The 144179-nt window shown below is 40.0% G+C and overlaps 1 protein-coding gene across 3 annotated transcripts; it reads left to right on the forward strand.

The window, feature by feature from the left end:
• Positions 1 to 12322: 12322 nt before the first annotated feature.
• On the forward strand, positions 12323 to 107005 carry LOC105032982 (putative MO25-like protein At5g47540). Of its 3 annotated transcripts, none has more exons than XM_010907589.3 (11): positions 12325 to 12690; positions 58132 to 58293; positions 58544 to 58662; positions 59535 to 59609; positions 63802 to 63895; positions 77152 to 77211; positions 93742 to 93810; positions 94167 to 94265; positions 106213 to 106257; positions 106365 to 106467; positions 106742 to 107005. In XM_010907589.3, exons 1-11 carry the CDS (start codon positions 12571 to 12573, stop codon positions 106798 to 106800), a joined length of 1005 nt encoding a protein of 334 aa, XP_010905891.1. In that variant the 5' UTR covers positions 12325 to 12570; the 3' UTR covers positions 106801 to 107005. The 3 variants fall into 3 exon arrangements, with proteins under 3 accessions (XP_029117012.1, XP_010905891.1, XP_073105268.1); XM_073249167.1 differs by lacking the exon at positions 12325 to 12690 and adding an exon at positions 36947 to 37463; XM_029261179.2 differs by lacking the exon at positions 94167 to 94265 and having other exon boundaries at positions 12323 to 12690.
• The last annotated feature ends 37174 nt before the right edge of the window (positions 107006 to 144179 follow it).

The raw sequence follows: 144179 nt of genomic DNA on the forward strand, positions 1-144179 counted from the left end.
TCCTCCCATCCGGTCTTTAGGAAATCGAGCCTTCGACTTTGCTCGTGTTAGGATGAGGTTCTCCTTCTGTTCCTAACAAGGCTGTGGGGGCACATAAGGACCATTGTAAGGGCCTCTCCCCCCATCCGATCTTTAGAAAATCGGGCCTTCGACTTTGCTCGTGTTAAGACGAGGTTCTCCTCCTGTTCCTAACAAGGCTGTGGGGGCACATAAGGATCGTTGTAAGGACCTCTCCCCCCATCCGATCTTTAGAAAATCGAGCCTTCGGCTTTGCTCATGTTAGGATGAGATTCTCCTCTTGTTCCTAACATGCTTAATTTCAATTGTGTGAGAGAGTTATTTCCTGTCGTTATAAACTTATGCTAAAAGAAAAATATGCAAGTATGAAACTTTTATTTAAGGCGTAGCTATTCGTAATACATCCGTAGATTTTTCGAGTTCCATGGTCGTGGAAGCTCTGCTCTTCCGAGCTCTTTTAAATAGTATATTTTGGGCCGGACTACCTCCTTGACTTCATACGGGCCTTCCTAGTTTGGGGCAAGTTTCTCTTGATTCTGAGGTTGTGAGGCAGCGACTCGCTGTAGCACCAGGTCCCCCACCCGGAAGACCTTGCTTTTGACTTGGGAGTTGTAGTAGCGGGCTACTTTCTGTTTGTAAGCCGCCATCCGAACTTAAGCCGCCTCCCGCTTTTCTTCTAACAAGTCGAGGTTGGCCTTGAGATCCTGTGGGTTGCGCTGTTCATCGAACGCCACGACTCGTGCTGACGGAAGCTTGAGTTCTATTGGGATCACGACTTCTGTCCCGAAAGTTAAGGCAAAGGGGGTCTCTCCCGTGGGCAATCTCTGAGTAGTACGGTATGCCCATAACACATGATAGAGCTCGTCAGCCCAAGTTCCTTTTGTCTTTTCAAGTCTCGCTTTGATGCCTTGCAACAGAGTCCGGTTAGTCACCTCGGCCTCACCATTTGCTTGAGGATGGGCCACCGAAGTGAAGTTGTGAGAAATGTTTAGGTCCTCACAAAATTCGGCAAACTTTGCTCCAGTAAATTGTCGCCCATTATCAGTAATGAGGGTTCTAGGTAAGCCAAACCTACAGACAATCAACTTCCAGACGAAGTCCTGTACTTTAGCTTCCGTGATTTTTGCCAAAGATTCAGCTTCGACCCACTTGGTAAAATAGTCTATTGCCACCAGGAGGAACTTCCGCTGCCTCAATTCCATGAGAAAAGGTCCGAGGATATCCATCCCCCATTGTGTGAACGGCCATGGGGCACTCAATGGTGTAAGTTCGGAGGCAGGTTGCCTTTGTACATGGGTATATCTCTGACACCAGTCACATCTTCAGACATATTCGATGGAGTCATGGTACATGGTAGGCCAGTAATAACCTTGCCGGAGCAGCTTATGGGATAAAGACCTGGCCCTCAGGTGATTTTCACAGACTCCCTCATGTACCTCCCTCAAGGTGAAGTCGGCTTTGAAAGGTCGGAGACATTTCAAGAGGGGCAAGAAGTACGACCTCTTGTATAGCTTGCCTTCGTAGAGGATATATCGAGAGGCCTGGTTCTTAAGCTTCCGAGCCTCTTTTGCATCAGGAGGAAGAACCCTGTCCTTGAGGTACGCAACTAGTGGGTCGATCCAACTGGGTTCATAGCTGATCTCCATCATAGACCGCGATTCTTCTGTGCTTGGGTGCTTCAGAACCTCGAAGAAGACTTCCTTAGGCAGTTCGGCCGGAGCCAGCATAGCCAACTTGGAGAGAAGGTCAGCCCTGGCATTTTTCGATCTCGGGATCTGCCTGATGTCGAAGCTACCGAAGGTAGGGATGATCTCTCTTACCCTCTCGAGATATCTAGCCATACTGTCCTCTCGAGCCTCATAATTTTCACGGACCTGTCCTACAACTAATTGAGAATCACTGTAGGCTTGAAGCCGATCTACTTCTAATTCTTTGGCGACCTTTAGTCCTGCAATCAGAGCTTCATATTCTGCTCCGTTATTTATTGCGGGAAACTCGAAGCGCAGTGCATACTCCACGATAATTTCATCTGGATTGACCAAGATCAGGTCCGCGCCTGACATGTTAGAGGAACCATCCATGTAGAGGGCCCAAAAACCATCAGGGAGATCAGCTCTTTCTTCGAGGGAGTTCGGCCAGAGCCCTGGTTTATCAGCATCATCTTGTCCAAGTTCGGCCTCCTCTGGGATAGTGCATTCCACCATGAAATCCGCTAATATCTGGGCTTTGATCGCTGGCCGAGGTCGATAGTTGATGTCGAACTCCGTGAGCTCGACTGCCCATTTCGCGATTCTTCCAGAGACATCCGTTCGATGCAGAACCGTCTTGATCGGCTGGTCGGTGAGCAGCATTATGGTGTGTCCTTGAAAGTAAGGTCAGAGCCTTCGAGCTGCAATCAACAAGGCGTAAGTTAGTTTTTCTAACTTAGTATACTTGGTTTCGGCGTCTCTCAATACTCGGCTTATGTAGTAGATCGGCCGTTGAATTTTTGCTTCTTCCTTAATCAGAACTGCAGCGAGGGCCACAGGGGAAACCGCCAGGTATAGGAACAATTCCTCTCCAGGCTCAGGCTTTGCCAATAATGGTGATGAGCCGAGGTAGTTCTTCAGCTCTTCGAATGCCTGCTGACATCCAACGGTCCAACAGAAGTTCTTAGGTTGCTTGAGGGTCTGAAAGAAAGGTAAGCATCGCTCGGCCGATCTCGAGATGAAGCGATTTAGAGCCATTACTTTCCCGGTGAGGTGCTGAACCTCCTTTATCGACCTCGGAGCGGTCATCTCCTGGATGGCACGAATCTTTTTCGGATTTACCTCGATCTCGCACCCCGATACCATGAAGCTCAGGAATTTTTCTGAGGTTACTCCAAAAGCGCATTTGGTAGGGTTCAGCTTCATCTTGTATTTTCGAAGGGTGCTAAAGGTCTCCTCAAGGTCGGCGATGTGGTTCACCGAGGATCTGCTCTTTACGAGCATGTCATCCACGTAGACCTCCATGTTGCGGCCGATCTGCTCTTTGAAGATCTTATTCACTAACCGCTGATATGTTGCCCCTGCATTTTTTAGGCCAAAAGGCATGATCCTGTAACTGTTGGGAATAGTATCCCAAAGCCAATCGTCAACCTGTTGACGATTGTGCTCCTTTTATATTAGTACATGAATTATAAATAAATAAAAGTTATTTTGATATTTTTTCATCATAAATGTTTCATCTTCTAATGAACTCCTGTGTTGTGGTGAAGTCCTTAGGACTATTTAGACTCGACAAAGGAGGATTTGTCGCTTAGTCCTTAAACCTGTTCGCGATCAAATGATATGTTGTTACCAAGGACGACAACGTTTATCGAGCATAGGTCGTTGTGTGCCATATGGGTTGGTTGTCCTCATAACCAAGGAGTGTGGAGACACTGGTATGGCATACAGGTGAGATGTAATGGTACATCTGCACTGAACGTGACCGACTCCGGAGCTATTTCTGCTGTCAAGATTTGCTCCGATGGGATATGGGTATAAATGTCCCTCCGATCTGAGACCGCCATGGTGACTTGCAAGCAACTCACTGCACTTAGGCACTGGACTACCTGAATTTCTAATTCAATGACGGAAGGCTGCAGGGTGTAGTCAAGTACTTGACTTATCGGTGCGTGTGTCAAGATGGGATTGACCACTCCAGTTTAGGAGCTACGTACAGTCGTGTTTCAATTTAGCAAAACCTTGGCCAGGATAGTCCTAGTGAGGAGTCACAGGATTAATTGAGTTGAGCACGATTCGGATGATCTCATCAGGGTTGATAGTTTAACCCTGAGTCGTCCTAAACACAGGGGTCAAAAGGGATGAATTATACGGTAACCATATTCACATAGGTTCTGAATGTTGCGATTGCAACTATTCGACCTATCCGGACGTCGGGTACCATTACTAGATGGTCACTTCGATTAGTATAGGAATTGGTTCCTGTGCTACCGGCTTATGTTCGAACCTGCGGGGTCACACACATTAGAGGTTCCTTTCTGATCTGATGGCTGATTACGAGTCTTATGTGTTTGAAACTCTATGATTGAGAATTAGGATTCTCTGATCATGAGTTCCACACATTTTGGGTATCGGGGTCAAAATTTTGAATTTCAAATTTTGAATTTGAAATTTGAACTCTTCGATCAAGGTTTCATATTGATGGACTTTGATACCCAATTGCCCATCGGATTTGGACTCAATAATTATGAGAGATTTTATTAATGATTTGATCACTAATTAACTCAATTCGATTGAGTAATTATTTTTAGATCAAGTTCAATTGAATTAGATTCAGTTGGGTTTGACCCGATTAGGTTAAGAGTTGACCTAATCGTCGAGATGGTTTGGTCCCTGATTTGATCAGGGGTTGGACTTAGTCAATTTCTGATTTGATTAAAATTTTATTGAGCCTAATTAAGCCTAATTAAGTTGGGTTGAATTTAGTCTAATTGTGCTTAACCTATTTTGATTAGGTTGGTTCAATTAAGATCAAACCACCATTTGAATTTGAATCCCTACACCACCTTAAATATCTACGCCCATTTGAATTCACGAGAAGAAACTTCTCGTGAATTTTCTTCCACGCAAAGCTCTCTCACGCCCACTTTTGTGCACCATATGGATGGATAAAGCTGATTAGTTAACCATTCAAATTCAAAGCGTGTTTGAATTTGAATGGATAACTTATCTTTTTTGCCTTCAAGCTTATCCATCTTGTGCGCCACATAATTCACACGAGAAAGAGTTTCTCGTGAAACCTTTCCACGCACAAAGAGTCCACACCCTTCTCTTCTCACACCATAAGTGGATAGGGATGAGTTGGTTTTAGTTTGAATTCAAATTTGATTTGAATTCAAATGTGTAACCACTTGTCTTTATCCTCTCACGCGGATAAGACACATTTTGAACTGTTTTAAAAGAGATAGGGAGCTGGGGCGTGTGTAGAGAAAAATTCTGAGAAAGAAAGTGGGGCGTGAGGAAGCCTTGTGCATGAGGTGAAGGTCCAAAACCTTCCGAGAGAAAAAGAAAGAAAAGAAAGAAAATTGGGTGCAGGGTTTTTGGTGTGTACCCTAGGGTTTCTACCTAGGGTTCGGGAAGTGAGATTGGTGTGCCACGAGTGTCGTGAGTCCACCAAATTTTAGGAAGAGATCCATCAGCCTCTCAACCAATCATGCAGATGATTTGGAGCATCTGAAGAGTCGGCACATATCGATCGAAGGAGTTCGATCAACATCAGCCATCAAAAGGATGAAATCACGAACTAGCATTCGTGAGGAGCCGATCAGACGGGAGCTTCGTGTGGACGATCCGTAGAGGTCAGACACTAGTGTGGCTACGACGTGATGATCAAAGCCCTCCGACGATGATCAGATTGAGGTGATCGACTACCCACAAAAGGTGATGTGTTCTGAACACAGTACAGTAAAAAGTTACTATTTTAAATTTGAATTTCAAATTTAAATATATGCTGTTGTATCATATTTAGATCCTAGTGTAGGGTTAATTAATATTAATTAATGAGATTAATTAATAATTTCGCTGTAAAATAGTAATTTTGAAAAAATTTTAAAATTACCATTTTACCCCTGCACTGAATTTTCGCTTCAAATGGTATCAGAGCATGGTTCTAGAATATGATATACATATGCATGCGTAGATTAAGGTGTAATCTATAAGTTTAAATTTGAAATTCAAAATTTGAAATTTGAAATTTGAAATTTGAAATTTGTTAGAAGTTTTAAATTTGAAATTCAAAATTTGAAATTTGAAATTTGAAATTTGAAATTTGAAATTTATTTAAAATTTTAAATTTAAAATTTAAAATTCAAAATTTAAAATTTAAAATTCAAAATTCAAAATTCAAAGATTGGAAATTCAAAATTTAAAATTTGGTTGAAATCTTAAATTTGAAATTTGAAATTTGAAATTTGAAATTTGAAATTTGAAATTCAAAATTTAAAATTTAAAATTCAAAGATTGAAAATTCAAAATTTGAAATTTGGTTGAAATCTCAAATTTGAAATTTAAAATTTAAAATTTGAAATTTGAAATTCAAAATTTAAATTTTAAAATTGATATATTTAGATATACTTGATCCAAGTAGCAAGTAATTTAATTGGGTTGGTTGCCATGGTCGTCCGGTCATAGGAGAAAAGTAAGATTTAAAGGCCCTCTCTTCCTATTCGATGGGGTCTCCTATGGCGGTAGGGGTGCCGATGCAATTATATCCCATACTGATGAAGCAGCGAAAAGATTTAATTATAAGATTTATCATGAATGTGTTAGATTAGATCTAAAAAAAATTCATGATTTATTTTGAGTTATTTTCTGTTATGAAATGAGTAATAGGATTGCTGTTTATGAATTGTGCTGACCCGTTTGTGAAATGAGTCAACACATTTGATGAACAAAAAATAAAATCTTTCAAAATTTGAAAATTATTTTCGAAATACCAAACCCTGACCCATCAGCCCAAGTACTTAATTAAAAGAATTAAGTGTTGTCTAGTAGGTCTAGAATTGTGAATTAAGATCTAAGACAATTGCATAAACTTGTGGGTCAATGGGTTAGATGAATTAGGTCCATAATTGGATTAGACCTAAGGTTAGCTTAAAAAATGGACTAAATGGAGTAATTGGTCAAATCTAATCAAAAGTTGAATTAGATTAGGTCAAAGATACTTTAGACTCAACTTCAATAGTTGTAGTTGAATGGATCCATGTCTTTAACTAGACCAAGATAGACTTAATTCATGGCTACGCGGTGGAGCCCTATTTACTAAGTTGATCAAAATTAAAACTAATGAACCAGTTGGTGTCTAAGGTAAGTTTGGCAGTTTTGACCAGTGGTTCTTAAGCGGGAGCTACTCACATTGATTCGATCATTGACGAGTTAATGGCAAATCCCCACCACTGATCTCACTTACCTGGCCAATCTGGTAAGTTAGATTTTGATTAGATCACTTGGTGATTAAGCTCACCCATGTCATTAGGTAAATCAGTGTGACTGATTTAGGTGCTCCTAATGCCAGCTTTAATTAAATCCTTTTTTAATCTGACTTGGTGAAGTCAGTAGGAGGATTGAAATTGGCTGGATGATTTCTTCTCTACTATCCTTTAATAAAATCCTCAAAAATTATTAGGTCCCTAAAATGATTAAGTTATAATGATAACTAAGTCAATGCCTCCCATTAAGTGAGTGATAATGAGTCCACTAGTTCAATGATCATTGGAGGCCCAAAGGCCTGGTGCTCATTGGCTAATGGATTTATCATTCATAATATGATAATTTGGTTGAGTCTTTCTGATGGTGGTTAGGTTGGCCGGCCAAAGTCGGGCCTGATCATTTATTAGTCTGATTCACCAAATTAAGTCATGTTAATGGTTGGACCTAACCAGATCTTTTCAGTGGAGGCCAAAGCCTACTGATTAGGTTCTGGGGCAAAATCAATTACTAGAAGTTGTTTAAAGAAACAACTGGTTAAGAACTCACCCATAGATGCACATGGGTTGACCAACCAAAGTTGGGCTCGTGTGTAGTCTGTGTGGATTCTAGTACCAATTAAGGAATTAAAGTAATTTTTCGAATTGGAGGTTGAGGCTACCAGTTCGTAAAAATATTGAAAAAAATTTTAGACTAAAGTCCAAGTCTTTAGTATTAATTTATGTAATAATAGAGGTCTGATTTTTCTTTATACAGCTATGGCCACTACCCTGTCACTCCGATCATTATTAGATAATAACAAGCTCATGGGACCTAATTTCGATAGCTGGTATCGAAAATTGAAAATCATCCTTGAGCATGAGCAGATCCTTTATGTAGTAACGGATCCAGTACTTGAGGAGCCAGCTCCGAACGCTAGTAAGGCGATCCGAGATACTTACCAGAAGTGGCATAATGACCGCACTACCATCCGATGTATTATGCTGGCAGCAATGAATGACAAGTTCAGCCGCAGGTTTGAGAACGTCCAGCCACAAGAGATGCTTCAAATATTGAACGACTCCTTTGGCACGCCTGACGACGTTGAAAGGCACAAAACTAGTTGTGCCATTTTCAATGCTCGGATGAGGGATGGAGCCTCAGTCACTGATCATGTACTGTACATGATCGAGATGATTGAGTGCCTGAGCAAATTGGGTTTTCTTCTGCACGAGCAGCTCGATAAGGATGCGATCCTTAATTCCTTGTCCAAGTCCTTCCTCCCATTCCTTACTCATTTTCGAATGACAAAGCCTGCAGTAAACTACCACGGGTTGTTGGGGTTGCTGCAGAACTTTGAGAAGGATCACCAGCTCCATAAGGAGTCGGTGAATGTAGTGGGAGGGTCTTCTTCTCGTCGTCGACCCTTTGGGAAGGGGAAGAAGAACAAGAAGAAGAAGAACAAGAAAGTGCAGCCTCATGCTGGGACGGATGCACAGGGTCAGACCAAGAAGCGTAAGCCCGACCAGAGCCAGGCGGAGTGCTTCTTTTGCAAGAAGCAGGGGCATTGGAAGAGGAACTGTCCTCAATACATTGCCTCCCTGGATCCGAACAGGCCGAAGAAGAAGCAAGATAATTATATGATAACTCCTTGCAACTTTTTCATTTGTGATACTACTACCTGGGTATTGGATACCGGAAGCCCTTATCATATTTGTAATTCGATGTAGGGTATGCAGTTCAGTAAGAGATTTGATGAAGGCGAGAGGTTCCTAACGTTGGAGATGGAAGCAAAGTTCCAGTTCTAGCTTTAGGAATCATGAGTCTTGTAATCAATTCTCGTAATGTAATTCTGAGTGAATGTCACTATTGTCCAAGCTTTTTATTAAATATTATTTCTGTAGGCCTTTTGGCCATGTACGTTTATGATTTTTTAATAAAAAAAATATTTACAATATCATTTTGAATGGTGTTACAATGTTTGTTGGACAATTAAATAATAGAATTTACTTACTATCACAGGCTGTTAATGTGGTTCAAAACTTCGGTAAACGCCCTATAATAGATAATGTGTCAGAAGTCTACCTTTGGCACTGTAGGCTAGGTCATATCAATAAGAACAGGATAAACAGGTTGGCTCAAGAAGGAATTTTTGAACTTGGTGATTGTGAATCACTTCCAATCTGTGAGTCTTGTCTTCTTGGAAAGATGACCAAGTCACCTTTTACTGAAAAAGGTGAGCGAACTAGTGAACTCTTGAGTCTGGTACATTCTGATGTATGTGGACCTATGAGCTCAAGTACAAGAGGTGGATATTTCTACTTCATAACCTTCACAGACGACCTATCGAGGTATGGGTATGTCTACTTAATGAAGCATAAGTCAGAGTCATTTGAAATGTTCAAACTATTCCGAAATGAGGTAGAAAAATAAACTAGGAAGTGTATTAAAATTTTTTGATCTGATCGAGGAGGTGAATACCTTTCCAATGAGTTTCTGACATATCTAGGGGAGAATGGGATTCTCTCTCAGTGGACTCCTCCTGGAACACTACAGCATAATGGTGTGTCTGAAAGGAGGAATCGGACCTTATTGGACATGGTTCGATCCATGATGGGGTTTGCTGGTCTGCCGATCTCTCTCTGGGGATATGCGCTCGAATCGGCTTGTTACCTTCTAAATAGAGTTTCGAGTAAGTCTGTAGCCAAAACGCCATATGAGATATGGATAGGACGTAAACCAGTACTCTCGCACCTTAGGGTTTGGGGGTGTCCGGCTTATGTTAAATGTTTAATTACAGACAAGCTTGGACTTAGGTCTGACAAGTATAATTTTATAGGGTACCCAAAAGAGATCAAAGGGTATTATTTCTACCTTGCTGATGAGCAAAAGGTATTTGTCAGCCTTAAGGCAATCTTTTTAGAAAAGGAGTTCCTTAGTGAAGGAACTGTTGCCTCTAAGGTCGAACTTAACGAAGTTCGACAGGTGGAAAAACCGACACATGTTATTGAACCAGAACCGGATTTGATTAGATCAGATCTGGAGCCCATTGATTATGCACCCTTAAGGCGGTCTGGTAGAGTACCACATCAACCGGACAGATACTATGGTTTCTTGGTCCGGGATGGCGATCCTGTCGAACTTGATGAAAACGATAAGGATCCGATCACCTACATGGATGCAATACAGAGATCTGACTCTGAGAAATGGCTAGAGGCCATGAAATCCGAAATGGAGTCCATGAAGGTCAACGATGTGTGGACATTGATTGATTCACCTGAAGGAGTGAAACCCATAGGGTGTAAGTGGATCTTCAAGAGGAAGAGGGGCGCAGACGGAAAGGTGGAGACCTATAAAGCCCATCTGGTTGCCAAGGGATATCATCAACGTTATGGTATAGACTATGACGAGACGTTTTCTCCTGTGGCAATGCTCAAATCCATTCGGATTATGCTTGCGATAGCTGCCCATCTAGACTATGAAATCTGGTGGATGCCTTGCGGGGAGGCATCGGGTGAAGATCTAGTAGAGAGAGGAGAAGAGGATGTCGGAAAAGATGATCGGAATCAGTCTCGTTGAGCACTCCTTTAAGAACAAGGGTACCGTGAAGACACAGCGCCCCTTCCTCTAGCGCCAATTCTGTTGGTGCAAAATCCCGTCGAAGTCGGAGAAGCTGGAGTTGGGATGACCGCGGCCGCCACCGGGACCTGCAAAGAAAGTCTAAACCGGAGTTGGGGGTGTTCCGGTAAGACCCTCTGATGCTCAAGTCAGTACTCTGCTTCAACAAAAATGGAGTGCTCGAGCAAAAAATTTGACAGAGTTTCGAGATAGAGTTTAGAGCTTAGAAAAGAACGTATCTGGGGGTCCTTATTTATAGACGGAGAACGTAACTGACTGACAGCGATGTCTGTAACCGTCTAGAAGTGGGCCATTCAGAGACATGCGGAGTTTGTTACGGAGAGTAGTGGCGTCAGAGGTCGCCTAGGCCCACGTGGAGCTTGCTGCGGAAAGTAGAGTGGTGTCCATTGTCGTGACTTGCCAGAGAGTGGTGGAGTTGCATGGAATCCATTGCAGAGAGTGGAGTAGGGTGACGGCTCTTGTCGTGGCTTGTCAGAGAGTGGTGGAGCTGCGTGGAATCCGTTGCAGAGAGTGGAGCAGGGTGATGGCTCTTATCATGGCTTGTCAGAGAGTTTGGATCCGTCGGTTGAAGCTCGACTGGGACACCTGATGGAGCAGAATGGCTCTTCACATCGTCGTTCTCGGAGAGGCTCGGATGTTTCGAGGTCGCTGACGTTTCAGGCGGGAGTCACCTGCCGCAGGAGCTCGGATGGAGATTTTCTGTTGGCGGAGTCCGGGGAAGTCCGATCGCTAGAGAAGTCCGTCTGGGATTTATTTGATGTGGAGGCTCATCCGAAGATCGTCCGCTGGAGAAGCTCGATTTTATGGAGAGCTTGGTAGGAGGTCGGTCGGCGATGGACTTCGGATAGCGCTGGGGAGGCTCGGCAGACATCGGGGGCGATCGGCCATCGCAGGGACCCAGCTACTGGAGCTCATCCGTCATAGAAGCTCGTTCGGAATCCATCCGCTGGAGAAGTTCGGACGGGATCCGGTTCTCGCGAGAGGTCGAAAGGGGGCCGTTTGTTGTAGGAGCTCGGGCGAGGACCAATTGTCGTGGAAAATCGGAGTAGTGTCCCGTTGTAGAAGTTCATCCGGAATCCCCTCGCTACGGAGTAGCTCGGCTGAGGTCTACCTGTAATAGAAGTTCGGAAAAATTTTGTTCATAGTAGAGGCTCGAATGGAATTTGCTTACAGTAAATGTTTGGGGTAGACAGCCCGCTGTAGGTGTTCGGAGTAGACCGTTCGTAGTAGAAGTTCGGCTCTCGCGGGAGCCCGATTAGGATCCGAGAGATGGTCGACCGCCGTAGAAACTCGGATGGAGTCTGGTTACCGTAGAACTCTGTTGTCGGGGAAGCTCGGATGCTGACGAAGTCCGAAAGAAGTTCGGGAGGTAGTTGGTTGCCGTAGAAGGTCGGCTGACAGTGAGCCCCAGAGGGCCTTCGGGGTGGTTCGATGGACGGATATAGAAGTTCATTGTCGGAGAAGTTCGGACGATCGAGGAGGTTCGGAGAGGCACCACGTACAAGGTCGGGAGTCGGAAGAGCGCAGGAAGGATCGGTCTTTTACAAGCTTCGATCGGGAGATATTTTATACCCAACAATCTTCATGTTAATTTATAATCGATTATGTTTTCTCGTAATTAACTTGATTATAAACCTTATTGTTATCGGGTAAATAAATCCCCTGTTTTAAATTCCATCATCATCCATTGCGGTCTTAAAATCTCGGCCGCTCAACTGAAAGCAGAAAAGGAAAAAAAAGGGGAAAGGGGACGAAACGCGAAGAAATAGACGTACGTTTTGGATGGACATTTCTCCCCGTGGCTTCATCAACGAGAAAGAACCGCCGGTCGAACCCGGCAGCGCTTCTCTTTCTCTCTCTGGCTTCAGGCGAATCCCGCCACAGTGGGAACCGTAACCTCGTCATAGCGTCAGCGGGTTGCCTCGCGATCTGCGGGCCCGGCTCTTCTTCCCGAAGCCTCTCGCCGGCGGGGGAGTGGAAGATGAAGGGGCTGTTCAAGTCGAAGCCGCGGACGCCGGCCGATGTCGTGCGGCAGATGCGGGACCTTCTCATCTACGTCGACCTCAATTGGAACTCCCAGGAGGCCAAGCGGGAGGAGAAGGTGTGCCGATCTCCGATCCCCTCTGTCCTCTCATCCCATCTGGGTTCCATGGATTTTGGATTTTTGTTTTTTCGTCTGATTTCCGGGTTTTAATTGTTTTTATAGAAATTTGTGGCTTTTCTGCTGATACTGGGTTTGTTTTGTCCCTTTGCGCTGGAAATTTGAAACTTGGCTGTTCTGCTGTGGAATTTTATTTTCCTTATAATTTTAGTTCATTCCTTTGGTAAAATGGATAATTTTATGGAGTTGGAATCGCTAAGTTTTAATCTGTGATGAGGATCTCTATATCATAATGTGCCTGAATGAGGGGACTGTTGATAATAATTTTGCTATTTTCTTATAGTAAAGCTGCTTACTTCCACATGCACCCTTTTATTGTTTGTATGAAATAACTAATTCTTTGTTTTTATGAATAAAAGTGAATGATTCTAAGCAAGAGCTCACTAACTGGTGGTTGGTTCTGTTCATAAAATGGCGGAATTTGGGGATGATGGAGAGTAGGGTTAACGAATTTATGAGAATTTCCACTGCTATTCCTCTTGTCAACTTGTTTAGTTTTTATATTACTTTCAATAAGATCAGATTGTAGTATTTTGTACTTGCAGAGTGTGGAGTCTGGTATTAAAGCAGTTTTTTCCGTTGTGGGGGTTGTTGCACGTCGAAGCAATGGGGCCTGTCTTGCAGTGCATCCGTAGAGTTGATGAACCACTAAACCAAATAAAGTTTTGTTAGTTTTTTTTTAGAAGTAGCTCAATATGCTCATTTTCTTTCTTTCTTTCTTTCCTTTTTATCTCCTTTTTTCTTGAGAAAAGATAAGAAATAGTACTAGGATTTTATTGATTACTAAACTTGGTGTAGGAGAAGGTTGTAAAAGTAGAACATGTTCCCCCTCTACCCCTAAATGGTCCCCAATCGCTTCTATGGCCCCTACGAACACTAATCCTAGCTCTACCTCTAACACTAATGCTGTGGTGTGGAGGTGCTTCACAATGTGGAGGCCTGGCCCCTCCTGAAGCCTCCTACCAGTAAGGAAGAGCAAGATGAAGGGGCTCTTTAAGTCAAAGCCATGGATGGCCGGCATGGTGCAGCAGACATAGGAATTCCTTATTTTCATCAACCTTGCTGGAACTCTCGGGAGTGTAAGAGAGAGGAGAAGGTGCCCATCCCTGATCCTCTTTCTTGCTCTTCTATCCTTTGATACCTTATTGCTATGCATATTTTCTTTCATTTTTCTTTCTATTTTCTGGGTTGGGTTGCTTTTGTAAGCATAAATTTGATGGATTTTTGATCTGAAATTTAACTTTTCTTGCTTACATTGGGTTCAGTTTGTCCTTTTCTCATGCAAAATTTAAACTTTGGCTGGGATTTTTTTTTTTAAAATTTTGTTTTGTTATAATTTACTTTGATTCCTTTGGTAAATGAGAGACATTTATGGAGCTAGGATCGTTAGTTGTACTCTATGATCAGGATTTTTATTTTCTTTTAAGTAAGTGAAGTTTCTTATTTCCATTTTGGTCCCTCTCTTGATATGCATTACTAATTCTTTGCTTCTAATGAACAAGAATGAATAATTGTAAGCAATTTCACTCTAATTGGTCATCAGTCTCGCATATAATATGGAGAAACTTATTGTATGTAAAATGGATAAAGTCAACGGTGATTGAGATTAGTTTTTGAAACTATATAACAAATTATATATCTTTGTTATTTTCACAGTGCATTCCTGTTTTGTGTTTGTGGAGAGTGGAGGTTGATATTGGAGTTTTTCACTCATGGGTAATGGTGCCTTTGTCTTGTAATAAATCAATAGTAGGTGTTACGGTGGTACCATAAATACCTCGGATCTGTTGTGCTACCATTGGTGCCTCCGATCACTGAGCTATCGTCGTTGTTGCCGACCTTACCGATCCAAACACCGAGCTGAGGTATATGGAGCAGACCCATTTGTATCCAGTCAGTTGTGCGGCCCATCTAGCACGTGAGTTTCCTCCATTGCCTCGGTCAGTCAGTTCTTTGACACGTGCAGTAGCTGTCCATCCCGAGTGGATAAGTTCGATCACAACCAACTCTCCATATCTCGCGGGAGCAGATAAGGGTTAGAATATCTCGTCCACTAACAGCACGTCCAACAATCCGACAACCTCAGAACTGCACGTCTCCATAGTTACTCAACTATATTCTCTACAAATAGCTAAAGCTCCGAGGACCCATGTAAGTAATCCCTTTCAGAGAATCAGTTGCTGCTTCCATCGTTCTCTGATTCCTGACTTGAGCGTCGGAGGGTCCTCATCGAAGCAAAAATCTCCGATCCAGATTTGTTTTGTAGGTCACTCCAGCACCACTGTGTGAGGTTCAGTTGCTCGTCTTCTGACCTCAGTCGAAACAAGCAGCAACAGATAGAGGAAGGGCGTAATCTTTATATTATGCCATCAAAGCAAGTCTCATCTCGTCTCTCTAACGCCGCCGTCTCCTATCAGGCAGGGAGCCAGGCTGACAGCCAGGTGTGGCCACTGAAGATGGAGACTCTTCCGTCGACCCAGCCAGTGCTGATTACAATGGATCAGTTCAACTTGCTCTTCCAACAAGTCTAGACTCTGACAGTCGCCGTTTAGGCTGTCTAAACTGTTCTTGCACCTCCACCAATGGTGCTGTAGCCTGATTAGGCTGCTCTTGCATCCCCTCCAATGGTGCAATCAGTATTCTTGATAGCACCACCTGCAATTTCTGCGATGGCGCCCCTACCAAATCCGGCTTTCCAGCTACCACCACAATCAGAACAATCGTGGGTGCTTTCTCAAAGTCTAAAAAGGAGGCAAACCCACCAAAGCCGCCTTAGGATCTGAGAACCAGCAAGGCGGCGATCTTTCAGTCCGCGATCGGGGCATGATTCAATCCTTAGTCGTCGTTCTCCTTAACACTCAGAGGCCTGCACCGTCCGAGATCTGGCCATAGAGAGGCGGTTCTAGGTGCTTGACAAAAAGATCGATAATACTCTCAATAATAGTTCCTCAGTGCAGTCTTACGAAGGGTTCAATAATGAGCTGCCCTTTGCATCGAGGATAATGCAGGAGCCACTCCTTCGGCACTTCAAGATGCCCCAATTTGAGACCTATGTCGGGATTGCCGGCCCCATCGATCATTTAGAGACCTTCAAGGCGGTGATGCTTCTTCAAGAAGTGACAAATGTCATTCTCTGTCGAGCCTTTCCCACTACTCTCAAGGGGGTCGCTCGATAGTGGTTTTGAGCTTGAAGCTAGCCTCCATTCACTCTCTCGAAGAGCTGTGGGTTCTTCGTCGATCATTTTGTCAGTAGCCGACAACAGCAGAAGCAGTCTGACTACTTCCATACCATCAAGCATAAGGAGGGTGAGTCGATCCGCACCTTCGTTAATCATTTTAATGCGGCGACCTTGGAAGTCCACGATCTGAATCAGTCAACCGTGATGGTCGTAATGATGGGCGGCCTACTAAAGAATGACTTTAAAAAGTCGTTAATAAAGACTTATCTCTGGGACTTCTCAGATATGCTTGTCCGTGCAGAGAAGTACGTCTGCATAGAGGAGGTTTTTACAGAAGACATCCTTGTCGATTCTGTTGTGGCAGGTCAGAATAAGGAGCACTCTTCAGGACGGGAGGAGAGAATCCGCTAGTGCTCTCAGTCCCCATTCCAGAGGCAGAAAAATAGAGGTTGGAATTATCGATCTCGAAGTTTTCAGAGAAGGGATGGACAATCCTCACCTTCAAGGTGTTATACTAACTATATGCCTTTAAATATTTTCAGAAGGGAGGTACTGATGGAGGTTCGAGTCGAGTTGCCTCAGCCTCTGAGGATCCGGACGAAGTCAGAGTATTGCTGTAATCCGAATAAATACTGCTTCTACCATCGTGACCACGGTCACACACTGAAGATTGTATCCAGCTTCGAGACGAGATTGAGAGGCTCATCAGGCAGGAAAGATTGAATCACTTTATCTGGAGGGGAGCATCTCAACGTCGACCTCCGAGAGCTTAGCGGCCACCTCCTTTGCCTTAACAACCATTCTCCTTGCCTCTGCCGTAACCAGCACCGGTGCAGCATGAGAGACAAGAAGCACGGGGCAGGCATCAGTAGAAGACCGATCCATATATGGAGAAATCCACGTGATAACTGGGGGGTCGTCTGAATCGATAGAGCTTCTGGAGGTGAAGAGGTCGAGGCTCGAGGATAGGCTCGAAGATGCTATTGTCTTCACCGAGTAGGATGTAGAGGGTGTTCTAGCCCCATACAATGATGCGGTGGCTGTAACGATGAATATCATTGATTTCAATGTACATTGTGTATTTATTGATAATGGAAGCTCTATTGACATTTTGTATTACTCTATCTTCTCCCAAATGAAATTTATCCTAGATAAGCTAAGTAGATTTGATACCCCAATTCAAGATTTCTCTGAAGGCTCGGTGATTTCAGAGGGAGTGATTAGGTTGCCCGTCACAGTGGGTACTCTACAACAACGAACGTCAATCCAAGTCGATTTTCTGGTAATTAAACTTTCTTCAGCCTATAATGCAACCTTGGTCGTCCGAACATGTAGACTTTGAAGGCTGTAGTGTCGAGCTACCATTTGATGGTGAAGTTTCCAACCAAGAAGGGAGTGGGGCAAATTAGAGGCAATTAGGCCATGGCTCGATAGTATTTTGCTGCTAAGCTCAAAGCAGAAGGCCAGCCATCCCAAGCAGAGGCCCAACTCGTACTTCCAATAGGGTTGGATACTAGAGATGACCTGGCCGAAGAGCGCACCCAGCCATCTGAAGACCTCCTAAAGATCCTATTGAGGAAAGAAAATCCCAAGCAGACAGTAAAGATCGGCTTACACCTAGATGAGGTAACAAAAGGTCGACTAACTGCTCTTTTGTAGGACAATGCGGATCTTTTTGCCTGATCGACTGCGACATGCCTGGCATAGACCCAGAGGTGGTATTCCATCACTTGAAGGTGGATCCAACTTGCCGTCTAGTGAAGCAAAAGAAGCAAAGCTTTGCCCTGGACCGTCAGAAGGCTATAGCTGAGGAGGTGGACAAGCTGATCAAGGCTTGTTTCATCAGAGAAGTAATGTATCCAGATTGATTGGCGAGTATTGTCCTAGTTAAGAAGGCAAACGAAAAGTGGCGCATGTGCATCGACTTCATCGATCTAAATAAAATTTATCCCAAAGACAGCTATCCGTTGCCTTGGATCGACCAACTGGTAGATGCAACTTTTGGGCACGAGCTCCTCAGCTTCATGGATGCCTTCTCCGATTATAATTAGATCCGAATGACGCCTGAAGACGAGGAGAAAACAGTCTTTATAACTGACCATGGGCTTTTTTGTTACATGGTGATGTCCTTTAGCTTGAACAATGTAGGGGCTATCTATCAGCGATTGGTGGACAAGATCTTTAAAGATCAACTTGGCCGCAATATGGAGGCATATGTAGATGACATGTTGGTCAAGAGCCAAGCTGTTCTAGACCACATTGCTGACCTCCAGAAGACTTTCAACACCCTCCGTCGATTTCAGATGAGGTTGAATCCAGCGAAGTGTGCCTTTGGAGTTATCGTCGGTAAATTCTTCAGATTCATGATTTTGCGAAGAGACATTGAGGCAAATCCCGAGAAGATCATAGCAATCCTTGAGATGATTTCATTAAGAACTGTAGAAGAGGTGTAGCATCTCACCGACAGGATCGTTTCGTTCAACCATTTCGTCTTCAGATCAGTCGAGAGGTGTCTCCCATTTTTTTAGATCTTCAAGTAGCCAAAAGACTTCCAATAGACTGTTGAATGCCAAAAGACGTCTGAGGAGTTGAAGCAATATCTCAGCTCTCCATCATTGCTCACGAAGCCTCAATCTGGTGAGGAGCTACTACTGTATCTCGTCGTTTCTCCAATGGCGATTAGCTCAGTCCTTGTTCGTGAATGATAGGTTCAATAGTCCATATACTACAACAAAGTCCTTCATGATGCCGAGATTAGATATTCAAAGCTGAAAAAACTGATTTTCGCACTGATCGTCATGGTGAGAAAACTTAGGCCCTATTTTCAAGCTCACATCATAGTACTGCTAACTGATTAGCCGATTAAGGCCGTTCTCTACCGTCCGGATACCTCAGGATGGATTGCAAAGTGGGCTCTTGAACTTGCTGAGTTGAATGTGCAGTACCGTCCGAGGCCTTCCATCAAAGCCCAAGTATTGGTGGACTTCATACTGGAATGCACCATTCCGAATGGACAGAGCTCATAGAATGGAGAAGGCTTAAAAGCTGGCAAGAGCTCAAAAGCTAAGGAAAGCTTGAGAAGTGAGGAGGCAGATGCAAGATCTGACCTTGAGGAGCTATGGACACTGCATGTCGATGGCTCATTAAATGCACCAGGAGCAGAGGCCGGGCTCATCTTAACTTGTCCCGAAGGAGATGTGGCAGGATATGCTCTGTGCTTCAAGTTCTCGGCTATTAACAATGAGGCAGAATATGAAGCTCTAATTGTTGGTCTTAGGGTTGTGAGAGGTAGGAGCTTAACACCTGGAGGTCTTTAGTGACTCCCAATTAGTTGTTGGACAGATCAAGGGAGGATACGAGGTCCGAGAGGAAAATATGAAGAGATATCTTTAAAAGGTAAAGGATTTAACCTTAATCTTTTTGAGTTTTGACATTCAACAGATCTCTAGAGTGGAAAACGTCAGGACAGATGCATTATCAAAGTTAGAAGCCTTGTTGCCTGCCAACTTGAAAAAAGGGACCTACTTCGATGTATTAAAGACCTCGAGCCTCGAAGAGCTTCTCGCTGTCCAACAGGTTGATGAAGAACCCTGTTGGATTGATCCCCTACTGAAGTAGTTAGGGTCAGGTGAGTTGCCACCTGATCGTAAAGAACTTGGAAGCTAAGGAAGCAGGCCGTTCGCTATGTTCTATATGACGACAAACTGTATAAACAGTCATTCTTTCTGCCTCTATTGAAGTGCTTATGCCCATCTGAGGTTGATTATACGCTGTGGGAGGTCCATGAAGGAATCTGTGGAAGCCACTTGGGGGGACAAATCCCTCTCCTATAAGATCCTTCGGCAAGGCTATTATTGGCCTATTGTGCAATAAGATGCAGATAACTTCGTCAGGGAGTGCGATCGGTGCCAGAGAAATTTTCACGTTCAGCATTAGTCGGCGGCACTTTTGATTTCCATCAACGTCCCATGGCCATTTGCTCAGTGGAGAATGGATATTCTTGATCCTTTTCCTTACGTGACAGGTCAGTGCAAGTTTTTCCTAATGGCCATCGATTATTTTATAAAATGAGTCGAAGTTGAGCCTTTTGCCCGCATAACCGTTTGGAAATCCATCATCTGCCGCTATGGTCTTCTCAAAGTGCTGATTGCAGACAACGACAGATAATTCAATGATGCTTGACTTCGCGAATTCTGTAAAGAATATGGAATAGAGCATCGTTTCACCTCGGTGGGCCACTCGCAGGCAAATAGAGAGGTGGAGGTGACCAACAAGACTCTCCTACAGGGTTTAAAGGCCAGGTTAGATCAGATAGGGGGATTTTGGGTAGACGAGCTTCATCATGTACTGTGGACTTACTAAACCACTCAGAGGATCCCAACTGGCGAGACTCCTTTTAATCTTGCATTTGGGATTGAAGCAGTCATTCTTATGGAGTTTGGACTCCCTTCCCTCAGAGTCGAGGAGTACAATGAAGACTCCAATCTGGTGTGGCTCTGAGCCAACCTTGACTTGATCGAAAAAAGCAGGGAGGGTGCCGTTGTGAGAATGGCTGCTTATCGCCAGAGGGTGGCTAGATACTACAACGCTTGGGTCAAAATCAAGGAGTTTCGGGCTGGCGACTTGGTATTGCAACAAGTTGAAGTTTCACAGCCCATTAAATAGGAAAAACCATCACCTAATTGGGAAGGCCCTTATCAAGTGGACAAGGTGGTGCGCCCTGGGACCTATTGGCTAAAGCAACTTGATGGGACTCCACTCTCTGGATCATGAAATTCGGCCAACCTATATATGTATTATCAGTGATGTTGTAACATCACATTGTGATATATATATAGATTTTTATATTTATCAACTCTTGCTTGCACATAAAAGTGATGTGAAAAGCTAAAACTTCTGCCTGACAAGCTTTACAAGAGTTACTCTGGTCGGAATCAACTTTTTAAGGGTTTATTCGGTTGGAATCGTACTTAACAAATGAGGGCTAACCAAAAGGACCCTTAGCCTACAATAACCGGCTTTTGACCGGCCTAGAGGAAGCCTTTGATCGGCTTTGATGTAATCGGTCTTTGACTGGCCTATAACTGAAAACAAGTGGAACAGAGATGCTGCTTGCATAACGGACAGAGCAAAGATGCCGCTCGTATGATGAGCCAAGCAAAGATGCTGCTCACATAACGAGCAGAGCAAAGATGTCGCTCGTATGAAGAGTAGAGCAAAGATGTCGCTCATCATCATCCTTGGATAATAGCCTACGATCGATCCTGGCTCAACGGCTTTTGATCGGCCTAATTATCGTTGAGGTTCTCTTGTTCGGGATCCAAGTTTCTTTGATCGAAACTGTATTAGTCGAGGTTCCTTTGGTCGGAACCAGCCTTATTGTGGCTCGTTTGCTCAGAACTAAATTTCTTTCGATTGGAACTATTTTTATTGAAATTCCTTTGTTCGGAACAGTTCTACTTCTTACGTTTGGAACTAAATCCCTAGCGAAACTTCACTCCCTCAAGCCGTAACGGATTCATCTAAATTTTTAAGATCAGAATTGGATTAGATATCCTACTGGTTGGGACAATGCTCAGTTCCTTAGATCGGAGCTTGTCCCTGAATGCTGAATCAAAATATGCAAAGCATAAATGAAAATGCAGAAAACATGAAGTGGTGCAAACTTCATTCATTCATTTTCTTCAAAGGTTTTTTTACAATGGCTTTGAAAAAGAAAAGAAGGAAAACAGAAAGAAAGATGAGCGGGCTCAATCCTCATTTGATGAGGAGGTCCCCACCTCCTCATCGCTGTTTCCTGGCTGGAGGCCATGGAGGTTTAGGTATGGCATTATTTGCAATAGGCGGGCCTTACAATCCTCAAAATTGAGGATAAAGGCGGCAGTAGCGATGTCAATAGCCTCCCTCTCGAACTCCGTGGAGTCTTGAAACTCCTAAATACAGTGTGCTCGGACATCGGGAGGAATCTACTCAAACTGAAGGGTACGTTCACCCCCAGAAGATGGTGGGGATCGAGAGGTGGAGGGCGTCCTGCGAGGGGACGGACCAGTATGCTTAGCTCTTTTTCGGGCCGCTCTTGCGAAGGCCCTCCGCTCCTTCACTTTGACCTTGATCGCTGGCAAAGCTGGCAAAGTTGGTACCATGGCGATAAAGGAGAGAAGAAATTTTTGGAAAGAAGAGAAAGATAAAAGGTGGGGTTCAACTGGCCTTTGGCCCCTATTTAAAGGTGCTAGTGCCCACATCAACCACCAATCGACAGCTTGAAAGAATACAGCTGTCCATTGGGCAATAAATGGCATGTCTTTCCACTATCAGAAATAAATCCAAGTGATGCTTCGTGAATCAGGGCGTGATTACGTGGCATACTCTTACCAGCCCTGCATTCTTTCTCCAGCGTTATTTCATCGGAAGAGTCAGCAGCCATCGTTCCCCATGATCGCTCGCATTAAAAAGAACAGAGCGAGGATGCCACTCAAATAATTGCCTCAGATCGGCATGCGTGAATAATTTCCTCAAATCGGCATGCGAATAAAAATACGCAATCATAAATAAAAAAAGATAGAAGGTATGAAGCAAAATAAATTTCATTCATCCTTTAAAATTCTTTACAATGACTTCGAAAGGTCCAAGCACAGAAGAAAAGAAAACCAAAGCCTATGGGGCAATATCTGGCGCTGAGATACCTGTCGCCGGTGCATCAGCTGCAATGGGATCCCAAACTTTATCCAAAAAATCTAGATTTAATTCTGGATACTTGACAGTGACCTTATCCCGGACCTATTGCTTCCCAGCGTCATAAGCATTAGTGGAAAATTCGACTTTCTTGTCCTGGTACTCCGCTGACGTCCGAAAGTTTGTAACAGCCTTTGAAGCGGCCTTTGCTGCCTTTGAAGCGGCCTGTGCTTTCTGGACGTCTAGCAGCCAAGAGTTTTCTTCTATAGCTCTTCTCAGGGCTGCTTCGGCATCTTCAGCCCCCTCATGGCAGCGTCGACTCTCATGGAGGCCTCTCCAACCTCCCTTTAGCCTTGTCCTTCGTGATTTTGAGTGTTTCGGCATCGGCCTTGTGCTTCCTTACCTCAACTGAAAGCTCGTGGGAGCTCTTCATATACCCATTCAGATAATGGGCGATCTAATAAGAAATACCTCTTATTAGCGAACATGATATGTGTATGTTTAAAATAAACAAAACTGCAGAAGCTTCAGCTTATTCGGATGTAGGACTCCACAGCTGCTTTCTTCACCTCCCTGTGCGGCTCGGCAGCGGCTTATTTGCATCGGTCGGAAGGAGTATTCCAGTGAACAGTTCATGCGCCAACTTATAATCTTCCAAGGCTGAAGCCTCGAGCTTCAGACCGGTTGGTGCGGTCCCAGAAACCCCCGCTTCCTCAGTAGACACTTTTTCTGGGGGAAGTCAACCATTTGAGGAGCTGGCAGGCTCAGAATTACCTCTTCAGGGTCTTCAGGGACTCAATCTGTCTAGCTTCCTTGATCTCTATCAGAAGCCGAAGTAGAGGTTGAGCCAGGTTGAACCTTTATAATTCTGAAATCCTCGGTGCGGAGAGATTCGGGTTCCTACCCAGAAGCCGTTAGCGCAGGGGGACTCCTGATCCTAATGCGGGTGCTCCGACTGTCCACAGGCTCAACTGCCCTCTTTCGATGGATCTTCTTTTCCAACTTCGGCGGGCTCGACTCCATCTGTGCAGCCAAGGTAATCAGGTTAATATAAAGCACGAATTGTGGAACATAAGGCTCTGGAGTTGAAGATCCATATGCATCTTGAGGATCGGCTTGACTGATGCCAATGTTGAATAAGGTCAGTTTTGATAAAAGCTCCTTCAGCTCTGGGACCTTAAAGTTGCGCAAGGTCTCTAGCTCCAGCCTTAGGTGTTGATCTAACGTAGGCTTCTTCAGCATAGCTTTTTGGGGTTCGTCCTAGGCGACGAATCCCCAATCTTCGTCGGACGTCTTGAAGACGAACATGAAGCGCTCCTTCCAGCCATGGACAGTGGAAGGAGCATCCCGAATCAACGGGTGAATGTCTTTCCTTTTTCGAGGTGACACATTCCACCACCCTCGTGCTCCAGGATGCCTCTTGAGGTTGAAGAAGGAATGAAAAAGTGCGATGCTGGGATAAATCCCAGACAGTACGCACACTGCGGTAAAACCGTAGATGTGTCGCCATCAATTTGAAACTACCGAGCATGAGGACATCTCAAGATATTGAAAAAGAGCAACAAAAAAAGGATGGAGAGGAAGTCTCAGCCCAACCCGGAAGCACTCCTCAGAGAGGCTCATCCGGCTTAGGGGAGGTTAGCAAACCCGATCATTCGGCCCCAGAATCTTCAGTTGAAATACTGGAGGGATCTGAAACTGCTCATGAAGTAGTACCACATCTCTCTCCATCAGCTTAAATTGGAACTCTAGCGGGGCGAAATCGGAGTCTCTAGAAGCCATTCCTCTATGAAGAAAAGAGAAATTCTGAAGTGAAAGATGGAGGAAAACTCACAGTGAAAGGAAAAAGGACAATCGAAAACCCTAAAAGTCTGTCTTGTCTGGGGTTTAAATAGATCTAGAGTTCAAACAATCTCCAAATAATATCTCTTTTCAAAGCATTAATTACTGGAGGCGTGAATCGATGGGGCGTGAACGGATGCTTGACGCGTGGCTATCACTAATGGGACATGGCTCCTGCCGTCGATAAGGTACTTAATGATAGCGATAGGCAAATCATTCCTTGCACCGCTTTCGAAGGGACATGTAGGGATGTGTGACAGTATTTGCCATGCGGTTGCGATTCGAATTTCAGTCTTTTCAAAATCTGCACGACGGATGATGAATGCTTCCAATATATTATATAGCTCCGATTATAGCTTAAATTATAGCTCAGATTATGGCTCAGGTCATGTTTTGCTTAAGTTATAGCTCGGATCATGCTTTATAATTTCAATTACAGCAAGTTCTTAGCTAATATAGATTGAAGATCAGTCGATATGGCTCAAAATGTGACTTGCATTCATCCATCCAGACACAATCAGCATTAATGACAAAAACAAATTTTATTCATTTACATGAAAATTGATTATAACTAATATAGATTGAAGATCAGTCGATATGGCTCAGAATGTGACTCACATTCATCCATCCAGACACAGTCAGCATTAATGACAAAAACAAATTTTATTTATTTACATGAAAATTGATTACATTATTTGGGTCACAAAAAGAAAATAAAATACATCATTGCCTCGAAGCACTATTAGGGTGGTTTGCCTCGGAGCAACCTTCCTCAACGTCAACAGCCTTTTCCATCCAGGTGGCCGCATCATTTTTGCTCGCCTTAGCAAGACTAAGATACTGAGATGTTTTTGCAAATCTCCCGGTGCTATCTTCTGTCATGGCCTTCAAACTCTTGTTTGAGAAGTTTCTTTGCTTAAGCTCGGTGTTGTCAGCAGGAAGATGCATCTGAGCCAACACCTTGCACCTCTCGAAGTTCGTGGAGAATGTTGTCTTACAGGCCTGATTTATAATCTCGATGCATCTTTTCGCCAGCCGATCTATTCTTCTAAGAGCACTTGTAATCAGAAGCTCCTGATCTATAGTCGGCGATGGAGGAAAGTCTGGCCTTCTCTTTCTTCCTTCAGTCTCTCCTTCAGGAACTCCATTTTTGACAAAGCCTCCTGAAGTTTGGATTGAGGTGCTGACGGTTTTTGGGTCATCTGAACCCTCCTAGAAGAAGAGCCTTCACCCCTTGGGGGTGTCCTCTCCCTGTGACTTGATCTGTTCGAGGTTCTAGCCCTCTTAGCTGAGCTTCTGCTGGGGCTTATTTAGAGTGAACCTTGGAGGGGGTAGAATCTCGATTTCTCTTTCCTTCAAGCGTCATCCTTAGATGCTCAATATCGTCGTGGGCTCGATGACAGTCTCTTTCAGCCTCGGATTTCCGTCTCTCGAGGTCTTTGATCTTCTTCTCAGTCCTCTTTAACTCATCATCTCGACGGTCAGTCATCTCTCGAGCTTCTTGGAGGGCCTCTTCAGAGGAGCTAACTTCTTTGATCAACTTGGCGTTAGCTGATTTTTTCTGCTCCAATTGATACTTCAGCCAGTCTATTTCTTCTTTCGCTGTCGTAAGCTTTAATGTTGAAGCTTCAGAAGTGGAACCAACAAAGCTGGCCAGATAATGCCCAACCTGCACAAAATTCACACAACTATTAAATGTTGCAAGTTGCAATAGATAAAAGAAAGATCCAAAGACTAAGACTCTTCATTTGAGCAAGAGATCTAAAGGCACCCATCATCTGTTGTTGAGCACTTTGCTCGTCCAAAAACTGCTTCTCGGCAGGAGAGGAAGTTTCTCGAAAACTCTGTAGTTTCAAGATTCTCCGCCACGGATGGAGCGGAAGCCGCCGGTCATGAAGGACCTGCTTGGAAAACGACTAGGGGAAGACACGGGATAAGCATTACCTGCTCCAAAGGATCCCCAGCTTTTGTCGCCATCGTCGAAACTTTTTTTGGACGATCGACCGTCTCCATCGGCTGTATGCCCTCCAACGGAGTCTCCTTCGTCAAGACCTCTGTCGGAGCTCCCATCGCGGCCTTCGATGGTGGAGCTATGGATTCGACAATTAAAGGAGGATTTTCATCTCTCACGGCCGCGGTAGTCGATTTAGTGATCGGAGCGTTGACATCGCCACTCATTGGAGCTAGAGGACCAGCAGACAGAACTTTGGCTTGCTTCTTCCAGGCCAACACCAGTTCTAGTTTCTTCATGAGCTCTGGATTCATCTTGTCTCTAAGAGTCGTAGCGAAAGTCTGGAGTGGAAAGATTTTGCGATCGTCTTCTCCGTGCTCCCGAAAATCAAATTTAAAAGAGGATAAGGTGAAGACAAAAAGCCGTTGCTGGAGAAGTTAAATCTTTGAGAAAACTGTCAGCTGTGTGGTCCCATCAATCATGATCATTCATGACAATCGTACCAAGCTGACGTCATCAACCTTAAATGCTGGGACACATGTGAAGGCATGAGAGCGCGCATCCCCAGATTCGAGGTACGACTTTCAGAGTACTCCTTTCGTCTGATTCTCAGACTCAGGAGTAGGAGGGTAGTGTTACGGTGGTACCATGAATATCTCGGATCTGTTGTGCTACTATTGGTGCCTCTGATCACTGAGCTATCACCGTTGTTGCCGACCTTGCCGACCCAAACATCGAGCTGAGGTATGTGGAGTAGACTCATTTGTACCCAGTCAGTTGTGCGGCCCATCTGGCATGTGAGTTCCCTCCGTTGCCTCGGTCAGTCGGTTCTTTGACACGTGTAGCAGCTGTCCACGTCGAGTAGATAAGTTCTATCACAACCAACTCTCCATATCTCGCGGGAGCAGATAAGGGCTAGAATATCTCGCCTACTAACAGCACGTCCAACAATCCGACAATCTCGAAATTGCACGTCCTCATGGTTACTCAAACATATTTTCTACAAATAGCTAAAGTTCCAAGGATCCAGGTAAGTAATTCCTCTCAGAGGATCAGTTGCTGCTTCCATCGTTCTCTGATTCCTGACTTGAGCATCAGAGGGTTCTCATTGGAGCGAAAACTTCTGGTCTGGACTTGTTTTGTAGGTCACTCCGACACTACTACGCAAGATCCAGTTGCTCATCTTCCGACCTTAGCCGAAATAAGCAGCAACAGTAGGGTTTGTCAAACCGTCCTGAACTAGATGGTTCCAGGCATGCAAAACCATATTAGTGGCCTATTGGTACAACTCCTACATGAAATTCGGCATACCGATAGGAGGGAGAATGAAAGAGAGGAAAAGAGAGGGGGAGGAAGGAGTGAGAGAGGGAGGGAGACCCCCTGGAGGCCACCAGAGGCCGGTCGAGGCTGTCGGAGGGCCATTGTGCTTGCAAGAGCGTGAGTGAGGAGGGGCGAGGAAGAAGAGAAGAGAAGAGAGAGAGACGGGGGAAGGAGAGGGGGAGGAAGGATAGGGAGATCCTCTGGAGGCCAGCCAAGGTTGTCAGAGGGTCGTTGCACCCTTTGGAGGGCCAATGGGGAGGGAGGGAGAAGGAAGAGAAAGGAGAGAGAGAGAGATAGGGAAAGAGATGGGGGAGGGAGATAGAGCCTCCAAAATTCTGCTGAGGGCTCGGAGGCCAGAGTCAGCCGATCGAAATAGGGTGGGAAGCCCTTGTCTCATATTCTTTTTGGGTGTCGTGTGAAATTGGCAATAGTGTTGCGACTTCAGTCAACTTTTTTTTTATTGTCATTGTGAGTCAGCAAAAAAACTTAAAATCATGATCGAAACAGGGGCGGTCACCTAGCGGAAGACAGGGAGGAGGATTCGGGCCTTTGTGCTTCTTCAATGGCCATTGCTGGCTCTCGGCCCTCTCCTTCTCCTTCCGTCCCTCTCCCTCTCTTCCCTGCTCTCTCTATCTCTCTTTCTGTTGCTCTCTTCTTCCTTTCCCCTCTTAGTTTGGAGTATCCTGCTCCTTTGGTTATGTGAGGGTCTTCGTGGTCCTTCGGAAGTCACCATCGGCCTCCCCGCTCTTTCCTTCTCCTTCTCTTTCCTTCCTCTCCCTCCCTTCTCCTCTCTCTCTATCCCCTTTCCTTGGTTCGGAGTTCCCTGCTCCTTTAGTCATCTGAGGGCCTTGGCGGCCCTTTGACGGCCACCACCAGTGTCTCCACTGTCTCCCTTTCCCTACCTCCCTCTTTTCTCTCTCTCTCTCTCTTCTTCTCTGATTCTCCTCTCCTTTACATTTTTTGCTATGTTGGTTCAAGCCTGGGGAACAATACAAGGGCATATCGAATTGTATGCTAGTCGACCGACATGGGATCCGGTTCTAGCATGGCGAACCTTGATTAGTCGAGTTGATGATCCAATAAGCTAAATGTAGTGATGCAGGACAGTCCAAAGTCCTATATGATATGCACTAATGCAGTACACAAGATGTCAAACCTATCCTACAGGTTGCTATCCCTTAGATGTGGCATACAAAATCGATTGCAAAATAAGATTAAACAAGCATTTTTTTTTTGAAATTAATTTTAATAAAGGAAGAATGTTCGGCTAAAGAAAATAATAAAGTAAAGAGTTTAAATCGGATAAGAAATTATACTATATGATGTCCAATAAGCGTGCAATTAAGCTATTACGATTAATTCAGATCAATTCACAGTCTGTCCACAACGGTCTCCTAGCTAAGCTTGTAGATGTTCACGTAGTCAATTCCAATAGATGATACGTGTAGATCTGGATCTGGGCAGAAAAATTAGCACTATAATCTTTTTTTTTTTTTTGAAGCAAAGAGATGCTAATAGTTGACTTTGGGCTGAAGTTGGCCCAAATTGCTGGTATGGATGGCTGGTCGGATGTCTCGGGTAGCACGCGCAAGGAGAAGGGAAAGGAGATCTTCGTCTTCTACCTCCGCTTTCTTCTTACTTTGTAAAATCTTGAAACTTTCTCAAATCTCAATCAAATCTCGCTAGTAGGTAATCATAACTTACAGAAAATAGAGGAGAACACAGATCTAAAGAAGAACTAAACTCTGGACCTCATCAGAATCGGTAACACCCTAAGAAAGAAATAAAACTTTCACTATAACTCTTTAACAAAACTCGAATTTTATTCAATAATCAGTCCGGCTTCCATAGCCAAAGCCTTGTGGGCTATTTATAGACCCACACCTCAGAGAATAAAAAGAAAATATTCCCAACTTAGAGACTTATTTAAAAAAAAGGAAGATGATCAAACAAGATTCTCCTAAACAGAAAAAAAATTTTTGACCAAATCTTCCCAAGCAAGAAAAGAAAGATGACAGAATAAAATTTTTTTCTAAAAGGAAGATGATAGAATAAAATCTTCCTAAACAGAAAAAGAAATTTTAACCAAATCTCTCAAGCAAGAAGAAAGATGACAGAATAAATTTTTTTTCTAAAAGGAAGATGATAGAATAAAATCTTCCTAAATAGAAAATTCAGAATAAATCTGAAAAAATCTTCAGATCCAGATAGTGGATTCAGGTGCCGACTTGTGCTGCCTTCGTTGATAGACCCGGAATCCTGATGTGGACATAGGTTGGGCTCGGTCTGCATCATGTAGTTTTCTAAGTTTCTTGTTTGGAAGAGGCTCAATGTGCTCATTTTCCTTTCTCTTCTGAGGAAAGGTAGGCAGTTGTTCTTTGGATTCCACTAATTTTCATAATTGGTTTAAAGAGATGGATGTAGTAGTAGAAAATTCCAGTACTAGGACTGCATAGGAAAACCAAGGAATGCCCTTCCAAAAATATAGGAAACTATAGAGTACCCATTATAAGAGTGTTTTGAGGTGTACTGAAACTTCTAGGCAGAAAGCTTTGGGGTAATATACCTTTTGCTTGAATTCCTCAAATTAATTTGGGATACAATGTTCTTTGGGTCTCCTTGTTGTTACGCTAAAGAAATATCTTTTTCTTTTTCCTTTGTTCCATTGGTCCAAGAGAAATGCATGAGCTTTGGTTCCAGCGTTTTCATTTACTTGTTCATGGTTATGGTCTAGAATCATATGCATAACTTTTCTATTAGAGCCAGCATTGGCATATAATTTGCCATTATATGATTGTGATAACCTAATGTCCCAGCTACGGTATTTGGCGCATTGGTGGATAGAAAGAATACATAGCATTATGTTGTTTGATGTGATGTCTTGCTTACCTAGGAAGATAAACTTCTGGTGTACTCCAATATGTTGCGCCATTTGTGAGGGGTATAGTCTCTTGCTCAAGGTGTGCATGCATAAGTTGGGATTGAGGTTGCTGATTCATTTTCTGCAGATGGAGTGTGATTTATGCTTTCCAATAAGCAAAAGTTATGCCATTACCCTGGGCTAGCAGAAAGTCCAATAATAAATATTTCGTTGAAAAGCAAAGAAAATGAATGATATTTGGGAGGTAAAGTAAATAAGTCGTAATTTTATATCAAATGCATGCGCATGGGCAGACACAAGGTTGCCAGCAGGGCCCATGGCCCCTTCAAGTTTTAAGAATTTCCCACTACAGATTGTATAGTCTTGCTCCACAATATCAACACACGTAACTGACAGCCAGCTAATCTAGTCTCTAATAAAGGAAAATAACATACAATAGGCCCCCAATATCCTCTCAATGAGATGTTAACTTGGGCATCCAGTAAGGTGATTGTCTCCATTAATATATGGGGTTTAGTTGAATGCTGAGTTGCCATGCCATCTTGATGGGCCTAGAGAACTTTTCATGTGCACATAACAGGCACCCCAAAGTATTAGTCAATCACTACTGATGTTCGTTATTCTTGTTGGTTGTCTAACTACAGTTAAACTTACTACTTTAGTCATCAATTATCTTTCTAAATTTTTTCACTATAATTTTCTAAAATCTCTCCATCTCAATTGCCAACCTCCCCCGGTATTGCACTTGTTCCATTTTTTATTACAACATTAGTCATCAAGAGCTTATTTAGTGAAGCTAAATAAGATTATTACAAAATAAGATTATTACAATTCATATTAGGAAATATTAGTGGTTCTCGACCACTTAAATGTACAATTCCTTACAACAGGTTGACCTCCAATCAGTTTTTCATGTCATTTAAGATAATGAGGGCATTCTTTTTATCAAATGCCCCATGGGCACTTACTGATGGGGGCCCCCTTTAATGGCTTCTAAATCCAAGTCATCATCTAAATTAGAGGAAATGATAGACATGGAAATGCAAAAACATTCTCTCTAATTGCTAGTGAGAGCTATCTAATTGTGTACAACTACATACCAAAAAGAAAGAAATATATAAATGATTGAATGGATTCATGAATGACTTAGAGAGATAGAGAGTTGATGCCTCGATAGGGATTTCTGGCACTTTCCAAATTTTTAAATCATGCTTGTACAATCACTTGTATGAAATAATTCTCTTTGATGGTCCCTTTGTTTATAAGATAGTTTATACAATTAGGTTTTATTATCTAAGTTATTTTATATTCTTTATCATCATTCCTTCAAGCAAAATTTTTGAACTATTAAAAGGGCTTTTGAAAATTAAATTCAGTTGCAGTCATTAATGAATTTAACAAAAAACAATGTAGAATCTTAGAATTGTTTTTAAACTTATGTTAAAATACAACTATATTGTATCCTTTGCCTTTTCTTTTCTTGAGGTATGGTATAGATTTCTTGGATGAAAAATTATTCAGAGCTACAATTTTTTTACACTTCAAAATAATTACTCTTTATTTTTATCTAACTGAATAAATGAATTGATAAGCATTAATAAGTGCTTTATTGTTATTTTTCTAAGGATACCATTTTATTTATGGCTTTTAGTTACATAATGTTTTTATACTTCCTAAAAAACAATAATCATCAAAATGTTTATAATGTTATGCTGGCTGATATTAAATCAATAAAAAATATATGAAGGTAAATAATTTTGTGAAAAATACAATGGGAAAATATAAATGCATTATCAAGTATACAAAATCTTTTAAGGGCTTTCCTTCAGGGGCAGATAAGCTTATGTTTGGTCAATTTCCTTTCCTCATCTTGTACATTTGGCATTTAACTAGGTCACATACTGTATTACGTGTATTTTGGTTTACTTGTAGATTTATGAGATAAAAAGGCTAGTCATATTCTTTATTTTTTTATTGCAATAGTGGTTTCTTCGTATATATGAAATTTGAAACTCTCGTTGGTTTTTTTACAGATGGTGATGTTGCAGTAAGTTTGTATTACTTATATTGCTCATTTGGGGTGAATGTAGATTACTTCTTTCTGGCTGAGAAAGCTAATTAGCTTAATGAAGCAGGGTGGTTTAAACCTGGAAGTTTCTAGGCCTCTCCATACAAAAAAAGGAGCCTAAAGGAATGGAAGCATCATCTCTACTCCTTAGGAGGCAGAGTCTCTTTTCTTATGTGATACCCTCAGCAGAGGCTTTCAGAAAGAATGCACTGGCTGTGGGCTTTAGTTGGGAAGTCCCATTAGCTCTTAGGAAATAGCTGTTCACTGCCTTGTATTGAACAAAAAAAAAAAAAAAATTATAGGCTCAGATTGTGGGACAGATTTTTATATTAAAAAGATAAAGAATTTGAAAGCAATTTTGGAGTTCAAGTTTCTTAGTTTCTAGTTAGGAGAATGGTTTAATGGAATTAGTAGTGTAAAAAAGCAGATTTTGCTGCACTTATAGGGTTGGACTCCTGGTGTCTTCTCAAAAATTCCGAGACTAAAATGAAGACAGGGAAATGATTAATATCAGCATAGGGACTTAAGATGAAGTTTATTTTTGTTAGAGTTTATAGTGAACTTAAATGTGAAGGATGAATTTTTGGATTCTTTGAGTTTGTTCACTGAGATAACTAGGACTATTTACGTCCATGTCATATCAGATCTGTGGTAAGAGAAGGCATAAAATTGGTTTATTTTAATGCCTATAAGAGGATGAATGTGAATTATCTTTCTGATATTTTTAGATTTAGATTGCATACTGTATTTGTCTGGTTTTTGCAGGTATGCCAGCATTCTTGATCTGATCAAATCCGTTCTGTTGTTGTTACTGGTTAGAAGAGGAGGACAGAAGTAAAAATGTGATGGAAGAATCTGACTATGTTTTCAAATTAAAATCTAGATAGACCAACTTTATATAATGGAACGGGTTTGCTGTGTGTAGAACAAGTAATTCGTCCTAGTTAGACTCTTGCAACTAGGGTTAAGTTGGTTGCATGTAGGTATAAGAAGTACTAGAAGTGAGCCCCATAAAGTTTAGTTCTGGTTATGATTATTTGGACTTACAAAAGTGGGTTATTAAATGTTAGTAAAATGCCAGTTGAGTATGGCCAAGCTTATCTACTTAATGGTGAGCCATGTCAAATATAATCATAGATCTTTGGTTATGTTGATCTTTTCGAGATATTTTATTTAAATAATTTATTTTCAAAATAAATAATCAATCTTTGATTTATATGTGATTTATAAAACTGTATTTGAATGGAGAGCAATTTGCAAATTTGAGATATTTGGAAAACTATGGTTTATCTATTTATTATGGAATATGCATATGTTGATTGGAATTATGGTATTTATTATCTTGCAAAAGTGTTTTGGTATGCATCAGATTTGAGCTTTTAGCCAATTATGTTTTGGACCCTACCAATGGGGGTCGTGCATTGGTTCTTTGATTATTATTGAGCTCATTGTTTATGCTTTGGCCCTACTACAGGATATAAGTGTGGTCATAATTAAAGGTTGTTGAGTTATATGTGATTCATTTCCTATCGAATTTATGATTATATATGTATATAAATATTTGAAAGTATTTGATTTATATAAATTAGCATGAAATATATTCCTATATTTATTTGTCATTTATTTTTGGATATTATATCTAAGAAAAATATCTGAAATGTCTAGTTGAGATATTCATTACTTATTAGGCTATCGAGTTCATTATCTCTCCTTTATTTTCAAATTTAGATACTTAATTACGGATGTGGATATTGCTTAGAAGTGAGATTAGAAGCGAGATTTGGCAGTATCAGCATCGTTCGGCTTAGATCTATTATTATTATTTTTAAATTTTTAATGGAGATTCATTTGATGTAAGACTTCTAAATTTGGTTATACGTTAGATTGGTTAATTTAATTTCAATTTTTAGTTATTTAAATTAATTCTGCTGTGGTGCATTGATATCTTGTTTGGAATGCCTTGCATTCTTCTGGAGAGAGTTTTCCATAAGTATATGGTGGTTGCTGTGGGTAGACATTAGGGACATTGGGATATAGATCTATGATAATTGCAGTATAAGTTATCATTATGATTTTTGGTTAGTACTTGTGATTATGTATGAAGAAATCAATATGAAATTATGATTCAGAGGGTTTGATATATGATGGATAATCTATGATTAGATGAATTTTGACCTAAAGTAATTGCAAGAGTATTGATTATGAAATGTTATTGTGCATCGTGATTATTAATTTGTTCATTAGTTGTTTAAATGAATTGCAAGCTCAAATTTGATGTGGGAGTAATACTGTGATACTGCTCCTAGTTTGAAGTTAATTATTTATTGACAAGATAAGATTCATTCGTAAAAAGTTATTTAAGTTTTGGACTAAAAAAAATCCTTTTACCCCCTCGGATTAGAATATGTTTCAAAGTTGAATCCAGTATGTGGATCATGTATAAAACTAACATGAATGAGGTAAAAATAAAAAAGTTGGGGACATTACAAATATGTCTATTTCTTATTAAAGAAGTTGATTTTGAGATTGTTGAATATTCATTTTGGTGGAATTTGATTGCTATTTTTGGATCAAGATAAAATATTCTATTTATATCTATCAAAGATTATGGGATGTATGAATTCCAAGTTTTGGGTCTATAAATTGATCTAGAATTCTTTTGCCATTGTTATTAAGGTCCCTAGTGAAATCTAGAATTAAATGGAGAATTTGATTTGAAGTTGCATGATTATTATGGAAGGTTTTCGATAGATGTTAAAGATCTCAATAAAAGAAACTTTTTAAAATAGATAATTGAGTCAGTTTTACTCATGTGTGATGATTTAAGTGTTGGATGTATACCCTAGAAGCCAATCTTGGCTGACACATTTCATATCTCTAGGACATGATTTTATACTTATTTGAGCAGTTATATTACCATTCATGTCTATGTGTTCATGAATCATCTAACGGATTAACAAGATGATGACACATATTCTCAAAGAGTTGAGAATTTGAGGCATATGTCATTGATAGTTGATTCCTAAATTGCTCCTGATCATAGGATCATCATGGGGATGGTGATTGATCCGAATAGATCAGTGTACAGATCGCTTTCTTCAGACAGATGGGTCTCGAATCTGCAGTGTAGAGATACTGGAGCGAGAGTACAGGTGGTTGTTAGAGAACAACTAGCACTGAGCGTGGCCAACACGAGAAGTCACATGGATGTCTGCTCACTCGTTAGTGACTTTTTCGATGCTGCAGTTGTATGACTGATCCTTTGACCTGAGATGATACTACTGCTCGCAGTGAGACTGCTGGAGTTTGACTGACACATCAATATGGATCTCAAGGAGCCCTTATAGTGGATGTTGGCGACAATTGGTCACTGTACTAGTGGGGTGTGCATCAAGATGGGATTTATCGATCCTAGCAGAAGGAAGTAGTCTTATGGGATTTAAGAGGTTGAATTCTTAAGTCTATGGCCATAGCAGTGTTATTGATGGAAAAGAATTTTCATAGAATCACATATGGACTTAAGCTGATTGAATCTATCATATGATCGATATTGAGGTTTGATGATTTATCCATGATCTGCCATCTAGTCAGAACTCACGATAGAGGGACTGAATCACACGTTAACTATACCTAGAGGTTCATTTCAGTTCTACTGGGTTGTCACTACATACTGCTAGATATCACTAGTGGATTGTGAGAGCTCATTAGGGTTGTTCTGGATCGACAATCCTTGTTGAGTTAGAGTGAAATTTTTTTGATCCATTGAAAAGAGTTTCAATGATACGATGATAGAGATCATTGTATGTCTCACTACCAGATAGAATTGAACCTATGAGGTTACACAACAAAGGGATTAGGTTTGGAATAAGTAATTGAGCTTATAAAATGTCAATTGGGTTTAGAGAAATCCATTGGGTTCATGGTAATCTTGCTAGCACATAGTTGGACCCAATTCCTCTTTTCGTTGGAATTACTTATTTGATAAGTTAATTCTAACTTAATTACCTACTAATAATCTATATGAATAAGATTCATGAGACTTCAATTATTGGGTGTCTAAGGTTATGGATCACATAAATTATGGGTGTAAGTCCTTTATTAATCTCCTTGATAGTTATTATGGACGCCACCTTGATTTGATCAATTTGGGCATATCCATTGATTAGAGGGCCTTTTGTTTTCATATAAGGCATCTCTTGGGTGTGTTTTGGGGTGTCTAATTATGGGTGCAAAAGCTCCAATTGTTGGCACCTAATGGGCTTTCTAATGTAAGTTGGATAACTTAATAGGAATCTTAATGCAAGTAGGACTTGTATTATGAGATTGAATAGGATTCAATCTTTATGCCTATTTAAAGGGACTTCCCCTAAAGTCCCTAGAGCATCAAAACCAGTAGCTCCTCACACCCAAAGGCTCTCCCCACGCCCTCTCTTCCTCCCCTTTTCTCTTCTCTTGGGCATTTTACACGCCTTTCCCTTGGGACGCGCATCCCAAGGTGTTCCATATCCAAAGGAGTTTGGGTGCCTCTTCCTTGCTGGTTTCTAACATCTGGTAGCAGCACATAGTAAGAAAAAACTCTAGAGAAGAGGAGAAGAAGATCAAGGAGAAAGATCAAGTGTTGATCGCGATCCAGGCTTCGTTCAGATTCAGCAGGCTAAATTTTGGAGAACCAAAATTTAGATTAAAGAGGACTGTTCTAAGCTGATCCCGAGTGGATACTCGTAGAGGCCGAACACTTGTGCAACTAAGAGAGCCTCTTCTCTTTCAGATCCAGTTTTGAAGAAAGGGATTGTGAAACAGGTATGTGATTTGATCACAATCTGAATTTCAGCATATATCAATTTCAGCATATGAAATAGATCATGTGGTTTTATGTTTTTATGCATGCAAAATTAAGATTAAAATTATTTTAATTTTATTCTCCGCTGTAGTATTTAGAAAATAAAGTTTTTGAAACACATATACATACATCAAACCCCAAAATCCAACAATGGTATCAGAGCCACGGATTTTTATATGCTGAATTTTAGTATACATATTTTTGAAAAGATTTCAAAATCAATTTTTTCTTGATACATGAGATGTATGGATGGATCTTCAAATCTGAAATTTGATTTTAGATTTAATTCTAGAATATATAGTTGATATGTTGATACATGCATAGATCTGAAAATTGATCTAGAAAGAGTTCTAGTTCATGTGAAATAGCTACATGCATGAAACCTAAATTTTTTTGTGATCTGAATTTTGATTTATATGTATGATATATGATTGCATATTTAGATCATAAATTTGGCTTTAATCTGATCTATGATTAGTGTATGAGATATATGATATCATGTTTAGATTTGAAATTTTGTTTAAGATCTGATTTTATATGCATATATGTGATATATGTTTGTATGTTAGAACTTGAAAATTATTTTTATGTTTTAATACTTACTTTCATGCAAAGTATTTAGATCTGAAATATGATTTTAGAATCTGAAATATATATGTGTATGAGGGTTTTGGTCATGAAAAAATCAAAAAATAAGTCATATAATAGGATTACATCTAAGGTTTTTGATTTGAGACATATGGGTCTAATTCGATTAAGTAATTGGTTAAATTGAGTCAATTGTTGAATTGAGTTAGATCAATTAAGTTAATGATCATACAATTGTTGTTGATCAAATCGATTGAGTCCCATATGTAGAATCGATTAACCTAAGAATCTAATTTGGCTTATTGATTTGAGTCCGATCCACTTGAGCTAACCAATTCTGATCAATTGTCCAATTGGTATCTAAGGCAAGTAATTGAAAGGTGTTATTTAATTGATTTCGTTCGCTTACCTGGCCAATTTATTAGTATCTAAAGAAAGCAACGGGGTGACCCCACTAATCTTCACTTATCTAGTCAATTTGAAAGGTTGAGTCACAAATATGGTTGCTTGGTGGTTTGATTTAGCCCATGCCAATTACATCAGTCATGTGATGACTGATTAGATGAGATCTAAACTCAAATCTCTCCATAAAATATTAAGTCCAAGGTCTTCTACCGTTGTAGATGTGCAGGCGTGCTACCGGTGTTGATTATTCTCGACTGGTCATAGTGGTTCAGTTGCATCGGGAACACAACTACTCTATTAGCAAATAGTTGCTGCGGGGTAAAGATGGGGTTGGGCCCAATAACTGTTAGGTGAGGGACCCAATGATGGCTTTGCACCTGCTTGTGAACGGTGGGTCTGGCTTAACTAAAAAGTGCGGGCAATAACTTTTAGATGAGTCCACATGACTTAGAGATCAAGTGGCTGCAACATGCTTAGAGAAGCATCTGGGCAAAGCATTATTCGCGCATCGGTGTTCATTCGTGTTACCAATAACTGTTAGATGAGGTGCACGGCATTGGTGGGACTGTAGCACCCACTAGAAATCCAATTGTCACAGTTTTCATTTCTCCATCCGGAGAGCGTGGGAGTTCTGATAAAATAGTGAAAGTCTCTTTTTGCATCTAAAAATTCCTAGAGCAAAATTATAAAATAAATACAAACATCCAATTAGAATCTTTGCTCTCTGCTGTTCATTGTCTCAGCTTCCAACTCTCTAGTTTGAATCCTAGATATCAATCGATTAACCAAAATCGAGTACATAGACTGGTTTACAAACTTAAGAATTGTTCTTAATTTTAGAAAATTAAGCAATGTTCTCTACTAGATTATTCTAATGTTAACAATCTGTCCCATCCATAGTCAACGAGTTATACTTGACGAGTTGATGGACAATGACAATAAAGATAGGTGCTATGCATGAGTATATGTACACTGCCAATGACATGTTGATTCATCCACAAGTGTTGTGAGATGATCAGAGTCGCACAGCGCATGTGATGTATGATGGGCAGTCAGTCTATGATCGTTATTTGATAATGATCGAGGACATTAAAGAGCTTAAAAGGCTCGACATGACCATGCATAAGGAATTGCTTATGGATTTGATCCTGCCATCTCTGATTAGTTTATATGGATAGTTTATGGTAAACTACCATACGAAAGATCATGGCACTTTATCTGAATTGGTCAAAGTATTGATAACAAAGAAGTCTTGAAAGAGTTCAGAGGTAAATATCTGGAGAGCCTAAAGAAACAAAGATACACCTAGAGTAGGTATGTCGAAATTGCTCAATATTGTCCTTATGATTTTCTTTTCTCCTAGTTGAGCTACAGATTCTAGTGTAGAGTCGATGGAAAGATAGAGGGCTGAGGAAGTAATCCTTGAATTGGCTATAGGACAACGTTGCTGCTGCGGCCATGGGTATCTGTTCTTTGCGATCATCATTTGGATTTAGTTCTTAGAGATAGTCTCTATCATTTACATGTTGATGCATATGTGAACTCAATTGAGCAATCAGTGAATGCTATTGGATTTGAGAGATCCAAAATTGAGATAAAATTTAAAGTATATATGGAACCTATAGCTAAGTTATATTGGAGAAGAAATGATTAATAAACTGAAAAAATATGGGCTTGGGCTCATTGACTGTTGAGTCAAATCTAGTTTGTGTATCATCTCTTTGAGAAAATATGATCTACTCTTGTGGGATAAGAGAAAAAAGATCACTGAGATATTTATCTTTGTACACATTTGATGTGTGTAGCCCACGTGATGTGCTAACCAAGGAGTTGTCTCTACTTTGTATATGAGATACAAATCTGAAATTTTTGAAAGGTTCAAAGAATTCAGATGTAAGTAGAGAAATAAATCGAAAAATTTCTGAAGATACTGATTGGATCGAGGATGCAATACCATTGAAAGAAATTTCTCAATTATCTTGTAAAATTGACATTGTTTCATATTAGACCCTTCTTAGTAAATCTCAGCTCAATGAGATAAGAAGAGTCATAGGACTATATGAGATATGATCTGATCCATAATGAAATTCACTGATTTATTTATATTTCTTTAGGGACATGCTTTATTTCTATGAAATTGGGTTCTCTCTAAATCTGTTTCTACCACACCATATAAGATATGACATGGTGAGAACTGAATCTTGATTATTTTGAGATTCAAAGATGTCCAGCCTGTGTCTAGGACAGCAGGTGGATATGTTAGAGGATAGGTTTATAAAGCTCTTCCTAAAAGAGTTTGGGATATTACTTTTCGATGGGATTACAATGTGATTATGACTCAATGCTCTCTTCTTGAAAAACTGTTTAACCAAGATGAAGCAGTGGGAAGAAAGTTAAGCTCTAAGAGAGTGTCTTTGAAGAGCAGAGAGCCTTGGGACCTTAAGAACATATTAATTATGAGCCTATAGACGTGTATTCCTCCACCTCGTACACATACTAGGATCTCCAATCCTCTCGAAAGGTATTTGAGTATGCTTCACAGAGGATGTAGAGAAAATCGTTTCTCATGGGAGATAGGAAACATAGAAATGATCCCAGAACTTACAACGAGGCGATGTGAGACATCGACTCCAAGAAAGGATGTGAAATAGCTTTCCTGAGTAGAGATTTTTTGAAGATTTCTATATGGAATAGCCTATGAATTTTACTTCTTGTGATAGGTGATCACAAAGGCCACAATACTTGTGGAGTTGGAACATTCATTTCAATGAGATGATCAAATTGTTTGATCAAATATGAAGAATTATGGGTTTCAAAAGGGTCAGTGGGAGTATCCAATACTGATATCGGTTAAAATATGGTTGAATATAGATTTCTTCATGAAAGACATAAAGTGAGCATCCTAAAGATCTATAGAGATAGATGCAATTGGATGTTTGTGTTTTCACAGATAAAGTACAGAGATCGGATGCTGAAAGCGTTCAGCATAGAAATCTCGGAGAGGGGTCTGCTACCCTCTCGGGCATAGTCGTATGCCATAAAGTACTTGAATTGATTATACCGTAATTGTCACAAGTAGATATCAGTTGTATCCAGATTGTGAGCGCTGGATTGCTGTGAAAACATCCTTAAGCTCTTAAGAAGAACTGAGGACATGTTTGGAGAAGGATCAAAGTTAGGAGTGGGAGGATACACCAATTCAGACTTTATGTCTGATGTTGATGGTAGAATGTCTACATTATGAATGTGTTCTCATGTCGATATTTTGGAAGAATTTCAAATAATCGATCAATGAAAGCTGAGTACACTGTAGATGTGTAGGATGCATTCTGGTTGTAATGTTAGTTGCTGAATTAGTTGTCATACTATCAGATGCCGTGACACTATACTGCAAAGATAATGGCACCATAGTCCTTGCTAAGGAGTTTAGGTCTCACCAGATATCCAAGCATATTAAACAGCAGAACACGAGACTATCTTGAGTAAAAATATATAGAGGTGTAGAGAGCAAACTCCACATGTGATGTGGATGATCCACTGGTAAGTCATTTGACTAGCCTAAGACTATAGCCTGTCTTGTGAAGATAGGGTTTGGTACATAGTAGATTGGTTTTAGTGCAAGTGGAAGATTGTTGGATGTATGTTCTAGAAGTCAATCTTGGCTGATATATTTCATATCTCTAAGAGATGATTTTGTACTTATTGGGCAGTTATATTACCATTCATGTCTGTGTCTATGAATCATCCAAGGGATTAACAAGATGATGACAGATATTCTCAAAGAGTTGAGAATTTGAGGCATATGTTATTGATGGTTGATTCCTAAATTGCTCCTGATCATAGGATCATCATGAGGATGGTGATTGATCCGGATAGACCAGTGCACAGATCGCTTTCTTTGGACAGATGGGTCTTGAGTCTGCAGTGTAGAGACACTGGAGCGAGAGTGCAGGTGGTTGTTAGAGAACAACTAGCACTGAGCGTGGCCAACACGAGAAGTCACATGGATGTCTGCTCATTCGTTAGTGACTTTCTCGATGCTGTAGTTGTATGACTGATCTTTTGACCTGAGATGACACTACTACTCGCAGTGAGACTGCTGGAGTTTGACTGACACATCAACATGAGTCTTAAGGAGCCCTTATAGTAGATGTTGGCGACAGTTGGTCCACTGTAGGAGTGAGGTGTGCATCAAGATAGGATCTATCGACTCTAACAGAAGGAAGTAATCTTATGGGATTTAAGAGGCTGAGTTCTTAAGTCTATGACCATAGCAGTGTCATTGATGGAAACGAGTTTTCATAGAATCACATATGGACTTAAGCTGATTGAATTTATCATATGACCGATGTTGAGATTTGATGATTTATCTATGACCTGCCATCTAGTCGGGATTCACGATAGAGGGATTGAATCACACGTTAACTATATCTAGAGGTTCATTTCAGTTCTACTGGATTGCCACTACATACTGCTAGGTGTCACTAGTGGATTGTAAGAGCTCACTAGGGTTATTCTGGATCGACAATTTTTGTTGAGTTAGAGTGGAATTATTCTGATCCATTGATAAGAGTTTCAACGATACGATGATAGAGATTATTGTATGTCTCACTATCAAATAAAATTGAACCTATGAGGTCACACAATAAAGGAATTAGGCCTGGAATAAGTAATTGAGCTTATGAAGTGTCAATTGGGTTTAGAGAAATCCATTGGGTTCATGGTAACCTTGCTAGTACATGGTTGGACCCAATTCCTCTTTTCGTTGGGATTATTTATTTGATAAGTTAATTCTAACTTAATTACCTATTAATAACCTACATGAATAAGATTCATTAGACTTCAATTATTGGGTGTCTAAGGTTATGGATCACATAAATTAAGGATGCAAGTCACTTATGAATCTCTTTGATAGTTATTATGGGCGCCACCTTGATTTGATCAATTTGGGCGTATCCATTGATTAGAGGGTCTTTTGTTTTCATATAGGGCATCTCTTGGGTATGTTTTGGAGTGTCTAATTATGGGTGCAAGGGCTCCAATTGTTGGCACCTAATGGGCTTCCTAATGTAAGTTGGATAACTTGAGTAAATAGGAATCCTAATGCAAGTAGGATTTGTATTAGGAGATTGAATATGATTCAATCCTTATGCCTATTTAAAGGGACCTCCCCTAAGGTCTCTAGAGCATCAAAATCAGTAGCCCCTCACACCCAAAGGCTCTCCTCACACCCTCTCTTCCTCCCCTTTTCTCTTCTCTTGGGCGTTCTACACGCCCTTCTCTTGGGACGCGCATCCCAAGGGTTCCATGCTTAAAGGAGTTTGGGTGTCTTTTCCTTGCTGGTTTCTAACATCTGGTAGCAGCACATAGCAACGAGAAACTCTAGAGAAGAGGAAAAGAAGAAGATCAAGGAGAAAGATCTAGTGTTGATCGCGATCCAGACTTCGTTCAGATTCAGCAGGCTGAATTTTGGAGAACTAAAATTTAGATTAAAGAGGACTGTTCTAGACTGATTCCGAGTGGATATTTATAGAGACCGGACACTTGTGCGGCTAAGAGAGAGCTTCTTCTTTTTCAGATCCAGTTTTGAAGAAAGGAATTGCGAAACAGATATGTGATTGATCACAATCTGAATTTCAGCATATATCAATTTCAGCATATGAAATAGATCATGTAGTTTTATGTTTTTATGCATGCAAAATTAAAATTAAAATTATTTTAATTTTATTCTATGCTGCGGTATTTAGAAAATAAAATTTTTGAAACACATATGCATGCATCAAACCCCAAAATCCAACATTAAGGCCTTCTAATTTGTGGGGCATCAAAAAAATTCTTCTAATTGCTTTTACTTAAAAGAGTTTGATTTGGAATAGTCTAAATGAATTGACAAAAGAATCAATACATAATTTATGTTTGAATTGCAATAACTGGCTCACATAATGGTTTTGAATATGTCAATTAACTTAAAGATTGATTCAGATGAATATAGTCGGTGCATATTGGGGATGAGAATCAAGGGTTCCTTTTGACTTGGAATTTGAAATTTTTGATTTTTTTCTCCATTTACAATATAGAATAATATTTCAGTTAGAAGTCAATTTGTGAATCCAACATATTTTGATGGTTTAAATCAAAGTATGTGGCAGAAGTATGGTGATCTAGATTATTTTGAGCTGGTTAACAATATTAATTCTTTGAATTAGAAGTTTATGATAGATGATATAATTTGATGTTGCTTGTAGAGGACTTCATTAATAATGGAAATGATAATATTTTTGATTTTGGGTTATTTTAGATGTCACTATGTGATTTTTATTAGTAGGTCCTCTGTCTACTATGCTAAGAAAATGTTCAACATCTCGACTTTAGGATGAGTGGACTATCGATTCTTGATCTTGGATTTGGAATATTTAGAAATAGGATTTTTTTCTTCTAGATTTGAAGCTTATACTATTGTATCTATTTCTGTTTATCGATATTTTATTTATATTATATTCGAATGCTCATCTATTGAGGGCAGATTAGAGTTTGTTTACGATCTTGTGATAGATTGATTAAATCATGAGCAGCTGTTATATTTGGGGAGAAATTGATATTTTTATTTGGAATTAAGATATTGATTTCGATTACAAGAAATGAATGGTTTTGATTTAGATCAACGCAAGTGGTATTGACCTTTCCCTTAGGAAATGTTTTAGTGATAAACTGAGGATGAGATTAGAATTGTGACTTTCCAGCTTTTTAAAAGAACAGGTAGGAAATTTCGAGGATGAAATTTATTTTTAAGAGGGAAGAATGTAATACCTAGCCCCAAAGTGGATTGGACCCGGTTCATTTGATTGGCCCGAAAGTGTAGTGCAAGCCCAAACAGAAAAGAATAAATAAATAATAAAATTTTCATGCTGGAGGCCCTGAACAAGGAAAAAGAACTCCTGAATTCGATCGATATTCTAAGTTTGGGTGGGAGTCGAAGAGCACGTGCTAGAGGCCTTGAACAAGGAAACAGAACTCTTGAAGGACTTCTCTTTCCTTCTCTGATCGAGACTCAAAGTTTGTGTGGGAGTCGAACTTTTCTCGGCTTCTACCTCCTTTGATCGGCCTTCTATATAAAGGATTGGCATTTCCCTTGAAGCAGCCACCAGAAAGCATGCCGACCAATTTCTTGTGTTGCCGGAAATTGGGTTCATCGACCGTCTGAATGAAGGTAAGGACCATCTGGTTATTTAATTGATCTTTCTTCCTAAGTCCTAGAATCATGAATTAAGGTTGGATAATCATCGGGTTTGATCGAAAATTTGGATGTGCCGTTTGAATCCCCTATTTTGCCCAAGGAAAGAAGAAAAGGAAAAAAGGAAAGAAAAGGGAAAAGAAGAAAAAAAGAAAAGTAAAGAGTTTCTCTCTCTTTTCCTTCTTTCTATTTCTCTCTTCCTCACTTTCTCTTCAGTTTCTCTTTATGAAGTTTCTCTTTATGGATTTATTGAAGGGCTTTCTCTTAGTGATTTTGATGGATCTGGTGAAAGGATTTTGGACCCATGTTGGCCGGATGCATGCCAACCCCGACCTTGGCCCCTGCTAGGCTGTTAGATTTTAGTCATCCTTGATTGCTATTGCGCCATTTGTATCGATGAAGTTGTTTTGATCGGATTGATTTGGAAAGTCAGGTGTTTGCCTGCTTGGTTAGCCCTATGTCACCCTCTTAGTTTCTCTCTTCTTCCTTATTATTCTTTTTACTTGATTTATGAACTTATTGAAGGGTCTCGAGTTTCGTTGTTTTGAATCTTAGTGGACCTCGATAGAGGGACTTTGAGGCACCCTCTTGATTGGCCAGCATATTCGCACCACTGAAGTCTTTATCGAGCATCGTAAGATTTGGTCTTTATTGATCTATGTTGAGTCATTATATCTTAAGTGATCATGATTTTTGACCGTCGAACGATATATTGGCCTCCACTTTGGCTTTTGTTGGATACTATTGGTTTGATCATCCTCGATCTCTATTTGACCATCTATATCTTAGTGTAATCATGATTAGATTAAATCATCTTGATTGAACTGACTAGAACATTGGATGCTACTACTTTGCCAACCCTGTGGGGGTATTAGAACTTAAGATTTTTATTTTTAAATATTCATGATTAAGTTTTGATTAATGATTATATTTTGAATAATATGTTTTAACGGACCCTCTCAGGATTGATTGAATTTGTCCATTCGTTGTTTCTGGAAAGGTAAGTAATGAACGATCTTTCTGAGATATTTAATTTAAATAATTTATTTTAAAAGTACATAATTAGTTTTTGATTTATATGTGATTTATGAAACTATATTTGAATAGAGAGTAATTTGTAAATTTGAGATTTTTGAAAAATTATGATTTATTGATTTATTATGGAATGTATATGTTGATTGGACTTATATATGTTGCAAAAATGTTTCGGTATGCATCAGATTTGAGCTCTTAGCCAATTATATTTTGGACTTTGCCAATGAAGGTTATACATTGGTTATCTAGACCCTGCCAATGGGGGTTGTGCATTGGTTCTTTGGATCCTATCAATGAGGTTTGTGCATTGATTCTCTGGACCTTATCAATGGAGGTTATGCATTGTTATTGAGCTCATTATTTTTATTTTAGTCCTCATTATAGAGTATAAATGTGGTTATAGTTAAAAGCTGTTGAGTTATATATGATTTGTTTCAGGTTTATGATTATGGTAAAAAGTAAATAACGTCCTGCATTTTTATCTCGATTTGCAAATATCCTCCTGTATCTCCAATTTTAGCAATGTCAATCCTACACTTTGCAGATTGTTGCAATATCCCATGCCGACTTTTCAATTTGGGGAAAAGCTTGCCGCCGGTGCCATTTAGCATATTATTTGGAGTTAGATGGCTGATGTGATTTTATTAGATTATTTTAAAATAGAATAGAATTTGATGTGGATTTAAAATAGTCTAATGACTAAAATATTCAAGTTCTAATCCTAACTTCATCCGTTTTCCCAATCCTCCTTTCTATGATGGTTGTACAACCCTGCTGGCGACCCCCGACCACCATCGGCGAAGGAAAGAGAGGGAGAGGGAAAATAAGATGAAGAGAGGAGGATAAGAGGATTGGGGCAACGACGCTGGGGGATAGAGGCTTTTCTTGCTAAGAGAATAAGTTTTTCTTTTCTTGCTAAAAACCCCAGATTTAGAAAGCTCTGGAAACACAAAATATTTAATTAAGTTAATGAGAACAGATTAACAACATGAATGAAAACATAGTTTTGTTCATAGCTAAACAAAGCAAAATTGGAGTAAAGTTATAGAAACATGGGATGTTACAAAGTGGAGAATATAAGAGGAGTGACAAGAATATGATATGAATTTCTTTCTTTCCTATATTTTTTGAGTTTTTGGTTTTGAGTTAGGAGATGCAGTTAGAGGTTTGATTCATGTACTGTTTTGATCTCTTCCTTATAGGATCCCAAACATGAGTCTCTATTTCTTTTTTGCTTCTGAACTTTCCTTAAGCATTTGCCATCTGTGTAACCATCTCATCATATGTATATTCTCCATAATAAATCCATAAAAAAAAGAGAATGTGATATGAAAGGAGCAGGAGGCAAATGGGGAACAGGGTGAAGCTTCTATTATTTTCCCTCCCAATCTCTAATTTAAGAAGAAAATAATAGTTAAAATAGCAAAGAGGGAAAGGTTGAGTGCTTCAGAGATAGAGAGAGAGAGAGAAGCGGTGGGGGGTGAGCATCTATTGAGCACTGAAGAAATTATAAATAAAAGCTAAGAAAGCCAAAACTGATAGTATAACAGAGAAGGAGCCAAAAAAAAGCTAAGCATCCACCTCGTCACCTCCATCCCTTCTGTGCAGTCGCACCTCTCTCCTCTCTTCATCTTATTTTTCGTCTCCCTCTCTTTCCTTCGCCGGCGGTGGTTGATGGCCATCATAGGGAGGAGGGTTGGAAAAAAAGATGAAGGTTAGGAGGGTTAGGAAAAGGGATGAAGTTAAGGTGAAGGTTTGGATATTTTAGTCATTAGACTATTTTAAGTCCATATGAAATTCTATTACATTTTAAAATAATCTAATAAAGCCACATCAGCCATCTAACTCTAAATAATATGTCACGTGGCACCAACGATGAGTTTTCTCTCAAATTGGAAGGTCGGTAGGGGATATTGCAACAATCTGCAAAGTGTAGGGTTAATATTGCTGAAATTGAATATACAGGGGGGTATTTGCAAATCAAGGTAAAATGCAAGGTGTTATTTACTTTTTAGTTTTTACCCTTATAATTATGTGTATGAATATTTGAAATTATTTGATTTGCATAAATTAGCATGAAATATGTTTCTATATTTATTTATAGAATTTATTTTTAAATACTATATCTTAGGATAATATTTGAAATATCTATAGTTGAGATATTCATTACTTATTGGGCTATCGAGCTCATTACCTCTTCCTTATTTTCAGATTTAGATACTTAATTGTGGATGCGAGTATTGTTTGGGAGTAAGATTAAAAGCAAGATTTGGTAGTATCAATGTCGTTGAGACTTTTGAATTTGGTTATCCATTGGATTGGTTAATTAATTGAATCTCGACTTTTAATTATTTTTCATTAATTTTGCTGTGATGCATTGATATCGTGTTTAGAATGCCTTGTATGCTTGTGGAGAGTTTTCCATTCAACTGTCGATGCTGACTACTCAACTGCTGTCTCAACTGCTGTCTCAACTGCTATCCTTGTGACCGATCAGCACTCAGCTCCTTGCTATTCAAGCACCCAAGACTTTACCGGCTAACTTATGGCAAACCTTCCCCTCGACAATCGGCGGTGCTTGACAGGTTCGCTCAGTTGACCCACAGGCGCGGTGCTCGACAGGTTCGCCCAGCTGACCCGCGGGCCTACTTTTTTCCACCCATTCCAAGCCCACCTCTCTTTGACTGCCTGTTTCATTAAACTCTTGTAAGGCATCATCGTAGCAAAGGTGACGGAGAGCTACATGCACTGCAAAAGGATCTGGGTGGCAAATGTCCCTTTGACCACCAAACCCTTTATATAGGCATTGATGTTTCCGTCGAAACCCAACCGTTGGCTTTGAAGACCCTGATGGTTTCACAGGTAGTAAACAACGCATCTTTCCGACTCCAAAAGTTAATTCGGGATGACCCCTTATGAACCAATCCGCCGCCACATGGAGAACCCCCATAGCCCTAAATGCTGCCTTACGTTGGTTCCCTTGTGGGCAGCGCAATTACTGACATTCTCAGTTAATGCACTGTTTCTCAATACGCTGCTTCCTTGAATCGAAGCGGCTAGTCACTTCATGAATACCCCTATGGCAATGCTTCTCGAAGCGCCAAACTGTCCGCAGTAAGCACCTAAGGTGACGAGCCCAGTGAAGCTCCGAGGATTGCTCGTCTCGGCAGTCTGTCGAAGACCATCCATCGAAAAACTATCAGAGCACCAAAGCTCGACGGCAACACGAAAGGGCGATGCGAGACAAGGAGGAACCTGAGCATCAACATCTATTTATAAGTGACATGGTTACCGAAAATTCGCCTCAATCGGTCAAACGACACCAGCATAGAAACAAAAACTTCACATCTGAGGGCAATTAATTTCTATCTCCGAGGCTTCGTTAGGCTCCTCTTGAATCTCCATGCCTGCGGTGCCTGCTTCGTGAGATGGGCGGTGAACGATGGGAGGATCAGCTTCGCTCCGACTTTCATTGAGACTCTTCCCTCACGTCTCTACACTCTCGGAAGTAATCTCACGAATCACTACTCCGCTGGGTGAACTGCGAGGAACAGAAGGGCGGAAGTCTCCCTCTGAAATGCTGGAAAGATCGAGCCCGGGGAACAGCATCCTAACTTGATTTCGACATCTTGTGAAGCCGATCTCGAAGCCAAAGTCGAACATGCATCGGATCCTATTATCAGAACGTCTGGGGGTAGAATTGTCAGGTTCCCCTCGTGGAAACCCTTGTCTTATCAAATCCCCATCGACTCGAGGCCTTACCAAAGTAGGTCAATTCCCCCTCAACATAGACTTGGCCGCAATTTGTAGCTGACTCGTATGTGGCTCTGACCTAGTCATGGCTTAAGGATTTGCTACCACTGGACGACTCTCCCGCGGTACTGGTACAAGTGTTGCTACATCACTAGGCCCTGCCTGGAAATCGGGTTCTGCCTTCCCCTGTTCCTGCTCAAGATCCGAGATCCTCGTCTGCACGGCATGTAACTCATTCTGAAGTTGTGCGACGAGTGCGGCCGATTCCCATTTGTCCTCAGCTGCCTTCGACGACTCCACTGCTGAAATCCTCTCTCGAGCCCATTGGAGTCGGCGGCTGTATTGGAGTACCTTGGCAGCCGCATCCCAAGTCGTCCTCTCGGCGACTCCTGACAACCTTTTGCACTCTTCGGTCAGCCTATTCCTTTTCTCGCCATGAGCTTTGTCCCTCGGCCAAACAGCCGGCCGACGATGCTTGGCCTTTGCTGAAGCCTCCTCGAATGCCTTCTTGACCTTGGAAAGCTCTCTCATCCGATCCGAAGCCTTTTTGCTTAGCGCTTTCACCTCTCTCCAAGTCGTTGATGCGAGTCCTAATTCGCGCAGCAATAGGAGCCGACAAAGGCTCGGCATGGAGAATGGGAAAGCTGCATCCGTTGATGGCTTGTCAGAAAGACTAGATAAGTAAACAGAATGGTATGATTTTAGAAAAAAGGAAGAGTCCATTTCATTAATAAAGATCTTTACATAAAAAGTAGTAGAAATGAAAATACAAGGCACTTTAATCTCCGACCTCACTTGGATGATCGATCAAGCTTTGAGTAGCCTTCGATGGGCCAACGGGCCCGACGATTGGAGAAGTCGGCGTCGGGGCAAGGACGTCGGCAGTTGGAGATGAGGAGACCTCAACAATTGTCGGTTCCCCATCCGATCACCCTTGGCAGCCACGGGTTCAGAAAGGACGGGCTCCTCTATAGCTTCTTCCTCATCCTCATCCTGAAAAGAGAAGTCCAATGCAAGGAATCGACCAGCAACCAGACGTCGGCAATCCTTAAATCCATTCCCTAAGTCGGCATCAAAGGCTTTTTGACCGAATGCAACTTTTATGTTTTCGAATTTCTCAAAAATTTTGAATGCCTCCACTCTAAGACAACCGGCCTCAACAACCCGCTCGTCGGCCTCCTTTTCAACCTTGACGGCTTTCAAGGCCATCTCATGTTGCCTCTCCCTTTTTAAGATCAATTCGGCTTCCACTTTCTTCAAAGCTTCAACGGAGGTGCTCGCCCTCTTCTCCGCCTCGACAGTCTGAGACTCGGCCTTCTACAGCTCTCTGCGAGCAAGATTGATGCCCGCCTTGGCTAGCACCACCTTAAGGTGCCCGACTTCTGCCTTGGCAGTCTTAGCCTGTGCACGAATCCTGTCCGCTCTCCCCCACACGGTTTGATAGCTCAGCGAGGAAGTGAAACATCTGCATGGAGATTATGTAAAAAGATAGGGGGAAGAAAGAAGGAAATTAGAAAAGCAAAGCATAGTGATGGTACTTGGTGGAGGGAGGTCACGGCTTGCCTCCATAGATTAACAAAGCTTCGCCCCTTGAGCTCCTCTTGCTCTGCAGGAAGGAGCGTACCTTCCATCAGTCCCTGAACAAGTATTCAATTGTCAAAAGTGGCATCCCCAGGGACGTCATGCGGGTGGACACCACCGTCGGATGGCTCCTCTACAAAGACCGGCATGCTTGGACCGACCATCGGAGATGAGTCTTTCTCCCCCATGAGCAGGAGAATCCGGAATGGAAGCCGGAGCTACTTGAGGAATACCCGATTGAACGGAAGAGGAGACTTCAACTAGATAAGGCGTGCTCGGTTGAGCACGAGGTGCGACCACAACAATGCCCTTGGTCGGAAGGGCTCACTTGGTTGGGGCTTCGCATTGGCCGATCTTAATGGTCTTTGCCCTTTTCGAAGAACCCTCAACACTCAAAGCTGCCCTCTTCTTAAGGGTATTCTTCCTCAATTTGGCGAGGGTTTCGGACTTCATGTCTGCAGTAACACAACATGGGTTAGAAACGCCGAAGGAAAAAAGAGGAAAAAGTTATAATTTCCTACTCACCCCTAGGATTGATTGGGCTAAGCCCTGCATGATATAGGGCCTCCTTGGACAACAGCTTCCTCAAGGGAGGAACCTTGAAGTCCCTAAGGAGTTTAAAGTAACCTTCCTCAATCTCCGGCCTTGGAATGTTATTGATTGAGGCCTCTGGTCGACCCCAGTTCGGCAAGTTGCAACTGCCATACGATGAGCAAGAAATGAAGAGAAAGTGCCCCTTCCACCCATGAATGGAGGAGGGAGTGCCTGTAATCAGAGGAGAAACTCTCCTCTGAGTTGCAATGTAGCATCAATCCTTGACATATGGATGCCTCTTGATGGTAAAGAAGGTCGAAAAAGAGAAATAGAGGCCTGAATGTTCGCCATGGTGCAGACAACTAAAAAATCAACGACAAAGCTAAAGGAATTTGGAACAAGCGTGTAGAGAGGAATACAATAAAATTGGAAGAGGTCGAGAATAAAGGGAGGAATGGAAAACCACAAATCGGCACGGAATACCTCCTCGTACACTATTAATCGATCGGATAGGGATCGTTCGCCCGTCTAGTGGTCCCAAGAAGCTCCAAATCAAACTCGGTCGGAACCCCGTACAAAGCTCGAATTCGAATCAAGTCCTCCAACCCTAGTACGGAGGCTAGGTCACCAGGCTTGGAAGCCGAATCGGTCCTGGAACCCTTGCATTTTCTGATAGGGTTCCCAGGACTTGTCTCCGAAAAGGTGGACCATTCTCCAGCCGAATCAGCGAACCCCGCCATTAGGGGAGTTCGATGGAAAGATCAGGATCCTAAAAAAAATAAGAAAACAAATGCGGAAATAGATGGGTGAGAAAGAACGGCCAAAGAAAATCCATCTGGATAGAAGGAAGAAAGCTGGAGAGACAATCGAAGACGGCAAGGACAACTCCTAGACAACCCCTTGAAAACATCACAGCAAAGGGAGAACCCAGACGGAGCGAACCTAGCGTGATGGCGACCAAGGGAGAAGAAGAACTGAAATAAGAGGGGGACTTGAAAGACTGCCAGAAAGCGTAAGAGGGAAAGAAAGCGGTGCGGCTTTATAGCTAGAAAAGGATGGCTCCAGAGGATCGCGAATCATCGCCATTGAATGAACAATCCTCATGTGGCATCTTCCCATTGATCGGTTCTCGCTGCTAGTCATCCGGATTAATGGGCCGCATCGAAAAAGGCATCCGTTGAAATTTAAATCAAAAACCTATATTTCAGCTATGATTACCTACCCAAACCCCTTCACATCTGCCCCGAGAATTGTGCATGCCTTTCTCGGACTTTTCACATCCTCGTTGCTAGGGATCAACAGTACTCCCTTCGCCTGATCAAAGCTCGAACTTGGGAGCAGGGGGCATGTGTTGGGGGAGAATTTGTACAGGCCGAAAATGCGAAGAAGCCTAAGGCTCAAAATAGTTAGGCCCAATTCTTGGAAAGGCGAAGCCATGGCCTACTCGTGACCGACCTCCATTTAAGTCAAGCTACAGCTGACCTTCGGCTCCCATCGTCTAAGTGGAAGCTAATGCCGAGGGTTCATCGGCAAAATCTAACGAATCTTATTTGGACTCATTGGCAGCCCCTTGGTGGTCTATCCGTTGGTACCGACATCCAGAGCTACCTGTGAATGACATGGACCGACTGGGCATCTGTTTATAGCCAGCAGTTTCCAACTGAACAAGCATCGATAGCGGACAAACCTCACGCTTAGCAATCAGCCTGATTCTCGACCAAGGGGCATCTTCCCAAGAGAATGGTCGCAACATCTGACCCTTCTTTGGCCCTATCCACCAACAACAACTTACCCAATAATCTCCTCAATGATTGTCGACGCCCCTCCACCGATCGATCGTTGCTGATGGCCCCCCGAATGTCATTGACGAGGCCTCGGGTTAACTTGGTCGATTTAAATACCCTGACCTACTGGATCACCTGGGCAACCAGACTATATCCTAACAAACTTTCGGAATGTGGCAGACAAGATATCCTGATAAGCTTCCAGAACGTGGTCACGTGGCATAATAGACACCCACGACTAACAACCTGGTTAGTGGGCAAACAATAGGCAGTCTATCCTGACGGCCTATAGGCACAGGCCTAACAACCTTGAGACTCCATCTATGAGAAGATGCGAAAAAGGAGACCCCAAGTTAAGCCATCACTCTGTCTCTCACACTCTTGTTGAACGAGATACTGACTTGAGCATCGAAGGATCCCCACCAGAGTCACCTCTGGTCGGGGCTTTTCTTGCAGGTCGCACCCTCGAGAGATCAATCTCGATTGTCCGCTCCATCCCCTCTGGCGCCGTCTGATATCTCGCACCAACAGTTGCTATCTTGGGTTTCCTTGTTATTAAGCTAAATTTCGAATTTACTTAAGCTTAGGTGGCTCCTCAATCTCTAGCACATTGAGGTCCATCTTTCCTTTTCTTCTTGGAATCCTCATCTTTCAAGTTGTTCCTCTTCAGCTATAACTTGGGTTGAAGCTTTCGACACTTCTCCTTGGTCTGTCCATTGATGTTATTGTTGTCATGGTAATTTTTTTGAGTGGTTGACATGATTTCCTACTTTGGATCCGTTCCTGATATATTTTTTCACCACTTTTTTGGAGCATATCTCCCATTTTGCCTTTTCTATATTGGTTCCTCTTTGATCCTCATGACTTTCATGCAAACTTCATTGATGTCTTCAACTTTGAAGAGTTCCAGCTCTTTCTAGATGTTCTTATGGTGACTTTTAACTTATTTTATGATGACCGTACGATCATCGATGGAGATCCTGAGTGAGATAGCTTGTTTGTGGAACTTGGTGGTGTAGTCTTCTATACATTGATAATACTTTTGCCGTAGATATTGCCACTTCATCCATCGATCATCCTTGTAGTTGATTGGATAGAATTGCTTTTTGAGTAGACCATTGACTTTGCTTCACATCAGATTAGAGATGTTGTTGTTCCTTATTTACGAATTCCACCAAGTAAGGACATGGCTTGAAAGCTTGGGGCAGACAAAAGCTACCAATTGGACAGTAGAATATCCATACATAATGAAATAGATCTTTAACTGGTGTACCCAGTTATCCAGCCTCTCAATGTTGACAATTCCATTATATATAGGGATCTTAATTCGAGCTTTGAATTCTAAGTGAGCATAAGTTTTTCATCCTCCTCACTAAATGTGGAGACACTTTGCTGCAAGAGTTGCTGGTGTGTGTTGTAGGTGCTACCAATCGAGGGACAATCTCGGTGAGTTAGGTATTTTCTCTTCCAATTGCATGAGACATCCCTTCATCTCATCATCCATTGAGGTCGAACTAATAGCTATACTTATCTTTCTTCTTTGATGTATTTCAAGCATGAGTAGCTCTTCTCTTATCTGGTTATACTGTTACTGCATTTGAAAAATACACTCAAGCTTCCTCAGATATAGGACCGAAGCTTTGATACCAATTTGATCCGATTGGTGAGAAGGAAGAATTCTTTTGACTTGCTTAACTTGAATATCTCGAAAGATCTGTCACTGATGATTCAAAAATTAGCAAAATTAGCAAAATGAGGGTTTGGGTTCTCTCGTCTTTCATGGATGATTCAAACATTGCAGTACATAGTCCTTAAATAATAGTGAGATCTGTCATTCCATTCAAGTTAGATTTATCTCCTAATTCAAATAAGACGATCTTTCCACGAAAGAATATTAGTAGAAATAAACATGAAAAAGCTAAATTCCTGCAGAAGGTAGATTTTGACTTTTACATCAACTGTGTTCTGTAACTCAGCTTAATTGTTCTTGGATTAGGAGATATGCTTGGTCAAAATTTTTCTCGAAAGGAAATGTTCAGTTTGCTCGGGCCATTTCGCGGATCAAATATGAAATTTGGGCTAGATCACTATTTGAACAGCCTCCTTTAGGAGGGAGTCTTATGTCATATATCTCGAAAAGTTATCCAATTTTGGAGAGAAACGATTATCTTAGGCATCATATGGCCAATTTATGGCCTTCGGAAGTTTGGCTTCTTGATATAATGGATTTCGCTTCTACACCTTGTCTAGCTCTACCGTAGTGGCCAAATTGGTCTATATGGAGTCCGGTGATCTTGCTTGATCATTTGTAATTGCAACAAACATTATAGAACAGAAAAGAAAAGGGATAAGTAAGAGTGGACGTGAGGGGTAGTAGTAATGATATTGAACTGGTTCATTTTTGTTATTTTCAGACCATGTTCTGTGGACACACAGAATAACAACTTGAAATGAGTATGTAGTGAGAGGAATAAATAGAAGGGAAATAGGAGGTGTAAGGAAGAGATTAGGGGGACAGAGAGAAAATTGCTTAAAGGAAGGCTGGCTGGTCTTATGGTGTCTTAAAGGTACTCAGATTGCTTGCTGGCAAGAAAATACATCAACAGTAATGTTCTTAATTATTCTAAATAACAAAGTAGAAAATCAACTTAAATGCACCAGTTAGTCCTTATATCCTGTCTTTTTAGATTTGACAAATTTTAACTTATAGGGATTGAAATCAAGATAACTTGGGCCCCAGCTAAAACCCGGTCAAGCCTTCGTTAACTAGCTTTTGTGGTGAAAAATAAGAGCCTGGTGTCTTGGTTGAATTGGATGAATTCTAGGTTTGAATTTGCTACACAATGCTGTTTTGTGATTAGGCTGTTTATGAGAGTTGGCTTTGATTGCTCTGAACAGCTGGGCTGATTAGCTGCTTGTTGGTCGTGTTTAGGAAGTCCTCTTAAAGTTGGCCAATGGATGTTCTCTGGGGTTAAGATATCAACAAGTGGGAATGGAGAGCTGTGGCTGTTACAGATGGCTGTTGGGACTGGTTAAAAGACTGGGTTTGATGCAAAGAGTAAAGACTAAAGAGATTAGTGGAAATATCAAGATAGGAAAGAAAAAGAGGGAAAAAAAAAAGATAAAACAAGAGTAATAATACTACTCCCCCTGGAGTTGAAGAATAACATTCCCTATGGGTGTTCAATATAACTCATAAAAAAAAAATATTTCATTTAATAACTGTTGTCATAAAATCATGGATGGGGCTGACCAACACTGAGGTCTGGTTGCTTACTCTTCTTCAGATAATTTCCTACAAAATTGGTGAATAATTAGTGGACCCCTGCATATAAGAAAAAGGGGTCCATCCATCTGAGAATAAAGTCATAACAAGTAAGTTCTTGATCAAGCAAAATGGAACTCAGACTTGAATTAGAGCCTATAATTCATGAAACATCATCTTCAAAGCACATCCAGAATCTTTGATTCTTCTCCTGGCACCAAGAATGTATTTTTAAGGCTTGTTGAGCCCCATCAGGATATGTGGCTTCAACCTATAATTTCTCCTAGTTTTATCTGCCTTTTCTTCTATGATACTCTTCTTTTTTCAATTACATATAAAGGATAAAACAAGAGAAAAATGAAAGATAGATTATGTGGAAAAATGAAAGATAGATTATGTGGAAGACTTGTATTTTTCCTTATTGATTTTTATATTCAACTCTAACTTTGCAGATGGCTGAACTAAACAAAAATATCAGGGAGATGAAATCTATTCTGTATGGCAACAGTGAAGCAGAGCCGCTCTCTGAAGCTTGTGCACAGTTGACTCAAGAGTTTTTTAAAGGAAACACCTTACGTCTGCTAATTGTTTGTCTCCCAAAATTGAACCTAGAGGTAAATATACAGATTTTATTTGATGTTAATGACTATGTATTACACCAATAATGTCATAATTTTGATGCTGCAAGTTTATCTAGGTTTATGTATCTTGAATTTTGCATACTATACAGTCTAGGCTAATCCTATTGACATGCATTCATCTCGTATAAAAACTCTAGCAAAGCTTGTGTCCTATTCTATTCTAATTGATATGTATTCAGCTGTCAAATTGTTGTTAAAATCTGGTTCTTGATAACTTTTGCAGGCTCGGAAAGATGCTACTCAAGTTGTTGCAAATTTACAAAGGCAGCAAGTTCATTCACGGTTGATTGCTTCTGATTATTTGGAAGCAAACAAAGATCTTTTGGATCTTTTAGTCTCCGGGTGAGATTTAGATTTTTAAGCTTACAGCTAAAAAGAATTCAGTAATTTTGGACAAGTTTTTCATTTCTTTTGATACCATTCTTGCCATTTTTCTTTCTGAAAGAAAAAATGTCATTACTATTTTTTTCCATCTAAATGCTATGCTTGAATATCGGCATTTGGCAATTAGTTCTTCTAAGATTTTTTCCTGCAGCTGATGTGGTTTTGGCTTCTTTATCACGAAGAAAGTTATCTTTTAGGTGGTGATGGTGATTTTGGATTACAGAACACTCCAATCAATAAAATTTCATTCGATCGTATCTCTTATCATTTACTTGGGTTTTGCATTATGTGGTATCATGATAAAATGAGCCACACAAACCAACATTAAGATGCAACTTCCTCCCAAATGTTGCATTTTAAGTAAACAAATTATAACAGAGGCATTTGAGGTCTCTAATATTATCTTGTCTGAATATAGAGCATGCAAAGCAATGGTGATTAGGAAAAGAAGGCCTTTTTTAAACTTACTACCAATCTATTAGCTGGCTGGATATATAGTCATATGAGTTCTTAGTCTAGGATTTGTGGTTGAAATTTACTAGAAATGTAAAGTGACATGTTGGAGACCTAGTTCTGTTTTTGGGAAAAGATTTAGTCATGTGAGTGGAAGCATTCACAAATCCAGGGAAATGAGCATAGTATTTATGATATTTGTAGCACTATACTCTGAATTTCAGATTCTATTTGCTATGAACAGCTATATGTCAACAATTTGGTGTCACTTGTTCTTCTGTATTGGGAGATGTATTGTCTAGCTTTCATGGATTTTCTGCCATATATCAAGTTGGTTTTAGCATAATATATCACGAACTAATGTATTGGTTATACAGGTATGAGAACATGGACATTGCTTTACATTATGGTGCTATGTTAAGGGAATGCATTCGTCATCAAAGTATAGCAAGGTAATGGTGAACGGTATTGGTTTATTAGTTTTTTCCCCTCTTTCATAAGCCACAAGCTTTATTCCCAAGAACTGTATGCCAGATGCTTATTGTGTGAGTCTGTTGAGATCATATTTTATGGAGAAGCGAAAAAGACAGCATGTATGTTGTTTTTGAGTGTTATTTGTGGCAGCTATGCTCTTATCATGGTTATATGTTCTGTGCATCTCTGGCTGATTAGCATATGTTTTTCCTTATGTCTTCGATTATGAGATAAATGAAACATTAAGAGAGTTGGAGGAATGGGATAGTAATAGTGTAGAAATATGTGTTGCATTACACTTATTTAACAGCTCTTCAATACATTTTTCTTTTGTCGAGGTAATTCTGTATATGCTTATTGTTTTCTAAAAAAATATTTTAATCATTTGCTGATATTTTTTTTATTATGTTGATTATGGCTCTCCAGAATCTTTTCAGGATAATAATTGCTGGGACTGGAACTATACTTGAGTTGTACATGCTTACAAACTCTTTTTTCAGAATTGCTGAGACTGGAACTGGCAAAGATGAAAATAACTTTCTTTATGCCCTTAATGTAGTATGATCCCTCAGCATTTCTAGTTCTATCACAAGCGTCCGAGTTTTAACTATATATAATAAAGTAAAACAACCTTTGTAGAGACTAAGCATCAGGTGCCATCATGGCGATAAAGTTAACAAGTCATATGTTCTTATCTTTGCAAAGTGATGTGCTTTTAAGAGAGATGAGTGAGCCATAGTATTCGTCTCTTCCATAAAACAAGGCTTATATTTGTTGGAACTGGGAAGCCTTCAAAAATGTCTCCAAATATTGAAGGGTTAAAATCCTAACTTTAGAGGATACATCGGTTCACATATTATTAAATAATATGTCAAGGAGACTTGACGAGAACTGCTGGCTGCTTGCAAATTAATGTTGAAAAGTATTGCAGATTAAAGGCTAAATCCTAACTTTAGAGGATACATCGGTTCACATATTATTATATGATATGTCAATGAGACTTGACGAGAACTGCTGGCTGCTTGCAAATTAATGTGGAAAAGTATCGCAGCTTATGCCAATTTAGTACAAGACGTGATGTACTGTGCCTGTGGTATAGAGTTTTGATATACTAAAGTAGACAGATTTGCAAAAACACTCACAGATATACACTAGGGAGCCCACTCTAGTCTAATTTAATGCCTCTGGACTAAAGAAGTGAAGAATATGCACTTTTTAAACATTTTAGTCAAAACAAAATTAGCCTAATCTTGTTGAGGATCATGTTGGTCTTGATAGACATATTTCACATGTATTTTGCATTAGATTTGCTACTATAAAAGCTATTAAAAATTAAAGTAGCCTAACACATTATTTCTTTCATTGCTGCAAAATGTCATTCTGCATATCTATTAAGTAGTGCAGGAAGGGATCAGTTTTGATCGTTTGGGCTAGTTAGTCTTCCAACTTGTACAGATCATCTAATTTGTCCGCAATGATGCAGAGCACATGTAAAGACTATGGACTCAGATTGCATTACACTGGTTTGGTCTTCTGTGGTGTTGAAACTTTATTTTGTATGAATTGCCTCATCTCTCCTTAAAGGCTTAGCAAGAAGATGCCTTTATAATAGTTTGTGCCTTCATCTTCCTGTTAGGTGTTTCCCTGCTTTCTGTCATCTCTCTTTTCCATGTCCCTAACCAAAATCGTCCACTTTGTAGTTTGTAGATGCTAAGCGTGCTTCTGTTGTTGAAAGAAAGAAGATGTTTGTTCTCCCTTGATCATTCTAAGTCTAATCAGTACCTTAGTTCTTTGTACAGACGTTTATATCTCTTTGTTCTCTTGTCTCTGCCTAACCTACATACCAGTGCCCCCTTACCATGAACTTCCGTGTCAACATTCTTGTGCAATTTTAATTGAGATTTCTAACACTCAGCTTGCTTGATGATTGCAGTAATTTGGTCTACACTTAGACTTGTGGGGTAGTATCCATTGAAATTGTCTAATATCTATTATCTTTGATACGTAAGGAAAAAAAAGAATCACATTATAAGTTTCAAGCACTAATTTGGCCTACACTTTGACTTGTGGGGGAGTATCGATTGAAATTGTCTAATATCTATAATCTTTTAGATGTAAAGAAAAAAAAGAATCACATTATAAGTTTCACATCAATTAAGATAATGTAAAAAATATTATAAACATTTCAGACATGTTAACTCAGGTTATATATACATATTATATTGCTTCATGCCAAGGTTTTCTGTACCGGTACCGATGGCCGGATCGGCTGGCCGGCGGTACAATACGGCACGCCTCCGTTCCGTTCCGAACCAAGGCGAACCGACGAAGGAAATCGGGAAAGAAAAAGAGAGAGAGAGAGAAATAGAGAGAGAGGGGGAGGGAGGAAGAAAAAGAAGGGAATCCGCCGGAGGGGCCGTCGGAGGCCCTCCGGCAGACAGCCGTGGCCGTCGGGCGGTGGAACGGCCTCCCGCGGCTCCGTGCGGGGAACAGGGGCGATCCACCTCTGTTTCTTGATTTTTTTTTAAAAAGCTTTTTCAAAATGAAGTCGGCAAGTGGTTTGCCGACTTAATTAAGTGAAGTCGGCAAACCACTTGCCGACTTCATTTTGAAAAAGCTTTTTTAAAAAAAAATCCGAGAAACGGGGCGATCTGCCCTTGTTCCCCGTGCGGAGCCGCGGGAGGCTGTTCCGCCGCCCGACGGCCACCGCTACCCGCCGGAGGGCCTCCGGCGGCCCCTCCGACGGATCTCCTTCTTTTTCTTCCTCCCTCCTTCTCTCTCTCTATTTCTCTCTCTTCCTCTCTTTTTCTTCCCGAAAATGGCATGTATCGTTTTGCATGCCGGAACCATCTCGGTTCCCCGCCGGGACGGTTCGGCACGCCCCATACCGGGCGGTTCGGCCCGGTATGGCAAATCCTGCTTCATGCTAACTCAGGTTATATTTGCATATATATTGGAATATTGGTTATTGATTTATGATTCACTTGGAAATGTCTGCCATATCCCCAATCCTTCTCTCCATTGACAATGTTGAGAAGAATGGGGAAATGAACTTGTTGAATCCAAGGTTGGCTGTACTGGTATTGATAGCCTGGTGGTACAGTGTGGTATGGTATAGTATCGTGCTGTGGCATTCTAGGCTATATTGACAAAGGGAAAGCTGACGAGGGAGGGGGAAAGAGGGAGAAGGAGATAGGAAAGTAGAGAGAGAGGGAGGGAGGGTGAGAGGCCTAGAGAGGGAGAGGAGGCTTGAAAGCCCTCATCTCGTGCACCGTCCAAAGTGGGCAGTTTGGGGCAGTATGACAAACCTTGGTTGAATCTAATATCTACTGATGGATTCTGTTTCAAGCAGATTTGGACTGAAATGATGTGACCTGGTTTCTTTTTTCCTTCTTATTTTTATTTTTATTTTTTGTTATCATATGGGTTTTGACTGCTATCAGTGACTTTAAGTGTTTACTATTAGAGTGGATCCTGTCAAAAATAAGTAAATTGTTGGAAGATTAGGAGTCATGACAATAAAAGTGAAAGATGAAAATATTGAGATTGTGTTTCTTCTGCATATGGGCTATGGAGAGTTTTCATATCTGCATTCAAGAACTGAAGAGGAGAATGAGAAAAGTATTAAGGAAAGTTTTGCTGTGACAAGTTATAAAAAGTCCATGATTGTAAAAAAGGTGAAGGATTTTGAAAAACATATGGAGACAAATGGGTGAAATGTTTGTTAATCATGATTATGGTTATGAATAGATGGATATATTATCTATGCATTTTATCCATGTTTTTATTCCATTTGTTATTTTAATTTTTCTTTTACTATTTCTTGGAATTAGCTCCAGAAAGGGCTTATTTGATAATCTTTGTTATTTCTGTTTAATCTTTAAGGTTTATTGCTTGGCCATCATATATAAAAAATGTGGAAAAAGTTATCCGTAACTGGGGCGGTAAGTAATTTCACATCTACAGTTTGAGCAATGATGTCTCTAGGTCACTGTTTGCATGTTGATGTTTGCCACCATACTCCAAGAATCTATGTGATATTGATTAGTTCAATGTATCTCATAGATAGGTATCATTTCGTATTCTAGTGTGAATTTTACATTCATTGATGCCTATAAACTTATATTACGATGGATTGCTTTGTCAGATTCTTAAGCCGTTCATTTGCAGGTATGTTTTAGAGTCTGAGAACATGAGGAAGTTCTTTAATTCTATCCAGCTTCCAAATTTTGACATAGCTTCGGATGCCTCTGCAACTTTTAAGGTTAAGTTATTGCTTTTTTAGGTCACTGTTTTCCTCTGCTGCACATTTTGATGTTGTCACCACTAATTTTCGTAGTAGATTTTCATACCTTTTTTTTTTGCTTGCATTAATGCATGTGATATTAGTAATCTTACACATTCACATATTACCTTTTAAACAACTACATGCAAATACTGAATGACTCCCAATTGAAACTTAACATGGCCACCACAGAAGATGCTGGGGTGGGGTGGAACAGGGCTGGGAGGTCACACAGGGGGAGTTGGTGGATAAGTGTGGTTTACGTGTGAGAGAAAAAGGAGGGAGAAGATGGATTCGACTTCTCATGGGTTGAGATGTTGATCAGTTTGATCTTGATATGGGGAGTTATAGACGCTACATTAATCACATTTTAGAGAGATGGGCTTGGATGGTTCTAAACTGAAAGTGAGAAGGCATAGATGGAGCAGTGGTCTTACATAATGGAAGAGGATGATGTTAGACGTATGTCCTAGAAGTCAATATGGCTGACACATTGTAATAAGTCTAGGACACAATTTTGTACTTAATACATTGATTTGATCAATAAAAAGGCAAGTTTCATTTTCATTCAAGAGTAATGTGTTTTTGAATCATTCATGGAATTAATATTTTGATACATATTCTCAAGGTATTAAGAATTGGAGGCATGTATAATTAATTCCTAAATTCTCTCGATCATAGTATCATCATGAGGACGGCGATCGATCTGGATAGACCGGCGCACAGATCGTTTTCTTCGGAGTAAATGAGTCTCTGGTCCTGAGTATGACCATATGAGAGATCACTTGGATTTTTAATCAATCATTAGTGATCGTCTCGATGCTGTAGTTGTGTGAATGGTCCTTTGATCTGCGATGGTACGATTGCTTGCAGTGAGATTGCTGGAGTTTGACTGATATATAAACGTGGTCTCATTGAGATTTTGTAGTAGATGTTGGCAATGGTTGGTCCACTGTAGGAGTAGGGTGCGCATCTAGATAGAATCTATCGATCTTGATAGAGTAATCCTATGAGATTTGAGAGGTTAAGTCCGAGAGTCCGTGGCCACAGCAGTGTGATTGAAGGAAAAGAGTTTTCATGAGGATTACAATTAGACTTGAGCTAATCGAATCTATCATATGATTGGTGATGAGGTTTGACGATTTATCCATGACCTGTCATCTAGTCGGGACTCACGATAAAGAGATTGAATCACATGTGAACTATACCTTGAGATTCTATTGGATTGCCACTACATACTGCTAGGTGTTACTGGTGGATTGTGAGAGCTCACTAGGGTTGCTTAGAATCGACAATCTTTGATGAGTTAGAATGGAATCATTCCGACCCATTTAAAAGAGTTTCAATGATATTATGATAGAGATCATTGTATATCTCACTATCAGATAGAATTGAACCTATAGAGTCACACAACAAAGGGATTAGATCTGAAATAAGCAATTGGGCTTATGAAGTCTCAATTGGATTTTAAAAAATTCTATTGGGTTCAGGATAAGCTTGTTAGCATATGATTGAATCTAATTTTCTCTTTGTACTTGAATTTTTTATTTGATAAGATTAATTCGAGTTAATTACCTACTAATAACCTTAATGAATTGGATTCATTGGGCTCCAATTGTTAAATGCCTAGGGTTTTGGATCATATGCATTAAGGGTTCAAATCCTTAATCAATTTTCTTGATTGTTTGCATGGGATGCCATTTGATTTGATCAAATTGGGCGTGCCCACTTAAAAGAGGACGTGTAGAACCAGCATGAGGTGTCTCTTAAGCCCTATGTGGCATGTGAAAAAGTAGGTGCAAAGGCTCCAATAGTTGGTGCTTAATGGATCTCCTAAAGATTTGATCAAATTGGGCGTGCCCACTTAAAAGAGGACGTGTAGAACCAGCATGAGGTGTCTCTTAAGCCCTATGTGGCATGTGAAAAAGTGGGTGCAAAGGCTCCAATAGTTGGTGCCTAATGGATCTCCTAAAGGGGGTCAAACATTTAAAGGCTATAAGGATTCCTAATGTAAGTAGGATTTATATTAAGAGGCTATTTGGTTTTGAATAGGATTTAAACCTTTTGCCTATTTAAAGGGGCCTTCTCTAAGGCTCTTTACATCAGATTTTTAGCAGCCCACACCTCCCATAAGATCCCTCCACGCCTCCCTCTCTTCTCCCCTTTGGATCCAATGCTCAAAGGAGTTGGGCGTTCCCTTTTTTTTTGCAAGTTTTTAGACCTTGATTGTTTCATAGGGAAGAAGAGCAAGAGAAGAAGAGAAGAAAAAGATTAAGAATCAAAGAGTTGATCGCGATCTAGATTTTATTCATATTCACAGGGTGATTTTTTTTGGAGAAAAAAGATCAACATCAAAGAGGACTGTTCTAGATTGATCCTGAGTGGATACCCACAGAGGTCGGACACTTGCGCGGTTAAGGGAGAGCCTACTCTCTTCCAGATGCAGATTCGAAGAAAGAAATTGCGAAATAGATGTGATTCAATCACATATTTAATTTCAGCATAAAATTTAGTATATATTCATATTTCCGTATATAAAGTAGATCCATGTGTTCTATATTTTATGCCTGCATGATTTAGATTAAAAGTTATTTTAATCTTCTATTCCGCTGCGTTGTGTAAAAAAGAAAAATTTTGAAAAATACATGCATGCCCCGACACGAAATTGCAACAGTGGTATTAGGGCCACAGATTTTATATACGTGAAATTGACATGTTTTTGAAAAGAGTTTCAAAATCTGATTTTTTTGATACATGAGATGTATAGATGATTATTTTGAATCTGGAATTTATTTTTGATTTAATTTTCAGTTCATATGTTCGATATGTGAAGGCATGCATGGATTTAAAATTTGTTCCAGATAGGATTCTAGTTCATTTATATGTGATATATAGATGCATGCATAAATCTGAAAATTATTTTGACCTGATATATGATTCATATATGAGATTATGATTACATATTTAGGTCCGAAAATTAGTTTCAATATATTTCATGATTTGTATATGAGATATATGATATCATGTTATGATCTGAATTTTTATTTAAATTTGAATTTTATATACATATATAAGATATATGTTTGTGTATTAAATTTGAAAATTAGTTTCAAGATTTAAAACTTATCTTTCATACAAAGAATTTAGATCTAAAATTTAGTTTTAGAATCTGAAACTTGTATTTGTGCATGAGAGTTTTGGTCATAAAAAATTAGATCAGGTAATTAGATTGCATCTAGGGTTTTTGATTTGAACATAATGTGTCCAATTTGATTAAGTAATTGATCAAACCGAGTCAAGTGTTGATTAGGATTATGTCAATTAAGTTTAAGATCATGCAATTGTTGATCAAATCGATTAAATTCCATATGTAGAATCGATTAACTTAAGGACCTAATTCGGCTCGATGGCTTGAGCCTTCCTCGCTTAAGCTAAATTATTTGAACCAATTAATCTATTGATGTCTAAGGCAAGTATGAGAGGTGGTTATTTAATTGATTCCGTTCGCTGATCTGGTCAATTTATTGGTGTCTAAAGAAAGCAATAGGGGGATCCCCATCGATCTCCACTTATCTGACCAATTTGAAAGATTGAGACTTGAATAAAGTTATTTGGCAGTTTAATTTAGCCCATGCCAATTAGATCGATCATATGATGTCTGATTAGATGAGATCTAAATCTAAACCTTCCCATAAATATTAAGTCCATAGGTCTTCCATCGTTGTAGATGTGTGGGCGTGGTACTAGTGTTGATTGTTCTCGGCTAATCACAGTGGTTCAGTTGCATCGGGAACACGTAACCACTCTATTAGCAAAGAGTTACTCCAGGATAAGGATGGAGTTGGGCCTAATAACTGTTAGGTAAACGTTCCAATGACGGCTTCACACCTGCTTGTGAATGGTGGGTCGGATTTAACTAAAGAATGTTGTCAATAACTGTTAGGTGAGTCCATATAACTTAAAGACCAAATGGCTGCAACATGCTTAGAGAAGCATCTGGGTAAAGGGTTGTCCACGCATCGGTGTGCATATTACCAATAACTATTAGGTGAGATGCATGGCATCGGTGGGACCGCAACATCCACTAGAAATCTAGTTGTCGCGTTAGGATCTTCGTTTCCCACTCGGAGAGTAGAGATCCGAAAAAATAGTGGGAGTTCTTGTTTGCTTCTTAAAGTTTCTAGAGCAAATATAAATTTAAAGTACAAAAGTCTAACTTGAATCTCTACTCTCGTAGTTAAACCATGTCAGCTTCAAACCCTCTAGCTCGCATCCTTTAGTCCATTCATGTGATCGGAACTAATTATAAAGACTAGCTTAGAAACCTCAGGATTGTCTTGATTTCTGAAAAATTAGGCCATGTACTTGATCAGGAACCTTTAGTGTTACCAAAACGTTCTACTACTGAGCAAAGAACAGTATATAAAAAGGTGAACGGATGAAGACAGTCGGATTAAGTGCTATGTGCTGGCTTCCATGTCAAATGAGTTGCAGAGCCAGCATGAGCATATACCCACTGCTAGGGCTATGATTCTTACCTACAAGAGTTGTATGATGAGTAGAGCCGCACAGTGTGCTTCAAAGTATCCAAGAGACTTCAATCTGAAAATATGCGAAGGACAGTCAGTCCATGAGTATTGTATGGCAGTGATCGAGGATTGAGGAGCTTGGGAAGCTCAGGCTTGATATGCAAAAAGAATTACAGATGAATTTGATTCTTCAATTCCTTACGAGTTCATATAGTCAATTTATTATAAATTTTTATATGAACAAACTTGATTGTACCATATTCGAACTGGTCAACATGTTGGTCACTACTGAGAGACTTTTGAAGAGTTTAAGGGGTGCTGTTCTCACTGTGGAGTGGACTTCTTCATCCAAGAGAAAGTCTGGTTGAAAGAAGAATAAATCTGCAAAGAAGCAGAAGAAAGAGAGCAAGCCAAAGAAGGACGTTCCAAAGAAGGTTGAGATAGAAAAAGTGTTTCCATTGTGATGCTGAAGGCCACTGGAGGAGAAACTGTCCACTCTAGCTGGAGAGCCTGAAGACCAAAAAAGGTGACAAACTTTCAGAAAGTATACTCATAATTGAATCTAACCTTACGATTTTTTCTACTTCTAGTTGGATATTGGACTCTGGTTCGAGTGCTCATATATGTACTTCAATGCAAGATCTAATAGAAAGTAGGAGGTTGAGGGAAGGTGACATAATCTTTCGGATCGATAATGGAACAAAAATTACTGCAGAAGCCATTGATACTTATCCTCTTCAGTTACCGTCAGAATTTAGATTAGATTTGAAAGACTGTTATTTTGTTCCTGTAGCTAGTTAGAATTTGATTTCCATATCTGTGCTAGTACAAGATGGTTTTGATTTTAATTTCAATAAAGTTTTTTGTTTCATTTATTTACGAAATAAATTAATTGCACGTGGTCTTTTAATTGACAGTCTTTATCACTTGCATATTGATGCGAATGTGAATTTAAACGAGCAAGTAGTGAGTGTCATAGGTCAAAAGAGATCCAGAGACGAAATTAACTTAAAATACTTATGACATCATAGACTAGGCCATATTGGAGAGGAAAGGATAACAAACAGGAAAAGAATGGAATCTTTGGCTCTTTTGATTTAGAGTCGTACCCAACTTATGAATTTTGCCTTCGAGGAAAAATGGCTAGGTTATTCTTTGTAGGACATAGGGAAAGGGCCATCGAGTTACTTGTCCTGATACACACTGATGTGTGTCGGCCATTTGATGTGCAGACTAGGGGTGGTTATAGCTTCTTCATCATCTTTATCGATGATCTGTTACGGTACGGGTATGTGTATTTGATGAAACATAAGTCTGAAGTCTTTGAAAAGTTCAAGAAATTCAGAAATGAAGTAGAAAAATAAACAGACAAACCTATTAAGGTTCTTCGATCTAATTGAGGAGGTGAATACTTTAGTCAGAAATTTTTGGGATATCTTAAGGACAACGGCATAATCTCTCAATGGACTCCTCTTGGAACACCACAGCTCAACGGGATATCCGAAAGGAGGAATAGAATCTTATTAGATATGGTCAGGTTCATGATGAGCTTTACTGATTTATCCTTATATCTTTGAGGACATGCCTTATTAATTGTAATTTATTTATTGAATAAGGTTCTATCAAAATCCGTTCTTACCACACCATATGAGATATGGTATGGTAAGAAGTCGAGTTTAGGTTATCTTAAGATCTGAGAATGTCCGGTCTATGTCAAAAGACAGATGGTTGATAAATTAGAGAATAGATCTGTAATAGCTTGTTTTATTAGGTATCCAAAAGAATCAATGGGATATTACTACTTTCTACAAGATCACAATGTGATTGTGAGTCGAAACGTCATATTCCTAAAAAAATAGTTTATCCAAGATGATGGCAATGGAAGGTTAGTTGAGCTTGAAGAGAAAGTCTCTGAAGAGCAAAGAGCTATGGATCTTCAAAAACTCATTATTCATGAGCCAGTAGTTGATGTTCCTCCACCATCTTGTAGATCTAACTGGATCTCTGACCTCCTAAAAGGTACATGGATATGCTTGCAGAGAAAGTAGAGAAAATATTGCTTATGGGAGATAGGGTCATGGTGATGATCCTAATACTTTTGACGAGGCGATGTCTGACATCGATTTTGAGAAATGATTAGATGCAATGAAGTCAGAGATTAACTCGATGCACTCGAATCAAGTGTGGATCTTAGTGGATCCACCTAAGTGTATAGTACCCATTGGGTGTAAATGAATCTATAAAAGAAAAATAGATACCGATGGTAAGGTAGAGACCTATAAAACTAGGTTCATGGCAAAAGGTTATAATCAGCGCGAAGGCGTTGACCATCAGAAAATCTTCTCGTTCGTAGTCATGCTGAAATCTATCCGCACTCTGCTTGCTGTTGCAGCTTCTTATGATTATGAAATCTGATAGATGGATGTGACAACTGCTTTTCTGAATGGATATCTTGAGGAAGATATCTATATGGAGCAGCCTTTGGGTTCACAACTGGTGATGGTGATCACCGAGTCTGTAAGCTGCAAAGATCTATATATGGATTAAAGCAAGCTTCTTGGAGTTGGAATTTTTATTTTGATGAAGCAATTAAATCGTTTGATTTCGTCAAGAACGAAGAGAAACTTTGTGTATACAAAAGGGTAAGTGGGAATGCAATAACATTCCTCGTATTGTACGTGGCTGATATTCTTCTCATTGAGAATGATATTTTCATGCTGACTATGGTCAAAAGATGGTTGTCCAAGAAATTCTCTATGAAAAATATAGGGGAAGCATCGTATATTTTTGAAATAAAGGTCTATAGGGATAGATCTAAAAGGATGCTAGGTCTGTCACAAAAGCTGTACATAGAGAAAGTGCTAAAGAGGTTCAGTACTCTTACCTCTTAGGCATAGTATTCATCTTTTCAAGATGTCCGACCACATCTGAGGAAGTTCAGCGTATGAGTAGGATTTTTTATGCCTCGACCATAGGGAGCCTCATGTATGTCATACTGTGTATTCAATCTGATATTACCTTTGCTGTGAGTGTCACGAGCAGGTATCAGTTGAATTCAGGCGAGGAGCACTGGATAGCTGTAAAGAATATCTTTAAGTACTTGAGAAGAACTAAGGATTTGTTCTTGATCTTTGGAGGAAGTTCTGAGTTGCAAATCGAGGGGTATACTGATTCAGACTTCATATCTGATCCTGATGATAGAAAATCTACGTCAGGATATGTGTTTGCATACAATGGTGGCGCAGTCAGCTGGAAGAATTTCAAGCAACCCATCATAGCGGATTCGACCACAGAAATTGAATATGTCGTTGCTTCGGATGCTGTAAAAGAAGACTTTTGATTCAAGAAGTTCGTCGCAAAGTTTGGGATAATGACATCAGATGCCATACCAATTTATTACGACAATAATGGAGCCATAGCACTTGCTAAGGAGCCGAGGTCTCATCAAAAATTAAAGCACATCGAGCGGCAGTTCCATATCATATACGACTACCTCGAAAAAAAATATGTCGAGGTGTGAAGAGTAGACTCCGCGGATAACATGGCAGACCCACTGACAAAGTAATTGAACCAGCCAAAGATGAAAGTCCACCTTGAGAAGATGGGACTTAGAGGTATGTATCCTTGAATCATCCATGGAATTAATATTTCGATATATATTTTCAAGGTGTTGAGAATTAGAGGTATGTATAATTAATTTTTAAATGCTCTCAGTCATAGTATCATCATGAGGACGGTGATCGATCCGAATAGATCGGCGCACAGATTACTTCTTTCGAGGTAGATGAGTCTCTGGTTTACAGTGTAGAAACACTGAGTAACGAGTGCGGATAGTTGTTAGAGAACAACTAGTACTGAGCGTGACCATATGAAAGATCACCTGAATTTCTAATCAATTGTCAGTGATCGTCTCGATGCCGTAGTTGTGTGAATGATCTTTTGATCTACGATGGTATGATTGCTCATAGTGAGGCTGTTGGAGTTTGACTGATACATAAACATAGTCTCATTGAGACCTTGTAGTGGACGTTGGCGACGGTCCACTGTAAGAGTAGGGTGCGCATCTAGATGGAATCTATCGATCTTGATAGAGAGTAGTTCTATGGGATTTGAGAGGCTAAGTCCGAGAGTCTGTGGCTACAGCAGTGTGATTGATGGAAAAGAGTTTTCATGAGTATCACAATTGGACTTGAGCTAATCGAATCTATCATATGACTGATGATGAAGTTTGATGATTTATCCATGACCTGCCATGTAGTCGGGACTCACGACAGAAGGACTGAATCATATGTGAACTACACTTTGAGGTTCTATTTCGGTTCTACTGGGTTGCCACTACATACTGCTAGGTGTCACTGGTGGATTGTGAGAGCTTACTAGGATTGCTTAGGATCGACAATTCTTGATGAGTTAGAGTGGAATCGTTCCAATCTATTGAAAAGAGTTTCAATGATACTATGATAGAGATCATTGTAAATATCACTATCAGATAGAATTGAACCTATGGGGTCACACAACAAAGGGATTAGACTTGAAATAAACAATTAGGCTTATGAAGTCTCAATTGGATTTTGAGAAATCCTATTGGGCTTAGGATAACCTTGCTAGCACATGATTGAATCCAATAGAGATCATTGTATATCTCACTATCAGATAGAATTGAACCTATGGGGTCACACAACAAAGGGATTAGATTTGAAATAAGCAATTAGGCTTATGAAGTCTCAATTGGATTTTGAGAAATCCTATTGGGTTTACGATAATCTTGCTAGCACATGATTGAATCTAATTTTCTCTTTGCACTTAAATTCTTATTGGAGAAGATTAATTCAAGTTAGTTACTTGCTCATAACCTTAATCAGTTAGATTTATTGGGCTTCAATTGTTGGATGCCTAGGGTTTTGGATCATATGCATTAAGGGTTCAAACCTTTAATCAATTTTTTTGATTGTTTGCATGGGGCGCCATTTGATTTGATCAAGTTGGGCGTGCCCACTTAAAAGAGGGTGTGTGGGACCAGCATCGGGCGTCCCTTAGGCCCCATGTGGTACATCTTAGATAAAGAAGTTATCTAGACATCTTCACATGGAATTTCTTGCGAGTGGGCAGTGAGCAGCATTGGCAGATTTTGATTGGGTTTGATGCTGTGGAACAAGTATTTGGTATCTGTGATGTATGTGAGAAGATGTACTAATGGTTGTGATTTATGATAGAGAAACCAACACATGGAAAGGCTGGTCACTCTAGGCTTCATTCAGTGTGCAGCCAAGCAATGCGTTCATGTTACACGTAGAGAAGATATAAATAAATTTGTTAATTTTACATAAATACAAGGAATGTTTTTCAGTAGCTCTACAAGTAGTTATATATTGAAATTTTGGATCCTGGACCTGTCCTTAAAAAGAGGGCAGCCTGGTGCATGAGGCTTCTGTCACCGGGGTCTGGGGATGGTCAGATCCTTGTCCTGTCTTAGGACATAGTGAAATATCCATGTTACATCGAGACCCTTTTTCTGTTAAGTGCATTGGCAAGTGTCACTTATGTTCAATTTCTGGCAGTTCATGTGAATTTTCTGCTCGTCTTATGAATTTGTGTAAGTTTCTGTTATAGCTTTTTCAGATTAGAAATAGGGTATTTTGTGGGCATTGGAATGTGTAGAAGAGGTGGAAAACAGAAGGCTTCATATTTTTTTTTTTCGTCTGTAAAATTAGTTCAGTCAACACCTAATCATCATGTAGTTATGCTGATAATATTTAAGTCCACCAATGGGCATATTGTAATCTTAATTTAAATGTTCAATTTAAAAACTTTTGTTATGATATTCCATGCCGTTATGAAAAAAACCAATCCTTCGGATCTTTTTTTTTCTTGCCAGTTTTACTGATTGCTACTATTTGATCATGTTAATCTATGCAGCATCATTGGTCTTATAACTGTTTTATAAACCTTTTTCTTTACTTGCTGAGGCATGAAAGTCACTTCATAGTTCATATTACTAGAAGCACTGTCCATTTCATCTATCCTACCTGTAGCAGTAACGATTAATGTGCTAAAATGCATGATGGGACATGCTATATAAGAACCCACATTGTTTGTATACATTGTACACACATACATTGTATCAAATGTGTGCAAGCCTATGTACCTAAGTGTACTTTGTTTCAATATAATATTCTGAATATAATTTGTGCCATATAGATGAAAACTACATTTGTCTACATTGAACCTTGCCATCTTCCCTTATGCTTTACATTCTTTCCAAGTCTAGCGGTTTGTTGGGGGATTTCTTCTCAGCAACATGAGCTTAGACTGGTAATTGGCCTACCACTTTAGGGATAGGGTTCTGTATTAGTTGCCGTATTCCTTAAAGAAGGCAAATTGTAGGGCTTAAGTAAACTTGCAAGCTCGATATCCATTTTTTGTGAAGATGAAAGAACAAAGTGAGATCAATAAATGCACAATATTCGAAGAGCTAATAAACCTCCCATAAGGTTTAAAAGATGCAAAAGAAGGTTTAGGTTTTGTAGAGTTTCTTGGTGACCTAGTAGTAGAGGGTGGAACAGAGGGTTGTTGAGCATGGCTAGAGAGGTTCTGCTGGGTTTATCTTTTAGGCTGCAAGGCTATTGTTGATCTTAAAACTTTATTATTGAGAAAAATAAATGGATTATATGCACAGATTTTATCAGGTTTTAATTTAGATTTGATCCAAATCAAGCATTGAATAGTGTAATAGCAGCTGGGTGAATGTTTCAGATTGAAGATAGAAATTTTAGAGAAAATGGACCCACAGATGGGTAATAACCAAAGTGGGCTTTCTTCAAGAGGTTTTTTTGCACTTAAAGCTGTACTCATGACAACCAAATAGCCCCTGAAAACCAACTAGACTGCTGCCTGCCCTCTTTCCTGTCAGGACCTCATGAAAAATATAAAATCGCCCCATTATTGATGCCTAAACCCTTTCTTATATGACAATGTTCAGATTCCCATAGAATCCCATATAGACAGACACTTGCATTGTTCTAAAATAAATATTAAAGGCTTCAAGGATGCCCTCCAAGTAAATACCTAAAATAGGACCTCTACATGGTAATCTTGTTTGAATTGTCTTTAAAACCAAATCAAAGATCCACCTGAAGAAGGATGCTATATAAAATAAAAATTCTGAAATAAACTACTTAGGCTTGGTCTAGGTTTCTCTTCTATTGCACATAACTTGAGTTGTTCAATACTCTTGATGCTTCAAAATGCTCCTTACGGCTGGATATATACTTGGATCACCATGATATGGATTGTGTTGCATGATCCAGGCCTTGAGTTACATCAGTTGCATTACCTACTAGTTGGTCTTTTAGTTTTCATAACAAGCCACACTCTCTTGCCTAAATTTGCTCTTTATAAAAATTTGGTACTGATTCTTAGATGGTTGTCAACTGTGTTGACCTGTCGAAAACCTGGTTGAGGTTGTATAAAACCCAAAAATTTCAATCAACCCCTTACCAGAGTCAACAGCCATGAGCTGCATTGGTTAATGTAGGAAATTGGAGATAATGAGTTAAAAACAAAACACAATCCCCCTCATCCACCCGATCTCCTTGGTGAATTTCTCCATCATCCTTTTGTCTTGCTACTCCCACTCCCTCTGTGATCCGAGGGTTCCTCACACCCTATTCTGAATCTTGTTTTCCCTTCTTCTCTGCTTTCCAGTTTTGCAATTTAGGGTTTTAAGTCCTTGCAACACCAAAATGTCGGGTTTTAAAGAGCACCTTTTGCTTAAACCCCAGATCCTTACAGGATGATGATGATGATGAGGATGAGGATGATGATGTTGAGGGGTAACTAGGGCTTCTTCTCTTTTTGGTCTCATTCTTTATCTGATATACTCTCTTTGTTCTCTGCTGTCAGATGCATCCATTGCCTAGGATTGAAAGCCCCCGAAGACTGAGGTCCTGTCCTACTGTCAATGAAGTGTAGGTTGGCTATCAGTTATATTCTTTGTTCTTTGGTTGAGGCAGTGCAGGTGGAGCATGGAACCTTAGGTAGATCACGGTAGATGAGAGGTTTTGGCATTGGATGGAATCGAGGAGGTTTTAGGGAAGGGATGGGCTGGAAAGTGGTTGAACTGATGACCTGCAACCCGGACACCAAAATGGGTCAGTGTCCAGGCTGGATTTCAAACGAATGTGCTTAAGCATTCTATGCAGGCTGTCTATTTTCATAAGAAAAGTATTCAATGATATTGATGTCACACACACGCGCGTGCGCGCGCGCACACGTATGCAGAGGTTCTTGCATGTGCATGTGTTTTCTATGCCTTTCTGGTTCCTGCTATTTTTGCATTTTTTGTTTCTGAACTTGATTTCTTTGGACTATTTTTGCATAATACTGCTTTTAGTCAAGGCCACTTATTGAATCAGGCTACATCTTTCACAAACCTTGTATATAATGTTTGTAATTTTTTTTCTAGATATTGGAAAGTTAATGTTTTTGGAGCTCTGACTTGTGAGATGTTAAGTGCCCTTTAAATTGTCCTTTTCTGGCCGGCATTCTTGGATCTATCTATGCTCTTTTTGTGCTGATGGTAGCATTTTGATTTCTAATTCATTTTCACATGTTTAATAAGGATCTATTTCCAAAATTCTCACTGTGCCTCTCTTTTTATATATTTTGAACATCAATGCTGATATTATTGTGCTACCTGCATCACAGGAGCTTTTAACAAGGCATAAATCAACTGTTGCTGAATTTCTTTCTAAAAATTATGACTGGGTAGGTTTGTCTTTTTGGTGGGTTTGTTGAACTCACTCTTTTTAATATTTTGTTTGTTGCAATTCATTCATTTATTGGACAGAATTTAAGTTAAATGAATCATGGAAAAAAATAATCATGGTTGTTATCTTTGACCATATGTACCTCTATTTTCTTCTTTGCAACCGAGCTTTAGACATGCATCATTGGAAGAGTTTGGAACACTGTAGTTCTGCTTTAGTTTGAAGTTTTGATATGAAATGAATTCACTACCCTTTAGTTTGAAGAGAAGGCTCACCAAACTTTGTGTGTGTGTGTTTAGTGGCTGCTCTTGCATGTATAAATGCCCGAAAACTTCTTTTTTCTGAAATTGTCATGGGTAGATCTTCTGCATAAGCCAGTGTCACTGAACACAATGTTAATTGTACAAGTAAGCTTAAATATATGAAAAGAGAGACAAAAGATGCTATTAGATGCTTTCTTTATATTGTTGAAATTATAAATATTATTTAAAAAAGAAAACAATCATTGACCAATGAAATTTTGATGTATGTTAGCATCATTCCAGTGGACAGCACCTTTTCTTGGTAGACTAATATGAAATTAATGCCAAATGATAACAATTCATATAAATGCACAGACATGCATGTATGCTTGTATTTATTAATGTGTATATGTATGGATGGTTGGAGAGATGCATGAATGCATATCCATGCATGAATACATGTATGTGTGTATGCGGATTTATCTATGCATGTATGTATATGCATGTTTGTTGGATAGACTTTACATGCATATTGCAGTTGTGGGTGCATGTGTATCACTGTCTAAGATGGCTTACTTTGGACTTGTCATTTGAAGATGCTGTCAATCTCACACTTGGATCTGCATAATTTATGACATGAGGCATATGTATTGCACAGAGTTGTATGTAATATGGACACAATGCCTAAATTATACCTTATGTGGGCGGTATATGCATTTGGATTTGAAAATTTCTGCAACAAATAGATCCTCTTCTCTTATTCGTGCTTGAATTATGTGCTATTCAATTTGAAGCCTTAGTAATGTAAGATGTAAATATATTCTAAACATTAAGATCTGATACGTATACGTTTGGCATTTGGAAGGTATGTCCTTACTGAAAAATAAGGCCAAAACACAAATCACATCAATTACCATGTTCTTCACAATTTTCTTACATCTCTAAGTCTTGAAGGAAGATCGATGAGATTTAAGCTTTACCTCGTTAAGCATCAAATGATTTGCTTTTTATGCCACCACCTTTTACAACTCTGTACATTCTTGTATATGCGGATTGTTGGTGTATGTGTGGTGCTCCCAAGCCTTGGGAGGCCATAAGAAGAGCCATGGGCTTGGTATCAGGATTTCATGATCGGTTTGGGTCATAGGGTGAAGGCTGTTAGCCTTCAGGGTCTTGAGGTTCAGAGATTTTGAGCCTCAAGGGGCTAATTTGTATTGGGCTGGGTTTGGGTCCAAAGGTGAGATTAGGTCAAGTTATGGGTATACATGGGCTTGGGTGAGTGCAATCTCATGTGGGTTAGCCATAAGAGTTTTTGAGCTAGGGTATATTAGGATTCATGTGGAAACCTTAGGGTATATAAACCCATATATTGTAACAGTTTGTTGAGTGATCAATATACGGCTTTTCTCTTTAACTTCTCCCTCTCTCTGGTTTGCAGCCACCTAGGCAGCAAGAGGAAACCCTAGAAGGGGGCGCCTCCCTTAAGCCCTAGCCACTCTAGGATTTGGAAGAGGGGGGCGCCTCCCTTAAGCCCTAGCCACTCTAGGATTTGGAAGAGGGAGGCACCCCATCATGTGGGCATCCCTCCTTGTGTGGCCACCTAAGACTCCATGCCCAGGGAGTCTCCACGTGCAAGAAGTCATCTGATCTGGTCAGGGATCAGAAGAGGATGTGGAAGGAGGCTTCGGAGGTGGGCATGAGTGAAGGAAGTGCACGAGGTGATGAGCACGGGCAAAGACTGCACAGGTTGCTGTCAGAGTGTGCGCTGATAATCCCTGTTGGACGAGAGATTTTCTCTGCACCTGGATAGGATTTTATGCTCTGGTTAAAATAGTAAGGAGGGCTCTATCAGATGTCCTTAATGTCTTGATAGATCGTCCAAAAGAGATCAGAAAGGTGGGAGATGAGGCACACAAGTTGGAAGCGTGCAGGTTGAAATTTTTGTCATGGAGTTCCTGTCGTACAGGGACTCTCATCTGAGGAATCTGGTCCAGATTCGTCCACAGATCTGTTAGCCCCAAAGATTCACATCCCTAGTCCTGATTCCAAAGGTCTTGGGAGTGGAAGATCAAATTTGAAGGTGCATCATAGATCCCGAAAAGCAGGGGAGATGTGAACTAGGTCGCTGCTGTAGGGTTCTTGACACGCAGCGATCTAGGGCATGGTGTTTGTTGCCCTTAGAGAGTCTGGATCGTCATGGACTCTTGTAGAGGGCTCCATCATGGTCTCCTTAGGTCCACACAGGTGCACGGTGGTCCTATCAAGTGGTATCAGAGCCTGGTGAAGTGTGGAAACGAGGGAGGAGTCACACAAGATGAAACCAGAAAGCTGCTGCAGAGGATCCTGAACGCCTCGTATTCGTAGAGCTATTTCTTAACGCCCAAGTTTCAGATATTTTAGGCATTAAAACAGTAAGTTCTTGGGTTAACCACGTGTCTACTGTTTTAATTACGGGCCGATCTAATCCTGGGAGGATTAGGAGGCGTCAATAGGAGGCTATTTGTTGAAATCTGCACACCTATTCCACGGTATGCCTTGGATTCATCTTTGTTTTTGCTGTGGCTTGACCAACCAGGAGCAGTGGGTGGAAGGTGGAGGTTGAGAGGATTGATGGGAAAGAAAGTTTCCTGGGGTGGAAGGTTTTGGGTGCATGTTTTCTGATCCAACTTCGATTGGATCCAGCCTTGAAGGAAGAAAGGCTGAAAGGTGTGATGGTTAGGCGATGGGATTCTCTCGGGAAGATGGGCAGCAGGGGGCTGTTTGGTGGATGAGGAGTGTTTGGCATGCTAGAGGAGGGGTTCCCCAAGTGATAATGGTCGAGGTGGAGCTGAAGAAGTGACTATACAGCTTTCGGATGTAGGAAGGCAGGAAAGTAGTCGGGGTGCATTCAGCGATTCGATCAGAGCATGGATTTATGGAGCTTTGGAGTGATGGAGATGGCTGATCCACGGAGTGTCGTAGTTGGTTCAAGAAGAGGTCCTTTGGTGGTTTCGTAGGTGTCCGCAGAGTGTGGAAGGTCTGAAATGGCAGCAGTGATGGAGGTTCAGCAGGAGGTCCAGCAGGGTATTGCTGGGCAGCTAATTGTGGATCAGGTTTTGTTTTCTGCAGGGGCATCAGGAGTCGTTCTTTAGGTGGAGCACCAGCCAGAGGTGCCTCCATAGGTAGAGGATGGTTTGGCAAATGTTTAGAGTCGAGGGGTGCAGGGATGGAGTCAGTTTTTAGCACCAGCGGCGGTGATGCACAACATGGTTCTATGCGGGATGTGTGGGCACCGGAGAGCTGTGGTTCTGGAGAGACCGTGTCAGATGGATTGTTTGTAGTAAGAGGATCCGAATACCTATGAGGTTGAGACGAGCCTCGGATTGAGATAGGTGGGCCTGAGTCGAGGATAGAGTTTGAGCTACAGTTCCTCTAGGTGATGTTGAAGCGACGATTGGTGCAAGGGTAGAAGAGGATAAAATGCTAGGATGGAATTTCCTAAATTCAGTCGTTGGGTTTGAAGAGTTGGATGAGCTCTTGAATTTCGGAGGTGCTCGTGGGATGCAATGTATCTGAGACAGCTTCAGAGGGGTCCGTGGAGTGCGGAGGGTCCAAAAGGGCAGTGATGGTGATCGAGGTGCAATGGCAGGCCTAGCAGGGTAGCATTGGATGGTTGGCCTCGGATGACTCGGGTACAAAGTCGACTTCTGTGGCATCAGATGGACTTTGAATTCAGGTGGAGCACTAGGCAGAGGTGGCTTCATAGGTGGAGAGGGTTCCAGTAGCAGCGAGTGCAGGTTTAGGAGGGTTTCTTCAGAAATGTCTAGGACGAGTGATGCAGCTGCCAAGCAGAAGGGAGCCTACAAATTTCAAGGTGGTGCCAAGAAATAAGCAAGGGTCTTCAGCTGTGGAGGCGATCATCCCAAAGGTCTCTAGGGGTGCATAGAAGTTGAAGAAGATTAGCATCGATGATGGAGGTTTGCACAGGGAGTTGTCAGGGCGCGCAGCGACAGCAGGATTGTGCAGATGGATCGTACGGAGGTTTCCAAGGCTTGAAGGCACCAAAGTGGAGATTGTTAGCGCATGTGTGGTGCTCTCAAGTCTTAGGAGGCCATGAGAGGAGGCATGGGCTTGGTTTCAGAATTCTAGGATCGGTTTGGGTCCTAAAGTGAAGGTTGTCAGCCTCCAGGATCTCGAGATTCAGGGGTTTTGGGCCTCAAGGGGCTAACTTGTATTGGGCCGGATTTGGGTCCAAGCATAAGATTGGTCAAGTCATGGGTGTACATGGGCTTGGGTGAGCGCAATCTCATGTGGGTTAGCCATGGGAGTTTTTGAGCTAGGGTTTATTAGGGTTCATGTGGAAACCCTAGGGTATATAAACCCATGTATTGTAACAATTTGTTGAGTGATCAATATACAGATTTTCTCCTTATCTTCTCCCTCTCTTTGGCTTGCACGCCACCCTAAGCAGCAAGAGGAAACACTAGAAGGGGGTGCCTCCCTCAAGCCCTAGCCACCCTAGGGTTTGGAAGAGAGGCACCCCATCATGTGGGCGCCCCATCATGTGGGCATCCCTCCTTGTGTGGCCACCTAAGACTCCATGTTCGGGGAATCTCCATGCCTAAGAAGCCATCTGATCTGATCAGGGATCAGAGGAGGACGTGGAAGGTGGCTTCGGAGGTGGGCATGAGTGGAGGAAGTGCACAAGGTGACGAGCACAGACAAAGGCTACGTAGGTTGTTGTCAGGATGTGCGCCGGTAGTCCCTGTTGGACAAGGGATTTTCTCCCCACTTGGATCGGGTTTTATGCTCTAGTTAAAACAGTAAGGAGGGCTCTATCAGATGTCCTTAATGTCTTGATAGATCATCCAAAAGAGATCAGAAAGATGGGAGATGAGGCACACAAGTTGGAAGTGCGCAGGCTGAAATTTTTACCATGGAGTCCCTATTGTACAAAGACTCTTCTCATCCAAGAAATTTGGTCCAGATTCGTTCAGATCTGCTAGCCCTGGTTCCAAGGATTCACGTCCCTAGCCCTGGTTCCAAGGATCTTGGGAGTGAAAGATCAGATGTGGAGGTGTGTCTCAGGTCCCGAGAAGCGGGGGAGATGCGAACTAGGTCACTGCTGCAGGGTTCTTGACGTGCAGCGATTTAGGGCATGGTGTTTGCTGCCCTTGGAGAGTCTGGATCGTCATGGACTTTTGTAGAGGACTCAGATCTCCTAAGGTCCACGCAGGTGCATGGCGGTCCTATCACGAATGATGTATGAATATACTACCTCGACTTTCTTTTAATAATTTTCATTTTGACTTTATTTATGTTTTGGATATATTCCTAAAACATCCAAGCTAAAACTTGGTTAACTGGGTTTAAGAATACATTTTCTTATCATTATCAGTTTCTGGTTCCTTGGATGGATGACATTTGGATATGATGCTTTATCTTGTGGTTATCTCGAAAGTTGTCTAGGGCAATATGTGATTATGCCTTTCAGGTTGTCTAATTGATGCATACCTTCTTTCTAAAAAAAAAACTAGGAAAAATAGATGCATAGTTTTGACAACCAAGTAGCTAAATACTTTATGGATCTTTGTTGTTATTTTCTAACAGATTTTTGTTCAATGTTTCTGTCTGGAGGAAATGTCAGCGACTGTATTTCATATCAAGCTCACAACAAAAACTGTTAGGCAATTCTAAAAGTTGATAATATTGAAGAGAACATGAATGTTGGATGAATTCTTATGATGCCATTAGTGCTATCATGCCCCTGATGTCAACATCCATGGTACGGTTGCTACAATCTCATGGTTGGCTGTTGGTCACTTGCAAAATATTGTTATGGATTAGGAAAATTTCTTGGAGGGTCCTTTTGTGTTCAACCACCCTCTCCATGTGATGCGCTGCATGTGGTGGGACATATAACTTGAAGCCATCTATTCAACTGAGGTGAGAGAGTTGGAGGAAGAGATGTGTATGTTTGAAGAGGTTATGAGCTTGCAATTATGTGATTTTTGGGAGATTACGAGTCACTGTCTCATATATGAGTCTTGTTAGGACTTCAACTTTAATTGCATTATCTTACCAACAATCCAACGTAAGGTTCCTTGTGGGATTCTTGTTATACGGGACATCTCATGAAAGCGATACTTCGGACGCACCATATCCATATTCGTATTGATTATAAGCTGCTTATGGTTATGGATAAGAGGATCATAAGCTGCTTGTGGCTGTAGATATTATTGAATCCTAAAATACTCAAATCAAATTAAGAAATATAAAAAATAAATAATCAATACATACCGAGATTTAGAATCTCATCGAGCGTCGATGTTGTTGATAAACATTAGGATCATTTACATAATCTAGTGAAACATCAGCCCATCCCTCTAATCATGCAACATTGTAATCCTTTGCACTTCCATAAGGTATGCGTGCTGGATTGTAACTTATCTCAGATCTCTCGCTGAAATTCTGACTCTGAGAGGTGTCCTCAGGCTGAGAGTATGGCTATGATAGCAGAATCTGATTCGTAAGATGCTCCAGATTGCATAGGATAGTAGCCATTAGAAGCTGATGCCTCGGACGCACCATATCCATATGGATCATAAGCTGTTTGTGGCTTTGAATAAAAGGATCCAGAATATGATGAAGAACTTGATAATAGGCCACAGTATAAGGCCATAGAGAAGATTCTAATGCAGCAGCGATCACATATATTCTAGACACCATGTGCTGCACATTGTATTGACCTGATGTTGATGGACATTGAAAAGCTTAGTAGGGTATAGAAGATAGTGAACTCAGTGCAGATGATTACTAGATTCATTTATAATCACACATGGGTTCTATCATCAATGCGGCGGTATATAAGGAGAGATATATTAAGACCAAGTGTCACACAATTCGCCATGAATTATATAGCACTTGATAGTCTGATTGAGAAGAAAGCACAGCTACGTCAGTTGTTTGTCAGTCCTAAGTGGCAAGAGAGTAGATATGCTAGGGCAGGTACTGAGGAGAGCAATGTGGAGAATTTAGTGACAAGACATATTCTGACAGTGGGCTGAGAAGATAGTTAAGGTTATCAAGTCTTTATATGAAGTACTTCGGGCAGTGGACAGTGAAAGGTACCTTCAGATAGGCTTCTTGTATCACATGATGCAGAGGGCAAAGGATCAAATTAGGTTGGCAGATTCGAAACATGCCCATGACTACATCCAAATCATTGAGTATCAGTGGGACTATCAGATGGGTAGAAATTTGCATGTAGCAGGTAAGCAGCAAATCAAGAATCCTTTGAAAATTTGATTGCTCTAGTATTTGTATTTTGTACAAACATGCTTAACCAATTTTAAAATTTTTCTACAGCTTACTATTTGAATCCTTGATTCCAGTACACGGTACTTGGGATAGGTATGGATGACGAGCTTCTGACAGCCCTACAAAATGTGATAGACAAGATGGAGCTAGATCCAGAAATCGTGGGTATGTGTATACAAGAAGTCAGGTTAAATGGTTTTTGAGTTTTTGCTAACTTAGCTATTTGTTAAACCAGTAATACATTACAATAAATATATTTTTTTATAGATGGAAATGTTTAGGGAGGGCATTGATAGCTTTGCAATAGATCTGTCGGTCGCAAGTGATCGCTGTCATAGGCGGTCAAAAATAAATCTAATTCACTATTATGTAGTTAGGGTGAATCAGGATCGTATTCACAGAGATCACGTTAGTTACGGTTCAGTTGTTTTAATCTCAAATTAAAGATGAATAGAAGTTGATTAATTAGAAGACTATTAAATAAGCAAGCAAGGAAATAAACAACTTAATTAAAGATTTACTTCAAATATGAGAGAAGTTTTCAGGATCTCAACTGTTTTCTTGTTCGACAGTTGGTATCCTTCTTAACATGTCTTTGCTTAGATATCTAAATAATAAAGATATAGCCTATCTTAAAGAGTACATCCCGTACCCGTTGGATCACGGTCCGTCCCTTAAAGTTATAGGCTAGTTTAAATTATCTAGATAAAAAAAAAGAATTATAACCTAAAGATAATCTATTCAAAGAGCACAAACTGTACCCATAGATCACGGCTTGTCCCAAGGGTCATAAATTATTCTAGATCCAAATTCTTATGCAAAGTAAAATAAAGACATAGAAAATATGAAGCATGACAAGCAAATCTTTATTGCATATCAAGAAAGAAATACAAAAGATTGAAAGTAAAAAAAATATTGTCTAAACAGATTACAGAGATTTTCTGAGAGTTAACGACTAGCCAGTCATAGGGATGCTCTTCACCACGATCTACATTCTGAACTCTGGAGATTCCTTTCTTCGGATTTGGAGAAGACCTTCAGCAGCAAGAGGAGGAGATTTGGTGGAGAATAGGTTGAGGAAAGTGGGTTTGGAAGAGATTGGAATGGGGAAGAGGGTTGCTGAAATTTTTAGGCTACAGTCTGTAGGGCTGAAAAGAGAGAGATTTGGAGGACTTTGGAGGCTTTTGGATATGTAATTTTTATGGTTTGTAGGGGACTAATGGAGGTTTGGGATGGCAGAGTTTGAAAAAAAAAGGTTGGACCTTTGGCCAGCTAAAAATTTGGAAAGACAGGATTGGCGTGAAGAAGGGCTGTGGCGTGGAACCTAAGGCTATAGGGATTAGAGGGAGATGATCCCCACAAGGGGGCTGATGTTATGAAGTGTTGGGATTTGTGGCATTTAAATAGAGGAGAAAGGCCTAGGGTTTTGTGGTGTAGCGTGTAAGAGAGGAAAGAAAAAGAGCTGGCTGATTTTATGATGGCGCATGAGGGCTTTTGTTGCGTGTAATAATTAAAAGAGGGGGCACAAGTTTGTGTAAGAAGGAAAGGGGAAGAGAGCGTGGGTTTTATTAGCGTGAAGAAGTGGCACGTGGGGAGTTTGGCATGGAGGATTTTAGGGTTTCATAAAAAGAGAGGTGGGAGCATGAATAAGGATTCTTAGATCTTCATATTGCTTCTCCTCCGTCGATCAATAAGTCGCGTTCACATTGGATCAATAAGTCGGTAAGTTTAAAGTCTTCAGCCAGACTTCATGGTTCTGCCTATCCTGTGTTGAATATGGGATTGACAAACTCCAATGATTTTAGATTGTCAATCTCAAGAAGATAGCTTGCCACTCCATTATTGATGAAGTCCATTAGTTCTTCGTCGTCAATTTTCAAAAAGTAGATCACAACTCTATTAGTATCAATTTTTGGAAAATGGTTTGCAACCCCATTTTCAGCCTCTTATCTATCGAGAATTGTTTCTATATATTCTTCTAAAATGCTCCTAAATTGGGTTTTTGGATTAGGAGTTAGATCCGATGCACTGATTATTGGGAGCATGTCATAAGGTCCTATATACACATTCAGGTATAATCGAGAGTGGTTTCAGTTCCAGGACCGATGGTGATTCTAAAGAGAGCTATTGGAGCAGGTATTGCTGGTAAAAGCTTATATTTCTCAGTCCATGGGGAGTGGTGCTAAAATTAAATGGCTCTAGTAATATGTGCACATTTTCAACATATCCATCTAAGTCAAAATCATCCACTCCAAAAGGATCCTAACGTGTATGCACTGGGTCCTGAAAAATTCTTTTAGGGGTAGCTTCCTCTATTGTATCTTTTAGGGGTGAAGCCATATGATAGAATTGGGTTGCTTTGATTAAATTTTTTTTTTATTTAAAGGAAGAGGGAGAGAAGAAGAGAAGATGAAGAAAGAGAGAAGTTCTAAAGATAAGAACCCAAAGAGAGTCTTAGATCTAGAGACAATAGATGAGAAGATTATTTTTAATTATTTTTATTATTTTTTCAAATAAGTGATGCAGTCAAGTCAACTTTATCTTATGGTTAACCTACATCTAGATAGCTCCTAATTGTTCCAAGATCACTTTCAGAAACTCCAAGTTTAAAATCAACCAACCAAATTGGTTAGGTAAGTGTAAGATTGATGAGAGGCTCTCCGTGCTTTCGTAACGGATCTAATTAAATAACCATCTTTCTTTAGGAGTGAGTCTCAGAACTACTTTCTTAGATACTAATTGGTTAGTCAAAGTCAAATCCGGTCCAACCTTCCGGTTTTTTTGTTCTATTAAGCTCGAAAGTCCTTAGAGCGAATGTCTAATTGATTTTAAATTAAGGTTTAGATCAATACAAAATGCAGGATTGTGATTTATGGGCTAAGGAATGGTGATCAACTCTCCACCTTATCTTGTTTAATTGGATTAAGTGCTCTTAAAATATTTTATGGAAGATGCAATGTAATTAGAAAAGGTGTCCAAACATGTTAAGTTCTTTTATCGTATTTTAGGTTTCTCTATATTAATTAAGTGTATATTTATTTATTTTTATGTTAGGTTATCTTTAAGCAAGAAAAAATAAGAGGTAAGTTTTAAATTAGATTAATTAGATTTGAGGAGATTGAGAGAATCTAACTAAATGAAAAGTAAATTATGCTAAGATTAAAAGACAACTAGATAACCTACAAATAAAGTAAGAAATTAAATCTACTTTCAAGATAGCAAATTATTTTACGCTATAAAAAATAGTAAATTACTAAGCTATAGGAAGCAGAAAATTTTTTTATGCATGCAAATAAAGTAATCTATCTAGAATGCAGTAAATCTACCATATATGAAAAGCAATATAAAGTAGAAATTTTAAAAAGCATAAATAGAAGTAAATTTGCAATGAAAATAAAGCAATAAATAAATTTTTTTTTTTAATTTTTTGATTTTTTTAGACTTAAAGCAACTATGCCACGATTCTCCGACAATGGCATCAAAATTTGATCGCTATCATAGGCAGTCAAAAATAAATATAATTCACTACTATGTAGTTAGGGTAAATCAGGATCGTATCCACAGGGATCGCGTTAGTTACGGTTGAGTTAATTTAATCTCAAATTAAAGATGAATAGAAGTTGATTAATTAGAAGACTACTAAATAAGCAAGAAAATAAACAACTTAATTAAAGATTAACTTTAAATATGAGAGTTCTCAGGATCTTAACTGTTTTCTTGTTTGGTAGTTGGTATCCTTTTTAACATGTTTTTGCTTTGATATCTAAATAATAAAGATATAGCCTATCTTAGAGAGCACGGCCCATATCCGTTAGATCACGGTCCGTCCCTTAAAGTTATAGGCTAGTCTAAATTATCTAGATATAAAAGAAGAATTATAACCTAAAGATAATCTATTCCAAGAGCACAAACCGTACCCGTAGATCACGGCTTGTCCCAAGGGTCATAAATTATTCTAGATCCAAATTCTTATGCAAAGTAAAATAAGACATGAAAATATGAAGCATGAAAAGTAAATCTTTATTGCATATCAAGAAGGAAATACAAAAAAATTGAAAGTAAAAAAAATACTGTCTGAACAAATTACGGAGATTTTCGGAGAGTTGATGACTAACCGACCATGGGGATACTTTTCACCACAATCTGCATCCTGGACTCTGGAGATTTCTTTCCTCGAACTTGGAGAAGACCTTCAGCAGCAAGAGGAGGAGATTTGGTGGAGAATAGGTTGAGGAAAGTGGGTTTGGAAGAGGTTGGAAGGGGGAAAAGGGTTGCTAGAATATTTAGGCTGCAGTTTGTAGGGCTGGAAAGAGAAAGGTTTGGAGGACTTTTCGGAGGCTTTTGGACGTGGGATTTTTTTTGATTTGTAGGGAACTAATGGAGGTTTGGGATGGCAGAGTTTGAGGGAAAAAAGTTGGACCTATGGCTGGTTAAAAATTTGAGAAGATAAGGTTGGTGTGAAGAAGGGCTGTGGCGTAGAACCTAAGGCTATGGGGATTAGAGGGAGATGATCCCCACAAGGAGGCTGATGTTATGAGGCGTTGGGATTTGTGGTGTTTAAATAGAGGAGAAAGGCCTAAGGTTTTGTTGTGTAGCATGTAAGAGAGGAAAGAAAAGGGGCCGGCTGATTTTATAATGACACATGAGGGCTTTTGTTGCGTGTAATAATTAAGAGAGAGGGCGTGGGTTTGTGTAAGAAAGAAAGGGGAAGGGAGCGTTGGTTTTATTAGCGTGAAGAAGTGGGATGTGGGGAGTTTGGCGTGGAGGATTTTAGGGTTTCATGAAAAGAGTGGTGGGACCATGAATAAAGACCCTTAGATCTTCATTATTGCTTCTCCTCCGTTGATCAATAAGTCGCATTCACACTGGATCTTCATGAAGAGTGATCTTTTAATCTGAGCCCCTTGAGATTTAAGTCGTGTTCACACTTGGTTCCATGTATCTTCTAATCTGGATCTTTGATTGGAGAGGTTGCTTCTTGACCCTTGATCTTTAAGTCACGTTAACACTGGAATGAGAGATGGTTGCCTAATTCATTCAAACAAAGTCAAATTGAGTCCAATTTAAATTGTATGAACCCAAACTCCCAATCACCTGCAAAATAGGCAGAGAGCATCAAATTTCAATAAAATAACATCAATTATTATAATATTTAGTACTTTTAGTAACTTAATTCAAGTGTTCATCAGCAAGCAAAAAAAATTTAGTCGAGGTAAATTATATATAGACGACAATTCTTATTTGACATTATATAGCTACGAATAAATTTATTATGATACAATTTTATTTTTAATTTTATTTAATCTTAATACTTTTGTAGTTGAATGGTGAATCCATTTTTGATTGGCAGCGCCTCTTTTAAAGCGACTTGCCATCTGGATCCTTTTCCAGATAGTCTTTTTGAGTGGTTGTGAGTGCAATTGGTCTATCTTTGCCCTTATCCACAGTAAGCAGAGAAACCATCTGACATAGAAATACCTCAATGATCTTGAATATGTTCACTATAATCTATGGTTGAGGCTAAAATGTATTCAAAAGGAAGTTGAATTGAAATACTCGGATCCGACTGCGAATGATTTTGCTGATGATAAGGATCTGATGATCGGATTGATTGTGAGTCAGCAGCAGGAGTTGGAGCTTGATGAGTCAGGATCATCTTCATAATCAACCAATTTCATAGTTAGTGAGGTTGGGGTGGATGTTGAGCAATGGGCAACTAGTAATATTCCATGCAGCCTTCTAGTTGATCAGCCATCGGAGACTTCCTCGCGAGGCACGACAAGAGGGCAAGCTACTCCTCAATGCAGAGACAAAGGAAAAGGAAAGTTAGTGCCAGCTTTGATGGAGATGGTGGAGCAGGTAGTTGATCCAGTTCGCTCAGATTGTTAGCCCTCATCTCAACTGTCTTATTCCCAAACATAAAATCCAGCTACATTTTGTACATAGCCAGTCGCAAGCCTGGACAAACGAGGGTTGCAGTAGGTTGACTGCTAGTGTGAAACTAGTCCCATTTGAATCCCATGAAAATTGTTGGGACATTTGCTACTTGTGATGCGTGCTGCATTGGATCCCACGTATAGTGAAAAGAGAAAAAAGATAAGTGTACCATCTAAAATTAAGAGTGAACATATTGATTACATAAATAGTATATTGAGTGTAATAGAATGAACAAATAAAAAGGAATATTTTATACTTAAATAATGATTAATAACACATATTTTATATCTTTGATTATATATTTACAAATATATTTGGAGCTGTATCATGTCAAAACAAGTGAGCTAGGTCTCTCTCATGTTGGGCTTATTTATATTTAAAGCTCAAAATGTTGGTTTTTGTTCTGCTAATTTACTAATTGAACAAGCTCTGTTCTAGCTGAATTATGATTCAAATGGGAGCTGCTTGCAAACAACTTTCGTTTGACAGCCCTACTAAAATGAGAACTATGCAGGCCTTCAATAACATTTGCCTGGACTTTCATAAATAGTTAAAGTAACCACATTAGAAGGTAGCGTTAGTTTATTCTAGTGGGCATAAAAGAGGCATCAATGTTTGGAGTGGTCAGGCTTATCAGTAAACTCTACATTCTTCCTATGCATCTACCTGATATTTATAATAAACTTATTTGTTGCTCATTCAAAGTCATGCATTTTCATGTTTGTAGTTCATTATGTTTCAAGAATTTCTTCATATAATGCATATATTTTTAATTTCTACGAGGGCTCTGTTGTTTGAGTTGATATATATGGCATAACTGGTCTTAGGAAGATTAATTCAATGTACTTCAGGGATATGCTTTACCATAAAGGCATACTGGTTATTGCTAACAATTATTGGTGGAATTCTGATAATCAATAATAAAGTAAGAATGTTTGATGCACCCATCCAATAAAGTAGTCGAATGTGGTTATGCTACATGAGTGGTAAAGTTTGTTGAAGTTTCTATTGGAACATCATGGACATTTGTAGTTGCTGGTCCTCTGAATGGTTTGCCAAAGTGGTGTACATTTATGGGTTTTTCTGCATGTGTTAATAAACTAATAGCTGCTAAGGGACTTGAAAAACCATTTCTTCCTCAAGATAGAAGGGTAGGTTATGGGTTGAGAAAGCATACACTTTCCTCTCTTTGCATTGCCGAGATATACTTATTCAACAAATTATAGTTATTCAATGTCTGTTGAAGAAACAATAAGTTAGAGAAAAACACAATCTAGATGTCAGATCTTGTTACATAGTATAATAGACATTGCCAAATTGTGGTGTAATAACTAATATGTCCAAGAGCCAGAGCGAAGGACTGAAACTGGTTTGATAACTGGATCAATGCAATGATGGAAAAAGGATCCCTCATCACTTTGTCGAATAACTTCGTCCCTCCTCACAGGCACTTATTTAGGCGGGGCTGGAAGATATAGGATGTACTTATTACATTTAGGGAGATAAATGTAGGTTGACTTTTTACCCTTTTGAGGGAGAGAAATGTATTAGTACATTTATATAGCATCTCTCTCCTAGCTTGTTTCATTTTTCTTTGGCTTGGAAGTCAGCCTGGTAAACTGATTCCATTCTGCTACTAGGGTTCCAAACCTTCCCCTTAGTTCTACAAAGATGTTTCCTTTCCTTATCTTGAGATGCTAAAGCTATTGTTAGTTGGTATTTCTAAGTGGGAAGGAGGGTGCCTATGTTTTAAATGCGATCACTAAATCATTATCTGAGATATGGTCTAAGTGGCCTATGAAGCATATAAAAATAGACATTTAAGTGACTTTATGTGCTACATGAGCTTCAGATCTTTAAAGGGTTTCCCTTTGATTGTTTGGTGTCTTAAAGCTGTTTAAGATGGTACTTCAGGAGTTATCACTACTGCAATATAGGCTTAGTGGCAGAAAGAATAGCCACTAAAAGTCACAAAATTGCTTCTAAAGATTTCTTAGACACTTCAGGAGTTTCCCATTCCCCTTTCCCCAAGAAAAAAGATTTCTTAGACACTGTTGCTAAAAATTTAACGCAATATTTATATTTCTCTAGAAAAATTGTTATTGTGGCAAACCATCTCTCTAAAACAGGAATTTTTTAGCAGCCACATTTTTTGCCGCTATAGGTCTACAAATATTTTTAAAAGGCAACTGTTTTTGCTGCTATATATGCAACGGCTTTTTTTTTTTTTTTTGTGTGGCAGACATTATCTTTCTGCAATAAAAGACATCACTAAAACCCTATTTTCTTGTAATAGTTAGCTTGCTGTTCAAAATGCTGGTGACGAAGTTAATAACCTGAGCATTATAATTATTTTTCCTGTCCCAGAGAAAATAGCTTGCAACTAAATTTCAACTTGAACATGACATTGTAAGCCAGTTAGCTGGCTTGAATGTACATAAAGCTTTTGCTGTTCTTGGTATGAGACACTTGTCTGTACCAACTTAAGCAAGGTAGGCTTATTTTGGTCTTTTTGTGTACCCTTATCTCCTTGCCTATATTCCTTGCAAGTATAGGGGAAACTTGGTTGGATGTTCATGAGGCTTAAACTGCATGTGTAATAAGACTTTCACACCCCTACTCATGAACTAGCCCTTTATTTTTCTTGGCAATACATCTGGTTTCCAAGGATGCCTATTGTAGGATTTTGGAACCAATACATACTGTGGTCATCTGGTTGAGCTGCCTCACCTTTTGTTTTTGGTTACCAGTCATTGGTCCAGGCTTTAGACCTGTCCTGAAGCTGGTTGAGAATGTGCGTTTTCATTTGAATACTAAGTTAAATTCTGCTAGGATAAAATACCAAAATTGATCCTATATGTATTAACACTTACAGTCACGTGATCATTCATGAAACTGATAAGCTTCTAGGTTTGTCAGTATTTGCACTTTGTTTTTAACTTTAACTATTGACTACTTTTACATTATTGTGCTCTTTCTTTGCTCTCAATTTTTGTCAGATTTCTAGAAATTATCTATTTATTTATTTTGATCATTTCTTGCGCTTTCAGTTTTTCAAGGAATTTAACTCAAAGCTGCTGGAGTCTCCCAATTACATAACAAGAAGGCAAGCTGTCAAGGTAAAATTACTTTGGTGTTGATTATTGTAAAGACTAACTGATAATGTGTACTAAGAAATAGGACTTATTTTCAAATCTCATTATCCGTAGTAATCCCCCTTAGGATTTCTTTACATGTTGTATAAAATATCTATTTCATTATCAAGAATTAGGTAAGTCCTGCAATACTTGTTTAACTAAGTCTAGGTTGATGTCGTGATTCCCATTTGTTATAATGCCATAATAATGTATTTTGTCAATGATGCTTCAAAAGGATAATTATATATTTTGTCTAGGGTATCTGATGGTTTTTTCCCCCTAATGTATTGGAGCATCTCAAGGCAATATCTTTGTTAAAGCTCTGCTATTATTTTCAGCTTTTGGGAGACACGTTACTGGATCGATCAAATTCTGCTGTTATGGTGCGCTATGTTAGCTCAAAGGACAATCTTATGATTCTAATGAATCTTCTCAGGGTATTATATATCTTGTCTTCCCATATATTTGTTGCTGTGTATTTTGTTAATTTACCATTAACCACATCTGAATGCTTCTAGTTTGCTTAGTCCAATGGTTTTCACTCATTAAGATCTTTGTTCCACCTCAGACCTTTTTTATGGATATTGCAGAGGCATTGTAGAATTTGAGAATTGGAGGACCAATCTCTCAAAATGCCTTGAATTGATGTTTAGAGAATTTGTCGTGACTCTGGAGATATGAGAAACAATGAGAATAATGAGATCTTCTTTGTCTTCGAAGCTCCTCTCACCATTCCCATCTGTATGATGCAAGCAGATTTTCAATATGAACATGGGCATTTTTGCCTAGTGGATTTTCACTTCCAGCATAAAGAATCTTGCAGCCTTCTTTGACTTATTGTTCGGTATTGTCCAAAGTGATCCCTCCCCCACCACAAACCAAAAAAAAAAAAAAGGATCTCTCCCTTTGATCTTTGGATCCTCTCAAATCCCATTAAATTCTGGCTCCTTCCTATATGTATTCTGGCTCCTTCCTATATATATTCTGGAAACTAATTTCAATTAGTGCAAATAGAGGAAGAGTGAGATTATCTCCTCATTCAAATTTATCAAATTTCCCCTCTGATGGCCTATCTACTTCCTAAAATTCTCTTAGAAGTGCCATCCCCCCTCTTCCTCGTACAAAAATTCATTTGCTTGATCCTACTTTTTTCAACTATATATATAATTAGTTCTTTTATTAATAGACCCATCCAGACCTAGTTTAATTATTGGAAAGGACATACACAAAAAGAATTGTTTTGGAAATAAAAAGAGTGAAATCAACAAAGTCTATGAGTAAAGATATTCCTCAAAAAGGAGAAAAGAAAAAGATATTTTAATCAAATAGCATGCATTTTATAACTTAGCCATCCATGCTTTATCATATTGCTAATCTCTAATAACGGTGGTTAGAAAGGTCTCAACTTTTCCATTGCAATGATTTGAAGGTAACTTCTATTTTTCATTTCCATTTCCTCTTTATATTATTATCACTAAAATATGTTGGGTTTCAGTGGCGCAGCAGAAGGAATAGGTGTTTAAAATTTTCATTCAAAACACCCGATGCATCGGAAACCCTAATGTCCAGAAACCCTTGACTATATCAATCAAAGAATAATAAATATAAATTTGGATCAGAAAAATATCTGTAGTGCTAATTCAATTTTCACAAGGCGTCCAAGTGTCTGCTCTCCAACGGTGATTCACACGGAAATTGAACCAAGGACAGCGCTCTTTTTTCACCTTGCTTCAAGAGTTCTAGCCCCTAGAACTCGACTAGCCACCAATCGATCAGACCTTCCCTCAGACCTGAGTCTGAACCACTCAGAACTACCCACTAGACCTGACCACCTTTTTCTGGACCTCTTAAACCTTTAGAGCTATTAGGTTTAGGCTTGTCTTAAAAGAACAAGTCTTTGTCCTAAACCCTAGAGTTGTAAGAGAGGGAGTGGATAGGGGATGTAAGAATTGAATGATCAACCCTTCTGCCGTCCCCTATTTATAGCACCAGATGGGGCACCAACAGAGAAGGCACGCCTCATCTGAAAAGCCATATCAAGTCGTCGTATCACTTATTTGAGAGTCTTTAAACAGAAGGACTCTTCAGGATGTGATACGTCGATTTCAGCCCTCTCATGCGCACATGCCCAGAATGAGATGCTTTTTGCGTCTCTTCTGACTTAAGATATGCGTGAAAAATTGCCACATAACACATAATTCAAATGGAAAGACTATCAGCAAGTGACGTCCCATTTGGATAAGTGTTTAAACCTGAGAAGGACTTAATCAGAGAGACGTGCAAGTGCCTACTCACTGTCGCATGCGTGCACGCCCAGAAAAGGGCGTCAAAAGCAACATTCCAATATCCAATAATTTTTCAAATTTTTACCACGTGATCAGCACTTAAAACTGATCCTTATCAGAAAAATTATCAGATAAAAAACTCGCTTAAGACTCCTCAAACAGAAGGAGTCTTCGCATCCCTTCGCACATCCAGAAAATCTATCGCACGCGCAACAATGTTCTAAAAATTTTTTCATGCACAATTTGATGGATTTTTCATACTTTAAATAGTGTGCTAGATCGTTCATGATCTGATCTAGTTGCCATAAAAAATAGAGATCCAAAACAGAAGGACTCTTAGTCCATCTGCATGCCAAAACCAAGTAGCACGTGTGCTCTGCATATTTGCGCCAAAAGTCCTCATCTTGGACTCTTGGTTTTTGGCGTTAAGATAAGATGTGGCACCTCTTTTTTGGCTGTTTCCAATTGGCTTGACTTGATCCAAATGCTCACCAAATTTGACTAGCAAATCAGTAAGGCATGAGACCAAATTGATCTCCAAAGGAGCGAAAGTTTTCACACGTGCTAGCATACTTACCGAAACCCTGATTGAATCCAAAATTTCAATCAACTTTTTTCAAAAGGGTCCTTGGCCAATTTTCATATGTGTGTGAACTATTGGGTTCCACATCTAGCCAGCAATAGGTCCGGGTGCAAGTTGACCTAATTTGATTAGATTTTAATCTAACCGATCTAGGTTTAATCGAGCTAATCCGAGCTCAACAATTAGAACTCTTTCTAATTGGCAATCGAATTAAACACTTTAATTTGATCAGACCTACAAGTCAAGATTAACGTCTAGCAACGTATCATGACTACCCAAAAGATATGGAATTTAGTGAAAAAATCAAATATATCCTTCAGTGGCAAGTTATCGTGCAATTCAATCCTTCGATCATCGCTGTACCCTGAATATGTTCATGAGTATGGAATCATGTCAAACTCAAACATATTCATATCGATCTCAATTAACCAATGATGACTCCGATGAAAAAACATTAGAAACTCTTTCTAATCTCCTTTCTATTTTTGACCAAAAATTTTTTTTCGAGTCATCTAGAAATGAGAATACACAGGATGTGATCTCTTCTTACTATTAGTGATCGATTCTATGTTGACCTACTCACAATATTCATACACACCATATCCAGACCACTCTGTACATGTCTTAATGCCATGCTTGAGTATGAACCAAAATATGGATTCATGTGCATAAGATTCCATGATGATCTCAAGTCTAAGGATCACTTGCACACTTTCATTTAGAGAGCCATCTTTGACATGCAAATAAGGCTTCCATAAGATGTTCTCTTTCATCAAGTTAATTCAATGGACTCATTTTTCAAATGAGCATCCACATCCTTGTATTAGTGTCCCACACAAGTGATTAGTGAGATCTGCCATCCTCTCCATCGAGCATACATAGGATGTGCCAGTCTATCTGGAACATTGATCTCCGACTCAATGTTTCTACGACTATGAATATTTAAGATTAAGATTTTAGAGTTTTAGGTCTCACCAGCATGACCCATTCATGTTTCCTAAAACTATTGTCCTAATCTTTGTGGTTCATCATAATCTGAGTCATAATAAGATGCAGCTAATATAACGAATCAATGTCTCATTTTATTATCAAATAATAAATATTATTACATGAGTTGGAAAATTACAAAGAAAAATCTCATCGTAACATATTTACGATTGGCTTATGGGGCACTCTTCTTTCAATCTCCCACTTGCACTAAAGCCAATCGTCTTTGTATCTCAATTCTATACAATTAAGATGGCGATCAAATAGCTGCTGTGGTATGGTCTTAGTAAATGGGTCTGCTATATTATTTTTTGTATCTACTCGTTCAAGGACAACATCATGTCTCAACAATTTTTTGAACGAGGTGGAAGTGTCTGAGAATGTGCTTGGATCTTTGATGAGACTTAGGTTCCTTAGCTTGAATAACAGCCTCAATGTTATCACAATAGAGTGGCACCGATCCTTCAATCTCAGGAACGACTCCTAAATCTATGATGAACTTCTTCATTCAGATTGCTTCTTTAGCGGCTTCACTAGTAGCGATGTACTCTGCCTTAGTAGTTGAGTCAGCTATTGTGTGCTGCTTGAAACTCTTCCAACTCACTGTCCCACCATTAAGGATAATCACGTACTCTGATATTGACTTGCTATCATCTGGATCAGATTGGAAACTAGAATCTGTATATCCCTCTAGTTTCAACTCTGATCCTTCTCCATATATAAGAAAAACATCTTTAGTCTTTAGGTACTTCAAAATATTTTTCACAGCTTTCTAATGATCCTTTCCTGGATCAACTTGAAATCTGCTAGCTACATCTAAAGCATAAGCTACATCAGGCCTGGTACATAGCATGGCATACATAATTGATCTCATAGTCAAAGTATAAGGGATTTCATTCATCCTCTTTCTCTCTTCTGGTATCTTAGGACATATTTTCTTAGAGAGACGTATACTATGACTTGTAGGCAGGTAACCTCTCTTACTTGCCTCCATATTAAACCTCTTTAATATGAGATCTATGTACCGTGACTGAGATAAGCCTAACATTCTTTTAGATCTATCTTTATAGATCTTTATACTCAGTATATAGAATGCTTCACCCAAGTCTTTCATGAAAAACTTATTCGATAGTCAAGTCTTGACCGATTGCATCATTGGGATATCATTTTCAATGAGCAGTATGTCATCGACATACAAAATCAAGAAGACAACAGCACTCCCACTTGTTTTCTTATACACACACGATTCATCTTTATTTTTGATAAAGCCAAAGTCTTTGACTGTCATGTCAAATCGGATGTTCCGGCTCCTCGAAGCTTGCTTTAATCCATACATGGATCTCTAGTTTGCATACTTGATTTGCCCTCCCATTTGAGACAAATCCCTCTAGCTGAGTCATATAGACTTTTTCCTTTAGATTATCATTGAGAAAAGCGGTCTTGACGTCCATCTGTCATATCTTATAGTCGTAGTATGCTGTTATAGCAAGCAAAATCTGGATGGACTTGAGTATACTACTAGTGAGAAAGTTTCATCATAGTCAATTCTTTGTCTTTGTCTGAAATCCTTCTCCACCAACCTAACTTTGTAGGTTTCTACTTGGCCATCTGCTCCGATCTTCTTCTTGAAAATCCATTTGCATCCTATTGGGGTCACACCCTCAGGTGCATCAACCAAGGTCCACACTTGGTTGGTGTACATCGAGTCTATCTTAGATTTCATGGCTTCCAGCCATCTGTCTGAGTCTTTACTCATGACAGCTTCCGAATAGGTCAGTGGATCATCATCCTGAATGATGTTGATTGAATTGTCATTCTCAATGATAAAATCATATCTCAGAGGTGTTTGACACACTCTATCTGACCTTCGAAGAGGTGTGTGCTGTGGATGTACCTCATCTTTGGGTACTTTTGATTGAGGATCTTTTTGTGGTTCATTCACAGGTATTTCTGGATCGATTTGTAGATCATGAACTTTCATAAGTTCAATATTCCTCCCACTTTTTTTTTGGATGAATTTATTTTTCAAAAAAATGGCATGCCTACTAACAAATACCTTTTGTTCAGTAGGATGGTAGAAATAGTATCCATTAGTTTTCTTAGGATATCTTATAAACCTATACTTGTCTGATCTAGCACTAAGCTAATGTCCAAAAATATTTTTGACATAAGCAGGATAGTCTCAAATTTTAAGATGTTTAAGATTAGGCTTCCTTCCCTTTCATATCTCATATGGTGTGTTTGCAACAGACTTCGAAGGCATCCTGTTTAATATGTATGCGGTAGTTTTTAGTGCATATCCCCAGAAAGATATTGGAAGATCAGTGAAGCACATCATGGATTGCACCATATCCATCAAAGTGCGATTCCTTCTTTCTGCTACACCATTTAACTGGGATGTATAAGGAGGGATCCATTCAGAGAGAATACCTTTACTTTTAAGGTGTCAAGAAATTCACTAGGTAAGTATTCTCCTCCTCGATCAGATCGAAGAACCTTAATACTTTTTCAATTTGTTTCTCGACCATACATTGATATTCTTTGAACTTATCAAAGACTTCGGATTTATGTTTCATAAGATACACATATCCGAACTTTGATAGATTATCTGTAAAGATGATAAAATAGGAGTATCCTCTTCTGGCCTGAGTTGTCATTGGTCCATATACATTTGTATGTACTGGGGCTAACAACTCATTCGTCTTCTCTCTATATCCAGAAAATGGAGTCTTGGTCATCTTACCTATGAGACAAGATTTACAAGTTCCCAATGATTCATATCATATGGGTCAAAGAATTCTTGTTTGTATAACTTGTTTATCCTTGACTCACTAATATGACCAAGGTGGCAATGGCAGAGATATATGATATTCACATCTTTTCTCTTTCTTTTCATATTTCTTTCAATATGAAAAATATTTTTATTGAGTGCAAGAATTAAAAGATTGTTATCAATATAACCACTACCATAAAATTCATTAAAAAAAAAATGGAGCATCCATTTTCCATTAGCCTTATTTCATAACCTTGTTTTAATAATAAAGGTATAGAAATAATATTTCTAATGACCTTTGATATATAATAACAGTCTTTCAATTCTAAAGTTTTGTCCGAAGGTAAATCAAGCATACAAGTTTCCACAGCTTCTGCACTAATGGACTCTCCACTTGCGTCATAAAACTCGAGGTTACCTCTTTTCAGACCTTTGATATTCTGGAGTCGCTGTAATGAATTACAAATATGCGATCCATAGGCGGTATCCAATACCCAAGTATCAGAGTCTGAACCCTCAATGAAAAATAGGTCTGTATCATATACATATCTTTTGGTGCTATACTTGCATCCTGCTTTAAAATTTTAAGATTATTCTTGCAATTATACTCCTAATATCCAAATTTACCACAAAATGAATAGATAATATTTTTATGGACATCTTTTGCCTTCTCATTATAACTGATCAATCCAAGGTCAGGAATATCCAGAACATTGGAGTTCTTCTCCGATATGAACCTAACTTGCAAATTTCTCAACCAATCCACATAGTTGAGATCGGTCAACATATTTTTATCTATGGTGTTATGCAGTGAAAATAAAGAAGCCATAATGCAGATCTAAATTTGCATAAATAAAGAACAATAGTATAAATAGACTTCTCATGTTTGACATGCATAACTAGATGAGGACTTTTAAAACTAGTTATATCTCTCACTATTTTATCGGATACCATAGTCCTCTCCTATGGTAAACGAGAAATCCTAATCTGATTTCTTAATGGGGTTGAGATCCTAATCCCTCATTGAAGCCTTGTGAATATCACAACAAACCTCAATGAGTTCAAAGATAGAAAAATCTATTTAATTGCATCTTATGCAACTCTCAACATAATCCTTGCCTCTAAAAATACTCATAGCCTTGTGGATATCGTAATAAACTATAGTATTTTGTAGTTAAGTCAGATCCTTCATTTTCATACAGTCATATCTGAAAAATACTGTCTTTGTGGATATCACAACAAAGCAACATATCCAAGATATGCCGTAAAGTATCAAATATGCATCAAGGCAAATCCTCATCAATTTTCATAGCAAGCTTTGTGGATATCACAACAAACCTACTATGATTTTTGATAGGATATTGACTAGGTATGAAGGCATATGTAGTGTTCGAAATATTGAGCTACCATCATTCAAGATTCGAACTAATCCAATTGGTCAGAAAAGTGTTAAGATTGATGGGGGTCCCTTCGTTGCTTTTTTTAGACACCAATAAAATTGATCAGGCCAGCAACGGAACCAATTAAATAACCATCGCACTTGAAACATTCTTTAGACACCAATTGATTAATCGATTCAAAAAAATAGATCAGTTACTGATTCACAACACTACAATTTAATATGATTTTTATGAGGATTTTAATGGTCTCTCAAGCACATCCTAAATCAATCAATCATAATAATGTACTAATATAGTTGTATCTTAAAAATCATAATAACTAATAGCATCCAATCATATCTCTAAGATATAAAAATATAATCATATAATATGATTATAATTAAGCATTTCAAGCATATCACATATGCATGAAATTCTAATAACATGCATGGATACAAAATACTCTTTTCACGGTTCTTCTTCTTAAGATATCACAGTGGCACTCTTACACGCCATAAGAGTATCCTATGGAATAGGAAGAGAGGGTCTCTGAACCCTATTTGCTCTTATGATCGGACAGTCTAGTGATGAACCCCAATTAGAGTACTAAGCTACTAAAAAAATTTTACACATACATCATGCATTTAACATAAAACATATCATTAAGACATACTAGGATTTGGAAGTTCGATCGGGTTCAACCCTTGACCCGACTTGAACCAAACCAAAAATCCATACTTAATCACAATCAAGATAATAATTTAACCTTTGATTATATAGATCAAGATAGGCTCTGATACCACTATTGGGTTCAGGTGGCGCAGCGAAAGGATTAGGTGTTTAAAATTTTCATTCAAAACATCCGATGCACTGAAAATCCTAATGTCCAAAAATCCTTGACTATATCAATCAAAGAATAATAAATGTAAATTTGGATCAGAAGAATATCTGTAGCGCTAATGCAATTTCCACGAGGTGTCCAAGTGTCCGCCCTCCAACGGTGATCTATTCGAAAATTGAACCAAGGACAGTGCTCCTTCTTCACCTTGCTTCAAGAGTTCTAGCCTCTAGAACTCGACTAGCCATCAATCGATCAGACCTTCCTTCAGATCTGAGTCTGAACCACTCAGAACCGCCCACTGAATCTGACCATCTTTTTTTGGATCTCTTAAATCCTTAGAGCTATTAGTTTTAGGCTTGTCTTAAAAGAACAAGCCTTTATCCTAAACCTTAGAGTTGTTAGAGAGGGAGTGGATAGGGGATGTAAAAATTGAATGATCAACCCTTCTGTCGTCCCCTATTTATAGCACCAGATGGGGTGCCAACAGAAAAAGCACGCCTCATCTGGAAAGCCATATCAAGTTATCGTATCACTTATCTGAGTCTTTAAACAGGACTCTTCAGGATGTGATACATCGATTTCAGCCCTCTCACGCACACACGCCCAGAATGAGATACTTTTCGCATCTCTTCTGACTTCATATATGCGTGAAAAATGGCCACGTAACACATAATTCAAATGGGAAGACTATCAGCAAGTGACGCCCCATTTGGATAAGTGTTTAAACCTGAGAAGGACTTAATCGGAGAGATGTGCAAGTGCCTACTCACTGTCGCACGCGTGCACGCCCAGAAAAGGGCGTCAAAAGCAACCTTCCAATATCTAATAATTTTTTGGATTTTTACCACGTGATCAGCACTTAAACTGAATCTTATCAGAAAAATTATCAGATAAAAAAGTCACTTAAAACTCCTTAAACAAAAGGAGTCTTCGCATCCCTTCGCGCATCCAAAAAACCTGCCGCATGCGCAACAATGTTCCAGAAATTTTTTCACGCATAATCTGATGAATTTTTTATACTTTAAATAGCGTGCTAGGTCGTTTATGATCTGATCTAGTTGTCATAAAAAATAGAGATCCAAAACGGAAGGACTCTTAGTCTATCTGCATGCCAAAACCAAATAGTGCGTGCGCTCTGTATATTTGTGCCAAGAGTCCTCGTCTTGGACTCTTGGTTTTTGGCATTAAGATAAGATGTGGCACCTCTTTTTTGGTTGTTTTTAGGTGGCTTGACCTGACCAAATTGATCTCCAAAGGAGCTAGGGTTTCTACATGTGCTAGTATGCTTACCGAAACCTTGATTAAATCCAAAATTTCGATCAACCTTTTTCAAAAGGATCCTTGACCAATTTTCATGTGTGTGACCCATTGGGTTCCACATCTAGCCAGCAATAGGTCCGAGTGTAAGTTGACTTAATTTGATTAGACTTTAATCTAACCGATTTAGGTCCAATCGAGCTAACCCGAGCTCAACAGTTAGAACTCTTTTTAATTGACGGTCGAATTAAACTCTTTAATTCGATCAGACCTACAAGTCAAGATTGACGTCTAGTAACGTATCATGACTACTCAGAAGATGTGAAATTTAGTGAAAATATCAAATATACCCTTCAGTGGTAAGTTACCATGCAATTCAATCCTTCAATCATCTCTGCACTCTGAATATATTCATGAGTATGGAATTATGTCAAACTCAAACACATATTCATATCGATCTCAATTAACCAATGATGACTCCGATGAAGAAGCATTAGAAACTCTTTCTAATCTCCTTCTTACTTTTGGCCAAAAATTTTTTTTCAGTCATCTAGAAATGAGAATACACAGGATGCGATCTCCTCTTACTATTAGTGATCGATTCCATGTTGACCTACTCACAACATTCATACACACTCTACCATATCCAGAACACTCCGTACATGTCTTAATGTCATGCTTGAGTATGAACCAAAATATGGATTTATGTGCACAAGATTCCATAATGATCTCAAGTCTAAGGATCACTTGCATAACTCCCACTTAGAGAACCATCTTTGACATGCAAGTAAGGCTTCCATAAGATATTCTCTTTTATCGAGTTAATTCAGTGGACTCATTTTTCAAATGAGCATCCACATCCTTGTATTAGTGTCCCACATAAGTGGCTAGTGAAATCTGCCAACCTCTCTATCGAGCATATATAGGATGTGCCCAACTCAATGTTCCTACGACCAGAAATATTTAAGATTAGGATTTTAGGGTTTTAGGTCTCACCAGCATGATCCATTTATGTCTCCTAAAATCATTTTCATAATATTTGGGGTTCATCATAATCTTAGTTATAATAAGATGCAATTAATATGATAAATCAATGCCTCATTTTATTATCAAATAATAAATATCATTACATGAGTTGAACAATTACAAAGAAAAGTTCCATCGCAACATACTTGCGATTGGCTTATAGGGCACTCTTCTTTCACAATATTGTATATTGGTTATTTTTTATTGTCTAATGTCAAAGGCAAGCAAAATTTAAAGTTCCAAGTACTCATATTCTTACTCTTGCTAAATTATTCTCATTGCAAGGAATCAAACGTAACTTTTCTATTCATTCCCTATTCCCTTTCTAGTTAAAAACATAATAACTTGGTATTGCATACCAATTTAATTATTTATTCTACTGTATGATGTTATAGAGTTACAATATGTTCTTTATAGTTATTTTATCTAATTTCTGGCATCTGTCAGTGTACATGCTTTACTTTGATGTCATGCCATTTGCATTTCTTTTTTCTTTTTTCTACTTATTATATATATATGTATATATATTTATTTATGCATACATAATTTTTTTTAGCTCTTTTAGTACAAGAATGATGATTTCAAACCATTTGTTTGTTTGCTGAAATTTAAAATCATATGTTTTAAAGACTCGTAAATGAAGCATTTTTTAAAAAAAAATATCCAATAGATTTTTTATTTCAAAATCATAGTTATTGGTACTCATATTGTTCATCTTATGAATATCAAATTCTTTGGTTAGCATAATGCAATTTATCAATAGTTAATTATTCTAAAAAATGTCAAAAAAAAAGTTTATTTCTTTAAAAATAAGATTTTTACCCATCCCTCATCCCCAAATGAAAAATCTTAGTTCTGTCCCTGTGTGTTATTTTAACCTATCTGGACACATTTGTATTTGTGTATGCTCATCTGTACGAATTTGTATTTTTTTGTTCTTTTTTTTTGAATATTTAGTAGAAGAATTGATTAGAGACCACACCTGTTTCATGTCAATGAATATTAGTCCATCAGATCATGGCAAACCTAACAGAGATGTAATAGACTGGGAAAGATCCAAATTCTCAGTCACACAATGAGGCAAAAACAATGCTTTAAATGTTGACGAAAACCTGCATGTCTATGTGCCAATGCTAAATCATTAATGGTGACTGATGTACATTAATGTGTTATGCTTGAGCTTGTTTATGTGCATTACATGATTATTAACATATTCTTAAATCTCAATTGTTTGAATTGATTTTTATTCATAGGAAACAAGTAAGAACATCCAAATAGAGGCTTTCCATGTATTCAAGGTGCAGTCCTAGCGCCTCTGGTTTTTTTTATTTTTTTTCTCTCTTTTACACTTGCTATTCTTTGTTTGTTTTCTGAATGATGCATAACTTTTTGTTTCAAATTTCAGTTATTTGTTGCTAATCAAAACAAGCCACAGGAGATAGTAAGCATACTTGTCACCAACAGAAACAAGCTTCTTCGTCTTCTAAGCGACTTTAAGACAGACAAAGGTGACGTTTTGCCTTACTAATATCCACTTTGAGAACTATTACTGTCTTTTTCTGGGACACAGTCCCAGATTACTTGTACAACCCATGTGCTCTTTTCTCAGCATTTAGAGCACATTTTCATATCATCACTTGGGCATTTTTTATGATCGCAAGTCCTTTAATAAAATATTTATGTTATTGCAGCCCTCTATTAAACTTAACTGGCTAACTTTCCTGATACTTAAAACTTATTTTGTTGGAGCTTTACTTATGGCGCTGTCTTCATATGTTGCAGAGGATGAACAGTTTGAGGCAGACAAAGCTCAAGTTATCAAAGAAATAGCAGCGCTGTAACGAAGGAATTCTCCTGATGGAGTTTGTCATGTCTGTTGTATTATTTTCTATTATGTAAAATTGTAAATTTAGAATATAAGTTGGAATCACCACAGAACTCTGTCATGGCATCCGCGGACCATTGTATTATATCTACAGAGGGGGAAGATACTTTCCTGAAACATCAATCAGAAGACCATGCTTCTTTTTTTTTGGCAACAACTTACGTACAATTGTTTTAATTATATACTCGTCAAAATGTTCTGGACTTCACAACCAACAAGAAAAAAAACCTGCTGGTTATGTTAGTATTCGGTAGAAATATCATGGACGCACTTGGCTTAACATGCTGGTTATAGACTTCTGAGGCTGGGTAGTTGAGTTACAAGGAAGGCAGCGTAGGCAACCTGAGCTTTATCGGTTTGGTCATTGATTATATTGTTGGGTATTACCGCATTGCATGTGCTTATTTTTGTGAGTCGATTCCCACCGAGGCTTAGTTCATTTGTTGGAAGGGCCTTAAAATGTGGCTTAGGCGTTGGATATTTGCTAATCCAACAATCTTGAATAAGCCACTTGGCCAAACAAAGCCAAAGCTACTGATAAGTAGTGATACATCCAGAATATTCCATTCATCATGGTGTTGGCATCTTAATAGTGGCTCTATGCATCCCTGTTGATGGGTGCTAGAGCAGTTCATAAATTGCTCTGTGGACCCTCATGATCGGAATTTTGGAGCCTTCCATCTGTCCATGGGTGCTAGAGCAGTTCATAAATTGCTGCCATGTGGATCCTCATGATCGTGCTAGCAGAATTTCGGAGCCTTCCATCTGCTAGTTGATAGATCGTCGATTTTGTATATTTATCACTCAATTTTAATTCAGGATGTGCAAGTTGTTATTCCATGACCACCTAGGTGCGTCTCTATGGCTCCTAAGAGAAATAAATGGCATATCCTTCATACGATAGATATCCATCTTTGTCTATAAATTCTAATTCTCTGGCTCTCCTGTTAAGTGAATATGTGCTTCGCATGCCATCTTCTAGAGATCGACCCATATACATTGAATTCATTTCTCTCACATACTTTGGGCTCACCTTAGAATCCACTGATACATTCCAAGTAGCATCTAGAGTCCATCAGACTTATATATTCCATCTCTTCATTCCAACTCATACTCAATATCGATCACTTTAAATTTGACTAAAAGGTTCCACTCATTTTTATTTATTTTCACGGTAGACTGATTTAGATATCGGAGGATCCATTATTAGGAACCCCCTATTTGGTACGAGGATTTTCTCTATCTTTGGTGATTTTGCAGGGCCTGACTTGAGAATTAGGCATCGGCTTGCACGCACCTTGGAGATTCTGAGTGGCCCTCCAAAGATCACTGCTCTTCTCCTTATCGACTTTAGCTCAGCAGTTTAAGCTAGATCATCTCTCTGACAGCAACAGATTGGTATTAGAGAAAGGGTTTGATTCACAGTTAAGGTTCTAAGCTTTCTCTCTTCCATTGATCGAGTATGGAGCAAGAAGATTATGATAACATTCTCTACCATTCTTTTGGAAGTACTGGCGAAGCCTATTGACTCTGATCAAGATCATCGAGATCTTTGCATCTTGAGGCATCGGCCACCCCTATCGTCATCTCTGAGTAGTTCCAATAACTTTTGTTGCAGGTTTAGACACTCACTGTCATGGTGCAAGGCCTACAGCAAGCAACCCACTACCTGCTCCTGCACCAAGTGGTCATTCGGTGTCAACACACCTGGAGCCTACTCCTCCCTCAAAGAGCCTACAATGGAGCAGCCAATCATGCCCCATCTATTGGAAAGGATCCCTTATGAGTATAGAATATCGATCCCCCATCCAAGATTGCTAATTCAGGTGACGATGTCGATACCACAACAGAAAAAAAGAAGAGAAATAAAAAGACCACAATCAAATACGTGGATCAGTTCAAGGCTTACCTCCATGGGACGTGCAAGCTTCACTATGAGAGAATAAATACAAGAGGAGATGACATACTCTCAACTCATAAATCTCTCTTTCTCAACAAGAAGCATTCAACCCTTATCAAGCTCTCACAAGAATCCCAAGAGACTCTCTTTGTCACTCTTTGCTCCATGAGCCGATCTCAGCTGCTACACATCACTCCCAGGCCGTTAGGCTCCTTTAAAGATCTCAAAATCGAGTCCAGATCGAAATCCAGGCTCTGTTAGGACTCAAAAATGTTTTTAGCCATCCGATCTCTATCGCACGCATTCATGGTCATCCGATCATGCAAAACGCTCCTATAGATTGTGCGTAGACCACTCCCACGTGAATCGGGGCCTCTCCACATGCACCGTGTGTTGTGCGCTCATTTGCGCATGTGATCAGATGCATGGACTACGATGGTCCATGTGTGATGCATGGACCATGATTCCACCCGCGGCACATGATAGACCACGCATGCACCACGTGGGTGCATGCCTGGACCGTGCGCTTGGCTGGGCTGCATGCATCTGCTCGTCCTGGGCCACATGCATTCGCATACCTGCATGCTGCGACCTGCACACTATAGGCCCATGCACCGTGGGTTGCTCCTGTAGGCATGCATGCTTGCGGGCCGGGCTGCTCCATCATGAGCCTCACGCTACATGTTGTGGGCTTTTTCATCTTTGGCTTTGCTGATCTGGTCTTCGCTGCTGTGGGCTGAATTTGAGGTGCCAAAATTCAACAATCTCCACCTCAACTTGACATTCGGCCTCCATCTAACTTTGAGAGCTTCTGAATCTTCTCGCCCTCATGCCCTGAGGCAAATACCTGTCTGCTCATGGATGGGCAAACATGGGAGTCGAGCCACGTCGCTCAATCTCATCTCCATCATATGCTGTGATCTGCCTGACCTGAGATCTGTTCGGGGTAACCTCCTATGGCAATAGAAATTTTATTTTGTGACATCGCCTGTCATCCTCTCGAATCTTCTGTCTCGTACCCAATCCACCTATACTTGGAGCTCCACCTCGCTCTGAACTTCCACTAGCTCCTGAAGCTCCACCTCATATAGAGCTCCTTGCTAAGAGGTAATATCTTCCATACTTTTTTTCTTTTATCACAACTCTACTACCATGCAGACCCTTCAGGATTCCATCATCAGCTCTCCATCTATAGCCGCTTGAATCCAGTCTGCTCAGTGCAATCAGATTTTATCTGAAATTGGATATGTATCAGACCTTACCCAACTTCCTTACCGCTCCATCATGTGTCTATAAGCTAAAAGTCCCAATATCCTTGATCGCACAGCTCGATCCATCCAACAGATGAACAGTGCTCTCATTACTCTCTACGGAGCCAAACAGCTCCTCTTTGTAACAAACATGATGCGAACATGCAGAATCTAAAATCCACTGTGGATAAGAGTAGATATCTTATTTGACACTAAAGGAACATCACTTTCTTCCGTATCGCTACTTTGGACCGCTATTGCCGCAGTAGCTTTCGTCGATCCTTGAGCTATGGGCAATCTCTGACTCGATGCCCCAACTCATCGTATCTGTAACATTTAATCTTGTTGAAGTCCCTCGACTTGGACCTGAACAACACACCTTACGATTCTCTGACCCTTCATCCTCTTCCACCACCTCCTCCAATCCCACCATAGTTGAGTCACCACCTGAACTCGAAGCTCGATTCTTCTATCTGAGAACTTCATTCTGGAGAAGTATAGAAGTGACCTCATCCATCTTGATGGTGCTCTTTCCCATAAAAAGAGTAGTTATCAAAGACTCAAAAGAAAAAAGAAGTGACAAAAGCAAGACCAACGCTCTGGTCTTCTCCTCAATCTTCTCACTAATACTGAGAAGATCAGTGAGGATCTTCTGAAAGTTGCTAAGATGCTCTTGCATGCTCTGTCTCTCGCTCATTCGAAGTTGATAAAATTGCTTTCAAAGGAAGAGAGCATTGATGAGTGACTTTACCATGTACATCTCCTCGAGCTTCATCCACATCGCCATCGAAGAAGTCTTGCTAAGCACATGGATCACCACATCATTCGCCAGTACAAGTGGATCGTGCTCATCGTCTGCATCTGGAGCCGCCTCCAATCTTTTTTTTCATGGTAGTCGGCTTCTCCTCGCACAAGAGAGTATTAATCAACCCTTGCTAGATGAGTACATTCTTCACCCTCACTTGCCATAGGAAGAAATTACTCTTTTTATCATACCGATTGATCTCTATTTTGATTGAGCTTATCGTCTCCATCTTCTTCAACTTTGATCAACACTACTATAATCTCGACAACCACATATTCTGATACTATTTGTTGGGAAGGATCTCTCATGAGTGCGGAAAACAGATCCTCCATCCAAAATTGCTAACCCAAGTGATGACATCGATACCACGATAGAAAGAAAGAAGAGAAATAAAAAGGGCACAATCAAATTCATGGATCAGCCCAAAGCTTATCTCCACGGGGCATGCAAGCTTCACTTTGAGAGAAAATAAATACAAGAGGAGATCACACACTCTTAACTCTCATAAACCTCTCTCTCTCAATAAGAAGCACTCAACCCTTATCAAGCTCTCATAAAAACCCTAAGAGACTCTCTTTGCCTTTCTCTCTGCTCCATGGGCCATCACTCTCAGCTGCTACACATCGCTCCCAGGCTGTCAGGCTCCTTTAAAGACCCCAAAATCGAGTCCAGATCGAAATCCAGGCTCTGTTAGGACTCAGACACATTTTTGACCATCCGATCTCTTCCACACTTGTCCATGGCCATCTGATCATGCAAAATGCTCCTGTAGACTACACGTAGACCACTGTCGCATGAATCGAGAACTCTCCATGCATGCCGTGTGTCGCGCATCATGCGCACGTGAGCCACGGCAAATTCCATCTGGATTGTGGTAGTTCACATGTGATGCATGGACCGCGATTCCACCCACGGGCGTGTGGTAGACTGTGCGTGCACCGCATGGGCACGTGCTTGGGCCGCACCCCTGTGCACATCCTGGGCCGCATGTCTGGCTGGGCTACATGCACCTGCATGCATCCTAGGCCACATGTGTCCACACGCCCGCGTGCTGCAGCTTGTGTGCTGTGGGCCATGCGCGCTGCATGATCTTATGCTGTGCTGTGCCTGCAGGCTTGCACACCTATGGGTTGGGCCGCTCCATTGTGAGCCACGTGCTACATGCTATAGGCTTTTCCATCTTGGGCTTTGCTGATCTGATCTTCGTTGCTGTGGATCGAATTTGAGGTGCCAAAACTCAACACCATCAGCTTGAAAGGAGTGCCCCGACATGTCCAATCTGCCCATCGGGGACTCGAGCGAGCTTCACTCCATCATCATTCTCGCTTCTTAGCTATCGAGGTAAGAAGCATGACCCTACTCCTCTCTCTTCTCTTTCACTTTTGTTTTCTTGCAGGACTCATTTGCAAGCCGTCGGGCCCAGAAGAAGGACTGGTCGGCAGACAAGCTAAATCGAAAGATTCAAGAGGTGGACCGCTATCTTGAGGTCCTTCATTAGCATTAGCTGGTTCTGGGGGGAGAGCCCCTATTCACTATTCGTCCTCCCTTCTCAGAGCACATTATGGAGGAGTTGATCTCCCATCTCTTTAAGGCACCACTTATAGGGGTCTATGATGGCACAACCAACCCCTATGACCACTTGGAGAGTTTTAAAGCCCTTATGATGTTGCAAAGGGCCTCAGATATCTACTGTGCAAGTCTTTTCCTACCACTCTAAAAGGTGCTACTCAAGCATGGTACATCCGACTCCAATCAAACTATTAGGAATTGTGTCCCAAAGCCAATCGTCAGCCTGTTGACGGTTGTGCTCATTTTTATATTTGTACATGAATTATGAATTAATAAAAATTATTTTGATATTTTTCATCACAAAATGTTTCATCTTCTAATGAACTCCTATGTTGTGGTGAAGTTCTTAGGACTATTTAGATTCGACAAAAGAGGATTTATCGTTTAGTCCTTAAATCTGTTACGATCAAATGATACGTTGTTACCAAAGACGACAACATTTATCAAGCATAGGTCGTTGTGTGCCATATAGGTTGGTTGTCCTCTTAACCAATGAGTGTGGAGATACTGGTATGGCATGCAGGTGAGATACAAGGATACATCTGCACTGAACGTGACCGACTCCGGAGCTATTTCTGCTGTCAAGATTTGCTCCGATGGAAGATGGGTGTAAATATCCCTCCGAGCTGAGATTGCCACGGTGACTTGCAAGCAACTCACTGCACTTAGGCATTGGACTATCTGAATTTTTAATTCAGTGACGGAAGGCTGCTGGGTGTAGTCAAGTACTTGACTTGTCGGTGCGTGCGTCAAGATGGGATTGACCACTCCAGTTTAGGAGCTGTGTATAGTAGTGTTTCAATTTAGCAAAACCTTGGCCAGGGTAGTCCTTGTGAGGAGTCACAGGATTGTTTGAGTTGAGCACGATTCGGATGATCTGATCAGGGTTGACAGTTTAACCTTGAGTCGTCCTAAACATAGGGTTGAAAAGGATGAATTATATAGTAACCATATTCATGTAGGTTCTGAGTGTTGCGATTGCGACTCTTCGACCTATCCGAACGTCGGGTACCACTGCTAGATGGTCACTTCAATTAGTACAGGAATTGGTTCCCGTGCTACCGGCTTAGGTTCGAACCTGTGGGGTCACACACATTAGAGGTTCCTATCTGATCTGATGGCTGATGTAGAATCCTACATATTTGAGACTCAGTGATCGAGAATCAGGATTCTCTGATCATGAGTTCCACACATTTTGGGTACCGGGGTCAAGAGTCCCACTGATTTAGGACTCTTCGATCAGGGTTACATATCGATGAATTCTGATACCCGATTACCCATCGAATTTGGACTCAATATTTATGAGAGGTTTAATTAGTGATTTGATCGCTAATTAACTCAATTTGATTGAGTAATTAATTTTGGATCAAGTCCAATTGAATTGGATTCAGTTAGGTTTGACCCGATTAGGTTAAGAGTTGACCTAATCGTCGAGATGGTTTGGTCTTTGATTTGATCAGGGGTTGGGCTTAGTCAATTTTTGATTTGATTAAAATTTTATTGAGCCTAATTAAGACTAATTAAGTTGGGTTTAAATTAGTCTAATTGGACCTAACTTATTTGGTTCAATTAGGTTGGTTTAAATAATTAAACCACCTTGACCCAATCTCCATGCGCCACCTCACTTCCATTGCACCCATTTGAATTCATGAGAAGGAACTTCTCATGAATTTTTTCCTCACGCCAAGCCCTCTCCACGCCCCACTTTAATGTGCCAAATGAATAGGTAAGGATGATTGGTTGGCCATTCAAATTCAAAATAAAGTTTGAATTTGAATGGGCAATCAATCTTTGCACCTTATCCTTTTTTTTACGCCCCATTTATTACATGAGAAAATATTTCTCATGAAATCACTCCATGCACAATTTAAGCCAGGCCTCACGCCTTTAGTGGATAAGGGATGAGTTGGTATCCATTTTAATTCAAAATTTAATTTGAATTCAAATGTGCAATTACTCATCTTTATCCTTTCTTTTGGATAAGACGTTTGACGTTGTTATAAAAGGAGGAGAAGAGTGGGGCGTGCAAGAAGAAGATTTTTGGAGAAAAATTTTGGGATGTGAGAAGTCTTGTGCGTGAGAAGGAAGTCCATATCCTTCCAAGAGAAAAAGAAAGAAAAAAAAAAAGTGGGTGCAAGGTTTCCGGTGAATTCCCTAGAGTTTTAACCTGGGATTCGGAAAGTGAGAAAGTGAGCTATGAGTGTTGTGAGCCCACAAAATCTCAAGAAGATCTTCAACATTCTCTCAAGCATGTCTGTTGATGATCCAGAGCATTCGAAGAATCGACAAATATCGATCGAAGGAGTTCGATCAGCATCCGCCGTCAAAAGAGCTCAACAACGAGCTAGCACTCGTGAGGAGTCGATCAGATCGGGAGCTTCGTGTGGATGATCCACAGAGGCCAGACACGCTGTGTGGTTGCATCACGATGATCAGACTCTCTTGACGGTGATTAGATTATAAAGACTGGCTCAAAAACTAAAAGGATTTTAAGTTCCAAGAAGTTAAGCTAACCAAAACATCCCTAGGTTACAAAATCATCCGAATTTGACCATAGAGCAATCAGTTCATGATCATTGTTTAATAATGATTAAGGACTTGGTTGAGCTTGAGAAGCTTAACAGACCACGCATAAGGAATTGAGAATAGATTTAATCCTGCAATCCCTTACCAGTTCATATGGAAGTTTATAGTAAACTGTGGGAAAAATTTAGTGCAGGGGTAAAATGATAATTTTAAAACTTTTTTAAAATCACTATTTTACAGTAAAAATTATTAATTAATCTAATTAATTAATAAGAATTTACCCTATACTAGGATCTAAATATGATATATAGCATGCATGCATTTAAATTTGAAATTCCAATTTGAACAGTAAACACTTTACTGTAATATGTTCAGAATACAATACCTTTGTGCGGGTAGTAGATCGCTGCAATCTGATCACCGTCGGAAGAGTCTGATCATTGTGATGCAGCCACACAGCATGTCTGACCTCTGCGGATCATCCACATGAAGCTCTCGGTCTGATCGACTCCTCACGAGTGCTAGCTCGTTGTAGAGCCCTTTCAACGGTCGATGCTGATCGAACTCCTTCGATCGATATCTGTCGATTTTTTAGATGCTCCGGATCATCAGCAGATGTGCTTGAGAGGATGTTGAAGATCTTTCTGAAATTTGGTTGGCTCACGACACTCGTAGCTCACCTTCTCACTTTTCAAACTCCAGGCTGAAACCCTGAAGAACTCACTGAAATCCTGCGCACATTTTTTCTTTCTTTTCTTTCTTTTTCTCTCGAAAGGATATAGACCTTCACCTTGCACACAAGGATTCCTCATGCCCAGATTTTCTCTTCAAAATTTTTTTTGCACATGCCCCACTCTTCTCCTCCTTTTAAAACAATGTCAAACGTCTTATCCATGTGAGAGGATAAAGATGAGTAATTGCACATTTGAATTCAAATCAAATTTTGAATTCAAATGGAAATCAATTTATCCCTATCCACTAAGGGCGTGAGAAGAGGAGGGCATGGCTTAATTTGTGTGTAAGTGATTTCATGAGAAACATTTTCTCGTGTAATAAATGGGGAGCTAAAAGAGGATAAGGTCAAGGCGCTAAGATTGGTTGCTCATTCAAATTCAAACTTTGTTTTGAATTTGAATGCCCAACCAATCATCCTTATACACTCATTTGGCATATTAAAGTAGGGCATGAGGAGGGCTTTGTATGAGAAAAAACTCATGAGAACTTCCTTCTCGTGAATTCAAATGGGCACAGTGGAAGTGAGGTGGCGCAGGGAGAATGGGTCAAGGTGGTTTCATTATTTAAACCAACCTAATTGAACCAAATAAGTTAGGCCCAATTAGACTAATTTAAACCCAACTTAATTAGGCTTAATTAGGCTCAATAAAATCCTAATCAAATCAAGAATTGATTAAGCCCAACCCCTGATCAAATCAGGGACCAAACCATCTCGACGATTAGGTCAACTCTTAACCTAATCGGATCAAACCCAACTAAATCCAATTCAATTGGACTTGATCCAAAAATAATTACTCAATCAAATTGAGTTAATTAGAGATCAAATCACTAATTAAACCTCTCATAAATATTGAGTCCAAATTTGATGGATAATCGGGCATCAGAATTCATCGATATGTAACCCTGATCGAAGAGTCCCAAACCAGTGGGACTCTTGACCCCGGTACCCAAAATGTATGGGACTTGTGATCAGAGAATCCTGATTCTCGATCACAGAGACCCAGACATGTAGGACTCATAGTCCATGAGTATTAGAACTCTTCATCAGTCATTAGATCAAATAGGAACCTCTAATATGTGTGACTCCGCAGGTTCGAACCTAAGTTGGTAGCACAGAAACCAATTCCTGTACTAATCGAAGTGATCATCTAGCAATGGTACCCGATGATCGGATAGGTCGAATAGTCACAATCACAACACTCAGAACCTACGTGAATATGGTTACTGTATAATTCATCCTTTTGACCTCTATGTTTAGGACGACTCAGGATTAAACTGTCAACCCTGATTAGATCATCCGAATCGTGCTCAACTCAAACAGTCCTGTGACTCCTTACAAAGACTACCCTGGTCAAAATTTTGCTAAATTGAAATATGACTGTACACAGCTCCTAAACTGGAGTGGTCAGTCCCATCTTGACACACGCACCAACAAGTCAAGTACTTGACTACACCCAGCAGCCTTCCGTCACTGAATTAGAAATTCAGGTAGTCCAGTGCCTAAGTGCAGTGAGTTGCTTGCAAGTTACCGTGGCGGTCTCAGGTCGGAGGGACATTTATACCCATATTCCATCGGAGCAAATCTTGACAGTAGAAATAGCTCCGGAGTCGGTCATGTTCAGTGCAGATGTACCCTTACATCTCACCTGTATGCCATACCAGTGTCTCCACACTCATTGGTTAAGAGGATAACCAACCTATATGGCACACAACGACCTATGCTTGATAAACGTTATCGTCCTTGGTAACAACGTATCATTTGGTCGCGAACAGATTTAAGGACTAAACGGCAACTCCTCCTTTGTCAAGTCTAAATAGTCCTAAGGACTTCACCATAACATAGGAGTTCATTAGAAGATGAAATATTTTGTGATGAAAAATACTAAAATAATTTTTATTAATTCATAATTCATGTACATATACAAAAATGAGCACAACCGTCAACAGGCTGATGATTGGCTTTGAGACACTATTCCTAACAATCTCCCACTTGGCCTAAAGCCAATCGGTGCAGTATCTAATACCCATCTTCGACTTGTAGTCGTCGAACTCCTTCACCGCAATGACTTTAGTGAATGGGTCGGTCAGGTTCTCCTTTCTGTCGATCTTCAGAAGGTCGACGTCACCTCGATCCATATTTTCCGGATGAGATGGTAGCAGCGCAGAATTTGCTTCATCCGCTGGTGTGCTTTAGGTTCCTTCACCTGAGCAATGGCTCCAGAGCTGTCAGAGTAGAGCAGAACTGGACCAACAAGGGAGAGTGCTACTCCGAGCTCGGTGATGAATTTTCTCAGCCACACCGCTTCTTTGACAGCATCTGATGCAGTGACATACTCCGCCTCGCAAACTGAATCAGCCACTGTGTGTTGCTTGGAACTCTTCCAGCAGATAGCCCCACCATTAAGGAAAAAATAAATCCTGATATATTTTTGCTGTCATCGTGATCAGACTGAAAACTAGAGTTTGTAAATCCTATAAGTCTCAAGTCCGATTCACCATAAACAAGCCACTGATCCTTAGTATTTCTTAAATACTTCAGGATGGTTTTAACAACCTTCCAGTGATTCTTCTCTGGATCAGATTGGTATCTACTCACTACCTCTAGTGAGTATGCCACATCTGGTCATGTACATGTCATGGCATACATGATAGATCCCACTGTCGAAGCATATGGAATCCTACCCATAGCTCTCTCTCTTAAGGTGTTGTCGGACAATCCCTCTTTGAGAAAGAAATTCCATGGCCAATCGGTAGATAGCCTTTCTTGGAATTCTCCATGCTGAACCTCTTCAGCATAGTATCTATGTACGTAGACTGGGATAAATCAAGCAACATTTTAGATCTATCCCTATAGATCCTCATCCCTAGGATGTAGGAAGCTTCTCCCAAATCCTTCATGGAGAACTGTGACGACAGCCAAATCTTTATTCCCTGTAATACAGGGACATCATTCCCGATTAAGAGAATATCATCCACATACAATATAAGGAATATCACTACTGGACCATTAGCCCACTTATAAATGCAGGGCTCTTCTCCGTTCTTCACGAAGCCATACATCTTGATCGTCCTATCAAAACGTATGTTCCAACTCCGAGATGCCTGCTTAAGTCCATAAATGGACCTCTGTAGTCTGCACACCTTAGACTCATCAATGGATGTGAATCCTTCAGGTTGTATCATATACACCTCTTCATCCAGCTCTCCGTTTAGGAAAGCTGTCTTCACATCCATCTGCCAGATTTCATAGTCCAGATGGACAGCTAACGCAAGCATAATCCGAATGGATTTGAGTATTGCCATAGGAGAAAACGTCTCGTCATAGTCTATACCATAATATTGACGATATCCCTTGGCAACCAGATGGGCTTTATAGGTTTTCACCTTTTCGTCTGCGCCCCTCTTCCTCTTGAAGACCCACTTACACCCTATGAGTTTTACTCCTTCGGGTGGGTCAACCAATGCCCACACATCGTTGACCTTCATGGACTCCATTTCAGATTTCATGACCTCTAGCCATTTCTCAGAGTCGGGTCTCTGCATTGCATCCATGTAGGTGATCGGATCCTCATCATTTTCATCAAGTTTGATAGGATCGTCGTTCCGAACCAAGAAATCATAGTATCTGTCTGGTTGACGTGGTACTCTACCAGATTGCCTTAAGGGTGCTTGAACAATGGGCTTCGGATCTGATCTAATCAAATCCGATTCAGGTTCAGCAACTTGTGACGATTTTTTCACCTGTCGAACTTTATCAAGTTCGACCTTAGAGGCAACAGTTCCTTCACCAAGGAACTCTTTTTCTAAAAAGATTGCCTTAAGACTGACGAACACCTTTTGCTCATCATCCAGGTAGAAATAATACCCTTTGGTCTCTTTTGGGTATCTTATAAAATTACACTTGTCAGACCTAGGTCCTAGCTTGTCCATAATTAAACGTTTAACATAAGTCGGACACCCCCAAATCCTAAGGTGCAAGAGTACTGGCTTACGTCCTATCCATATCTCATATGGTATTTTGCTTACAGACTTACTCGAAACTCTATTTAGAAGGTAACAAGCCGATTCGAGCGCATATCCCCAAAGGGAGATCGACAGACCAGCAAATCCCATCATGGATCGAACCATGTCCAACAAGATCCGATTCCTCCTTTCAGATACACCATTATGCTGTGGTGTTCCAGGAGGAGTCCATTGAGAGAGAATCCCATTCTCTCCAAGATATGTCAGAAACTCATTGAAAAGGTATTCACCTCCTCGATCAGATCGAAGAGTTTTAATATACTTTCCAGTTTGTTTTTCTACCTCATTTCAGAATAGTTTGAACATTTCAAACGACTCCGACTTATGCTTCATTAAATAGACATATCCATACCTCGATAGGTCGTTTGTGAAGGTTATGAAGTAGAAATATCCATCTCTTGCACTTGTGCTCATGGGTCCACATACATCAGAATGTACCAGACCCAAGAGTTCACTGGCTCGCTCACCTTTTCCAGTAAAAGGTGACTTGGTCATTTTACCAAGAAGATAGGACTCACAGGTTGGAAGTGATTTACAATCACCTACTTCAAGAATTCCTTCTTGAGCCAATCTGTTTATCCTGTTCTTATTGATATGACCTAGCCTACAATGCCAAAGGTAGACTTCTGACACATTATCTATTCTAGGGCGTTTACCGGAGGTTTGAATCACATTAACAGGTTGTGATAGAAAGTAAATTATGTTATAAAGTTATCCAATAAACATTGTAATACCATTCAAAATGATATTGCAAATATTTCTTTTTATTAAAAATTGATAACCGTTTATGGCCAAAAGGCCTACAGAAATAATATTTAATAAAAAGTTTGGACAATAGTGACATTCACTCAGAATTATATTTCAAGAATTGATTACAAGGTTCATAATTCCTAATGCTAGAACTGAAACTTTGCTTCCATCTCCAACGCTCAGGAACCTCTTGCCTTCATCAAATCTCCTACTGACCTGCAGACCCTGCATTGAATTGCAAATATGATAAGGGCTTCCGGTATCCAATACCCAGGCAGTAGTATCACAAATGAAAAAGTTGCAAGGTGTTATCATATAAGTACCTTGCTTCTTCTTTGGCCTGTTCGGGTCCAGTGAGGCAATGTATAGAGGACAGTTTCTCTTCCAGTGCCCCTGCTTCTTGCAAAAGAAGCACTCCGCCTGGCTCTGGTCGGGCTTGCGCTTCTTGGTCTGACCCTGTGCAGATGTCCCAGCATGCAGCTGCACCTTCTTATTCTTCTTTTTCTTGTTCTTCTTTCCTTTCTTAAAGGGTCGACGACCAGAAGAAGACCCTCCCACAACATTCACCGACTCCTTATGGAGCTGGTGATCCTTCTCAAAGTTCTGCAGCAACCCCAACAAGCCATGGTAGTTCACTGCAGGCTTTGTCATTCGAAAATGAGTAAGGAAGGGAAAGAAGAACTTGGGTAAAGAATTAAGGATCGCATCCTTACCGAGCTGCTCGTGCAGGGGAAAACCCAGTTTACTTAGGCACTCAATCATTTTGATCATGTACAGTACATGATCAGTGACTGAGGCTCCATCCCTCATCCGAGCATTGAAAATGGCACAACTAGTTTTGTGCCTTTCAACATCGTCAGGCGTGCCAAAAGAGTCGTTCGACATTTGAAGCATCTCCTGTGGCTGGGCATTCTCGAACTTGCGACTAAACTCATCATTCATTGCTGCTAGCATTATGCATCGGACGTTGGTGCGGTCGTTGAGCCACTTCTGGTAAGTGTCTCGGACTGTCTCTCTAGCATTCAGGGCTGGCTCTTTAGGTGCTGGATCCGTTACTATATAAAGGATCTGCTCATGCTTAAGAACGATTTTTAATTTTCGATACCAGCTATCGAAATTAGGTCCCATGAGCTTGTCATTATCTAATAATGATCGGAGCGATAGGGTAGTGGCCATAGCTGCATAAAGAAAAACCAGACCTATATTAGTACATAAATTATTAATACTAAAGACTTGGACTTTAGTCTAAAGTTTCTCTCAGTATTTTTACGAATTGGTAGCCTCAACCTTCAATTCGAGGAATTACTTTAATTCCTTAGTGGGTACTAGAATCCACACAGACTACACACGAGCCCAACTTTGGTTGGTCAACCCATGTGCATCTATGGGTAGGTTCATAACCAGTTGTTTCTCTAAACAACTTCTAGTAATTAATTTTGCCCCAGAACCTAATCAGTAGGTTTTGGCCTCCACTGAAAAAATCTGGTTAGGTCCAACCATTAGCATGATTTGATTTGGTGAATCAGACAAATAAATGATCAAGCCCGACTTTGGTCGGCCAACCTAACCACCATCAGAAAGACTCAAACCAAATTATCATACTATGAATGATAATTCCATTAGTCAATAAGCACCAGGCCTTTGGGCCTCCAATGATTATTAAACTAATGGACTCATTATCACTCACTTAATGGGAGGCTATGACTTAGTTATCAATATAACTTAATCATTTTTAGGACTTAATAATTTTTTTTTTTGAGAATTTTATTAAAGAATAGATGAGAAGAAAATATCTAGCCAATTTCAATCCTCCCACTGACTTCACCAAGTCAAATTAAAAAGGATTTACTTAAAGCTGGCATTAGGAGCACCTAAATCAGTCAAACTGATTTACCTAATGACATGGGTGAGCCCTAATCACCAAGTGATCTAATCAAAACCTAATTCACCAGGTTGGCTAGGTAAGTGAGATCAGTGGCGGGGATAAGCCATTAACTCGTCAGAGATCGAATCACTGCGAGTAGCTCCCACTTAAAAACCACTGGTCAAACTGTCAAACTTACCTTAGACACCAACCGGTTCATTGGTTTTAATTTGATCAACTTAGTAAATAGGTTTCCACCACGTAACCATTAATTAAGTCCATCTTGGTCTAGTTAAAGACATGGACCCATTCAACTACAACTATTGGAGTTGAGTCTAGAGTATCCTTGACCTAATCTAATTCAACTTTTGATTAGATTTGACCAATTACTCTAATTTAGTCCATTTCTTTAAGCTAACCTTAGGTCTAACCCAATTATGGACCTAATCCATCTAACCCATTGACCCACAAGTTTATGCAATTGTCTTAGGTCTTAATTCACAATTCTAGACCTACTAGATAACACTTAATTCTTTTAATTAAGTATTTGGGCTGATGGATCAGGGTTTGGCATTTTGAAAATAATTTTCAAATTTGAAAGGTTTTATTTTCTATTCACCAAATATGTTGACTTATTACACAAATATATCAGCACATTTCATAAATAGCAATCCTATTGCTAATTACATAACAGAAAATAACTCAATCAAAATAAATCATGAATATTCCTTTCGCTGCTTCATCTGCATGGGATATAATCGCATCGGCACCCCTACCGTCATAGGAGATCCCATCGAATGGGAAGAGAGGGCCTTTAAACCTTACTTTTCTCCTATGACCGGACGGCCATGGCAACCAACCCAATTCGATTACTTGCTACTTGGATCAAGTATATCTAAATATACCAATTTCAAAATTAATTTTTAAATTTTAAATTTTTAAATTTTGAATTTCATATTTCAAACAAATTTCAAATTTTAAATTTCAAATTTTAAATTTCAAATTTCAAATTTAAACTTTTAATTACAACTTAATCTATGCATGCAAATATATATATCATATCTAAGAACCCACTCTGATACCATTTGTGAAAAAATTCAGTGCAGGGGTAAAATGATAATTTTAAAACTTTTTCAAAATTACTATTTTACAGTGAAAATTATTAATTAATCTAATTAATTAATAAAAATTTATCTTACACTAGGATCTAAATATGATATATAGCATGCATGCATTTAAATTTGAAATTCAAATTTGAACAGTAAATATTTTATTGTAATATGTTCAGAACACAATACCTTTGTGCGGGTAGTAGATCACCGCAATCTGATCACCATCGGGAGAGTCTGATCATTGCAATGCAGCCACACAGTGTGTCTGGTATCTGCAGATCATCCACACGAAGCTTCCGATCTGATCGACTCCTCACGAGTGCTAGCTCGTTGTAGAGCTCTTTCGACGGTCGATGCTGATCGAACTCCTTCGATCGATGTCTGTCGATTCTTTGGATGCTTTGGATCATCAGCAGACGTGCTTGAGAGGATGTTGAAGATCTTTCTGAAATTTGGTGGGCTCACGACACTCGTTGCTCACCTTCTCACTTCCCGAACTCAGGCTGAAACCCTGAAGAACTCACTGAAACCCTGTGCATATTTTTTTTTCTTTTCTTTCTTTTTCTCTCGGAAGGATATAGACCTTCATCCTATACACAAGGATTCCTCACGCCCTAATTTTTTCTTCAAAATTTTTCTTGCACATACCCCACTCTTCTTCTCCTTTTAAAATAATGTCAAACGTCTTATCCACGTGAGAGGATAAAGATGAGTAATTGCACATTTGAATTCAAATCAAATTTTGAATTCAAATGGAAACCAATTTATCCCTATCCACTAAGGGCATGAGAAGAGGAGGGCATGGCTTAATTTGTGCATGAGTGATTTTATGAGAAACATTTTCTTGTATAATAAATGGGGCGCTAAAAGAGGATAAGGTCAAGGCGCTAAGATTGGTTGCTCATTCAAATTCAAACTTTGTTTTGAATTTGAATGGCCAACCAATCATCCTTATCCACTCATTTGGTGCATTAAAGTAGGGCGTGAGGAGGGCTTTGCGTGAGGAAACATTCATGAGAACTTCCTTCTCATGAATTTAAATGGGCGCAGTGGAAGTGAGGTGGCGTAGGGAGAATAGGTCAAGGTGGTTTCATTATTTAAACCAACCTAATTGAACCAAATAAGTTAGGCCCAATTAGACTAATTTAAATCCAACTTAATTAGGCTTAATTAGGTTCAATAAAATCTTAATCAAATTAGAAATTGATTAAGTCCAACCTCTGATCAAATCAGGGACCAAACCATCTCGACGATTAGGTCAACTCTTAACCTAATCGGGTCAAACCCAACTGAATCCAATTCAATTGGACTTGATCCAAAAATAATTACTCAATCAAATTGAGTTAATTAGTGATCAAATCACTAATTAAACCTCTCATAAATATTGAGTCCAAATCTGATGGGTAATCGGACATCAGAATTCATCGATATGTAACCCTGATCGAAGAGTCCCAAACCAGTGGGACTCTTGACCCCGATACCCAAAATGTGTGGGACTCGTGATCAGAGAATCTTGATTCTCGATCACAGAGTCCCAGACATATAGGACTCATAGTCCACGAGCATTAGGACTCTTCATCAGCCATCAGATCAGATAGGAACCTCTAATGTGTATGACCTCGCAGGTTCGAACCTAAGCCGATAGCACAGGAACCAATTCCTGTACTAATCAAAGTGACCATCTAGCAATGGTATTCGACGATCGGATAGGTCAAATAGTCACAATCACAACACTCAGAACCTACGTGAATATGGTTACTGTATAATTCATCCTTTTGACCTCTGTGTTTAGGACGACTCAGGGTTAAACTGTCAACCCTGATTAGATCATCCGAATCGTGCTCAACTCAAACAGTCCTGTGACTCCTCACAAAGACTATCTGACCAAGATTTTGCTAAATTGAAACACAACTACACACAGCTCCTAAACTGAAGTGGTCAATCCCATCTTGACACACGCACTGACAAGTCAAGTACTTGACTACACCCAGCAGCCTTCCGTCACTGAATTAGAAATTCAGGTAGTCAGTGCCTAAGTGCAGTGAGTTGCTTGCAAGTCACCGTGGCGGTCTCAGGTCAGAGGTACATTTATACCCATATTTCATCGGAGCAAATCTTGACAGCAGAAATAGCTCCGGAGTCGGTCACGTTCAGTGCAGATGTACCCTTATATCTCACCTGTATGCCATACCAGTGTCTCCACACTCATTGGTTAAGAGGACAACCAATCTATATGGTACACAATGACCTATGCTTGATAAACACTGTCGTCCTTGGTAACAACGTATCATTTGGTCACGAACAAATTTAAGGACTAAACGACAAATCCTCTTTTATCGAGTCTAAATAGTCCTAAGGACTTCACCACAACATAGGAGTTCATTAGAAGAAGAAATATTTTGTGATGAAAAATGCCAAAATAATTTTTATTAATTCATAATTCATGTACATATATAAAAATGAGCACAACCATCAACAGACTGACGATTGGCTTTGGGACACTATTCCCAATATAAACTATCATATGAATATAATCGATTGTACCTTGGCTAAGTTATTGGACATGTTGGTGACTTCTGATGAGATGTTAAGGAGTTCGAGGGGAAGGGTTCTTGTATACTTGATAAACCTAAAGAAATGAAATAAGGGACATGCCTTGAGAAGGTCTGTTGGATCTACATGATATTGATATTTGAGTAGATAGTAAGTGCCGTTGGATCTGAGAGATCCAAAGATAGGATAGATCTGAAGTATATATGGTATCTCTGGTTTGACCATATTGGAGAAGATAGAATAAATAAATTAGAAAAGATATGGGCTCCTAGGCTCATCGACTCTCGAGTCATTTTTGATTTATGAATTTTTTCTTCAAGGAAAGATGGCTAAATCACGCTTTGTGGGATATGAGGTGAGGACCACTAATATACTTATCTTGATACATTCTGATGTATGCAGCCCATTTGATGAGCTAGTTAGAGATGATTTTCTTTACTTCATTACTTATATCGATGACTTTTTACGGTATGGATACATGTGTGAGACATAAATCTAAAAGTTTTGAAAAGTTCAAAAATTTAGATATGAGGTAAAAAAATAAATTAGAAAGATTCTTAAGGTTCTTTGATGAGATCGAAAAGATGTATGTCTTAGTGAGAGTTTCTAATCTATCTCAAAAAAATGACATAGTCTCATAATCGATTCTTCCTGTGCACCTCAACTCGATGGAGTATCGATGAGGAGAAATTAGACTTTATTCGATATAGTCCAATCTATGATGTGCATCACTGATCTTTTTTTTATTTTCTTTAGGAATAAGCTTTACTTATTGAATAGAATTTCTTCTAAGTCTTTCCTATCATGTCGTATGAGATGTGGCATGATTAAGGATGTTCGATCCATGTCAAGTGATATACAGACCAAGTTAAAGGTTAGGTCTATGAGACTCATTTCTCTAGTATTCTAAAGAGTTTTAGGAAATACTATATTTCTTTCAAAAGATTATAATATGATTGTGTTCCGACATGTTATGTTTTTGAAGAAATAGTTTATCCAAGATGGGATAGTGGGAGAAAAACCGAGCTCAAAAAGAAAGTCTCTTAAAGAGCAAAGAGTCATAGATCCTATAGAATGTATTCATGTTAAGCCAGTACATATAGTCCCTCCTTCATTTTATAATCTCCTGTCCTATTGAAAGATACTTAAGTATTTTAACAGAGGATATAGAGGAAGTATTCCTCATGGAAGATAAGGAACATAAATTTGATGTGACCAAATCATTTGACATGATCAAATATTCTTTGAGAGAAACATGCATTTATAAGAAGGTCAGTGAAAGTATTATCATGTCCTCGTATCGTATGTGGATGACATCCTCTAGATTAGAAAAGTTGTTCCTATACTGACATCAGTTTAAAATTTGGTTATCTAAAATAATTCTCCTTGAAGGACCTTGGGGAAGCATCTAATAAAGATTTATGAGATAGATATAGGTCTATGAGATAGATCTAAGGGGATGCTAATTCTTTTATAAAAAATGTGCATAAAGGAGGTGCTGAAGGGTTCAGCATGGAAAACTCCTAGAAGGGTTTCTATCTTTTAGGCATGAGACTAATTCTCTAAGAAGATATATTCTGATATATTTGAGGAGATTCAGCATATGAGCTGGATCCTTTATGCTTTGGCTAAGAGAAGTCTCATGTATGCCATACTATGTACATGACCCAATATAAATCTTGCTGTGAGTGTCATGAGTAGATATCGGTTGAATCCAGACTGAGAGTATTGGATAGCTGTGAAGAATACTTCTAAGTACTTGAGAAGCCCTTAGAATATGATAGTGGTCTTTGGAAGGAGAAGAGAGGTTGAGAATACAAGGATTCACAATTCAGACTTAATGGCTGATGATGATGGTAGAGAGTCTACATTAGGATGTATTTTTTTAAGCAATGAGATTTGGTATATTGGAAGAGTTTTAAATAATTGATCATTACAAATTTTAGAAGTCGAGTATATCGTTGCTTATGAGATAGCTAAAGAGGCATTCTGATCTGTTACAGAATTAGGTATAATATCATGAGTTGACACAACACTATTTTTTGACAATATAGGTGCCATAGCTCTAGCTAAGGAGTTAAAATCTCACCAGAATTTTTAGCACAATAAGAATGATATTATTTGCGACTATTCTGAGAAGTAAGACTTCAAAGATCAGAGTAGATCCCATGAAAATATGGGGGTCCTACTAACTAAATGACTAAGCCAGCTAAGACCAAAGCATATCTTGAAGAAGATGGAGCTTAGGTTTATGGCAGATTGACTTTAGTGCAAGTGAGAGATTGTTAGATATATGCCCTAAAAATCAATTGGGCCAACACATTAATTTTTTTTAGGATATAATTTTATACTTGATCTAATTAATTGAGATAGTAAATTTCGTTTATGTAGTGTATGTATCCATGAATCGTCTAAAAAATTAATGAGATGATAATACATATTCTCAAGAGTTGAGAACTTGAGACATATATTATTGATGTTTAATTTCTAAATTTTTTGATTGTAAGATCATTATGGGGATGATGATTGATTCAGTAAGATTGATGCACAGATCACTTCTCTTAGGATAGATGAGTCTTAAGTTTATGGTATAGGGATACTGGAGCCAGAGTGCAGGTGGTTGTTAGAGAACAATGGTATTGAGTGTGACCAATACGAGAAGTCACTTAGATGTCTACTCACTCATCAGTGACATTCTCAATACTGTAGTTGTGTGAGTGGTTCTTTAATATGTGGTGTCTCGACTACTTATAGTTAGGTTGTTGTAGTTTGACTGCACATAAACTTAGTCCCTAACCATATGGATCCTCATGGTATATGTTGGCTACAGTAGGTTTGCTATCGGAGTAGAGTGTATATTAAATGAGATCTATCAACCTTAGTAGTTAAGGAGTAGTCCTATATGATTTATGAAGTCGAGTTCATAAGACTGTGGCCACGATATACTAAATTATGGAAAAGAGTTTTCATGAGATTTCATGATTTGAACTCAAGCTGATTAAATCTTAGATATGACAGATGATGGGGTTTGATAAATTTTTCATAACCTCCGTCTTGTCGGAACTCACGATAGAAGAACTGAATTACATGAAAATTACATCTAGAGGTTCATCTTTCTATTTTGCTGGATTGTCACTAAATGCTGCTAGATATCATTGGAGGATTGTGGGGCCAACGAAAATTATTTTGATGATCAATAATTCTCGATTGTGGAGTTAAAATTATTTTAATCTATTGAAATGAGTTTCAATAATATTTTGATGGAGATCAAAATATATCTTACCATCAGACAGATTAGAACTTATGGGATCATACATAAAAGAGGTCTTGACTGATCGCACTGTTGAATCATGATTTCGAATCATAAATCGTAAGTGATATTAATTATCAATGTAAAAGTTATATTAAGCACTTACTAAGAGTTAGTAAGTTATAGGAGGACTAAATTATAATTATTGTATATTATTTGATTCGATCAAATATTAAGATTGGATCTTAAATAAATTAAATCAGATTTAATTTGATTAATTTTGATTTGAGCTTGACTCAAATTAGATTTCATAAGTCTAATGAGATTAGATCTAATGATACTTGATCCAAACCTATTTAGATTAGATTTGACCTAATCTTTATCCATGTTTGATTTAGATAAGATCTTAATCAATTTAAATAAGATTTAATTTGATTAGATATGATTTGAATTTGATTTGGATTGCATTTCATTAGTCTAATAGGATTGGACTTAACCTAATCTAGTTTGGTTTCCAAATACCACTTGGACTTGGACCTAGACCTTGAGCAAAGCAAACTAGGAGGAGATCAAACTTAAGAGGACAACTTATAGAAGGACTCTTCCTTAGTCCCATGCCCCATATGATGTTCATGCATAAAAGAAATCACCGTGACATTGTTTTGTTGGCGTGGATGAATAATAGGAAGGTTGTGGGTGGCAACATAAAGGGAGAGTCCCTTTTCTCTCAAACTTTATCCCTAACCAACCTTAGGTAGTTATATTTAAATAGGGGATAAGATGGGATGCCCTAAGCATGATGAGATCAACTTGTGGACACCCAAAAGAGGTGGAGATTGGTGTGGAGAAGCTTGGGATGCCCAAGGTGTTGGCGTGAAGATTTCTACGTGAGAAAAAGAAAATGAGTCGCCTTCTCTCTTCTTATCTCTTCTTTCTTTCAACCAATGGTTGGTTGTTGAAGGTAACATCTTCTCCCTCTCTTTGTCTAAAAGTTGGACATATCCCTTTCTCCCTCTTATTCTTATGCAAAGATGTCCAAGAGTTAGACATAAATAAAATCAGATTTGAAATGATTTTTCATGTCTTCCTATTAGTCCATGAGATGGATAGTTCTCTTCTATCTTTTCTAGATCTAGTCCAAGGGTTGGACAACAAGGAAGAAGAAAAAGATTTGATCTCTTATTTTCTTTCATAGATCTTCATATTTTCTCTTGAGAAGAGAAAAGAGAAAAATAAATTAGATGTGACCTGATTTCCTCCTCGTCTTTAAAATCTATTTGATTCTCTTGAGAAGAGGATCAAAAGATCAAATCGATTCGATAATCTAGGAAGCGATCTTTGCAAAGAAGCTAACATCTCGATGAGATCGAGATCTCCGGATCAAATCAACCTCCGTAGATATCCATAGAGACTGGATACTTGTGTGGGTACAAAGGGACCTTGAAGACATCCTCAGATCATTAGATCGTGGTGAAGATCTACCTGTAGAAAGATAAAATTCAGATCCTCTCCTTTTAGATTTTATCTTGCATATATGATGATGTCTGGATTATGAGATTTGATCTCTATGCATGCTAGATTAGATTAGATTTAATTAAAAAATTATTTTAATATTATTCGAACATAGGTTATCTTGACATAATGGTAAAATATCATGTTGAATGGTTATCCTAGAATAATATTGAAATGATATAGAAATTTTTATTTCTGCTGCTTAATCTCTATATGTTTAAAATTTTTGAAATTTCTACATGCATACCTATCATCATGTGATGGCAAAATCCAACATAGGGTTCAAAAAGCAGAGTAGAAGCATAGATCTCAAAAATTTTACTATAAAATTCTAACCATCTAACCCTAATCCAGGACCTCCTTGATGATTAACAATCATATATGTAATATTTGCATAACATAATAGAAGGTATAGAAGAATACCTATAGTGCTATATCCAAATTTCGATAGAGCTTCCATTAGGCACCCAAGTGTTCGCTCTCCAATGATGATCCACATAGAATCTTGATCAAGACTCTTGCTCCTTAATCTGGATCCTCCCATTGAATTCTTTCTTAAAGAATTCTCTTGGACCACATAATCTCTGGCCTTTCCTTCCTCTCCTCCTAGCCTTTTCTTTCTCTACCTTTCTTGTCTCCCTATCTTCCTTAATTTTCTTTCTAAGCCCTTGTCCTAAAATCAGACTTGTCCTTGCTATTTTAGACTTATCCTAACAAGGAAAGGAAGAGACTAATTAGACAATAGGGAGAGTATGTAAGAAGAAAGAGATTGGATTGAATAATCTGATGCCCGATGCACCACCTTATTTATATTTGAAGAGCGGTCACATATCAGATCATCTCGCACCCTTTCCATCAGATTTCTCATGCCTATCCATAGGATCTCATGCTCATCTAATGATCTCATGCCCCATTGAAAATTCTACGACCATGTGGCAAACAATGAGAATTAATGAAGAGATGCTTCACGCAAAAAGACTCTTCGAAAAATAATTTTTGGTATTTTTCTGATATGTCATGAAGCTTCAACTTGTGCGGCTACTTAATCTAATGGATGAAAATCCATTTGATGGCCATCCAATGGCCCATAAAGGAGGAGCCCAACCAGAATTGGTGTGGATGAAAAATAGGTGTGCAATAATATTGAGAGTCCATAACCACTTGGACTCTGAGTCCAAGTGGTGCATGGGTTAACATGGGTGGCTAGGTTAGATCAAGTTTATCTTGATTTTAAACTTATCTAATCATCCAAACCTCTGATAACTAACCAAATGTCCATGCCCAAGATTGAATTTGCATGGAATAAATTGGGTAAAGGCTAGGAAGGGGCGTCCCATCCCATGGGACACCTATTATGCTTTCAGTGCACAAAATAAACTCCACACACCAGAGAGAGAATCTCTAGTGCATGGAATGCCAGGTAGGTGGTGCTAATCCCTTAGCTCAACTAACCAAGGGTCAACCCAAATCAGACCCAATCCAAGTTTGATTTTAATTGGATTTAATTAGCCCAACCAGGAATCAATTTCGAATCTGATTCGAATATGGGAGCTAGGGTTTGCAACATGTGCTAGTATATTGATCCTGCAAATATGATCTAATCTAATTAGATTCTTAATCAATTTTCTTTGTATGTGACCCATTAGGTTCCACATCTAGCCAGTAGTAGGTCTGAGTGCCAGTTGATCTGATTTGATTGGAATCTAATTTAATCAATTTAAGTCCAATCGAGCTAATCCAATTTCATCAATTAGAATTCTTTCTAATTGACGATCAAATTAAACTCTTTAATTCGATCAAACCTACAAGATAAGATTGACGCCTAGCAATGTATCATGTCTGTCTAGAAGATATAAAATTTTGATAAAAATATCAAAAATATCCTTCAGTGATGAGTTACTATGTAATTCGATCTTGTGATCATCCTACGTCCCAAATATAACTCTGGATATAAAAAAATATCAAATCTAATATCATATTTATATCTCTCTTAATCTTATAATGATAATTCGATTAATGAAACATTAGAAACTCTTTCTAATTTTTATTCTGTTTTGATCAAAATCTTTCTGAATCATCATTCGATTAGAGCAAGTAGGATACGATCTATTCTTATCAGGAGTGATTGATTTTATGTTGACCTACACACCACCTCCATACATAATCTATCATATCTAGAACATCCTGTATATGACTCGATCATAAATGAGTATGAACCAAAACATGAATTCAAATATACAAGATTCTATGGTAGTCTCAGATCAAAGGATTACTTGCACAACTCCCACTAAGAGAAATATCTTTTGACAAGTAAGTAAGACTACATAAGATGTTCTCAAGTTAAATCAATTTAGTGAACTCATTCTCTAATGAGCATCCACATCTTTGTATTAGTGTCTCACACAAGTGACTATGAGATCAATCGCCATCTTCTTCGAGCATACATAGAATATGTCAGTCTTTTCAAAAATATTGATCTCAGACTCAATATTCTAATGACTGAAAATATTCTAAATCAGAATTTTAAAATTTTAGATCTTACAAGTATGATCTCATCATAATCTTAAAATTATTATCCTAATCTATAGGATTCATCATAATCCTAACAAATATAAGATGCAGCACATGATGAAATATAAATGCCTTTAATTAAATTATAAAATATCATTATATGAGTCAGGAAGATTAAAGAACAGTCCATTAAAATATAAATTTTGATTAGCTTATAGGGCATCATTCTTTCATGGTGAAGATCTATCCGTGCAAAGGTATGAAATTCAGATTTTTTTTAGATCTTTAATCTTGTAATTAATGATGATGCCTGATTTTATATGAGATATGATCTCTTTATGTATGCTAGTTAGATTAGATCTAATAATTGATATGAATTTTAAAATTATTCTGACATAAGGTTGCATTGACATAATAGTTAAACGTTATGCTGAATGGTTGTCCTAGAACGATGTTGAAGATTCATATCTAAAATTTTTATTTTGCTGCGATCTTACTTTGATTTAAATTTTTAAAATTTTTACATGCATATCGGTCGTCATGTGATGTCGACATCCAACGCTTTATCGATCGACTCACTTGATAGCTAGATCGACTCACTAATTTTCTGGATCGGCTCAGAAGAAATGTTGATTTATGCAGCTTTTTGTATTCTTCTTTTGAGACTAAGTTGGCTCTTCTCTTTACTATGTTGGCTAAGCTGCAGACTGGGTTGGCTAAGTTGATCACTGAGTCAGCTTAGAAAATTATTTTATATTTTAAAAGCTTCTATCTTTTCTATCTTTTGATACTGGATTGGCTCAGCTTCAGACTGGATCAGCTCAGATGCATGTTAAGCATGCCACAAGGAGTTTCTGACAATATTTCTTGAACCAAATTATTTTTAGGCTAGACTTATCTTCTCAAACATAATTTATACTAATTGAGGAGTGCATCTAGACTAAATTAATCCCTTTAATTCTTATATTTATTTGCTTCCGATGTTGAGGATTTTAAGTGAGAAAAATTGATTTTTCTTAAGAGTAAGGCCTTTGAATTTTTTTGCCTTTGAGCTTTTTTTTGTCTTTGAGTATTTCTTGAGGTTATGGCCTTTGAATATTTTTGCCTTTCAATTTTTTTTGCCTTTAAGTATTTCTTGAGGATATGGCCTTTGAATTTTTTTTCCTTTGAGGTTTTCTTGCCTTTGAGTATTTCTTGAGGATACGGCAAGACACATGAGCAAAATGATTAAGCATGCAAGGAGACCTACAACCATTTTCAAGCACATTATTAGTAGACATAATCTATACTTAAACTCTTTTGATATCATTAAAATCAATTCTAGGGCTAACACTATTCTTTGGCTAAACTCAAAAGATGTTTTATGTTGTTGGAATGGATATTGGAATAACCACTGTCACTATGCACCCTTCTCTCAAAAACAATGTTTGATCATTTTCCTCTTTTACTAAAATGCAACAACAAACAAGCGAGTTCATTCCGAAAACTTTTGCTGGTAATATCCTGGTAGACCACGGCACCATCCTCCAAAGGTGCTGCATCAAACCTTGTACAGAATCTCATGTTTCATTGATTAAAACTTAAAGTGTGGAATCAAAACAACAATGGCAATATCATATAGATGAAAATGCAATTAGGTAGAGGAATTCATGCTTAGACTCTCATGAAGAAACTTGAACACTATTGAAAGAAGAGCATGCATGTTGAACACTCCCACGTCAAAGAGCAATTAGAATGAACGCTCTCACACAAGAAGAAATCCTTTAGAAGTAATGATCTAGATACAATTGAATAAAATATGGCAATCATATTAGTGAATATTTTCATATGGGAGCAAGCTCTAGGAAGAGGAGAAACACCATCACACAAGTGGAGCATTAGGAAAAGAAAGATGAGAGAGAGAGAGAGAGAGAGAGAGAGAGAGAGAGAGAGAGAGATGTGGAGGGGCAATGGGAGGTAGTGCAGCTTACTGGTGCTGAACTAAGGTGGACATCTCGGTCGTCGGAAAAGCAAGGGAAATAAGGGGATAGAGAACATGGTGAGGATAGACACTGGAAATGGCGGTGGTGGTCATGCATGGAATGATGAGGGTGAGAAATAGATGATGTAGAAGTGTGGTTGCACTATTACACCCTTATGAGTCTAGTTAGATGGTGGTTTTGTGTAGTTGATGGCTCCCAATGCTCATGGCAGTGGTTTCACAACTGCTCACCTTCCACAAGATGCAGTGAGATAGGCATTGCCCCATTGTCGCAACATCCATCGAGTTCGGATTCTTGCATCCTAAAAATTCACGTACTAAATAATTGATGTCTATTCTCTCTTTAATCCACCAAGTTTAAATTTAAATGGTTTGGAAACATTCTCCCTCTAATCTACTAAGCCTGTGTCTCTCAAACATTATTATTATTTTTCTTGAATGTGCATTCCATGTCCCTAGATTTCTAATGTTCATATAACAGTAAGAGATATATTCAAAAATTTACTCTTCAAAATGAAATTCACAATGTAAAGAGCTAAAATTAGGAGATTCTCTATAATACTAAGTCAAACAATATTAGCTATTCTAGCTCAACATATCTTCGCAAAGGTCACATAAGCCTAGAATGGGTGGTAGATTTGTGAGCTTTGCATAGCTAATGTATCGCAGGTGCAACAAGCTTTGTTTTGAAGAAACTGAATGAGTAGCTCAAAGCACATTGGAGGATAGGAATGAAGTACTGCAGGCCTAGTTTGAGCCTATAGGATCCCTTCTCATGCTTGAATTGCCTAAGAGGGTCATCAGTGAAGAAGATATTGAGGTTGGCATGAAAAGTTTGGAGGAAGGGCCATGACGGCTGGATTGGAACACAGCATTTGCACTCTGCCCTAGTAACTATCCCACAAAACATAAGAACATGTTTCGCCCAATACCACAAGTCCTATGTTAGTGCATTCCGCATTATGGCTATCTTAATGGTGACCTTTTTGAAGATATGTTGAGTGGCCCAAAGGCATTTTAGAATACAAAATTTGCAAATTGTAGAAAGCACTTTAGGGCCTCTAACAAGCATCAAGAGCTTGATTAGCAAATTGACACCTATTTTTCTAACAATGTGTTTTCAAAGAGTGCTAGTGAACCCACTTTATATGTTAAAAGTCATAGTAGTGATTTTTTGGTTGTGTTTGTACATTGATGACATAATTTGCACTGGAAGTTCACTTTAAATGGTGGAAACATTTAAAGAGTCCATGATGAAAACTTCTAAATATTTGAGTTATTTTCTTGACATGATTTTCTAGGCATTGAAGTTGTACAAGACTCCATGGAATTTTTGTTTGTCAAAGAAAGTATGAAGCTGATTTGTTGAAGAAACATGAAATGATAAGTTGCAAGCTTGCCAAGACACCATTGAATACAAATGAGTTGCTCTCTTTAAACAATGTGGTTGAAAAGGTTGATAAAAAGTAATTCAGATTATACTTGCATCTTATACAAGATCTATAAATGCATAGTTCAAGCAAACATCATTTGAAGGCAGCTAAGAGAATTCTCAAATATAGTTGAGGTACTTCAAATTTCAGCATCAGGAATATTCTAGGCAAGCCTAATGTTATTTTTATTGATAATGACTAGGCTAATTGTGTGGATGATAGGAGAAGTACAACAAGTTATATTTTTAGCCTTGGTTCGGGAGCCATTTTCTAGAAATCAAAGAAGTAGCTAGTATACAACCTTGTCAAGTATAGAGTGATCACATTGTTGCTGCAACAAGCAGTTTAGTTGAGGTGAATCTTGAAGATTTAAACTTGAAGCAAGAAGAACCGACAATGATCTTTTGTGACAACAAATCTACAATGGCAGCTTTTAAGAATCTAATCTAGCTAGGCAAGACCAAGCACATAGAGACATGACATCATTGTATTCGAGAGTTGGTTGCTAAAGGAATAGTGGATCTGCAATACTGTAATGCTTTCATAATGAGGTCCAGCCAACTAATATTCTTACAAAAGCTTTGGCGAAAAACAGATTTAAGAAGTTCTGGTCCATAATGGGAATTGAAGCCCTTATTGAATTAAGGAGGGGATGTTAGAATATAATTCAAATGTGGGTTAGGAGGATATAGTTGTTGCTTTGCATGTTTTTGCTTGTTCCAATTGTCTGGCTTATTGTTATTTGGTTGGTGAATAAGCCTAGTAGGGTAAAGTAGTTAAGAGTCTTTAGAGTAATTCAGTACATGTCCTTGTTACATGGTACTATCTGTTAGCAAAGTTAGGAAGTGGGGTGCATGTGTGTAACAACCAAGTTGTAAAAGCCTATTTTAAGTCTTGTATACTAATGCAGCTTTTGTGTCACCGAAGAGTTTCAAATTAATAAAAGTATTTGAACTTTTTGAGTGCGTTCCATTTAGCAATCTTCCCACCGCTTCTCTAACAGGATTGAAGCTTCAATCCTAGTAGGATAATTACCTTTGTGTATGTATCTATATTCACATATATGCAAGCATATATTTATACATGCATCAAATAGGGCCAATACTCTTACTATATATGGACTTGTAATCATGAAATAAGTGTTAAATGATAGTCATTGTTAAATGTTCGATATCCATGTGCAGCGTGATAAGTAGGATCTTGAAAACATTATAATGACTCTATATTATTTTATTATTGATTGAATGAAAGGAAATTGGTTTACACTGTAGATGCTAACATTTGTTGTGGCCTGCAATGCATGCCATGTAGGCCATAGAGTGGAGCAATGGCCTATATGAGACATGCCATCCCGTGACAGGTGAGCTTGTATGACTCGTGAGAATATTGGATCATGAAAGTTGTGTATCGTCACCATATGAATGTACTGGTAGGAAAACTACTTTTAGATGTATGCAAATGCTATATTATTGGAGCATAGTGGAAGCCCGTAGTATCTCACTTTCCGAGTAATACTGATAACATTCCAAATGTAATGAAATGTTTCTTGCTTGGATGCTCAAACTCCAAAGCAGAAATGCTTGGAATCAGTTTAGTTTGTAGCTTCATTTCTATTTTATATCATAAATGAGAGAGGAAAATGTTAAATTGTTATCAAATTTACCAAATAGTTAAAATTCGCTAAACTTTTTGAGATATGAAATACATGTTGATGATGGTACTGGATTAGAGGTGAAAGTGGATTGGATAATATTCATATGGATCCATTTTGTAACTGAGTCATCCGAATATGAATAGAAATTTGAGCATACAACTAATATCTATATCTGTTAAGAAAAAATAGATATGGATATGGATAGACAATTATTCGATTTATATCCAAATATTCGATTCTATTTATAATCCTATTTAATTTATATAGCTATCAGCACACAATCATTCCAACCCAACATTCTATTTTGGCTTGCAGTCTTATTTGGCTCTTTCCTATGTTTAGCAAGTCAACACATATTCATATTTGGCTGGCACTCCTATTTGGTCTTTCTCTCTTGATTGGTCTTTCTCCTTGTTTAGCTATTCTACATTTGGTTTCTCTTTACTTGGTATGTAATCGAGATATTCCTTCTTCTTGTAATTGCTACAATAGCTAGACCTTGTAATCTATATATACCCCTATTGGAGAACAACGAAAAGTAAGAATTAGAAATTATCCTCAATAAAGATATTATCTTCTTTAATAGCACTCATAAATTTTTAAGAAAAATAAATAACATATTAACATGCCATTAACTTGGTTTATCATCCTTTTAGTAATATCTTTGATTTTGTGGATATAAAATTTAATCATCTGACTTACATCTGTATTTGTATCTATATTTTCAGTATCCGATTTGTATCTATATCTGTTTAAAATAAATATAGATATAAATTTTTATATCTAATTAATATCTATATTTATATTTATATTCATTAAATAAAATAAATATGGATATGGATATGCTAGAATCCGATCTGCTTTTAGCCTTATATTGGAGGCCCAAACCAAATAGCAAAAATGCTTGGAATTAGTGTATAGTTTCATTTCTATATTATATTACAAATCAGAGATGAATATGCAGAATAGCTATAAGACTTGCTAAGTAAAATTCTCTTAATCTTTTAGGATTTGAAAGATTTGATTGTGATAACCGCATTTTAATTATATTTCTGTTGGTGCAAAAATTCGCCTGCACCGGAGAAGCTGGAGTTGAGGAAGCCGCGGTCGCCGCCGGGACCTGCAAGGGAAGTCTAAACCGGAGGTGGGGTTGCTCCGGCAAGACCCTCCGACGCTCAAGTCAGTTCTCTGCCTCAACAAGAATGGAGTGCTCGAACGGAGAATTTAGCAGAGTTTTGAGATAAGGCAAAAGAGCTTAAAAAATAACGTATCTGAGTCCCCCCTTTTATAGGCGGGGGAGGCAACGGACTGATGGCGACGTGTGTAACTGCCTGGTAGTGGGCCGCCCATGGTCAGGGGAATTGATTGCGAAAGAGAATGGAGCAGACACGTGGGTATCACCTCGACTTGCCACGTGGAATCCGTTATGAGGGGTGGAGCAGCGTCCGTCGTCAGGAGAATCGCATGGTATCCGTCGCAGGAGGTGGAGCAGGTTCGTGGCCGTTACTGTGGCCTGCCAGGGGGATAATGGAGCTGTGCGGAGTCCGCCACAGGAAGTGGAGCAGGGCGGCTATGGCTGCTGCGGCTTGTCAGGGAATGATGATACTGCGTGGAGTCCGCCACAGGAGGTGGAGCAGGGTCGCGGCCGTTTTGAGGGCCTGTCAGGGGGCGTGGATCTGTCGATTGAAGCTCGGCAATGGTCGGAGCCGTCGTGAGCGGAGCCCGGCTCCCGTAGGAGTCCGGGCGGAGCTGTTCTGATATCGGCGGTGGAGTCCGGCTCCCGTAGGAGTCCGGGCGGAGCTGTGATGATGGCGGCAGAGCCCGGCTCCCGTAGGAGTCCGGGCGGAGCTGTGCTGATGTCGTCGGTGGAGCCCGGTTCCCGTAGGAGTCCGGGCGGAGCTGTGCTGCAAACAAAGTCAAGGGTGAAGTCCGGCTCTGATAGGAGTCCGGATTGAGCTTACCAGCAATTGATATTGAGAGCGGAGCCCGACTCCCGTAGGAGTCCGGACGGAGCTGTTTTGATGTTGGCGGCGGAGCCCGGCTCCCATAGGAGTCCGGGCAGAGCAGCGCTTGCTGATGGCGGTGGAGCCCGGCTCCCGTAGGAGTCCGGGCGGAGCTGCACTTGCTGATGGCGGTGGAGCTCGGCTCCCGTAGGGGTCCGGGCGGAGTCGCGCTTGCTGATGGCGGTGGAGCCCGGCTCCCGTAGGAGTCCGGGCGGAGCTGCGCTTGCTGATAGTGGTGGAGCCCGGCTCCCGTAGGAGTCCGGGCGGAGCTGCGCTGCAAACAAAGTCAAGGGTGAAGTCCGGCTCTGATAGGAGTCCGGATTGAGCTTACCAGCAATTGATATTGAGAGCGGAGCCCGGCTCCCGTAGGAGTCCGGGCGGAGCTATTTTGATGTTGGCGGCGGAGCCCGGCTCCCGTAGGAGTCCGGGCGGAGCAGCGCTTGCTGATGGCGGTGGAGCCCGGCTCCCGTAGGAGTCCGGGCGGAGCTGCACTTGCTGATGGCGGTGGAGCCCGGCTCCCGTAGGGGTCCGGGCGGAGTCGCGCTTGCTGATGGCGGTGGAGCCCGGCTCCCGTAGGAGTCCGGGCGGAGCTGCACTTGCTGATGGCGGTGGAGCCCGGCTCCCGTAGGAGTCCGGGCGGAGTCGCGCTTGCTGATGTTGTCGGTGGAGCCCGGCTCCCGTAGGAGTCCGGGCGGAGCTGCGCTGCAAACAAAGTCAAGGGTGAAGTCCGGCTCTGATAGGAGTCCGGATTGAGCTTACCAGCAATTGATATTGAGAGCGGAGCCCGGCTCCCGTAGGAGTCCGGGCGGAGCTGTTTTGATGTTGGCGGCGGAGCCCGGCTCCCGTAGGAGTCCGGGCGGAGCAGCGCTTGCTGATGGCGGTGGAGCCCGGCTCCCGTAGGAGTCCGGGCGGAGCTGCACTTGCTGATGGCGGTGGAGCCCGGCTCCCGTAGGGGTCCGGGCGGAGTCGCGCCTGCTGATGGCGGTGGAGCCCGGCTCCCGTAGGAGTCCGGGCGGAGCTGCACTTGCTGATGGTGGTGGAGCCCGGCTCCCGTAGGGGTCCGGGCAGAGTCGCGCTTGCTGATGGCGGTGGAGCCCGGCTCCCGTAGGAGTCCGGGCGAAGCTGTGCCTGCTGATGGCGGTTCCGCCGTGGGTTCCGGCTGTGGGTATTTTATACCCAACACCAGTCCCCCTACATCCGAGTTTTGAATTTCAAACGAAGGAAGTACACAGAAGTACAGCCGGAACCGTCCCTTCGAATCCCGCGCCCTGCCGCTCCCAGATATTTTGGCATTAAATGAGCGCGTGCCGGAGTCTTTTCGAATTGGGACGGTACGAGGGGACGCTTCGAAGACCCCGCAGGTACGCTGGCCTAGGTACGGCGCAATTATGGCCCTGCTAACCGCCAGCCGCCTTCAGCCGTCTGCCACGGGGAGTGGGACACGTGTCGGATGCGGACTGGCCTGGGGGGATTCGAGATCATTATGGCACCGGATCTCAGGGTCTATTTAAACCCATCCTCCCCCCTTTTAGGTGTCCCACTCCGCTTCTGATTTCTTGCCGGCGTCTGTCATCTCTCCGAGAGTCTGCTCTAGCGAACGCCCTCTCGAGCCGTAGGCGCCTTCCGTTCCTCGCTCCCCAGGCCCCCAGAGCAAGATAGGTTAGTGCCCACCTTCTCCTTCTTACCGCTTAGGGTCCTCTCCTCCTTCCTCTTCTTTCGTGTCCTCTCCTGAGTTGACTTCCGGCGTCCCCCTCCTTTCTCGGCTTGCATTTCTAGGGCCCTTTAGGTTCTCCCCCAAAGAAAAATGTCTTCCGATTCTTCTTCCCCCGTAAGCTCTGGGAGTTCTTCTGCTTCAAACCCCCAGGCCCCTGTCTCTGCGGACGAACCCGCGTTTGGGGCAGGGTCTCGCTCGGTCTTTGCACCGGGCGCTATTCCTTGTTCGTCGACTCCGGACGAACTTCTCCTGATAAGGGCTCGGTACGGGGTCCCTTCAGAGTACGATCTGGAGCTTCCTGGCCCCTCCGACCGGGCCAGCGCTCCCCCTCCTGGTCGCTTCCGTTTGTACCAGGAGGCATTCCGTGCCGGACTCCGACTTCCGCTCCCAGCTTTTGTTGCCGCCTTCTTTCGTTTCTTAGACATTTCTCTCGCTTCTGTCGCCCCGAATTCCTTTAGGTTTTTGATAGGGTTTCTCTCCCTCTGTCACATAGCCGAGGTCCAGCCTTCCCTCTCCCTGTTCAGACATTTCTACACTTTCAAACGCCATCCTTCAGCGAAGGATTGGTGGTACTTCTCCCCCCAGTTCGGTAAGAAGGGGTTGCTGAAGGGCGCCCCTTCTTCGATTCACAACTGGAAGGGAAAATTTCTCTTCATTTACTGCCCGACCCTGGAATTGGGCCTGCCCCCTTGGGGGTCTCTGAGGGATTCCGTCCGTCGGGCTCCTGGCCTGGGAGAGGACGACCTTCAGGCCGCCCAGAAGCTCCTGAGTTACCCCGCTCCTTCCCTTCCAAACCTACTGAGGGAGCCGCTTCTCTTCAACATCGGCCTGAGCCCTCAAGATCCAGCAAGTATACATCTTTCCTTTTCTTGTCTTCTTCTTCCCTCTCTTCCTTTCTCTCTCCTTTTTCCTCTTTTCTCTTTCTCTTTTTTCTTTCTTCTTCTTCTCTTCTTTTCTCTTTTTTTTTTTTTTTTTTTCGGACTGATTGGCACTGCTTTTTCCTTCTTCTTTTCTTTTTCCTTTTTTTTTTTTTTTTTTTTTTTTAGCAATGGACGCCGAAGCCACACGGATGCTCGCCAAGGCCATGAGAGCCCAGAAAAGGAAGGGCGCGACGACTTCTGGCTCGGCGAAGAGGGCCAGGGTGGAGGAGACGAGCTTGGCCGCGCCCGTCCAGGCGACCCCGGCGATCGACATTCCTTCGGATGCCGAGCCAGCGGCCCCTCGGGCTCCCCCAGGGAGCCCACCGACTGGGGTCCCCATTCCGGAGGTCCGCCCCACGGAGGCGCCTGCCGCGGGGAGGAGGAGAAAATCGGTGGCCCGCAGGCCGAGCAGCCACCGAGCCGCTGCAGACGAGTCCGTCTGCTCCGAGGGGGGATCGAAGAACCCCTTCAACGACAAGGCCCTAATCCGCCGGCTGCTCGATGGTTGCATCCTGTCCGATGTCGTGGAGAGGATCGACCGCGCCGATCCCGAGCAGCGGGCCTGGGACACCTTGGGGTCCTTTCTTGAGGTAAGCGGATTTTTACTTGCTCAGTTGCTCGGTCTTTGTTGTAATTCTCTATCTGTCTTTGCAGATCGTGCACCAGCTCTTCGCCTATGTTGAGGCGTCAGGCCGCATGAGAAGGGATCTTCTTCGGGCGGAGGAGCGCTGCCAAGACGAGGTTGCTCGTCTTCAAGCGAAGACGGCCGAGGTGGCCGCCCTCCGGGAGGCTCTGGAGAGAGAGAGACAAGACCGGGAAGAGGAAAGGCGAGTCCGGGAGGAGGAGAGGCGAAGTTTGGAGGAGTCGGCAAGGAAGGCGGAGGCCGAGGTCGCCCATCTGGCCGAGCAAACTCCGGTTCTGGTCTCGGAGGCCAGGACCCTTGCAGTGGAGGAGTTCAAGACCTCCGCGGAGATGAGGGAGCTGAACGTCCAGTTCGGCCTGGAGGCGTTCACCAAGGGGTTCGAGCTCTGCCGAGAGAGGATGGCCAGCAGATATCCCGACCTTGATCTCAGCTTTTTGGAGGAGTCTGACGACGAGGCCGCCCCTCCGTCCGCTACCGTCGCAGCCACGCCCCCCGCGTCGAGCTCTCCACCCCCTGCCCCCGAGGTCTGAGACCTCCGATCTTGTATCTTTCTTTTGTCGCCATATTTCCCTTCCGCTTGTCTTCAAAATTAATAAAGTCGAACTTCTTATTGTGGATGGCCTTTCC

The sequence above is a fragment of the Elaeis guineensis genome, chromosome 15 (genome assembly GCF_000442705.2).
Source record: "Elaeis guineensis isolate ETL-2024a chromosome 15, EG11, whole genome shotgun sequence".
Classification (NCBI taxonomy): domain Eukaryota; kingdom Viridiplantae; phylum Streptophyta; class Magnoliopsida; order Arecales; family Arecaceae; genus Elaeis; species Elaeis guineensis.

Coding starts and splice junctions, on each gene's coding strand:
- LOC105032982 (XM_010907589.3), top strand. CDS start 12,571: ATGAAGGGGCTGTTCAAGTCGAAGCCGCGGACGCCGGCCGATGTCGTG. Junction 12,691..58,131: donor AGGCCAAGCGGGAGGAGAAG/GTGTGCCGATCT, acceptor CTAACTTTGCAG/ATGGCTGAACTAAACAAAAA. Junction 58,663..59,534: donor TTGGATCTTTTAGTCTCCGG/GTGAGATTTAGA, acceptor TTGGTTATACAG/GTATGAGAACATGGACATTG.